The following is a 121896-nucleotide window of genomic DNA, read 5'->3' on the forward strand; positions in this document are numbered from 1 at the left end:
CTAAGAATTTTCCAGAACTGATGAAAGACATATATCTACTTGTAATATGTGAATTCATAATACAGAAAGTACAATGTTTATCAAGCAAAATAATTAAAATGAAATAAATATAGTCAGATTTATCTCACAATACCAAAGACAAAATATCTTTAAAAACTGTCAAAAGAATAAAAGAGGGCACTTACAGGGAAATGACAAATGGACAGCGAAGTGGATGTAATGTTACTTAACACTAACAGTCAACCTAGAGCTGTGTAGTGGCAAAACTATTTTCAAGCATGAAGACAAAATAAAGGACATTTTCAGATAACTAAAAGCAGAACAAAGTTGGAGGACTCACATGTCCTAATTTCAACTTACTACAAAGCTACAGTAATCAAAACAGAGTGGTACTTCATAAGAATAGACATATAGAGCAAGAGAAAATAATTGAGAGTCCAGAAATAAACCCTCACATTTACAGTCAATTGCTTTTTATCAGAAGTGCCAAGATTATTCAGTGGGAAAAGAAGAGTCTTTTCACTAAACTGTGGCAGGTCAACTGGGTATCCATATGCGAAAGAATGAAGCTGGATCCTTTACCTCATACCATATATAAAAATTAACTCAGAATGGATCAAAGACTAAATGTAAGAGCTAAAACTCTTAGAAGAAAATATAGGGCTAAATCTTCATGATCTTAGATTAAGCAACAAGTTTCTTAGACACTACAAGTATAAACAACCAAATAAAAAATATATTAGACTTCATCAAAGTTAGAAATTTTTGTGCTTCAAAGAAAACTATCAAGAAAGTTAAAAGGCAACTCACAGAATTAGGGCGGGGACGGGAACTCTGCAAATCATGTATTGATAAAGTCCTAGTATTCAAAATATATAAAGAACTCTTACAACTCAACAATAAAAAGACAACCCAATTTTTAAAATAGGCAAAGGATTTGAATACACATTTCTCCAAAGAAGATTTACACATGATCAATGAGCATATGAAAAAGTGCTCAAGGTCAGGCACGGTGGCTCACACCTATAATCCCAGCACTTTGGGAAGCTGAGGTGGTTGGATTACCTGAGGTCAGGAGTTCAAGACCAGCCTGGTCAACATGGTGAAACCCTATCTCTACTAAAAATACAAAAAAAAAAAAAAAAAGAATTAGCCAGGCGTGGTGGTGGGCGCCTGTAATGCCAGCTACTTGGGAGGCTGAGGCAGGAGAATCTCTTGAGCCTGGGAAGTGGAGGTCACAGTGAGCCAAGATCCTGCCATTGCACTCCAGCCTGGGCGACAGAGACTCTGTCTCAAAAAAAAAAGAGAAGAGGTGCTCAAGATCACGAACCATTAGGAAAATGCAAATCAAAACCACAAGGAGACACCACTTCACAATCATTAGGATAGCTATAATTTTTTAAAAAGCAGAAGTTACCAAATGTGGGCAAGGATGTGGAGAAATTAGAACCCTATTATTACATTGCTGCCGGGAATGTAAAATGGTGCAGCTGCTGTAGAAAACAATTTGGCAGTTCCTCAGAAGTTAAACAGAATTACTATATGACCCAGGAATTCCACTCCTGCATATATACCTAAGATAATTGAAAACGTGCGTTCAAACAAAAATGTGTGCATGAATGTTCATACCAGCATTATTCATAATAAGCAAAAGGTGAATACAACTCACGTATTCAACTAGTTAGTAGATTAAATGTGGAATGGTCATACTCTGGAATATTATTCAGCCATAAAAAGGAATGGAGTAGTGATACATAACTCCAACATGGATGAACCTTGAAAGCATGCTAAGTGAAAGAAGCCAAACATAAAAGACTACATATTATATGATTCCATTTATATGAAATATCCAGAACAGGCAAGTCTATAAAGAAAGTAGCTGGCAGGGCCTGGGGGCAAGAGGGATAGGGGGTGACTGCTAATGGGTACCTGGTTTCTTTCTGGGATGAAAATATCTGGAATTAGGAAGTGATGATGGTTGCACAACCTTGTGAATATACTGAAAACTACTGAACTGTACATTTTAAAATGGTGAATTATGGCTGAGTGCAGTGGCTCACACCTATAATCCCAGCACTTTGGGAGGCCAAGGTCGGAAGATCGCTTGAGGCCAGGAGTTCAAGACCAGCCTGGGCAACATAGCAAGACTGTATCTTTAAAAAAAAAAAAAAAAAAAAAAAAATTAGGTGTAGTGGTGAAACCACTTTTGCAAAATTATGACTGAGACAGTGAAAGAGATCTAACTTAACTGACTTAAACTTTCCTTGCTCATTCCTGTGCATAGGCTGAACTAACTTGGAGAGAAACTTAGTATATAGTTTATAGTTTAAAACAAAGATGGTAACAGCCCTGTCCCAAAGCAGACCTCCTTCTTGCCTGGGGGCTAGATTGCCTCTGTAGGAATGACATTAGCCACAAGAGTAGAAATTATGGTTTAGGAGTCATGCAGCTGGAGGCTACAAGATTCTGACCCTCCCTAAACTGCTCCTAAGATCAGTGCTTGAGATATTTTGCAGACCCTGCGCTTGAGGGATCCAGCTGGTACCAGCCAGATAATTAACTGCCTCATCTGATCTTGTGACCCCCCACCCAGGAACTGACTCAGTGCAAGAAGACAGCTTCAACTCCCTATGATTTCATCCCTGACCAGTCAGCACTCCTGGCTCACTGGCTTCCCTCCCCCCTACCAAGTTGTCCTTAAAAACTCTGATCCCTGAATGCTTGGGGAGACTGATTTGAGTAACAATAAAACTCTGGTCTCCCCACACACAGCTGGCTCTGCGTAAATTACTCTTTCTCTATTGCAGTTCCCCTGTCCTGATGAATTGGCTCTGTCTAGGCAGTGGACAAGGTGAACCCCTTGGGTGGTTACCATGATGCACACCTGTAGTCCTAGCTACTCAGGAGGCTGAGGTGGGAGACTAGCTTGAGCCCAGGAGTTCAAGGCTGCAAGTGAGCTACAAGGTGCCACTGCACTCCATCCTGCATGACAGAGCAAGACCCCACCTATAAATATATATAATAAGTAAATAAATTGTGAGTATTATGTGATGTGAATTATATCTCAGTTTAAAAAACCTGATGGTTCTACCAACAACAGACTTTCACTAAAATAATTTCTAAATGATATTCTGAGGGAGCCGGGCATGGAGGCTCACGCCTGTAATCCCAGCACTTTCGGAGGCTGAGGCGGGTGAATTGCCTGAGGTCAAGAGTTTAAGACCAGCCTGGCTAACATGGTGAATCCCCTTCTCTACTGAAAAAAAAAAAAAAAAAAAAAAAAAAAAAAAATTAGTCCAGCATGGTGGCACACACCTGTAGTCCCAGCTACTTGGGAGGCTAAGGCAGGAGAATCACTTCAACATGGGAGATGGAGGCTGCAGTGAGCTGAGATCACGCCACTGCACTCTAGCATGGGCGACAGAGGGAGACTCCATCAAAAAAAAAAAAAAAGATATTCTGAGGGGAGAAGAAAAATGACCTTCAAAGCAAGATCTGAGATGATAAATATATAAAATCTAAACAAATATTGTATAAAATAATAAATTTACTTTGAAGAGTGAAAAAACATAAAATAGTGTTGAGTTAAAAATGCTGTTATGTATAATAATTCAAGAGAAAGCACTAAAAGAATAGAAATAATGTAAAACTTTTAATTTGATAGACCAAAGAAAACCGGAATAAGAAAAATATTAATCCAAAAGCTGACAGGAAAAGAGAAAAAGTGGCCAGGCGTGGTGGCTCATGCTGAGAATGCCAGCACTTTGGGAGGCCAAGGTGGGTGGATCACCTGAAGTCAGGAATTCGAGACCAGCCTGGTCAACATGGTGAAACCCCATCTCTACTAAAAATACAAAAACTAGCCAGGTGTGATGGTGTACGTCTGTAGTCCCAGCTACTCAGGAGGCTGAGGCATGAGAATCCCTTGAACCTGGGAGGCAGAGGTTGCAGTGAACTGAGATTGTGTCACTGCACTCCAGCCTGGGCAACAGAGTGAAACTCAGTCTCAAAAAAAAAAAAAAAGGGATAAAAATAGAAAACACCAATTAAGATGGTAAAAACAAGTCCAAATATATCTGTAATCGCCATATGAACTTACTAAATTCAGTAGTTAAAAGATTGTCAGTTTGGATAAAATAAACTAAAATCCAGCCATAATGCTGTTTACAAGAAATAGATCTTTGAAAAGACACAAGATTAAAAGTAAAAAGGTGTACTTGGCCAAATACTAAAATAAAGTTAGAAGCTATGTAATTAGACAAAATAGGCTTTCAGACAAAGCATTATAGGAACAAAGAACATAACCATATAATGTTGATTAAACTCACAAGAAGGTATGAAAAATTAGTACTAAATATGCACTCATTACAATAACCTCTAAATGTATAAAACCCAAACTGAGGACTCATAGGGAAAAATTGCCAAGTAGAAGATTTCAACAAACTATATATTTACTGAACAGAACAATTAAGCTTGAGTTAATGGCCTTATGTGGAGCATTGCACCCCAGTGATTAAAGAATAGACACTTTTCTTTTCTCTTTTCTTTTTTTGAGACGGAGTCTCGCTCTGTCGCCCAAGCTGGAGTGCAGTGGCCCGATCTTGGTTCACTGCAACCTCCGCCTCACAGGTTCAATCAATTCTTCTGCCTCAGCCTCCCAAGTAGTTGGGATTACAGGCATGTACCACCATGCCTGGCTAATTTTTGTATTTTTAGCCATGTTGGCCAGGCTGGTCTTGAACTCCTGACCTCAGGTGATCTGCTAGCCTCCGTCTCCCAAAGCTCTGGAATTGTAGGTGAGAGCCAGGGCGCAAGGCCTTAGGACTGCCCTTTGTGCCACACCCCCACCATGGCCACAGTTGATTGGACTAGAGGCTAACTGCAGCTGGGCCAACCAGATTGTCTCTCCAAGGAATTTGATTAGATAGCAGGATTGCCCTCTATTTCCCACCCCTGCCATAGCCACGGTTGATTGGACTAGAGGTGGAGCCCCAATTCAAACTGGGCCAATCAAATTCGGTCTTCAAGACAGGGCTATTCATTGACTTGAGATGTAAATAGGGTGGCCACCTTCTTCTGTGAGCCCAGAGGAACAGAGAAAGCATATCTGCAAGCAGAAGCAAGGGTTCCTGCAGAGAGGAAAGACCACACAGTGAGAGAGAGAGACTGCAAGGTAGACTGAACAGACAGAGGGGCTAAGAAGAGAGAGAAATTGGCCGGGTGCGGTGGCTCACGCCTGTAATCCCAGCACTTTGGGAGGCCGAGGCGGATGGATCACAAGGTCAGGAGATCGAGACCATCCTGGTTAACAGGGTGAAACCCCGTCTCTACTAAAAATACAAAAATTTAGCCAGGCGTGGTGGCACCCGCCTGTAATCCCAGCTACTCGGGAGACTGAGGCAGGAGAATCGGTTGAATGTGGGAAGTGGAGGATGCAGTGAGCCGAGATCGCGCCACTGCACTCCAGCCTGGACAACAGAGCGAGACTCCACCTCAAAAAACAAAAAACAAAACAAAACAAAAATAGCCTGGCATGGTGGCAGGCGCCTTTAATCTCAGCTACTCAGGAGGCTGAGGCAGGAGAATTGCTTGAATCCGGGAGTCGGAGGTTGTAGTGAGCCAAGATCGCGCCATTGCACTCCAGCCTGGGCAACAAGAGCACAGCTCCGTCTCAAAAAACAAACAAACAAAAACAGAAATAAAGTCAGAGAGACAGTCTGAAAAACAGAGCATTGTAGGCCAGGTGCGGTGGCTCACGCCTGTAATCCCAGCACTTTGGGAGGCTGAGGCGGGAGGATCACCAGGTCAGGAGATCAAGACCATCCTGGCTAACATGGTGAAACCCCGCCTCTACTAAAAATACAAAAAAAAAAGTTAGCCGGGCGTGGTGGCGGGCACCTGTAGTCCCAGCTACTCCGGAGGTTGAGGCAGGAGAATGGCGTGGACCCGGGAGGTGGAGCTTGCAGTGAGCCGAGATCACACCACTGCATTCCAGCCTGGACAACAAAGCAAGACTCTGTCTCAAAAAGAAAAAAAAAAAAGAAAAACAGAGCATGTAACCCAAAATTGAATTAGAAATTGAGAGAGCCAAAGCCACCGAGCATGAGAGAAGACAAGATAACTGAAACCAGAGAGAGTGATTACCTGGATTCTGATGGCTCTGCAGTTGTTGGTTCCTGAGGTTACCTGGCACCCCTGTTACTTGTAATCAAAAGACTGCCAATGCACAGGTCCCACCTCTATTCTTTGGCTCTAGCCAACACCTTTACCTGAAACCCCATCTACCTCTAATTTTGCATAAGTCCTCTCAATCCTTCCAGACTCTGTTCTTGTCCCAACATCTTGGTGACATTTTTCTCTTATCACCCCAGCTGCTAGAACTCTTTGAACTTGAGAGAACATTGTTTGAAAAATCCCTTGTTTGTAAGCAGAAACAACCTGATCTGCCCATCTACCTGCTTGTTCCCCTCCTCCATGCCATATGGTACCCACCTTCATAGAATTCGCACTCAGTAACTGGGTGATCAGTAGGCTGAGACTGAAACGCTAGGGCTTTCCTGAGATGCGCATTTTGTCCATCCAGTGTGCAGTCTCCACAGGGGAACAACCGATGAATCAGCAGTGGTTTGATGAACTGAAAGCATCCTGGGAATGGTGCTATTAGCCTCACTGAAAATCATGAAAAGGGCTTTAGAAATCCTTCATTTATAGGTGAGTAAATTGAAGTCCAGGGGAAAGTTACGCAGCTGGCAAGGAGCACGTTTGATTTTGGAGGCAAGACTCTTAGGAATTAAGTATCATGAGTTCAACTCAAGAATGCTGGCTAGGCTGGGCAGCGGTTCACACCTGTAATCCCAGCACTTTGGGAGGCTGAGGTGGGTGGATCACCTGAGGTCAGGGGTTCAAGACCAGCCTGGCCAACATGGTGAAACCCCGTCTCTACTAAAAATACAAAAATTAGCTGGGCATGGAGGTGCGCACCTGTAATCCCAGCTACTCGGGAGGCTGAGGCAGGAGAATCGCTTGAACCCCGGGGGCAGAGGTTGCAGCGAGCCAAGATCGCACCACTGCCCTCCAGCCTAGGCGAAAGAGTGAAACTGCGTCTCAAAAAAAAAAAAAAAAAAAGTGTTTCCTTGTCTGAAAGAGAGGTATCTGCCTGCAAGCCCCACCCAGCCTGCAGTCCCTGGTTTTGCACATCTGTTTCTGCTTGTGCCTCTTGTTCCTGACAGCCACACCATTAGCAGGCCACCTCCTAGCTATCATTCAGACCTCAAATTAGATGTCACCTTTTCTAAGAAGCCTTCTCTGACCACGACTTCCTCAAGGTCTGATGCCACAATATGTAGTATATTTTGTACTATCTCATAAAAGCTTGTCTACTTGCATACATGGTTTGGCACTCAATGTTTGGCGAGTGAAGGAAAAAGTCAGGCATCAGATGCTGTGTGCTGGAGTCCATTTATTCAGGCCCTCAACTGAGAACAGCAAGGAAAGTGCCCTAGAGTGGGGAACCAGTCAGCCCACCTTCCCCAGCACCCTCCACCCGTGAGTTTGAAGGGAACTGGTGGTCAGGTTGAAGCAGCAGGCACTCTGGCTCCTGAAGTGGATGGGGCGATGGTGCTGCAGATAGCTGTAGACTGACAACAGGGGCAGTCAAGCCTCCCCAAGCAGTCAGTGAGAGCTGCTTCCTGGGAGCAGTGAGACAGATGTGGAGTCTGGAAGCGGGTCAAGTTGCAATCACAAGGTCACTAGTCCTCACTCCTGCAGATGCTTGCTTTTTCTGTGGTTATTGTGATGTGCTCAGCTAGAGAAATTTCTAATTGATTACAAACCAAATTCCCAGGAGCCGGGCAGATGGTGATCCTAGAGTACAAATCCAGCCCAGGCCAGAGATGGGTAAAGGAGCTGCACTAGGCTGGTCAGGGCATCAGGGAAAGCTTTTTGTCCTGATTGTAAACAGTGTCCTCTCTTCTCCCAAACCCTTTGGCCTCTTGCCTGACAGATTCTGGAGGGGTTGGGATAGGGGCAGTGAGTGCATCCTATCCAACCCCACACCCCACTACCCTGACTGTAATGCCGCTAAGATTGCTCTGGCACCACCTACGGGCCTCTGATTTACTATTTTAAACCAAGTACCTTTTCCAAAACCAAAACTCTGCCCGTTTGGGCCAGTTGTTTTGCTCCAGGGACAGGGTCTGTAACACACAACAGAGATCTGGTGTCTGGAAAAGCTGAACATCTTTAGAAGAGCATAAAGAAAAAAGTAAAAGCCCATCATTTCTGAGTGAGGCCGGCCAGCCCAGCTGGAGAAGGCAACAGGCTGTGGGGGAAGCCAAAGGACCACTTGGCCAGCTTGTCAGACCCTGGGCCAAGCCATTGTATAAGCTCTAAAGTATTGGAAAGAAGGAAAGAAAAAAATCGAGACATGTTTTTAGTCTTGCTCAGGAGCCCAGAACATGCTCACAACTCCAGGAATCTGCTCTTTTCTGCAAACGGAAAATGTGATCCATGAGAACAAACTTGACTGCTGGAGTGTGTGCCTATGTTGCCCTGCCCTGTATCTTAGGGGGCCAGGACTTACACCACCTGTGACTGCTTTCCAGAGTCCCCTGTACTCCTCTGAGCAGCTGGCTCACTTTAATAGTTAAAAGACAGGACAGTGGCCTCAGAATCAAAATACAGAATATGCATTTATTGACATCTGTCCTGGGCTACACTGGGTTTCTAGCAAGAACAAAAGCAAATGCAAAGGGAAACGTACAAATACAATTAGCAACCTGGTGTAATTGTGGATACCAGGAGATGTTCTTTCCAGACTTGGTAGAGGAGCTATGATTACCCTATAGTTAATAGCTTAACTTTGAATGTGCACTAGAATTCCAAATTTACCAAAGAAATAAATAAGTTATTTACATTTCAAGTAAAAGTATTGTATTTTATTTCTTTATTTCACCACCATTTATATGTATGAACTATGATCAAGGCTTGCTTACGTCCTATGGAGCAAGGCCAAGAAATATGCTTTATATTGGTTATTTGATCTTCAGCATCAGATTATCACTATTGCAGAGGTAGGCAAAACCATGCAAAAAGAGGAAGTATATTTGCATTAATGGCATTAAATGAAGTACAGTTGAAGCTGCAGAGTTTTACCAGTGGCCAATTTCTTGTGTTTCATTTAAAGAACAGTTTCACAAAGGGGCTTTATTGTGCCATTTTGGGGACCACGTGCCAATCAGTATCATGGGACAAAGTAAGTAAAGGCATGAAGAAACAAACAAGCAAATTGCACGAAAACAGATGTGCTTAAATTAACCAAGTGACAGTTTGTGCGTCAGTCTCACAATGGCTGTCACATGAAATGAGGGGAGAAGAGGGTGAAGTACCACAAAACTTAGTTGATCAGGGGCTGTTGAGCAACTCTAGGAAATCTCAGAGAGGCCACCACTCCACGCTGGCGCTGGCCACCCCGCTCGCTCGCTGCTGCCTCCTTGAGGGCACTCTTCCTTGGACAGTGCCTGCAGCAGGGGACTGGGCTGGGGTGCTTTGGAGGTACTGGAAAGCACTCTGGCGGCCTACTTGCCTCTCTACACAGTTGAAGGTGAGGGCTACTCCCACATTGCTCTTCATGATTCTGGAGGAGCCATCGGATGTGCCATCAAAGCACCGGCCGAGCGCAATCTCCTTGGCCGTGCGAGGGTCCTGGTCAGTGACAGTGTAGATACCATAGTTGTGGCCCAGTGGGTCCAAGGGTGCCAGCATGGTGTACTCACTGGTGTTGTTGTTGACTGCAAGTGGCAAGTGGTTGACCAGGTACTCATGCAGCATGGGGTTCACACTGGCTCGACGGCAGCTGCCCTGGGGGATGACCTTCACCAGGGTGCGGTCCACACGGTCCTGATCATAGAGCATCCCACTGCACTTGAACTCCAGACAGGCAGCTGAGACATTGGGCTGGTCCCTGTCCCGAGTGCTCCTCACATCTCGGATTCCATACAGCTTCCCCACTGTCCGCCGATGAGTGCCCCCCATGTTGCGGGATCGCACATTCACTTCCAGTGGCCCCACAATCTTCACCTTGATATAGCAGGCCCTGAATTCCATCGGCTTTGGCCACCATGCCAGATAGTCTTCAGTCCAGCTCATAGGGTCATATTCGTTGAAGGGGACTGTGTTGTAGTCATATCGATCCCCCTCAATCTGGTAGAACCGGAAGTGGGCTGCACTGGGCGGTGCCTCTTCACATGCCCGGAGGTTCTCAAAGGCATAGATGGGCCCATTGCTCTCCTCAGCTGAGTTGGGCCTTGGCTTGGCCATGCTAATCTGGAAAGCTGTCTTTTTAACCCGTGGATCCTCATGGTCCGTCCGACGGTAGTTGAGCTTGTTGAGATAGGGCTGAGGGACGCCAATTGCATTTGGGTTGAATTTAGGAGAAGACTCCACTGCTTGCAGTTCCTCCCCAGCCAGGCTTGCCAAGACATAGGCAGAGTAGGCATCAGGGGACTGGTCATCACAGAAGGCAGGCACACAGGCCCCATTGGGGCCTGTGATGACACTGTCAAAGCGGCCCCAGGCCCTAGGGTTGGACAAGAAGCCAGTTCTAGGCTCCAGGTTAATCACGGAGATCACAACCCCCTGGATCTGCTCACTAGGCAAGAACCTCTCACTCCGGTAGGCCCTCACCTTAACAAAGCACCGCCTGCTTTCAGGAACATCCAGGTTAAAGAGCCTCCTCTCACGAATCTCCATGTTGCCCACCAGGAAGGTTCTGTCTTCTCTTTTGTTCCTCTTTTGATTTTCAAATTTGAAATCAGCTTCCTCCTCCCACAGCCCTGTGTCTGGATTGAGTGACCAGAGTTTCACTGTGGATATGTGCTCTGGCATCTTGACCTGGGTCGAGTCGAGGTGGACCTTCACTTTGCCAGCATTAAGTGGCTCTGAGGTGACCTCATCTCTGAAGTCCACAGAGAACATGCCATACGTCCGAAGGGGGAAAGTGTCTCCTTCGTCATTGATGAAGTTCAGGTCACTCTGGGCAGCTGTGGCTGTGGAAATATTCCGGGGATCCAGGAAGGTCACACTGGCCTTCACTTTTCCTGTGTAGGGCTCCCCATTCTGCCTGTAGAAACTCCTGGATGGAATTTCCAGTTCAGCCATGGGGTCTTCACCAACCACTTCCCCCAGGGGGATGATGTTGGTCTCCATGGCTTCCAAAGTGATGGGCTCTTTCCGACGAAGCATCTTGATTTCATGGAACACGGCACTCCCCTTCTTGTTGAAAGGTAGCACTTTGGTGGTGTTGACGAACTTCTGTAGCCTGTCCACAAATGTGAGCACCAGCCTCTCAGTTTCCTGGGGGACATGGAGGGTGAAAGTGCCCTTGTAGCCAGTCATGCTTACACGGCTGTTCCCCATGTACACATGGCCAAAGCGCATGGGCTCCCCATTGTCAGCAGCACTGACACGGCCCTGCACGATGCTCCGAGTTTCCGTACACCGCTGGCAGCTGCACTCCTTGGCCACCTTGGTGGGTAGCGTGTAGCCACTGCACTGGATCTCCCTCTCCTCTGTCTTGGAGATGCCACAGCAGTTCTGCACAGCATCACGGCACCTGATCCCATTATCCTGCTGCCCTGCACAGGTCTTGACAGGGCAGTGTCCCACGTCATAGTAGAAGGAGTTGGTGGCATTCTGAAAGCAATCATGAGGCAGCCGGACAAGATAGCTCTCAGGAACTGGGTTGCAAGGAGTCTCATCAGGTGCTGTGCAGGGAAATGGTGTGGAAATTAAGATGTAAGTTTACATCCTACACAAAGAGTACCTCAACCTCACCTCTTTACAGTATTCTATGGTTTTCAAAGGACTTGTATATCCATGACTGTCATTCTCACAGAACTCTCTGAGGGAGATGGAACAGCTATTACTGATCCCATTTTATATACCGGGAAACAGAGTTGGTTGATGAGACCACTATAGTGGCAGTTTGTCTCAATGGAGGGGTCTCAAAAATTTATGAAGGTGTTTTGGGTTATCACCAAAATTGGGGATGCTACTGGCATATTGTGGGTAGAGGCCATTGATGTTCTATGTCCTGCAATGCCTGGCACTGCTCTGCATAAAGAATCTCTGTGTTCTGAACAACCTTCACATATCCCATCAGACCTTCATGTAGGTAGAAAACCTGTTTAAAGTGATCAGAGCTTTGGCCGGATGCAGTGGCTCACACCTGTTATCCCAACAATTTGGGAGGCCAAGGTGGGTGGGTTGCTTGAGCCTAGGAATTCGAGACCAGCCAGGGCAACATGATGAAACCCTGTCTCTACAAAAAATACAAAAATCAGCTGGGCGTGGTGGCACATGCCTGTAGTCCCAGCTACTTGGGAGGCTGAGGTGGGAGGATTGCTTGAGCCTGGAAGGTCAATGATGCAGTTAGCCATGAGTGTGCCACTACCCTCCAGCCTGGGGGACAGAGCAAGACCTTGTCTAAAAAAAATTAAAAGATCAGAGCCTAGTATCTTTTACATGTCTTTAACCATATACTGAATTTTTCAAGAATGCAACTACCATATAAATTGAGCTAAGATTATACTTTGTTTAGCTCAGAACAATACCAAGAATTGTTCCTCATCTCAGGAAAATCACGTTTCTACAATGCCAGAATGATACCTCTGTATCCATCAGCATTTGTAGTGGTCATGTTTATGGTGACCCCGGATTTAAGTGCAAGTGGTTAACTTCTTGGTTTGTCTTCTCATGTCAATGTGCCAAAACATTTAGATATGGGAATACACACTATTTTGTATTAAAATTTTAAAAATGTATCCTTTGTTTTATAGTTAGGACCATGCACATATACATTTGGAAATTATAGGTAGTTATCTATAAATGTAACTTCAGAATAATAAAGTAGTATTAAAAATTACTGTAGCAAACAGGGAGCCTTGGTGTGATGGGTTGGGACCACTGCTGAGGGCTCCATATCTTTGCCAACGTCCAGGGTACTCTGTGTCTTGTCTGCCCTGAGGTCTGTTGCTCAACTTTTTAAGAGTCTGAAGTAGTCCAGGATCCTTCCAATACATTCTATCCTTCTCTGCGTTTTGTTTTGTTTAGGCCAATTACCAAGCTATCTTCCTTCCTACTCATTTTCCAAAGACAGGCCCCTGATTGGTCTTTGGCCTCTAATCTCTCCCCATCCAGTTCTCTTCTTGAAGCCAGCTCTAGATCACCCTTTCTTATAAAGCCCCCTCAGTTCCCACTTCTATATCTTTACCCATGCTGGCCCCTCAATCTGGAACACCCTCACCTCCACACACACAATCCCTGCCCATTCTTTAAGACCAGGGGTTCTAACCTTGGTTGCAAATTGGAATCACATGGGGAGGTTTTAAACTATGCATGCCCAGGCCACATCTCAGACCAATTAAGTCAGACTCTCTGGAGGTAAGACTGAAGCATCAGTATTTTTTAAAACCCAATCAGGTCATACCAATGGGTAGCCAAAGCTGAGAACCATTATTTAAGCCCCAGCTGGGAAGCTGCTCCCTCAAGTAGCCATCCATGGTCACTCCCACCTGGGGTATCTACTATCTGTTAGAGTCCACAGCCCCTTATCTCCTATTTTAGCTGCACTTTTCTTTTCTTCTTCTTTTTTTTGAGACAGTCTTGCTCTGTTTCCCAGGCTGGAGTGCAGTGGCGTGAACTCGGCTCACCGCAACCTCTGCCTCCTGGGTTCAAGCGATTCTACTACCTCAGCCTCCTGAGTAGCTGGGATTACAGGTGCACGCCACCATGCCTGGCTAATTTTTGTATTTTTAGTAGACACAGGGTTTCATCATGTTGTCCAGGCTGGTCTCGAACTCCAAACCTCAGGTGATCCATCCACCTTGGCCTCCCAAAGTGCTGGGATTACAGGTGTGAGCCGCCACACCCGGCCTTAGCTGCATTTTTCTATCTTGTTTATCTCTTATTTACATGCCTTCACTCCTCCTCAAATGATGGCTCCAAGGTGGTAGGATTCAGATCTGTACCATCGTTATGTCCTAGAGGTCCTGGCACTGTGCACAGTGCAGAAAAGCCTGAGCTTGGCCAGGCACGGTGGTTCATGCATGTAATCCCAGCACTTTGGGAGGACGAAAGGGGTGGATCACTGGAGGTCAGGAGTTCAAGACCAGCCTGGCCAACATGGCAAAACACCATCTCTACTAAAAATATAAAAATTAGCCAGACATGGTGGTGCACGCCTGTAATCCCAGCTATTCAGGAGGCTGAGGCAGGAGAATCACTTGAACCTGGGAGGCAGAGGTTGCAGTGAGCTGAGATGGTGCCACTGCACTCCAGCCTGGGTGACAGAGTGAGACTCCATCTCAAAAAAAAAAAAAAAAAAAAAAAAAAAAAAGAAAGAAAGAAAAGAAAAGAAAAAAGAAAAGCCTTAGCTTTTACTGTGTAGTTATGCACACTGGGGTGCTCAGCCAGCCCTGTTGCAGACCCAGGGGCCCCAGGGACCCAGACAGGCTTACCTATGACTATCAGCTGGGCAACCTTGGACTTCACAGCCCCGGCATCACTCTGGGCCTTGCAAAAGTACTCCCCAGCCTGGTGCTGCTGCAGTTTCCTCAGCACCAGCTTGCTCTCATGCTTGTAGAGGGAAGGATCCAGCAATGTGTCATTATGATACCTGCAAGGGATGGAGAGGTGGAACCTGAATGGGCAGTGGGAGGGCACGTATTCCTAGAAAAGTGCCGGGAGCAGGCAGCCAAGGAGACAGATGATGAATGGGTTCCCACAAATGTCAATATCACCTTTGACTTGGCTCATCCAAGAGCACTAATTTGCCTGGGAAACAAGGAGCTTGGTTCTAAGTCCCAGCCCTACCACGTACCTGGCTGGGGATGCTTGGACAACCTCCCCCGCCCCATCTCACCAATCTGTGCTTCAGCTTTCTGGTCTATAAAATGTCAGCAATGACTTCTAGCTGACTTCACAGGATTGTTGGATGGGTCAAAGAAGAGAGTGGCTATAAAATGTTTGTGAAGGATAAAGGACTCACAGCCATAAGGGATTCTGCCCTTGTTTGCATTTTTTTTTTTTTTTTTTGAGATGGAGTCTTGCTCTGTCGCCTAGGCTAGAGTACAGCGGCATGCTCTTGACTCACTGCAACCTCCGCCTCCCAGGTTCAAGCGATTCTCCTGCCTTAGCCTCCCGAGTAGCTGGGATCACAGGCATGTGCCACCACTCCCAGCTAATTTTTGTATTTTTAGTAGATATGGGGTTTCACCATGTTGGCCAGGCTGGTCTCGAACTCCTGACCTCAAGTGACCCAACCTCCTCGGCCTCCCAAAGTGCTGGAATTACAGGCATGAGCCACCGTGCCTGGCCCCTTGTTTGCTTTTATTAGGAAAAGCAGGACCTAGGAACTTTGTTCTGTGTCCTGATGATAGACAAGTCTGGACCCCAAGACCAGAGATGCTCTAGGGGACCACAGCTTTTTTTTTTTTTTTTTGAGACAAGGTCACACACTGTCACTCAGGCCGGAGTGCAGTGGCGTGATCACAGCTCACTGCAACCTCTGCCTCCTGGACTCAAGCGATCCTCCTATCTCATCCTCCCGAGTAGCTGGTACTAGAAACACAAGCCTGCACACCTGGCTAATTTTTTACATCTTTTATAGAGACAGGGCTTTACTATGTTGTCCAGGCTGGTCTCGAGCTCCTGGGCTCAAGCAATCCACCTGCCACAGCCTCCCGAAGTGCTGGGATTACAGGCGTGAGTCACTGTGCCCGGCCAAAGGGTTCCCCCAGCTTTGAGGGTACAATGAGAGAGCTCGCTGGTTGTCTGGCTTCCAACCCCATGGCTCCCATTTGTAAGTCCCAACATCCGGGCTCTGTACCACTGCCTTACTTGTAACTTTATTCTGTTGGTTATTGTTCTTATTAATAAGTCCAGACCCAATGCAAGAAGCTCTGGTTTCCAGGAGGAGAATTGGGCAGGGTAGCTAGCAGAATACGCACCAAAAATACTTATCCGGACTGGGCTTCCCTGTGGCCTTACAGCAGAGGGACACGCTCTGCCCAGCTCTCCGTGCTTTTGTCTCAGGGTTCATCACCATGTATGGAGTCTCTGGGACAGAAGATGAGAAATAGCATTTTGGGTTTGTGTGTGTGTGTGACAGGTTCTACAGAGCCTTGCTCCCTCAGGGTCTTTGATGGTGTGAAAATTGCAAGGCTTCACCCCTGCCCCCAGCCCATCTCCATTGGTCCTAAGGGAATTGGTTCAGAGTGGAGTCTATCCTTCCACACCCCCCATCCTGGGACCTCTCCCATGACCTGTCAAGCAGCATCTGGGTGGTTCAGTGGTGAAACAAGGGGAACTTGTGTCAGCCAAGATTCCTAGGCATTACCGTTGGGACAGAACTGACTGTTTTAAATAGTGCAATATTCACGTTCTGCTGCCCCTGGCAGAATTTTCTGGCCATCCTGCACCATTTCTGAACTTCCCAAGCCTTTCTCTCTGTGACCTGCAAACCGCACACTATATTGTATTGACTGTTAGATAAGGTGGCCAGGGAAGACCTCATACATTTTAGGGAGCAAGCCATGCCAATATCTATGGGAAGAACATTCTAAACAGAATACATGCAGCAAGCACAAAGGCCCTGAGGCAGGAATGTGCCTGTGTGTTTGAGGAACAGATAGGAGCCCATTGCAGTTGGAGTAGAGTGATTTGGTGTGGAGCGAGTAACAGGAGAGGACAGCAGAGAAGAAATGGAGGGCCAGATAATATAGGGCCATGCCGGCCATGGTAAGGATTCGGAGTTTTACTCCGAGTTAGCTGGGAAGCCAGCTTTTAGCACTATAATCCCTTTATTTGAAAATCTGGACCTTCTCACCAGCCCCACCCCAGAGAATTTAGTTACCTGCCCTCACAAACTCTGCCTTGATGGTGGCTGCCTTCAGGCTAGTCTTGGGCATTGTGAGTACAATGGGGGCAAACTTGACCTTTGTGATCTTCAGGATGCTTTTGCCATCAGGGCACAAGCCAGGGATTCGGAATCTCCCATCACTGTCTGTCTGGGTCAGCAGCTTCGGCGTCTTGGTCAGCAGGTAGACGGTGGCCCCTGAGGCTGGGGCACCTCCGGGAAGGGAGACAGCCCCATGAAGGATGAAGTCCTGGCACATGCAGGCATCACAGTCAGCATTTACCTGGCCCATCGGGCAGGTCAGGTCACAGGCTGTGGGACAAGGGGCCATATCAGCGGGGAGTCTATGGATTCTGGCATTCCTTCAGCCACATCACAGATCACTTCCTCTCCTCCTTGGCCTTTGCTACCCTCCCTTATCAGCCTGCGTGACTAACTCCTACTCATCCTTTACAACTTAGCCCAAGGCCAGGCGTGGTGGCTCACACCTGTAATCCCAGGACTTTGGGAGGCCAAGGTGGGTGGATCACCTGAGGTCAGGAGTTTGAGACCAGCCTGGCCAACATGGTGAAACCTCATCTGTACAAAAAATACAAAAATTAGCTGGGCATGGTGACACGCACCTGTAATCCCAACTACTAGGGAGGCTGAGATAGCAGAATTGCTTAAACCCAGGAGGCGGAGGCTGGAGTAAGCCAAGATTGCGCCATTGCACTCCAGCCTGGGCAATGGAGCAAGACTCTGTTTCAGAACAACAACAACAACAATAACAACAACAACAACAAAAACTTAGCCCAAAACAGCTCCTCTAGGAAGCTCTCCTGGATTCCCCCAGGCTATGATAATTGACCCTGCCCTGTGTTCCTATATTATCCTGTATATCTCTCATTAGGGCACATAATAGATGCTCAGTTAATACATGGTAAGTAAGTAAATAAAGGAATCCATCCGTCTCAAACTGACCCTCTAGCTCCCTCCTCATTCTTCAGCCTCACCCACCACACCCTGCCCAATGACAGGAGGGAGGGTGGTACCTGTACAGTCCTGGCCCATGCAGTGCTGACCCTCTTCAGTGGCCTCACTGCACAGCAACACAATCTCTGCCAAGCAAGTGCGTGTGCGAGTCTGGACCCCAGTCTGACCACAGGCAGCTGAGCACTTGCTCCAGGGAGACCATGGACTCCAGATGCGCTCCGTGTCTCGGCGCAGGGATCCTGCAAAGTGAGATCAGCAGACGGTCTGATTTCCCTCGAGGGGACTCTGTCAGGAAATCTGACCCTGAGGCTGTTTCTTCTCTGGTAAAGACAAGGTTTCCATTTATGTTGTAGATGTCACTGATATTTATATTTACTGCAATGATTTTTCCGACAGATGGAAGTCAAAATTCTTGGTTAAGTGAGGTCTCTAATTTGCACAGAGGCACCATATGGGCTAGGGGTGGCCCTGAGCGGTGCTTGTTGGCCAAGCACTGGGACTTTGACATGCTGTCCTAAGATGTGCAGGGATAGCACCATCTTTCTTCTTCACCAGTGTGGAAACAGCCACATGCTCCCATGGAAGGACTCCCTGGGAAGTCAGGGTCCCCTGGGAAGTCGGGGCCTAGAACATGCAATGACTTGGACAAGAAGCCCCTTTCTGCCCACCTTCCTCACCTCTGGCCTGAGGCCTGTGTACAAGAATGGGGCCTTCACACCTTGCTCAGATCAGCCTGAGCTCCCACCCCAGATGACCACCCAGCCTGAGCTCCCACCCCAGATGACCACCCAGCCTGAGCTCCCACCCCAGATGACCACCCAGCCTGAGCTCCCACCCCAGATGACCACCCAGCCTGAGCTCCCACCCCAGATGACCACCACTGGCATCTGGGCCTGGGGGATCTTGTGGAACCCTAAGGGAGAAGATCCCCATCCAAGAAGGGAGCAGGCCTGCTCCCCCTAACATCTGTATTATCCCTGGTGGGAGGGGATATAAATGCATAGACTCTGCAAACACGGACATGGTTCAAACCCCAGCTCTGCCTTATCAGCTATGGAATTGTGAGAAGTTACCTAGCTTCTCTGAACCTCGTGTAACTTGTCAAGATGGAGATCTCTCAAAAGTCAGTTGCAAAGGTTGAATAATGTGGATAACTAGCACAGTATCTGGCACATAGGAACAAGAATAGAAACTAACACTCAGTGAGCATTTACCTGGGTTAAGCTTCTGCATTCATATCATTTAATCCTCATTAAAAACCCCTATGAAGACTTACTATTACCCAGGAGTCACGTATGAGAAACCTGAGACTAAGAGAATTTCAGAAAATTTGTCTAGGGGACACGTCATATTGCAGGCTCAGAATTCAAACCCAAGCAGCCCCACTTCAGAGCCTGTGGTCTTCACCATGGTACCACTCAAACACAACAAACTAGGTTGAATAGAGAGTACCCATAAACACTAAACACTATTGGAAAGTTCTGGCACTAATGACACTACTTGGTTATTATTAGAGAGTCCAAGCATATACATGTGTGTGATGCTGAGAGTTCTGGTGGCCAGAGGCAGGTTCTCCCTCTCCCTGAGTAGAGGCTAGTGGAAAGTAGCGGGTGGGGATGGGGGCGTTCTGGCTTACCTGGTGGGCAGAGGAAGCGTACGGTGTAATTAGAGCAGTTCTGGCCAGGCCGCTGCTCCCTGTTGAGGCACCAGAAACCCTCACGGGGACTACCATGGACCACCTGGCCAGTGCTGCCCGCAGGTGTCCAATCAGTGGTCCGAGCCTCTAGCCGCAGGGGACGGGCACATACACGGTCCCCATAGTAGAAGCGAATGGCATCCAGCCGCTCATAGTCGCCCTTCCCGCCTGGGTAGTCGATGTTGAACCACGTTGTCCACTCACCAGGGCCTGAGAGACACAGCCAAATTGCGGAGGAGCTGTGATCCTGGTGCGCTCCAGTTCTTTCCCTCTCACCCACCCCCTTCCCTCTCACCCACCCCCAGCTGGCCTCAGGCCCTGTCACATTTGTCTGTCCAGTACCTCTCCAATCCCCTCTTACACCTGCCACTGCTGAGGCCTCCATTCAAGCTCTCATCAGCCTGGCTGAACCATGTCAGTCACTTTCTACATCAAGGCTCCTCCTCAATGCCATTCACACCCATCCCTGACCCTGCAGTCAGGGTGAGCTTTCTTCATGTGGCTCGGGCCACATCACCTCCAGCTTTAAGATCCTCTAACTAGGCATTCAGGGTGCTGGTGAGCTGTCTCCAGCCATCTCTCCATACTCATCTCCCCACTCCCTTCCCACCAGCCTGTGCTCTGGCCCCAGCAAGCTCCACAGCATTCCTGAAAGGTATCAGGCAGATTCCTGATTCTGAGCTGTCTTATATACTAAGTTCCTTGGCTGGACAGAGATGGAGGCCAAATGCTTGTAAAAGTGGGTTTCCATGGAACCCTGACATCATGCCCTGGCTTCAGAGGTCCACTTAGGAAGCTCGTTAAAGACTGCCCCTCCAGCCCCTCCCTGCTTCAGCCACAACTCACTCTCCAGGGTGTCGGCAGGCTTGGCAAAGATGCTGGGGTTCCTCTTCTCCGGCTGGACTCTTCTTACTGACTGGGTGAGCATTGTCTGTCTCCCTGAGGGCCAGGAGGAGAAGCCAAGTGAGAGGCCAGGACTGGAAGTTACAGCATTCCTCAAGATGCAGGGAAACAGTGTGAGGTGGTGGATGGAGCATGAGCACCAGGCATGGGTTCAAACCCCACTCTGCTACTTATTGCTGTGCAATCTCAGAAAAGCTTTACTCCTCTGAGCCTGTTTCCCAATAAAATAGGAATGAACTAATAATTGCTGCATCCTAGGGTCCTGGTGCATTATTCAGGTGATAATGAATGTAAAGAGACCTGGCTTGTAGTGCACACTCAATGAATGGTAGCTCCCTTTTCACTCTTGTTCTAGAAATGGATTATCAGATGCTCCTGAGCAGCCAGTGGCCAGGGACTCTTGCTTTGGTGTCTGCACCTAACCTTCTTGGCAAAATGGAGCTTTGTTTTCCTCATGTGTAAAATGGAGATATTAATTCCCACCTTGCAGAGTGATTCAGTTGGCATGAGGATTCCATAAGATAGAACATAAAAGCCTCTGAAGTATATGCAGATTGACAGTGTGGGCTCCTGAGACTCTGCCAGTTTCTAACTGTGTGACTTTGGGCAAGTTACTTAACCCACCTGACCCCATGTTCTCTCATCATAAAATAAGGATAATAATAGTTCCTGCCTTAGAGGATTGTGGGGATTAAATAAGCTCATTCATAAAATCCACTTAGAACACCTAGCACATAATGCATTCTGAATAAGTGCTAGCAACTTCTTTTAGCTCAACGCCACAATAGATGGCCATTTACTTTCCCTTGGGGTTCCACTCTCCCATAAAAGACTCCTATGGCCTAATTGGGGCAGTGGTCCTCAATTTTCCATACGAGGCTGGCAGGGACTGCCTGAGGATGGGTACAGGGTCCTCGGGCCACAAGCAGTTCCAGTTGTACCCTACCTGAGGCTGGGTTGGAGTCTCCAGAATGGGAAGGAGAATGCAGAGCAGAGGGCTGCAGAAGCTTTGACAGGCAATTAACGCTTACTCCAGGAGCCAAATCAGAATTCTCTATGCTGCTTAATTGGGGTGATAGGAGCTCTTTTAATCAACCTAATCTGATTTCCCCTCAGATGGTTGAATGTTAATCATCTTCACAAGCAGCAGCTGTCAGGGTGGAAAGAGCAAGGCAGGAGGCAGGCACACACAGGGGTTGGCTCCAGACTGAGACAGCCTTTGTTCCTGTATTTGTAGCCACAAATCCTGCAAGGCATACAACTTTAAAGGAGGGTTTTGAGCTTTTTTTTTTTTTTTTTTTTTTTTTTTTTTTTTTTTTTTTTTTGCTTTACCTGAGTATGTGCTTAGAAATCAGGAGAGGAAGGGGAGGAGGTGGGAGAGACTGTGCAGGGGAGGGCTGACGCTTAGATGCCTTGGGAAGTCTTCTGTTCCACCAGACAAATTCTTTCTACCAGTTCCTTCCAGAGCTCAGTATCACCAGAGGATGCAGTCAGAGGGCAAGGAGACCAGAAGGGGTTCTGGTGTGTCTGTGAAATTCGGCTGCAGGGTCTAAATGAAATTGAGCTTTGGGCCAAAAGAATTTTCATAAAACTAAAAACAGACCAAACCCCAAACCTGCTTCTGAGATCTCACTGATGCCCTGTGATTCCCTATTACTTTGGCTGCCAGGAAGCTCGGAGCTCAATTTAGTACTCGGGGGCTAAAAATAACCCTCTCATCTTTTTTTCCTCCCTCTGAATGACTGCTCATCCCTCTTCTCATATAAAAGTTCTGTTTTGTGAGTTTTAATAATGGGAACAATCTCAAGTTTTGGAGAAAAACAAACAGGGTATAAATTATGAATAAATCCATAAAGTGGCCCCAGGTCTTAAGGCCTTGCTGTGTCTTAAGGCAGATGCATAGTTCAGTCCCAGACCAGACACGACCTCACTGTGGCAAGTGGAAGATTTGGGAGCCAGCGGATACTTAGCCTATACCCAACACAGATGTGACTTCCAGGACCAGGAAGGAGAACACCCAGGCCTTGGTCCCCACCATCTTTCCCCCAAGCCCGTGGGAACGTGGCAAGAGGTAGGTGAGGGTGCTTCACAGAGTCACTGACTCTGGAATGCGGTCCCCTGGGAAGTTTCTCAGATCCAGTGACCTGTAAAGAAACAAAGCTTGTCAGGTTTCATATTTCTGAATCACCGCTTATGGCTCAAGCAGAAATATTTCTTGACCTGTCAAGGAGGGAAAGGTGGACAGAATGATACGAGAGTGACATCTGCCTGAGTTAGTTGTGAAACCAGGTAGCTTGGGAGGTGCAGAGGCTCAGAATCTGAGTTCAAATGAGGCAGACTAGATTCCATCCCTGGGGGTAGGCTCCAGGGCCCCACATGGAGATGGGGCACAAGGACGAGCCGGGGCGAAGAGGTTCCTTGCCAATGAGGAGAGTCCAGGGCTCACCCCCAGCAGCCTCTTGGTGACTCATTAGTCACTTCTAAGACCCAGGCCTGAGGGGCATTTGTTTTGCCATCCTTTGATGGAGGTCACACTCTCGCACGGGCGGGTACATATTAAGGCCATGAAGACTTGGCTCCGACTCCAGTGGCCTCTCATAAGGCAGGCTGGCTGGAGGGTGCAGATGCCTCGGACATACCACCTCCATGAACACATTCCCAGATGTGCACGGGCTGCAGCTGGAACACATTTCTGGCCTTTTTGTTTGGGGCCTGACTGGGAGTTACACAGCCAGGAGCCAGCTGACGGAAAGCAGAGGGGATGCGTTGTGAGAGGCCAGGGCTCCCCAGTAACAGCTGAGCGTGGGTGAGGAACTGCAAGGGTCAGGAGAGGAAAGCAGGCCTGGGACAAGGGCAAGGAACCATGTGGTGTGCGTGGCCCAGGCCACAGCTGAGCAGAACATTTTTATGTCTCCCCAGAGCTCTGGCCAACCCAGAATCTGACTCGTTTCTGGGGATTCAAAAGTGGTTCCCTTCAACATCGTAAGTCCAGGGTGTGGTAGGAAAGGGAAGAGTCCTCCTCTCTAAAAAATACACATATCTGAAAACACTTGGATATTCCAGGGAAAGAACAAACCAGTCCCATGCTGCAGACCTTCTAGCTCTAAAAACACTAGCCCCACCACTACCTGTTTCTCGGATGAGGGAGCAGAGTCACCAGGACGTCCCAAAGGCCTCCACATTGTGTGTATCACTCTGGGCTCCAAGCAGGGAGCTGAGCAGTCTGCTGGCCTGCACCGCATTCAGCCTGAGACTGAGCCAGCTCCAGGGATGTCTGGAGGCTGAGGTGGCCTGAGACACCTTGTGGAAAAACCATTTCCCATCTGGCAGCCCACAGAGGTTTCTCAGCATCCCCGCTGTTTCCTCAGCATATGCCCTGATGGTTAGGCTCGCCATCCCACGCTCCTCAGAACACTTGGACAGAGCAGACTGGCTGACCGCAGGGAACAAAGCAGGGCACCCAGAGGTATGGAAACCCTAAGTGGGACCATCTGGGGGTTCCTGTCCTCAGGTGGGGGAGGGAGAGGACTTTGGGCCAATGGGGGAAAGCAGATTCCCAAAGCAGAAAGGGAGTCTTCTCTGTGGGAGATGAAGGATCAGGCAGCAAAATGTGGGGGGAGGTGGGGAGAAGGGAATGGGGTAGTCAGGGGAGGGCAGGAGCAGTTGAGTCCAGCAGTGGGGTGCAGGGATGGGGTGAGGGGAATAGGAGTGGAGCTCACCGTGTCTTGAGCAGGACTCCTCAGCTGGGGGTCCAAGCCTTCGCCTCTCCAGCAGTCCAGTGCCGGCTTTATATAGCACAGCTGGTGTCTCAGCCTGTGGCAGCCAGCCAGGGGAAGCAGCAGCGAAACCAGATCTGAGCATGAGCCTCCCTCTCCCCTCCCCATGTCCCCTTGCGGCTCACAGAGGCCAGGATTTGATGTCCAGATCCTAAGGAGGAGACACCGCAGGACCTGGTGATGGGCCAGGTGGGCAGCGGCCTGGGGCATCACAGTCCAGAGCAGAGAGAGGGGTCAGGAGGTTGGCTGGGCACTAGCAACAGCCCTGGGAAGGGGCCACGGGGAATTCTATATCTGGGCAGCATTTCATGGCCCAGGGGATGGTGTGCTCTTGCCTAAGCCTAGCTTGCTGATGCCCCACATCCCCCTGGCCCTGGCTCGCCCACACAGAGAAAAGACTTTGCTGGTCTTAGCACATACTCCGCTCTTAGGCACACAGGCCACCTTGGCCTCTCAGCTGGGTGTGTCTGGTCTGAGTTGGGCAACTACTCAGCTTCTCTGGCTTCTGAGGGAACACTCAGGGAACCTCAGAAGGGATGAGGGACAAAAGAATTGTGGGGCATAGGTTGTCAGCTGGTGAGAACAGTTCTTCCTTTCTCCCCCCTCCGACTTCCATCTGAGTGCCTGCTGGTGCCCACTGAGACCCCAGAGCTCCAGTATGTGGACTCTTCTGAGACCCTGATGCTCATATATGTGCATGCGTGTGAGTACGTGTCTGCCTTCAGGTATACGCATCCACCAGCATGTGAACAGCCAGTCTTACCCATAGGGGGCGTATGCAGCTGCATGTGCTTTGGGGCTTCACACCCCTACTCCCAGCCCCTGGCCCCAGCATGAGGTTATCTGTTTGCACACACACTGGTTCTCTAATTTTAGCATGTGTTAGAATCACCTGGAGGGCGGTTAATGCAGATCTCTGAACCCCACACCCAGAGTTTCTGATTCAGTGGGGCCTGAGACTTTGCATTTCTAACAAGTTCCCAGATGATATTGATGCTGTTGGTTCATGGATCACATCTTGAGATTGACTGGTCACAGTGATAGAGCCCCAGTTGAAGGAAGAAGATGAAGAGCGAGTGTACTAAGGCCCACAGTGGGAGCTTCCCAGGTCCTGCCCCATGTAGCAGGCTCATCTAGCCTGGGCTGGGCTTCCTGCCTCATGCCGGCAACTGGAGATGTAGGCCTGGTCCTGTGGCCATCCACGCCAGGTCAGCTCACTCTCTCCACATACCTTTACCGAGCTCTTATTCCCAGGCTCTAGACTGGGCACTGGGAAAGCACAAGAAAAGAGATGTATCCTTGCACTCGGAGGAAAGAGCCTCACGTGGAAATGATCCCATAGTACAACAGTGCATACCCGCATGCCAGAGAGCTCCGTGTGTGTGTGTTTATGCCTTCTCCTGTGTGTATGTGTCTTTCCGTGTGTGTGTGTGTATGTGTGCATTAGAGCTGTTTTCGCTGAGCATTGCCTTTGACAAGATATACGGGGAGACTGGGTGCAGTGGCTCACGCCTGTAATCCCAACACTGTGGGAGACAAGGGCAGGTGGATCACTTGAGGTCAGGAGTTCAAGACCGGCCTGGCCAACATAGTGAAACCCATCTCTACTAAAAATAGAAAAACTAGCCAGGCATGGTGGAGTATGCCTGTAATCCCAGCTACTTGGGAGACTGAGGCAGGAGAGTGGCTTGAACCTAGGAGGCAGAGGTTGCAGTGAGTCAAGATCATGCCACTGCACTCCAGCCTGGGTAACAGAGTGAGACTTGGTCTAAAAAAAAAAAAAAAAATCTGCTGAGGAAGAGAGTGGGGGTGGAGAAAGGACATTGAGCAGCAATGGTTCCCAAGTAGACCTGGGGCATAGATCTGATTTGCTTTATCTCCTGGAGCCCCGTCTCCCTCCTGGCCACCAGCCCTTGGTTCATAAGCCCTGTAGTTGGCCCCAGTCTGGTCCAACTTGTCAGAGCCAAGCCATGACTCAGTTTCAGCTATGGCTTTGACTGCAGACGTCTGAACTGAGTGAACCCCATGTGAAATCTGATGGCCTAAGGAATAGACAGACAGACAGACAAAGGCTGAGCCACAATCCCCAGATCAAAGGACAGGAGAAAAATAGAAATTTGGAATTCAGAAGCCTAGTCCTGGCTGTTTCTGATTCTGATATGCGACAATGAACTAGCAAGAACCCAAGTAACCTTGGGCCTCAGATGTGCAACAGGAGTTGGACTGAGTGAGTTTGCAGGCCCCTGCCAGCTCTGAGATTGCAAAGTTTGAGATATACAGATCCTCTTTGACTTATAGTAATGTCCCAATAAACCCACTGTAAGTTGAAAATATCGTAAGTAAAAAAAATATGCTTAATGCACCTAACCTACTGAACATCAGAACTTAGCCTAGCCTACCTTAAATATGTTCAGAACACTTACACTAGCCTACATTAGCCTACAGTTGGACAAAATCATCTAACAAAAAGCCTATTTTACCATAAAGTATTGAATATCTCATGTGATACATTGAATACTGTACTGAAAGTGAAAAACTCAATGGTTGTACAGGAAAGTACAGTTTCTACTGAATTTGTGTCACATTTGCACCATCATAAAGTCGGAAAATTGTAACTTGAATCATCCTAAATTGGGGACCATTTGTACTGACAGCAAACAGAGCTGGGAGGAGAGAGTGGAGGGAACGACTGCTCCTAGGTGTCTGGCAGAAGTCAGAGGAGCTAGTGTGGAGTCAAGGTCAGGAGGAAGGCCAGAGAAGCAGATGTGACCACCAAGGCTGGATAAGGACAGCAAGAGAGATACACAGGAAAGGAAAGTAGTGGGAGGTAAACCAGAGGTCAAGGTCAGGGTAATCAGCTGCTCTCCAAGTCCTTCATTCTGTGGAATCCCAGGGTGGGTGAAAGAGGCCTCCCCAGCCTCCCAGTCACCTCCATCTCTTTCTGTAGTGGGAGGCAGGGTACCCTATGGGTGAGGATTGAGCAAAGTGGAGTGTTTTAGGCCAGGATTCCTGCCTGGGTCTCCTCATTCAGCCCAGCACTCACACTGAGGCCCTCACTTACCTAGCCCCAAGTGGCCAGTGCATGTTAATATGGTAAGTACAGGGCTGAGGGCTGGGTTCCAATTCCACCGTGCCATTTCTGTCCACCTGTCTCATATCTTGCCTCCTCCCATACTCCCATCAGAGTCCTTTCCTGTCTCCAAGTAGGAATGAGCTGTGTGAGCTGCACAGGGCTAGACTGGGGAAATCTGAGCCTGCCCTGACTCTCTCTTCCCAGGACTCCTTTGGGGGAGAAGCTATTGCTGTCCTCAGCCAGGACCCCAGAATAGAGAGGGCTTCGGAGGTGGCCGTAGGTCTAGACTGTCCAAGGCCTGGCCTGGGTGGGTCAGCCTCAGCCACGAGTGGCCATCTGGAGCTTCTGCAAGCCAGGCTACTCTGCAGCCGCTCCAAGCTTCTGCCTGGAACATGCTGGAAACCCATCAATCATCCCCATCCCTGCCCAGGGGATGAAGGGACTTGGAGCCCAGCTCAGCTAGGCCACCTGTAACCCAAGCCTATAGCCAGGGGTCCACACTCTGCAGTGGGGAAAGGAGTTTGGGAACACTGGGAGGGGTCTGACCTGATCCTGGTGGCTCCGGAGGAGGGGGCTCTATCTCTGACTCTCTGACCACCTGCCTGCCACCTCCTGTCATCACCCCCTGTGGCTGGAGGAGGCCTTGGAGGCCTGCGGGGGGTTAAGCAGCTGATAAACCTTGAAGAATGGAAGCCTTGGCTGTAGTTCTGAGTGACCATCAGTGGCTGCTGCCCTACTGCCTGGGAACCCAGAAACCCAGAGTCCAGGGTGGTAGAGGGAGCTCACCCTCTGACCAAGTTGCTCTCCTCCCTCTCCTGGGTACCATCTGTCACTGTTCTACCTCTGTGCCTTTATAATTTTATTCTCCAGCTTCCCATCTTGAAATACGGCCCTTCTCCCTCACCATTGTGAATGTCCTTCTTCAAATCCCTGTCTTGGTGTCCTCCTTCCTGCCCTCTGTGACTACCCAGGCCCATCTTGAGTATTTCTTCCTCACATCTCAGATAATAATACACAGTCACATGTAGATGACACTCTGTCATTTACAAGGCACATTAGTGGTGACCATCTCATCTTCAGTCTCACAGTCAATCTGTGAGGCAGGGATCAGCATGCCCATTTTACAGAGGATGAACCGAGGCTAAGAGGCATGAAGTCACTCAGCTATGGTAGGTCTTCAGCTCCAAGTTGCCCCTGTGAACCAGAGGTCTAATGTACACCTTGTCATAGGGTCCTCAGCTCAGAGGACCCACCATGGAAGTCACACCCCAACTGTAGGCTCCTCAGTGGGCACATGCCTAGAACAGTCTGTCCCACCTGCCTGGCATACACACCCTGCTTCCTGTATATATACTAATTCCAAAGATGTTCCCATCTAACATAATCCAGCTATCTACCACATTGTGGTGGATTAAATATGGCCACACATTCTTTGCAACTCTCCTATTATGAGGTGGAGCCTATTTATTCATTCCTTTGACCTGGACTGACTTTGTGGCTTGCTTTGAATAAAGGAATAGAACAGAAGTGATGTTGCATAAGTTCTGGAGTTTAGGCCTCAAGAGACCTTACAGTTTCCACCATCACTCTCTTGGAACATTGTCTACCATCTAAGGAAGTCAGTCTATCCTACTGGAGGGTGAGAGACCACACAGATAAGAACTGAGACCCTGAGCCAATGGCCAGACAGGTGAATGAGGCCATCTTGAACTTTCCACCCATGCAGTTGCCTGAGAAAGTCCAGATGAGACCAACAGAGGAATGGTCTGGACTGTGATTCTGTACAGCCACCCCACAGAATCATGAGAAATAGTAAATCATTGTTTTAAGCCACAGAGCTTTGGAGTGGTTTGTTATGCTGCAATAGATAACTGATACACTAAGAGTAAAAGCTCTTTCAGTTGCAAGTAATAAAGCACAACTCAAAATTTTTTTTTGAGACAGAGTCTCACTCTGTTGCCCAGGCTGGAGTGCAGTGGCATGATCTTGGCTCATTGCAACCTCCACCTCCAGGGTTCAAGTGAGTTTCCTGCCTCAGCCTCCCAAGTAGCTGGGATTACAGGTGCGTGCCACCACGCCTGGCTAATTTTTGTATTTTTAGTAGAGACTCAGTTTCGCCACGTTGGCCAGGCTGGTCTCGAACTCCCGACCTCAGGTGATCCGCCTGCCTTGGCCTCCCAAAATGCTGGGATTACAGGCGTGATTCACCATGCCCAGCTCAAAATGGTTTAAGCAGAAAAAGAATCTGATGGTTCTGATGATGGAAATCTTGGTAAAAGTTGGATCTAGGTACTCAGACAACATCATTAGAACTTTTCTTTTTCCATATCTCAATTGCTTCCCCTGGGATGGCTTTATTCTCAAGGAGGCTGTAGCAATCTGTATTTTCCAAAGATGGCTGCAATGGTATTTCCCCTTCCTTGTGTTCTCATACTATGTAACTACACTAATCCACCATCAGGAGATAGAATCTAATTTTCCTCCCCTTGAATCTGAGCTGGCCTCATGACTTGCTTGTAACCAATAAAATAAGGTCTACTTTTTTTTTTTTTTTTTTTTTTTTTTTTTTTTTGAGACAGAGTTTCTCTCTCGTTGCCCAGGCTGGAGTGCAATGGCGCAATCTCAGCTCACCACTACCTCTGCCTCCCAGGTTCAAACAATTCTCCTGCCTCAGCCTCCTGAGTAGCTGGGATTACAGGCATGTGCCACCACACCTGGCTAATTTTGTATTTTTAGTAGAGACGGGGTTTCTACATGTTGGTCAGGCTGGTCTCGAACTCCCGACCTCAGGTGATCCGCCCGCATTGGCCTCCCAAAGTGCTGGGATTACAGGCGTGAGCCATCGCGCCCGGTCTTTTTTTTTTTTGAGACAGTCTTAATTAGCCAATCGTGGTGGTGGGCACCTATAATCCCAGCTACTTGGGAGGCTGAAGCAGGAGAATCACTTGAACCCAGGAGGCAGAGGTTGCAGTGGGCTGAGATTGTGCCACTGCACTCCAGACTGGGTGACAGAGCCAGACTCCATTTCCAAAAAAAAAAAAAAAAAGAGTCAAGAGTCATGATATGAAGAAACGACTTTAATAGCTGTCAACCTCAGAGTTTACCCATCATTTGTTCCATTCCAAACCCACCTATGTAACCCTTGCCATCTTGTAACCATAGCAACACACTCCAGAACAGTTGAGCAACCATAATAACAATTCCAACTTAGGAAATAGGAGAAAAAGAAAGAAATCTTCAGCACCGCACATGCCACACTAGTTGCTGCAAATACTGCAGCCTACTGATCAGCACCTAGTCTTGTAAGCGTGTGCTTACTCAGCGGCCATAGGTGGGAGAAGATTCCCAGAGAATGGGCTATGATCACAGCAGATACTCCAAAACGTGCTCAGTAGAACTCTCCACCCTCTGCATAACACGCTCACTGTGGTCACCCCACAATGCTTCTCAAGCTTAAAGCAGGGTCACCTCAGTGTTCCTATGATGGATTCAGCCCAGTCAGGGCCTTATGTTCACACATAGCGTCTATAGCGTCCACCATGCTTATCACAGTGTGTTCACACACACCCTAGAGGCCCCAGTGTTTTCACCACTGACTACAGAATTCATGAATGTCACCATGACATTCAACAAATTTACCATAGTATGTTCACAGTCTATAGTGTCTTCACCACACTTTTACAGTTTGCTCACATCCAGTGACATTGTAGTGTTCACTGCATGAACCAGCTGAGTTCCTATTCTATATGTGCACGTCATAGTGTTCATACAGTGCCCCCTGTATTTCCCACGAACATCCACATTCACAACTTTATATAGGATTAGGGGGTGCACACTCACCCAGGTGTTATCTCAAGAGTGTTCACCCTCCCCTGGCTATTCACACTCACCATGGGTGTGCCCTGGGTGTTCTAGGGCATAAGCTCACCCATGCACCCACCAGACTCTGCTGCTCTCCTTCCCATGACCCGAGGCCTCTTCATGACTCCCTCGAGAGGTCCCAGATGGCTCTGGGTGTGGTGTGGCTTCAGCTCTGGCCAAGATGCTGGCAGCCCACAAAAGCCTGCAGCAGTGATGGGGCAGCCTTGGTAAGGGATGAAGTGGGGTGGATGCTGGGTAGATGCCCTCTCTGGCTATATGTTCTCCGGACACGTGGGTATTTTATTGGTTAGAAAACACAGCTGTGAGAAGTTGAGTGTGAGGAGCCGCCCTCTTTCCAAGCAAAATCTTCGCCCACACAGCACCTGGGCCGTAAGGGTTTGGTCCCTGCCCAGGTCACCACCAGGACTCTAGCCCAGGGAAGTTGAAATGGACGTTAGAAAGGCTGGGTCGCCCTTGGCAACTGGGCCTACACGGATGGGGTGGGACAGAGACAGACACGTGGCCCTGCCGAGACCATTCTTAGTGGGTTTCCCTTTTTTCCTCAGAAGCAAGGCAGTCTTCAACGTGGCCGAATCAGGGCAACGTTTTCTCTAGGAGAACAAGAGCTTCAAGGGCAGGATGTTGGGCAGTGACAAGGAAGACAAACAAAAGGGAGAAGGAATTTGAATCCCACCCCCAATTTTTAAAAGTTGAAATTTTTATATTGTAAAATTCAGTCTTTTGGATCTACAATTCTGTGATTTTTGACAAATACAATCATGTAACACCATCACAATTGAGATAAAAAATATTTCCAAAACCTCAGAAGTTTCCTTTGTAGTCAACCCTTCTCCCCATCCCCAATTGCTGGCAACCACAAATCTTTCTTTCACTGTGGTTTTGCCTTTTTGAGAATGTCATATAAATGGAGCCATACTGTAGGAGCCTTTTGAATTTGGTTTCTTTCATTTAGTATAATCATCCATGGTGTTGTATGTATCAACCGTTCATTCCTTTTTATTGCTGAGTAGTATTCATTGCATGTATGTAGCACAATTTGTTTCTCCATTTCCCAGATGAAGGACATGTAGATTGTCTACAGTTCTTCAGTTTTTTGTTTTGTTTTTTGTTTTTGTTTTTGTTTTTGTTTTTGTTTTGAGATGAGGTCTTGCTGTGTTGCCCAGGCTGGAGTGCAGTGGTGCAATCTCAGTTCACTGCCGCCTCTGGGTTTAAGTGATTCTCCTCTCTCAGCCTCCCGTGTAGCTGGGATTACAGGCTCCCACCACCAAGCCTGGCTCATTTTTTTGTGTTTTTAGTAGAGACAGGGTTTTGCCATGTTGGCCAGGCTGGTCTCGAACTGCTCACCTCAGGTGATCCGTCGCCTTGGCTTCCCAAAGTGCTAGGATTACAGGTGTGAGCCACTGTGTCTGGCCAGTTCTTCAGTTTTTTAAAAAAATTTTTATTCTTATTTTTTTGAGACGGAGTCTCGCTCTGTCGCCCAGGCTGGAGTGCAGTGGCACGATCTTACTTCACTGCAATCTCCCCCTCCCGGTTCAAGTGATTCTCCTGCCTCTACCTTCTGAGTAGCTGGAGACTACATGCACCACCACGCCTGGCTAATTTTTGTATTTTTTTTAGGAGATGGAGTTTCACCATGTTGGCCAGGCTGGTCTTGAATTCCTGACCTCAGGTGATCCACCGGCCTTGGCCTCCCAAAGTGCTGGGATTACAAGCGTGAGCCGCCGCGCCCGGCCCAGTTCTCTAGTTTTTAGCAAGTACATTTTAGCTATAATTTGTATACAGGCTTTTGTGTAAACATGTTTTTCATTTCTTTTGGGTAAATACCTACAAGTAGGCTCTATGGTAAGTGTATGTTCAACTTTATAAGAAACTGCTAAACTGTTTTCCAAAGTGATTGTATCTCTTACATTCCCACCAGCAATGTATGAGTTCTAGTTGCTCAGCATTCACATCAGCACCTGATATTGTCAAGTTTTATGTTTGATTATTTGTTTGTTTTTAGCCATTCTAATAGGTGTACAGTGTGATCTCATTGTGATTTCAATTTGCATTTCCCTAGTGACCAATGATGTTAGGCATCTTAATTGCCATTCATATATCTTCTTTGATGAAGTATCTGTACAGATATTTTGCCCATTTTGTAATTGAGTCGTTTCTTTTTTTCTTCTTTGGAGACAGGGTCTCGCTCTTTTGCACAGGCTGGAGTGCAATGGCATCATGATGGCTCATTGCAACCTCCACCTCCCAGGCTCAAGAGATCTTCCTGCCTCAGCCTCCCAAGTAGCTAGGACTACAGGTGCACGCCACCACACCTTGCTAATTGGTTTTTATTTTTTGTAGAAATGGGATTTCATGTTGCCCAGGCTGGTTTCAAACTCCTGAGCTCAAGTTATCCTTCTGCTTCGGCCTTCCAAAGTGCCATTTATTTTCTTATTATCGAGTTTTATGTGTACTTTATAGATTCTGGATACAAGTCCTTTATCAGATATATGTTTTGAAAATATTTTTTCCCAGTCTATGGTTTATCTTTTCCAATTGATCAATTTTTTATTTTATGGATTGTGTTTTTGGTGTTGCATCTAAGAAATCATTGCCAAATCCACAGTTGCAAAGACTTTTTCTTCTATGTTTTTGTTTTTGTTTTTAGAGACAGGGTCTTGCTGTATTGTCCAGGCTGGAGTACAAGTGGTGCGATCATAGCTCACTGCTGTCTGAAATTCCTGGGCTCAAGCGATCTTCCCGCCCTGGGCTCCCAAAGTGCTAAGATTGCAGGCATGAGCCACCCCACTCAGCTCTCCTATGTTTTCTCTGGGAGTTTTTTAGTTTTAGGTTCTACCTTCAGGTCTATGATTCATTTTGAACTAGTTTTCATATATGATGTGAAGTATGGGTCAAGGTCAGGTGCAGTGGCTCACCCTGTAATCCCACTACTTTGGGAGGCCAAATTGGAAGAATCACTTGAGCTCAGGAGTTCAAGAACAGCCTGGGCAACATAGTGAGACCCCATCTTTACAACAAATAAAAAAAATCAGCCGGGCTGGGACCACATGCCTATGATCCCAGCTACTCGGGAGGCTGAGGTGGGAAAATCGCTTGAGCCTGGGAGATCAAGGCTGCAGTAAGCCATGATCACGCCAGTGTGCTCCTGCCTTGGCGACAGAGCAAGACCCTGTCTCAAAAACATAATAAATCAATAAGTAAATAAAAATTTAGAAACAAGTACGGGTCAGGGTTCATTTTTTTACATGGGGGATGTCCAGTTGTTCCAGTACAACTTGTTGAAAAGACTATCCTTTCTCCATTGACCAGCTTATTATTATTTTTTTTTTAACACTATGGCTTTTCAAGGCATTGACCTCAGCATAGCACCCTATTGCTTTCTCAATGTACGAAGGTCAATAGTGAGGACAAATGCCTTTCTTACCTAACTTCAGAACAGGACTGTGTATGCTCAGATAAGACACAGACTGTTCAGTGGAACAGCTCTTTGGGCTTTTACTGACAGCCCCTCTGCTCTCCCCAGGACTCATGTCTGAGTCCTGAGAACAGCACCAGGAGACCACTATGATTGCCAAGGACATAGCTGGGTCTAAAAAACTGCCCCTCCCCTCCAGTGACTCTTCTATTTCCCAGAAGGCTCCTGAGCCAGATAGTTTTTTGTTGTTGTTGTTTTTGTTTGTTTTGTTTTGTTTTAGATGGAGTCTCCCTCTGTTGCCCAGGCTGCAGTGCAGTGGTGTGATCTCGGCCCACTGCAACCCCCACCTCCTGGGTTCAAGCGATTCCCCTGCCTCAGCCTCCTGAGTAGCTAGGACTACAGGCATGTGCCACCATGCCCGGCTAATTTTTGTATTTTTAGTAGAGACAGGGTTTCGCCATGTTGGGCAGACTGGTCTTGAACCCCTGGCCTCAAGTGATCTGCCCGCCTCGGACTCCTAAAGTGCTGAGATTACAGGAGTGAGCCACCGTGCCCAGCCTGGGCCAGATAGGTTTTAAATCCTCTGCACTCAATTAACCAGCTTCCATCAAACAGAGGGAAAATGCCCCAAGAGTGCATCAGCTGCCTTCATCTTTCTGCTACTTCACCCATCAACGCTGTTGTTGAAACCAGGTGCAGTGGCTCACACCTGTTATCCCAGCACTTTGGGAGGCCAAGATGAGAGGATCGTTTAAGCCCAGGAGTTTGAGACCAGCCTGGGTGATATAGTGAGGCCTCATCTCTATTTAAAACAAAACAAAAGCTGCTGTTGATTTTCGTTTCAGCCTGAGTCTGATCATAATTAGTGGGGAAAGCACACAGTGCGAGGTATACCAGAATTCTACCAAGACCTGGGTCCTGGAGATGCTTAGGAATTTGAGTCAGGCTCACACCCAGGCCAGGTCTAATTTCCAGTCCTCTGATCTTCCTGTTTTATCACAGTGGCCTTTCATACAGGATGGTAAGGAGAGTTGGTTGCTCTCTGTATTTGGTGGACCTGGATCTTCCCTCCAGGGTGCCAGGGAGATGCGGAGGCTCCACACTCTGGGAACAAGGATGACGAATCACCCAGGCCATCCTGAGGAAAAGGGGTTTTCTTGTACAGAACTCTGAGTGTATGTATTTGTGAGTGACTGCACGAGAACATGTAAGCCTGGTGGGGTGTGTCACAGCTCGTATATGCTCATGCCCAGCTCTGATCCCCAAATGCAGTGTGACCTTAGGCATTTCACGTTCCCTCTCTGGACTTCAGTTTCCTCCACAGTAAAATGAGGAGATTTGGTGGGCGGGAAAGCCCATGATAGAGTCTGCATAACGTCAGCTGGGAGCCTCTCTGCCCTTTGAAATCCAGAGGAAATTGCTTTGAACCCCACTGTCCTATGGCCAGTGGACACCAAAGCCGTCAAAGATTGTATCAATTCCAGGAAGCCTCCTCTGCTTCTCAGCCTCCTCCACTTCGGGCTTGGGCTTTCTTTTTTTTTTTCCTTTTTTTCTTTTTCTTTTTTCTCTTTTTTTTTGAGACAGAGTCTTGCTCTGTTGCCCAGGCCAGAATGCAGTGGCGCGATCTCAGCTCCCTGCAAACTCTGCCTCCCCGGTTCATGTCATTCTCCTTCCTCAACCTCCCAAGTAGCTGGGAATACAGGCGCCCTCCACCACGCTTGGCTAATTTTTTTGTAATTTTTAGTAGAGACGGGGTTTCACCATGTTAGCCAGGATAGTCTCGATCTCCTGACCTCATGATCCGCCCGCCTCAGCCTCCCAAAGTGCTAGGATTACAGGCGTGAGCCACCACGCCTGGCCTTTTTTCTTTTCTTTTTTTTTTTTTGAGATGGACTCACTCTGTCACCCAGGCTGGAGTGCAGTGGCATGATCTCGGCTCACTGCAACCTCTGCCTCCTGGGTTCAAGAGATTCTCCTGCCTCAGCCTCCTGAGTAGCTGGGACCACAGGCATGTGCCACCATGCCTGGTTATTTTTTGTATTTTAGTAGAAGTGGGGTTTCACCATATTGGTCAGGCTGGTCTCGAACTCCCAACCTCAAGTGATTCACCCGCCTCAGCCTCCCAAAGTGCTGGGATTGCAGGTGTGAGCCACCTCGCCCGGCCTCCAGGCTCAGGTTTTCTATCCCATTCCACAACTTCAGTACGAAGCTCACGCCCTCTAGTTCCCACAACAAGCAGTCATGCGCAGTGAGCTTTTGTCGGTTGGTAGACTTGACCGAGGGACACCGGCTTCCTCCCTCCTCTTCCTCTCCGACCACTGCTCCTCGCACCTCTTTCCAGACCCTTCTTCGTCTTTTGAGCAGAGCAGCTTTGCCAGGCTCCAAAGCCCCGTTTCTGCAGATCCCCAACCACCAGGGGCCTTATCTTCAACCCCCAGTTCTTATTAAAGCATTTCGCTCACAAGAACAGCTCTTTCACTGAGAGTTCTGGTACATTCTCCACTACTTTGTACATATGTGATATATGTATATGTGTAATTGTTTATGACTACAGGTGTGCCTGTACCCTAGCGTGTGTGATGGGCAGTGGGAGAGGGGTAGATGGAAAATAATTATGAGACATTATCCAATACCTTATGTTTGTACCTTGCTGCATATGTGATGTGGGTAGTGAGAAAGGAAGCCCCCATGGGGGGAATTAGTCCATTTGTTTGTGTCTTTGTGTCTCTTTTTCCAAATACAGAGTTAACTCCCAAGAGCATGTGCCCAAACACCAGCTTTGTGCAAATTCTAGAAATATCTTTTTGTAGCAAGATTCAGCCCAGGTACCACCCACTCTGGGAACCCTTCCTCCTAGTCTTGGGCTGAACTAATTGTCCCTTTTCTGTCTTGCACAGTCCCTGTATACCCCTCCAGCAAAGCGTTTGTCACACTTTACTGACATTGTTTCTTTGCCTGCCCCATCTCTATGGTGAAGCTCCTAGAAAACAGGGACCATGGCTCACCTTCTCTCAGCATCCCAGCACCCAGAATGTTCAGAATCTGTGTATGGACTGGGCTGGCCTGCCTTCACACTCTCCCAGTAAGATATTTCATTCTCAATGGCTACACACCCCTATGCCCGCCACCCTCTCTAGAATGTGGGGTAAACCAACTTATACACCAAGGGGCTTTTCTCTTGGGGTCATCACCCAAGGACCTTCCTCTGGCCAGGAGAAGCTTGCTCTAACCCTGAAGATGGAGGCAGCCTGGGATAAAGGGCGTGGGCAGCCCCCTGGCTGACCCCCACTGTACCCTCCACCGCAGGGACGTGCCTCCTCTTTTCCGTACTTTCTGGCCCTGGCAGGAACCTTGTTGGCGCCAACGGGCTTTTAATATTTTCCATTCCTGGCTGGGATACAACATTTCACCTCAAAAATGCTTCCTCCCCCTCACCAAAGGGCGTGTCTTTCCAGTGAGAGGAACCGGAAGCTGGATGTGGAGGTTCTGGACCCACCCGTATTCTGGGGCTTGGAGGAGCCACAGTCCAGCCCTGGAGAAAGAGGTGGCAGAAATGTCTTCCCAGCCAAGGAAGTGAGTTCCCAGGCCTGCCTGAGGACTCCTGGACCCACAGGAAGCCTGGATCCTCAGTGACAAAGCAAGGGGCCACCTGCTTGCTTCCATCTGAGACTCAGCCCCTGCCCTCCACTTGCCCTGTGACCTTGGCCAAGTGGCTTCACCTCTCTGAGCCCCCATGGCCCATCTGAACAGTGGGGATAATGACAGTATCTAGCTTTCAAGGTCCTTGTGGGGCTCTAATGCTGCACATTCAGGCTATCTAAGGAGCATTAAAAAACACCCATGCCCCGCTCAGAGATTCTGATTTAATTGCTCTGGGATAGGGCTTGGATGTTGGTATATTTCAAAAACCCTCCAGGTGATTCTCACTCACAGCCACAGTTGACAGCTAGTCTTTGATGGGAAAGCACTTTCTTTTTTTTTTTTTTTTTTTTTTTTTGAGATGGAGTCTCACTCTGTTGCCCAGGCTGGAGTACAGTGGCACAATCTTGGCTCCCTACAACTTCTACCTCCCAGATTCAAGCGATTCTCCTGCCTCAGCCTCCCGAGTAGCTGGGATTACAGGTATACACCACCACGCCCAGCTAATTTTTGTATTTTTAGTAGAGACGGGGGTTTCACCATGTTGGCCCGGCTGGTCTCGAACTCCTGACCTCAGGTGATGTGCCCGCCTTGGCCTCCTAAAGAGCTGGGATTACAGGCATGAGCCACTGTGCCTGGCCTGGGAAAGCACTTTCTAAGGTGACCTGTACAGGTGCCAGCTGCTGCTTTGATGATCAAGGGCGTCACACCACTCATTTTCCCAAAAATATGACCCCAGGGATGCCAGAAATCCCACTGAAATGTGGTGGAGGGAAAGCACTTTGAAGGGAAGTGAGGGGTCCTCCAGGTGAGTTCTGTGACTTCAGGATTCCCACCTGCACACAAGCAGGTGCCTTACAGCCACCAGCCCTGTCCCAGGCCAGGACCCAACACATCTACCCTGCTGACCCCTTCTGCTGGGCAGGCTAGGTCCTCTCCAGAGAGCATCTGGGCTTGTAGCTGACCAACAGCCTGCTCTCCCCAACCGCTCTCCCCAACCACTCTCCCCAGATCCTGGAGAGTGGATTGTGGGGTCAAGGTCACCTTGTTCCCTTTTTATCTCCTTCACTGCACTTGGAGGTTAAAGGGCAGCAGTTGCTAAAGAATTTAACATGGGCCGGGCGTGGTGGCTCATGCCTGTAATCCCAGCACTTTGGGAGGCCGAGGTGGGTGGATCACCTGACATCAGGAGTTCAAGATCAGCCTGGCCAAAATGGTGAAACCCCATCTCTACTAAAAATACAAAAAATTAGCCAGGCATGTTGGTGGGCGCCTGCAATCCCAGCTACTTGGGAGGCTGAGGCAAGAGAATTGCTTGAACCGGGACCCGGGAGGTGGAGGTTGAAGTGAGCCGAGATCGCACCACTGCACTCCAGCCTGGACTACAGAGCGAGACTCCGTCTCACAAAAAAAAAGGAGTTGTCTGTGCTGGGGGAGGAGAGGGTGTTTGGGTGCTTCATGGAGAGAGCCAACATCTCCTTTCCTCCTCTTGAGAAGAGAGGATCTGTAGACAATTCCACAGCCCAGAGGGAGGAAAACAGCTGAGAGCCAGGCGCCTTGGGAAAAGGCAGCAGAGAGCCCCACTGGCTGAAGATGCTCAGTCTCTCGCCGTGACCAGTGTGTCCACCTGCCCCGGTGCCATATCCCAGAGTTACCATGTTCTTACACAGGAAAGAACAGCCTTTGTCCAGGGGAGGCATAGCCCCTGTCTCGGGGAGCTTCACCCAAAGGCCAGGCCCCCAGGAGAGGGCCAGAACCCTTGGTGTCCCAGGCCTGAGGTTCTTCAATAAGGTTATTTAACAGACCTGGGAGCTAGAGACTCCCGTGGGAGACTTCAGCCCCAGGAGGAAGCGGCTGTTTTCCTCAGGCAAACTATGGTTGAGAAACAGGAGCTTTCTGGAGACATTATTCTTCAAAGGGTTTCTCACAGCCCTGTGTCCCAGGCTCCTGGCCAGAGGTGGAAAGGAGAGGGAGTGAATGATGGGGAGCATGGTGCAGGGCACCGCACAGAAGGCAGGAAGGAAGGAGAGGAGGGTCAGCAGTGCCACCAGACTGAGCCCCAAATGAGGGGGAGTCCAGGAGAGGAGGCTCGCAGAACCCACCACCTTGGGTTAGTTACAGTGCCACCCAGGCTCATTTTTCCAACTGAGGGCACATTGAAAGGAGGGTACATTGAAAAGTATGGGCACAGGGGAACTCAAGTCCCCTGGGCTGGGCTGTGGCCTCTTTAGAAGCACCTACAGCCTCAGCAAGGCTGGGAACAGGGAACTACTGAGCCTGAAAAAAACTTCAGTCTCAACAAGTCTGCCTCCAGTCCCTGGTAATGCTCAGGCTTTGCAGCCAAATGCAGATTAAAGCTGCCTCTACCACATGTAAGCTGCATTCACTGATTCATCCTACAATTAAAAAAAATTTTTTGTTTTTGAGAAAGGGTCTGGCTCTGTCATCCAGGCTGGAGTGCAGTGGTGTGATCACGGTTCACTGCAGCCTCAACCTCCTGGGCCCAAGCAGTCCTCCCAACTTAGCCTCCAGAGTAGCTGGGACCACAAGCACACCACCATGCCTGGCTAATTTTTTATTATTATTATTTTTTGTAGAGACAGGGTCTTGCTACTTCACCTAAGCTGGTCTCAAACTCCTGGGCTCAAGCAATCCCTGGTCTCAGCCTCTCAAAGTGCTGGGATTACAAGCATGAGCCACTGCACCCAGCCCCCTACAAATTTGTTTTGTTTGGTTTTGTTTTTCTTTTTCCATCATCTTCTTTGTGATAGTAAACAAATATTTTTAGCTTCTGCTATGTGCCAGGCCCTGAGCTAGGTGCTGGGGGTACAGAAAACAACAAAGTAGGCCGGGCGCAGTGGCTCATTCCTGTAATACCAGCACTTTGGGAGGCCGAGGCAGGCGGATCACCTGAGGTTGGGAGTTCAAGGCCAACCTGACCAACATGGAGAAATCCCGTCTCTACTAAAAATAGAAAATTAGTCAGGTGTGGTGGTGCATGCCTGTAATCCCAGCTACTCGGGGGGCTGAGGCAGGAGAATCACTTGAACCCGGGAGGCAGAGGTTGCGGTGAGTCGAGATCTTGCCATTGCATTCCAGCCTGGGCAACAAGAGCAAAACTCTGTCTCAAAAAAAATAAAAAATAAAAGAACAAAGTACCTTTGAGGGACTTACCCCATCGTCGGGGAGATGGAATGGTCACTATAGAACACTAAGGTAAATGTAGGGACAATAACATGCATGGGTTAGTGTGGAGTACCTGTTTTGGGCCCCCTCTGGGGCATCATTCTGAGGGTGGCTCTCAGGGAAGGCTTCCTGGAGGAGGTATAATCATTTGAATTTAAAAAAACGAATGGCAGTGATCACTTCGGCAGCACATGTACTAAAACTGGAATGATACAGAGAAGATTAGCATGGCCTCTGCACAAGGATGACATACAAATTTGTGAAGCATTCCATATTTTAATAAGAAAAACAGGCCAGGCATGGTGGCTCACGCCTGTAATCTCAGCACTTTGGGAGGCCGAGGCGGGCAGATCACCTGAGGTCGGGAGTTCTATACCAGCCTGGCCAACATGGCAAAAGCCTATCTCTACTAAAGATACACAAAATTAGCCGGGCATGGTGGCATGTGCCTATAATCCCAGCTACTCGGGATGCTGAGGCAAGAGAATCACTTGAACTCAGGAGGCAGAAGTTGCAGTGAGCCGAGATCAAACCACTGTACTCCAGTCTGGGTGACAGAGTGAGACTCTGTATCCAAAAAAAAAAAAAAAAAAAGAAATGGTCCCAGGAGAAACCAGTAGGAAATAGGGGAAGCAGGATAGGGAAGAAGAACAGTACAAAGCAGCTAGATTTTTTTTTGGAACGGAGTCCTGCTCTGTTGCCCAGGCTGGAGTGCAGTGGCATGACCCAGTTCACTGCAGCCTCAAAAATTCCAGGCTCAAGTGATCCTCCCACCTTAGACTCCCAAGTAGCTAATTTAAAAAACAATTTAAAAATATATATATATCAGTAATTACTACAAATTAGTAGTAATTATACTACTTTAATAGTGTGCTAACATCTTCCACTGTGTTGTGAATTTACCTATTTTTATTTTACTTTCCTTAACTTTTTTCTGCTTTATATATATTTAAGTTGTGTTATAAGGTGGGTATAAATGTAGGATTGTTCTTTCTGATGATTTGGACCTTTTGTCATTATGAAGTGACCCTTTTATCTCTCATAATGCTTTTACCTTAAAGTCTATGTGGACTAGAATTAATATAGACATATCACCCTTCTTTGGTTAGTATTTGACAGATTCTTTTCATCCTCTTACTTTCAACCTTTCTGTATTATTATGTTTTATTTAGATATGCCTTTTTTTTTTTTTTTTTTTTTGGGATGAAGTCTTGCTCTGTCACCTGGGCTGGAGTGCAGTGGTGCAATCTCAGCTCACTGCAACCTCTGCCTCCCAGGGTCAAGTGATTCTCCTGCCTCAGCCTCCGGAGTAACTGGGATTACAGGCACCTGCCATCATGCCTGACTAGTTTTTACACTTTTGTAGAGATGCGGTTTCACCACGTTGGCCAGGCCAGGCCAGTCTCGAACTCCTGACATCAGGTGATCTCCCTGCCTCAGCCTCCCAAAGTGCTGAGATTACAGGCGTGAGCCACCGTGCCCGGCCTAGATATGCTTCTTGTGAACAGCTTATAACTGGGTTCATTTGCTTTGTCTAGTCTAGCAATCTTTGTCTTTTAACTGAGGCATTTAGTCCATTTACATTTATTAATATACTGATATGTGCATGTGTGCGCACACACATTATTTATTTATGTATATCCTATTGTTTTGTATTTTCCCCACCTTTTCTAAGGTTTCCTTTTCTATTCTTTTTGGCTTTCTTAATTATTCTTTATTTCATTTTTCTCCTTACGTAGTTTGCAAATTATACCTTTTTTTTTTTTTTTGAGAGTTTCACTCTGAGTTACCCAGGCTAAAATGCAGGGGTACGATCCTGGCTCACTGCAACTTCTGCCTCCGCGGTTCAAGAAATTCTTGTGCCTCACCCTCCCGAGTAGCTGGGACTACAGGCGCACCACCACTCCCAGCTAATACTTGTATTTTTAGTAGAGACGGAGTTTCACCATGTTGGCCAGGCTGGTCTCAAACTCCTGACCTCAAGTGATCTGCCCATCTCAGCCTCCCAAAGCGTTGCGATTACGGGCGTGAGCCGCCACACCTGGCCTGTGTTTTTAAGCCCATAAGACATTGTTATTAATGTTAATACAACGTTTGTTTAGACTTACCCACACATGTACCATTTTCTTTGTTCCATATTCCTTCTTGTCTTTCATTTTTTCCATCTAGGATCACTTTTTATTTCTGCCTGCTGGTGGCAAATACAGTTTTTGTTTGTATCATGTCATTATTTTTTCTTAATTTTAGGATATCTTTTCACTGATTTTATAATTCTTTTTAAAAATTTTTAGTGCCAATGAATTCTTGCTTATTGTTTATACCTACAGTTGTGTCCTCCAGCTGCTGTGCCAGTTTAGACTACACCGTCACCTACCTCCTAAAGCACATAGCAAAAGAGAGCAAGGGGGATGGGCATGGTGGCTCAACACTGGTAATCCCAGCACTTTGGGTGTGGTATTTTTCTCTTAAGAATAGGGAAATCAAGATAGGCATTTTTCTTTTCAGTCTGTTGGGAGGTAGTGGTGTTTATATCTAGCTCACACATTCACTGAAGTCCCAGTTTTAGGTTTTTTAGACTTCCCACCTTAGAGGAGCCCTGAGTTTCTCTCAGTAGTGTGTATTGGAGTTTGCTCCTATCAGCTCACAAGAACCAAATATTTTTCGTGCCAGTTCTTAGTACCACCGACGGCTTGAAATCTACGGTGGGAACGTTTACCTAATGGAAATCAACAAAAACTGAAACACTAAGAAATGTGTGTACAACATTGTGCTTATAGTTAATACTGAACTGTACACAAAAGAGTGCTTTGTTTTGTTGGAGAGCCAGTTAACTAGCACACCACTGGTTCTCTCTAATCACTCACTCCCATGAGACCACGAAAATTCAAGTTCAAGTTTACTGAATTAAAAATTACTCACTGGACCAGGCTCAGTGGCTCACACCTATAATCCCTACACTTAGGGAGGCAGAGGTAGAAGGTTAGCTTGAGCCCAAGAGTTCAAGAACTGCCTGGACAACATAGCAAGACCCCATTCTCCACAAAAGGAAAAAAACAAATAAATAAAAAATGGGCTGGGTGCAGTGGGTCACACCTTTAATTACAGCACTTTGGAAGGCTGAGGAGGGAGGATGGCGTGAGAACCAGAAGTTCAAGACCAGCCTAGCCAACATAGTGAGAGCCCCATCTCTACAAAAAACAAAACAAAACAAAACAAAAAAAAGCAGTTGGGCATGGTGGTGCCACTGCACTCCAGCCTGGGCAACAGAGCAAAACCTTGTCTCAAAAAATAAAAAATTAAAAAGTTTAAAATTTTAAAAAATTCAAATGATGACGTTTCAGTCACGCAAGATGAATAAGTTCTAGAGAGTTGCTGTACAGTATTGTGCTTATAGTTAATACTGAACTGTACACTTAAAAACCTGTTGACCAGGCGCGGTGGCTCACGCCTGTATTCCCAGCACTCTGGGAGGCCGAGGTGGGCGGATCACCAGGTCAGGAGATCGAGACTATCCCGGCTAACATGGTGAAACCCCGTCTCTACTAAAAATACAAAAAAATTAGCCGGGCGCCTGTAGTCCCAGCTACTAGGGAGGCTGAGGCAGGAGAATGGTGTCAACTCAGGAGGCAGAGCTTGCAGTGAGCCAAGATCGCGCCACTCTCTCCAGCCTGGGTGACAGATCAAGACTCCGTCTCAAAAAAAAAAAAACAAAACAAAACAAAAAAAAAACCAAAACAAACAAACAAAAACAAAAAATAACTTGTTAACAGAAGCCGGGCACAGTGGCTTATGCCTGTAATCCCAGCACTTTGGGAGGCCAGGGCAGGCAGATCACTTGAGGCCAGTTCGAGACCAACCTGGCCAACATGGCAAAAACCCATCTCTACTAAAAATACAAAAATTAGTGGGACAGGCTGGCACGCGCCTGTAGTCCCAGCTACTCAGGTGGCTGAGGCACGAGAATCCCTTGAGCCTTGGAGGTGGAGGTTGCAGTGAGCCGAGACTATGCCACTGCACTCCAGCCTGGGTGACAGAGCAAGACTATATCACAAAAATTTAAAAAAAAAATTTTTTTTTAATTGCAAATAGGTTAGACAATAAAAAATAAAAATAAAATAAAAATGTCCAAAAGGCAAAAGTCTGTTTCATTGCTCAACTTGCCTTTGAATTCGTGACTTCTTTGGCCTGAGTATCCCTTACTTTCTTGCCAACTCATCAGTGCAGTAAAAAAAATTTTCTTCTTTTATCCATAATTGTTTTCAGACGTTTATTCAGGGTACTTAGTCCACTTTAGTACCATAAAATATCTTAGTATCTTAACGTAGATATTGAGATAGTTGGACTAGATCAGTAGTTCTTAACATTTTTTTGGACACAGACTCGAGAATCTGATAACAGAGCTTGGATAACTTCTCCTCGGGAAAATGTACATACACACAGATAAAATGTTGTATGTTTTTACTCCCCTGAAACTATCCATGGGCCCAAGAATAAGAATATTGCCCAGGTTGGTCTTGAACTCCTGGCCTTAAGAGATCCTCCCACGTCTGCCTCCAAAGCACTGAGATTACCTGTAGGTGTGAGCCACTGCATCAGGCTCAGAGCTAACTTTTGACAGCCTCTCCATGTTTCCTGTCCTGAGCTGAGAGTTTCCGGGAGTCTCTCCTTGGGTGAGCTTGCGTTTCTGAACTGGGGCTTCCAGAATCTTCAAGACCTCTTGGGGGAGAAGCTGAGAGTTGTCAATTAAACCTTTCACAAAGCTAAAACACATGCAATGTTCCTTCAACCAGACCTATCCACATTTATTCATTCAGTGTTTATTGGCTCCTGTTGCAGCTGTCTACTGCTGCATAACATATCATATGTAAACTTAGCGGCTTCTATAGTAATAACAATCAATTACATATTTCTCTCATGATTCTGGGAGTAACCGGGCTCAGCTAGGTAACTCTTGCTTGCTCCAGGTCTCTCATGTGATTGCAGTCATCCACAAGTGCTGGAATCATCTCAGCCTCTTCAGCACATGTTTGGCAGTTGATGCTGTTGCAGGCTTGGTTTTCAGTGGGGCTTTTGGCTGGAACACCTACATGTGGCCTCTCTACATGTGGCCTTACTCTATGTGGCCTGGGTGTCCTCACAGCATGGCAGGTGGGTTCTGAAAGGGAGCATCCAAAAAGAGATTTAAAAAAATTTAAAAAGGGGCCGGGCACAGTGGCTCACGCCTGTAATCCCAGCACTTTGGGAGGCCAAGGCGGGTGGATCATGAGATCAGGAGATCAAGACCATCCTGGCTAACATGGTGAAAACCCGTCTCTACTAAAAATACAAAAAAAAAAAAAAAAAAAAAAGGAAAAAAAGGGAGGGGAGAGGGATAGCATTAGGAGATATACTTAATATAAATGACCAGTTAATGGGTGCAGCACACCAACATGGCACATGTATACATATGTAACAAACCTGCACGTTGTGCACATGTACCCTAGAACTTAAAGTATAAAAAAAAAAAAAAAATTAGCCGGGTGTGGTGGTGGGCGCCTGTAGTCCCAGCTACTCGGGAGGTTGAGGCAGGAGAATGGCATGAACCTGGGAGGCGGAGCTTGCAGTGAGCCGAGATGGCGCCACTGCATTCCAGCCTGGGCAACAGAAAGAGACTCCATCCCCCCCCAAAAAAAATTAATAAAAAATAAAATAAAAATTTAAAAAGAGAGTGAGCCAGGAGGAAGCCATATTACCTTTTAGAACCTAGCCACGGATGTCACACAGCATTTCTGCCACATTCTGTTAATTAGATACAAGTCATTAGAGCAGCCCATATTTAAAGGAAGGTCAATTAGATTCTACCCCTTGATGGAAAAAGGATGTCAAAAAATTTGCCGGCCAAGCACGGTGGCTCATACCTGTAATTCCAGCACTTTGGGAGGATGAGGTGGGCAGTTTGTTTCAGCCCAGGAGTTCAACACCAGCCTGGGCAACATGGTGAAACCCTATCTCTACAAAAAAAAAAAAAAATTAGCCGGGCATGGTGGTACGTGCCTGTAGTCCCAGCTACTCAGGAGGCTGAGGTGGGAGGATCACCTGAGCCTGGAGTCGAGGGGGCAGTGAGCCATTTCATTGTTCAACTTACCTTTGATTCATGATGGCGTCACTGCACTCCAGCCTGGGTGACAGAGTGAGACCCTGTCTTAAAACAAAAAAAAATTGCAGATATGGTTTTTTTTTTTTTTTCTTTTTTGAGACTGGGTCTCTCTCTGTTGCCCAGGCTGGAGTGCAGTGGCACAATCTCGGCTCACTGCAACCTCCGCCTCTCAGGTTCAAGCGATTCTTCTGCCTCAGCCTCCCAAGTAGCTGGGATTACAGGCATGCGCCACCATGCCCAGCTACTTTTTTTGTATTTTTAGTAGAGACAGGGTTTCACCATGTTGGCCAAGCTGGTCTTGAACTCCTAACCTCAGGTGATTCACCCACCTTGGCCAACCAAAGTGCTGGGATTACAGGCGTGAACCACTGCGCCCAGCCCTGCAGACATTTTATTTTATTTATTTATTTATTTTTTTTGAGATGGAGTCTTGCTTGTCACCAGGCTGGAGTGCAGTGGCACGACCTTGGCTCACTGCAACCTCCGCTTCCCAGGTTCAAGCAATTCTCCTGCCTCAGCCTCCCGAGTAGATGGGACTACAGGCGCGTGCCACCATGCCCAGCTAATTTTTCTATTTTTGGTAGAGACGGGGTTTCACCATGTTGGTCAGGCTGGTCTCGATCTCGTGACCTCGTGATCCACCCGCCTCGGCCTCCCAAAGTGCTGGGATTACAGTCATGAGCCACTGAGCCCGGCCTGCAGACATGTTTTAAACCCACCACATCCCCTTTCTGTTTGTCAAGCACTGGACAAGACACTTAGAATAGAACAGTGAATACTACAAACCATGCCCTGTGGTGCTTACAGTCTAGTGGTAGAGCTAAACATTAATAAAATAACATTACAAATAGGTACACAATTATGAACTTTGATGGTGCTGTGGAAATGATTCCAGGGAGCCATGAGAATTTATATCACACATTTTTATTACCTGGACCAAGAAACCAAGAGAGCATTCTCTGCAGAAGAGACATTTGGATCGAGATCTGGAACACCATTGGATGCTAACTCAGTGAAGTGGGTTGAATAAGAGCCTTCCAGGCTGAGGGGACACCAGGCCAAGGCCCTGGGGTAGGAGAGACAGCAGCCTGAGAGGCAGCTAGTATGTCTTGAGACAGCTAGCAGGGACAGGAAGTATGAAACAAGACTGCAGTGGTGGGCTAGGGCCAGGCCCCTGGGCACTGTAGGCTGGGTAATGGTATTGGTCTTCTGCATAAAAGTTGTGGGAAGCTGGCTGGGCGCGGTGGCTTGTGCCTGTAATCCCAGCACTTTGAGAGGCTGAGGTCAAGAGATCGAGACAATCCTGGCCAACATGGTGAAACCCCATCTCTACTAAAAATACAAAAAATTAGCCGGACGTGGTGGCAGGCACCTGTAGTCCCAGCTACTCGGGAGGCTGAGGCAGGAGAATCACTTGAACCCTGGAGGCAGAGGTTGCAGTGAGCTGAGATTGCACCACTGCACTCCAGCCTGGGCGACAGAGCAAGACTCTGTCTCAAAAAAAAAGAAAAAAAAAAGAAAGAAAGAAAAAAGGTGTGGAAAGCTGTTGAAGGGTCACATACTGGAGAGTGATATGAACAGATTTACAACTTAAAGATCACTTTGGCTGCTGTGTAGATGGCCCCAGCCAGATGCTGAGTCAGGCCTGGAGGGCTGGGAACCTCCTATCTGCAGTTCCTCCCCTCCCCATGAGACTCTCCCACACAGGCTGAAACCAGCTGCAGCGTTGGCCCTATACCTCCTTGCCTGAGATTTCAGGCTGAGCACCCTACACTTAACCTACTCAGTCCCTCCTCCCAGACACAGGAAGTCCTGCCATCTTTCATTACTCGGTGAGTCACCCCTTATTTGTCAGTCACTGGGTGTAATGGATTAAAAGGTGGTCCTAAAAGATGTGTCTACATCCTAATTCCCAGAACCTGTGAATGTAACCAAATTTGGAAAAAGGATCTTCATGGATGTAATTAATTAAGGATTTTGAGAAGAGGAGGACATCCTGGATTATCTGGGTAGACCCTAAATTCTATGTGTCCTTAGGGTCTTATAAGGAGTGAGGCACAGGGAGATTTGATTAGAACAGAAGAGGAGGAAGTAGTGTGACCACAGAGAGGGAGATTGAAGTGATGTGGCTATAAGTCAAGGAAGGCCAACAGCTGCCAGAGCTGGAAGAGTCAAAGAACAACATCTCCCCTAGAGCCTCCAGAGGGAGTACAGCCCTGCCAACACCTTGATTTTGGCCCAGTGGTCTGATCTTGAACTTCTGGCCTCCAGAACTGTAAGAGAATAAATCTCTGGTTGTTCTAAGTCACCCAGTCTGTGGTAATTTGTTACAGCAGCCACAGGAAATTAATGCAGTTGGGTACTTGTCAAGCTGCTTCTTCCTGATGAGCTGTACAGGCTCCCTCTCCTTCAGGGGACCTCTAAATGCTGGGGTGCTCCGGGCTCAGTTCTCAGACTACTTTTTTCTCTATTCTCTGTCCCTACATGAGCTCATCCATTCACTTGGCTTTAAAATACCATTTATTGGCTGGACACGGTGGCTCACGCCTATAATCCCAGCACTTTGGGAGGCCGAGGCAGGTGGCTCACTTGAGGTCAGGAGTTTGAGACCAGCCTGGCCAACATGGTGAAACCCTGCCTCTACTAGAAATACAAAAAATTTAGCAGGGCATGGTGGGGCTTGTAATCCCAGCTACTTGGGAGACTGAGGCAGGAGAATCGCTTGAACCCGGGAGGCAGAGTTTGCAGTGAGCCGAGATCATGCCACTGCACTCTAGCCTGGGCAACAAGAGCAAAAACTCTGTCTCAAAAGAAAAAAAAAAACATTTATTTGCTAATATCCTCAAATTTTATCTCCACGCAGATCCTTCTCCTGGAGCTCAGTCATCCCCAGAGGTAGATGAAAAGAGAACTCTTGTTCCACGCTCACCACCACATCTGTCCCTGGCCCAGGCTGCCCCAGTCTCTCCATGCTCCAGTTGGAAATGTCATAGCTATCCTGGATTTCTCCATTTCCCTCATGCAGTTTATCCAAACTGCTAGCAAGTCTTGTCTTGTTGTTTAGGTCTTATAATCTCTCTCAAATCTGTCCACTCCCCTCCACACTGCCATCACTGCAGTCACAGCGTCTCTCAGGTGACTGTGCCAGCTGCCTGATGACTCCCATGTCGACTCTCATCCCCCTCCATCCCTTCTTACAGCAGCCAGGGTGATTTTTTAAGTAACAAATTAGATCAGGTTGCAGTTTTTTGAATACCTTTATTGAGGTATAGCTGACATGCAATTAAGTGCACACTTAAAGCGTACAATTTGCTAAGTTTTGACATATACCCATGAAAGCATCAGTATAATAAAGATAACAACCATATCTATGTGCAGTGGCTCACACCTGTAATCCAAGCAACTCAGGAGGCAGAGGCAGGAGCATTGCTTAAGGCCATGAGTTTGAGACCAGCCTAGGCAACACAGTGAGACCCTATTTCTACAAAAAATAAAAACCAATTAGCCAGGTGTGATGGCATGTGCCTGTAGTCCCAGCTACTTGGGAGGCTGAGGCAGGAGGATTCTCTGAGCCTGGGAGTTTGAGGCTGCAGTGAACTGTGATTGCACTACTGCACACCAGCCTGGGTGACAGAGTGAGATCCCGACTCAAAGAAAAAAAGGAAGGCCGGGCACGGTGGCTCATGCCTGTAGTCCTACCACTTTGGAAGGCTGAGGCGGACGGATCACGAGGTCAAGAGATCGAGACCATCCTGGCCAACATGGTGAAACCGTGGTCTCTACTAAAAATACAAAAATTAGTTGGGCATGGTGGCTCGTGCCTGTAGTCCCAGTAACTCAGGATGCTGAGGCAGGAGATTCACTTGAACCTGGGAGGAAGAAGTTACAGTGAGCCGAGATCGCGCCACTGCACTCCAGCCTGGCAACAGAGCGAGACTTTGCCAAAAAAAAAAAAAAGAAGAAGAGAAAAGAAAAAAAAAGAAAGAAAAAATGAAAAAGAACTATACCTATGACCTCCAAAAGTTTTCTCATGCTCCTTTGAAATCCAACTTCCCTTCTCCACCTCCCATCCCCAGACAATCACTGATATGCTTTCTGTCATTACCAACTAGTTTACATCTTCTGAATTTTATGTGATAGAAAATAGTATGTACTTTTTTTTTTTTTTTTTTTTTTTTGAGGCAGAGTCTTTCTCTGTCGCCCAGGCTGGAGTGCAGTGGCGCGATCTCTGCTCACTGCAAGCTCCGCCTCCCGGGTTCACGCCATTCTCCCGCCTCAGCCTCCCGAGTAGCTGGGACTACAGGCACCTTCCACCACTTCTGGCTAATTTTTTGTATTTTTAGTAGAGACAGGGTTTCAGTGTGTTAGCCAGGATAGTCTCGATCTCCTGACTTCATGATCCGCCCGCCTCGGCCTCCCAAAGTTTTGGGATTACAGGCGTGAGCCACCGCATCTGGCCCTTTTTTTTTTTTAAAGACAGGGTCTCACTCCGTCACCCAGGCTGGCGTGCAATGGTGTGATCACGGCTCACTGCAACTGCAGCCTTGACCTCCTGGGCTCAAGCAATCCTCCCACATCTGCCTCCCAGGTAGCTGGGACTACAGGCATGCACCACAACATGCTCGGCTGTTTTTTTTTCTTTTCTTTTTTATTTTTGAGACAGAGTCTCGCTCTGTCACCCTGGCTGGAGAGCAGTGGCACGATCTGGGCTCACTGCAAGCTCCACCTCCCGGGTTCACGCCATTCTCCTGCCTCAGCCTCTCAAGTAGCTTGGCGCCCGCCACCACGCCTGGCTAATTTGTGTGTGTGTGTGTGTGTGTGTGTGTGTGTGTGTGTGTGTGTGTGTGTGTGTGTTTAGTAGAGACGGGGTTTCACCATGACTCCTGACTTCATGATCCGCCCGCCTCCGCCTCCCAAAGTGCTGGATTACAGGCGTGAGCCACCGCGCCCGGCCAATTTTTTTGTATTTTTTGTAGGATGGGGTTTCACCACGTTGCCCAGGCTGGTCTCAAACTCCTGAACTCAATCAATTGCCCACCTCAGCCTCCGAAAGTGCTGAAAGTACAGGCGCAAGCCGCTGTGCCTGGTCTATATACTCTTTTTTATATGGCTTAATAATTTTGAAATTCATCCATGTTCATTGTATCAGTATTTTTTTATTGCTGAGTAATAAGTATTCCATTGTATGAATATACCACAAATTTTTACCTATTCACTTGATGATGAACATTTGGGCTGTCCAGTTTTTAGCTATTATATGCAAGGCTGCTGTAACCATTCATGTATAGGTCTTTGTATGAGCTTCTGCTGTCGTTTTTCTTGGGTAAATACCTAGGAGAGAAGTGACTGGATCATGTGGTAGGTGTATGTTTAACTTTTTGAGAAATTGCCAAACTGTTTCTATTTTTATTTTTCTGAGACAGAGTCTCGCTCTGTTGCCCAGGCTGGAGTGCAATGGTGCAATCTCGGCTCACTGCAACTTCCGCCTCCTGTGTTCAAGCAATTCTCGTGCCTCAACCTCCGGAGTAGCTGGGACTGCAGGGCACACCACCACACCTGGATAATTTTTTGTATTTTTTTTAGTAGAGATGGGGTTTTGCCATGTTGGCCAGGCTGGTCTTGAACTCCTGACCTCAAGTGATCTGCCCCTCCTCAGCCTCCCAAAGTATTGGGATTACAGGCATGAGCCATCATGCCTGTCCAAACTTTTTTTTTTTTTTTGAGATGGAGTCTCACTCTGTTGCCTAGGCTGGAGTGCAGTGGTGGCACGATCTCAGCTCACTGCAACCTCCGCCTCCCAGGTTCAAGTGATTCTTCTGCCTCAGCCTCCCGAGTAGCTGAGGTTACAGGCATGTGCCACCACACCCAGCTAATTTTTGTATTTTTAGTAGAGGCGGGGTTTCACCATGTTGGCCAGGCTGGTCTCGAACTCCTGACCTCAGGTGATCCACCTGCCTTGGCCTCCCAAAGTGCTGGGATTACAAGTATGAACCACCATGCCCGGCCAGTTTTCTAAAGTGCTTATACATTCCTACCACTAGTGTGGAACTGGTTATAGTTGTTTCACATTCTTGCCAACAGTTCATATGGTCAGTCTTTTAATTTTCGCTTTTTTAGTGGGTGTGCAGTGGTATTTCACTGTGTTTTAGTTTACATTTCTTATAACCAAAGAGGATCCTTTCACGTGCTTATTTGCAATTTGTGTATCTTCTTTAGCAAAGTGTCCGTTGAAAATTTTTGTTCATTTTTTTACATTAGTTTTTTGTATTGAGTGTATATATTTTTATGTATTCTAGATACAAATCATTTATTCTTCATATATTCTACGTATATAAGGAAGTTTTTAAAAATATATATTCTAGATACAAGTCTTTTTTTCTTTTTCTTTTTTTTTTTTTTTTGAGATGGAGTCTCGCTCTGTACCCCAGGCTGGAGTGCAGTGGCTCGATCTCGGCTCACTGCAAGCTCCGCCCCCCTGGGTTCACGCCATTCTCCTGCCTCAGCCTCCCGAGTAGCTGGGACTACAAGCTCCCGCCACCAAGCCCAGCTAATTTTTTGTATTTTTAGTAGAGACGGGGTTTCACTGTGTTAGCCAGGATGGTCTCGATCTCCTGACCTCGTGATCCACCCGCCTCGGCCTCCCAAAGTGCTGGGATTACAGGCGTGAGCCACCGCGCCCAGCGATACAAGTCCTTTGTTGGATATATGTTTTGCAAATATTTTCTCCCACTGATAGCTGTCTTTTCATTTTTCTAGTGGTATCATTAGAGAGCAAAAGTTTTAAATTTTAATGAAGTTTATAAACCTTTTCACTGATTATTACTGTTTTGCCCAACCTAAGGTTATAAAGATTTTCCCCTACGTCTTCTTCTAGAAGTTGTATAGTTTTTGCTCTTGTATTTAGATTTGTGGCCCACTTGGATTAATTTTTGTGTATGGTGTGAAGTAAGGATAGAGGTTCATTTTGTTTGCCACGAGATATCCAGTTGTTATAGCACCATTTGTTGAAAATACTATCTTTTCCCCAAAGGTACTTTGTCATCTTCATAAAAAATCAATTGATAATATGTTTATATCTCTATTCCTGGATGGTCTTTTCTTTTTCAGTGATCTATATGTTTATCTTTACATCAATACCACACTGTCTTGATTATTGTAGCTCTGTCAATAGCCTTGAAATCAATTAGGGCCAGTAATCTAATTGTATAATACTTTAAAAAATTGTTTTGGCTATTCAAGGTCCTTTGCATTTCCACATACATTTAGAATCAGCTTGTTTACTACAAAAAAAAAAAGATTGCTGCAATTTTGATAGGAATTATTTTGAATCTATATGCCAATTTCAGAAAATTGTAATCTTGAAAACATCAGGTCTTCTGATCCATGAACACAGTATCTCTCACCACTTATTTAGATCTTCTTTAATTGCTTGCACATCTTTTGTCAGATTTATCCCTAAATATTTTGAAGTTCTGATGGTATTATAGATTGTTTTTATAATGTCAATTTCCAAGTGTTTTTTTCTTATATAGAGAAACACAATTACTTTTCATATATTAATCTTGTATCCTGCAACTTTGCTAACCTCAGTTATTCATTTTATTTATTTATTTATTTATTGAGATGGAGTCTTGCTCTGTTGGCCAGGCTGGAGTGCAGTGGCATGATCTTGGCTCACTGCAACATCTGCCTCCCGAGTTCAAGCGATTCTCCTGCCTCAGCCTCCTGAGTAGCTAGGATTACAGGTGACTGCCACCACTCCCGGTTAATTTTTGTATTTTTAGTAGAAACGGGGTTTCACCATGTTGGCCAGGCTGGTCTCAAACTCCTGACCTCAGGTGATCCGCCCACCTCAGCCTCCCAAAGTGCTAGGATTACAGGCATGAGCCACTGCACCTGGCCCCTCACTTACTCATTTTAGGTTTCCTAGATTACTTAAGATTTTCCATATACATGCCATTTATAAATAAAGACAGTTTTACTTTTTTCTTTCCAAACTATATGGTTTATATTTTTCTTCCTATATTGCATTGACTAGGACCCCCAATATAATCTTGAATAGAAGTGGTAAGAACAGATATTTCTTGCCTCATTCTCAATCTTAGAGTGAAAGCATTCAATCTTTAACCATTAAGTATGATTTTGTTGTTGTTGTTTTTAGGGAGGAGGTCTGGCTCTGTTGCCCAGGCTGGAGTGCAGTGGTGCGATCTCAGCTCTGCAACCTCTGCCTCCCCAGGCTCAAGTGGTCCTCCCGCCTCAGCCTCCCAAGTAGCTGGGACTACAGGTATGCACCACCATACCTGGCTAATTTTTGTCTTTTTTGTAGGGACGAGGTTTCACCATGTTGCCCAGGCTGGCCTTGAAATCCAGAGCTCAAGTGATCCACCCTCCTTGACCTCCCAAAGTGCTGGGATTACAGGCGTGAGCAGCCATGCCTTCTTGGAATATCTCTGTCTGGTTTTGGTATCAGGGTAAGGCTGGCCTCATAGAATGAGTTGGGAAGTATTCCCTCCTTTTCAATATTCTGGAAGATTTTATATCAAGTTGGTATTATTTCTTCTTTAATGTTTAATAGAGTTCACTAGTGAAGGCATCTGGGCCTGGAGGGTTTCATTTTATTTTTTTTGTGGGAAGGTTTTTAACTATTATATAAATTCCATTACATATTTATTCTCGAATGTGTGTCACACTTTTGTGTAAACCCTCAGGGCCTTCCCCTCACTCCTCCCTAAGTCCTTACTGTGACTCCCAAGGCCTTGTCTCCTGTCTGGTAGGCTCCTGCCCTCCTCTGCAGCCCTTCCACATGCTGCCTTCCCCTTAGGCAAGAACCCCCAAGAAGCTTCTTGCCCATCTCTCTACTTAGAGTCTTACTGCCTTCCCCTCACCATGTTCCAGTAACACGGGTCTTCTGGCTATCCCAAGACTATGCCAAGCTCTTCCCCACCTCAAGCCCTTGGCACTGCCTTTCTCCATCTGGAAAGCTCTTCCACAGGCTCTTTGCATGGTCGTTTCTCATTCTCAATCCCCAGGTCTCAGATAATGTGTCAGGAAGGTCTTCCCTGACTTTTGTTATATCCAGGGGAGGGCCTGCTGGATACTATCTCCCACAGAATCTCATTTACTTCCTTCATAATATATAATATACAGATCACACTCCATCATTGTTTACTTACTATATTAGTCTGTTCTCATGCTGCTAATAAAGACATACCCAAGACTGGGAAATTTATAAAGGAAAGAGGTTTAATGGACTCACAGTTCCGCATGGCTTGGAGGCCTCACAATCATGGCGGAAGACAGAGGAAGAGCAAAGTCACATCTTACATGGCAGCAGGCAAGAGAGTGTGTGCAAGAGAACTCCCCTTTATAAAACCATCAGATCTTGTGAGACTTATTCAGTGTCATGAGAACAGCACGGGAAAGACCCATCCCCATGACTCAACGATCTCCCACCGGGTCCCTCCCACAACACATGGGAATTATGGGAACTACAATTCAAGATGAGATTTGGGTGGGGACACAGCCAAGCCATATGGCTTACTTTCAGTGCCTTAAGAGCAAGGATCTTGTCTGTCTTGTTTATGGCTGTATCCCCTGCACCCAGCACAAGATCTGGCACAAACTAAGCGTTCAATGACTATTTGTTGAATAAGTAGACTAACAGGATGTCCTATTGGCCAATCAGGCTGTACATCACAGATGCAGTGAGCCTCCTGTGAGCCTGTTGGTTGGTCTGAGGATTTGGTCAGCCTGGAGTAGGTCAGGCAGCTGTTGAGTGGGCCACTTACTCTGTGGGGTTGGTCTGTGTGACTGACAAGCCAACTGCAAAGCCAGGCCGGGATGCTGGGGGGATACAAGAAGGAAAAGGCCCAGGCCTACCCCTAAGAAGATTCTTGACCACCTCTCTATTTAGAGTCTTACTGCTCCCCATTCCCTGGCCAGGAGGTGACATGGGGATGGCCTGGGGGAGTGGGGAGGCTATAGAGCCTGTCCCAAACTGGCAGCTGCTCCTCAGTAATTCTGCTGCAGGGCTTTCAAATCCCATGAACCTCACCTCCTGGCTGCAAGGCTCAGGAAGAGCCTGTGGGGGAGGCATAGAGAGGGCTTTGTGGCTTCCTCGCCACCCCGCCTCCTAACCTCCCCTGACCTGGGCTCTCTGCTCATGGAAAGTCCCCCTCTGGACCTGGCTGCCTAGCCCCAGGAGACAGGCGGTAGGGCACGTTGCCACTATCTGCTCTTCTGCAGGGGCAAAACATGAGCCTGTACCTCTAGGGGCCACTCCTTACAACTGAACCCACCCTATGTGCCCTTCATAGACCAGGGGAAGCCCAGCTCTCTGGCTCAGGGACAGGCTTTGGATAGAAGCTGGATATGGGACAGTTAATCCCAGATCTCGCCAGGAACACCCCTGCTGTGGGGTCATGGATGTGGCTAGAGTCCCATGGAGTATGTGTAGGAGGGTGTCAGAGCTGCTTGTATGGAAGCAGCTGTTTGCAATAACTGGGCCGCAGCACCCAGGCCACCAGCAATCACCGAGCTTCCATCCTGCTCGCTGACAAACTCCATGACCAGGAGGCCCCACTCATGGTGACATCATCCCCTCGCAGGCTGCTGAGGGAAATGAGCTCAGGGAGGCCATCAGAGGCGGCCTGTTTACTTACAGGGACCCTGGCCGTCAGCAGCTATTTGACCAGACATTCCCTGTCCTGGCCAGCATGAAGCAGAAATTTCCTTAAACACATTACTTTGGCCACAACCCATTGCCTGCTCTCTTGCTTTCAATTTTTTTCAAGAGGAAAATTCCTAGTTCTGGCCCCAAACAGAGCAGCCAGATATGGTGAGGGGCCATCACAATGACTCCCAGAGGGCCTTTTGCAGTTTAAGTTACTCCCATCTCCAGGGTAATTCCTAGAGCTGAGAGACCATCAAACCAATTATCTGTGACCCATGTTGGGGATGGTCATTGGGGTGGCCAGCATGACCTCCAGGCAGACCCTCTCCCTGCTTCCCTCAGGGCCTCGGCCACCCTGAGCTCACTTCCAGAGAATTTCCCAACTCAGCAACCCTGGTTGCACCCTAAACTCCTCCCTCAGTCTCGCCAGGTTTTGGGAGAGCACAAGAGCTGCCAGTTTTAACAGGCTCTAGGGGATTCCCGAGATAGTCACCCCCAGCAACCCTGGCTGAGAGGCATTATCTCCGGACCGCCCCCAACTCTCCTTGTACCTGCTGGAACTCAGCCATTCCAGAGGCCTTGAGGGCACAGGGCTCATGGAGGTCTCCTTGGTCTCTCAGGTGTTCTATGATTCTCAGCCACCTGAGCCAGGAGCAGAGCCATGCGCTCCCAGCAATATCAATCATGGGAGGCAGACGCCCTCCGCCTGTCTGGATGTGCCCATACTGGGGCTGGTCAGGCAGGCACAGACGTGTCAGGGAGCTTGAAGACTTACCTGACCCTGCTCTGTCCTGTGGCCTGACCCTATTTAGCTCAACATCCTGCCTCACTGGGTAGGGACTCAGGGGCAGAATCAGGTCAGAAGAGGGTGTTGAACCTGTGTTTCATAGTACTTATCTGTACATAAGATTGAGAAGATGTCAAGGATCCACATCAGAGAATGGGGTGAAGGGAGTGGCTCACACAGATGTCAGTTGGCAACTTCTTAGAAGGTATCGAAGAAAGGGCCAGATTTTCTCCCCCACTGTCCCCACCCCCAACCACCATAGGGCCAGAATTCCCTAAACATGTGGTTTACATGAATTCAATTTGTCAACGTGTCTACTGAACCCAACATTTGTAAGATATGAAAGCTGGAAAGTCTGTAGATAAGAACAGAAGCTAATATTTATTGAACATCTACTATGTGCCTGGCATCATGCTCAAAATTTTTTTTTTTTCCAAGACAGGGTCTTGCTCTGTTACCCAGGCTGGAGTGCAGTGGTGTGATCATAGCTCACTGCAGCCTTGACCTCCTAGGCTCAAGCAGTCTTCCAGCCTTAGCCTCCTGAGTAGCCAGGACTACCAGCACAGGCCACCAAGCTGGGCCAATTTTTTAAAAATTTGTTGTAGAGACAGGGGTCTGGCTATGTTGCCCAGGCTGGTCTTGAACTCCTGACCTCAAGTGATGCTCCTGACTTGGCCTCCCGAAATGCTGGGATTACAGGCATGAACCACCACGCCTGGCCCATGCTCAACACTTTACACACATTATTTTATTTAATCCTCACAACAATCCTGATGAGGTTAAATAACTCCAAAGGATACAAAATCCATATGGCAGAGCTGGGATTCAAACTGAGTTCTGTCTGAACCCAGAGCTTCTAAAATTAGGCATCTCCCAATGTGACCTCTAAAAAGTAATTAATTAACTCAGGAATCAATCACACTCCTTCTGTAAACCACACAAGGCCTATACTGTTAATGATGAGGTAATCCAACCCTTTCATTCTACAGATGAGAGGCCAGATCACAGTGAGTCTAAGCTGAGCACAGGACGAGTATCTTGGACTCTTAGGTCACTGCCCTCTCACCACCCCAGCCTGTCTACCCAGGCAAGGGAATGGATGGCTGGAAAGCTGTGAGTTCTACCCTCTAGGAAACACACATATGAACATTCACGCAGACAGACACACAGAGACATGTATACACAGGTGATAACACACACAGGCACTTAGACCAATGGATTGTTCTTATCTCTCTACTTTCCACAGTTCCTTTCCATGAGGCCCTTGTCCTGGGCCACCCTTTAGATGGCCACACTCTGGCTTTACTCTGACCACAGACACCTCTTCAAATTCCCAGTGCCTAGTGTGGGGACAATCATAGAACAAGCACTTTAAAAATGTTTAAGTAAATTAGTAAATCATAAATCAAGAATGAGTGAATGAATGCTTCTGCACAAATAGGCATATGTGCTTTCAGAGGCTCACTGACATATTATTTATACCAAAATAACCTCACGAGTACCCCCACAAACACACGTAGGCAGGTGGTAGACAAATTCAACTGTGCAAGCAGTAGAGGCCCACACTTTCCCTCAAAGATACTTACATACATGGGCTTACACAGATGTGAATACTTACATACAGGGAAACACACAAGTACATACTTTCTACCAAGGAACTAGCAGGAACCAGCAATGCAGCCGCCTACACACACAAACGCAGAAGTCACACAAACCCACACTGATCTGCTCAGCTAGACAAAGGCAAAGCTGTAGGCCCAAAACAGACTGGGAGTGAGACATTTGTCCATAGAGACTCCTGGACTGCCCCTGGATCCCACACTGTCTGCCTCCTTCCCCCTCCTGTCTGCGGCCAGAGGGGGTTCCTAGAGGAATTCCTTTTGCAGACTGGCTGAAAAAGCCGGCTCTTCCTCCTCCCCCACAGACCCAGGCCAGAGTCCTAGGTTAGGGAAGCAGATGTTATACGTTGCAGGGAGCTATGCCTTCCCAAGGACTCTGCCCTTGGTCCCCAGTTGCCTCCCAAAGCCTGGCTAAGGCCAGGCTGGACGCTGGACACTGGACTCTGGATGGTGGCAGAGCACACTCCGGTTCCACTGCCCCAGCTCTACTGCCGAATAGATGATTTAGGAGCATCTAGTGAACAGTGCTTTTCCAGAAGCCTTGCTTCCTCAGGAAACTGCTCGGCCACCAGCCTGATCTTCAAAACAGGCCTAGGGGATGAAAACACTCCTGCTTCTCTGCAAAAACATGGGCAGCTCCTCTTGCTCAGAGTCCCTAGCGTCATCCTAACCACAGCATCTCAAGGCTGTAGGAAGTAAAGGCCGGTGTTCTAGTTCTGCTTCTGTCTCAACTCTGTGGACTGTGTCCACTTTTGTAAAATGAGCCATTTGAGTGTGATGACTTCAGATCTAGCTGGAATGGTGTAGGAATCTAATTCTCCAGGCAGCCCCTGGGCGGGGGTGAAGGGGCTCCCACCTTAGGGACAGTGGCCCAGTGGGGGCCTCCTCTTAAGTGACAGTCATATTACAAACACAGGACTTGAGCCTGGAGTGGCTTGAGGCTGAGGTGCCCAGTGCTGGAGCAAAATGGGGACTCAGGAGAAATGTCCCGTTCAACCTGGAGACAGACAGCTACCTTCCTTCTCCCTCGTACCCACTCACCAGATCCTCCAGGCCTCTGCTGGAGGTGGACGAAGGGCTGCAGCCCCACCCAGCCAGGCAGGCCTGGAGACAGGAATGCTGCTCAGCCCAGCTGGCCAGACAGGGGTGACTGTTTATTTTCTGATGTAAGGAACATCTCAGGCAATCAGGGGGATTTGGCTGCCAGCAGCCCCTGGATGCAAGGTCTCAAAAATTTCAACGTAATCAGAGCAAGCTGATGGCTTGAGCAGGCAGTGGGGGTGGAAGGGAGGGGCCATCCCCTTCCTGCCCCACATTCAGTGCCATGTGTGCCTCTGGGCTCACCTCCTGGGTCTGCAATGATGGGACTGGGAAGGTTACAGGAGATGAGCTCAGAGCTCTGATTGAGTGGGTGTCGGGGGACTTCCCATGGTTTCCACTTCTGACATTGCAGGTGCCTTCTGCTCATAAAACAGAGCAGAGCTCACAACCCCAGCCTGGAAAAGGAACTCGTTTTCTATCCACTGGGCCTGGTGTTGGCACTCTTGTCTTCCTATGCCACCAGCCTAGGTCTTCTTTGCTCAGACAGCCCCTCTAGCTGCAGCCTTGCACCTGCTTGCCTTTTTTTTTTTTTGAGAGACAGAGTCTCTCTCTCTGTTACCCAGGCTGGAGTGCAATGGCGCAATCTCAGCTCACTGCAACCCCCGCCTCCCAGGTTCAAGCGATTCTCCTGTCTCAGCCTGCCCAGTAGCTGGGATTATAGGCGCGTGCCACCACGCCCAGCTGATTTTTGTGTTTTTAGTACAGACGGGGTTTCACCATGTTGGCCAGGCTGGTCTCGAACTCCTGACCTCAAGTGATCCACCACTCAGCCTCCCAAAGTGCTGGGATTACAGGCATGACCCACTGCGCCTGGCCATGCCTGCCTTTCTTATTCCTCTAGAGTCAGCCCTGGTTCTGCCTCTTTCTGGCCTTTTCACCTTGCACAAGTCACCTCCAAACCTGTTTCTTCTGTAAAATGAACAGAATAGTATCTGCCTTGCAGGGATATTGTGAAGATTAAATGAGATAATTCTTTTAATATGCACATCATGCAGGAGGCACTTGATACACGGTAGCGTCCTTTTCCTTCCTCCCTTCTCCTACTGCTGCAGACTGCATCTCTGGTCTTCCTGAGGGCCAGGCTCCTCCAGTGTAGTTTACAGCCACCGCCCTGGTCAGACCTACCCATTGCTGCTTCCGGACTTTGATGGGCCCTGGGGTTTCTGAGGCCAGAAGCCATTCCAAGCTGACCGAAGGAGGCCCCTTGAGACTGAGGCTGCAGAAGGCCCCAAAACACAGTGGCGCGTGTGTGTGTGTTTTTCCCATCTCTTATTTATTTATTTAGAGACGGAGTCTCACTCTGCTGCCCAGGCTGGAGTGCAGTGGTGCGATCTTGGCTCACTCAACCTCCGCCTTGCTGCAACCTTTGCCTCCCAGGTTCAAGCGATTCTCGTGCCTTAGCCTCCCGAGTAGCTGGGATTACAGGCGTGCACCACCATGCCCAGTTAATTTTTGTATTTTTAGTAGAGACGGGGTTTCACCGTGTTGGCCAGGCTGGTCTCAAACTCCTGACCTCAAGTGATCTGCAGGCTTCAGCCTCCCAAAGTGCTGGAATTACAGGCGTGAGTCACCATGCCCCTGCCTCCCATCTCTTATTTTGCACAGGTTTGAGTGCCTTGTGGGGATAGTCCAGGGGTCAGGACAGTCAAACTTCATCAATCCAGACTCACTAGTTTGGAATTCACACCTTTCTATAGTTAACAAAGGATTTACATTAAAAATAATGATGCTCCAGGATGGCAAAGGGTATCAGTTAAGATCTACCCACGTTTATTCCCTGTAAGACCCAACTTACTCTGTTAAATAAAAAGGAATGTATTTATTGGTCACCTAAGTGAAAAGTCTGGCTTCAAGCACAACTGGATTCAGTACTCAAACAACATCATCAGGACAGCAACTCTGCTTTCCACTGTGTTGGCATCAGTCTGAGACTTTGCATGGCAGCCAGATGGCAGCCTCTCACATTCAGGACCACTGGAAATGCAAGTCTCTTTCCCAGGTTCCCCAGCAAAACTTACGGTTCATTTTGATGAGATACTATTATTATATCAAAATGAGATACTATTATCTCAAAACTCGTGGCTCATTTTGATGAGATACTAGTTGGGTCACATGCCTAGGTTTTTTTGTTTTTTGTTTTTTGTTTTTTGAGATGGAGTCTCGCTCTGTCGCCCAGGCTGGAGTGCAGTGGTGCGATCTCAGCTCACTGCAAGCTCCGCCTCCCGGGTTCACGCCATTCTCCTGCCTCAGCCTCCTGAGTAGCTGGGACTACAGGAGCCCGCCACCACACCTGGCTCATTTTTTGTATTTTTAGTAGAGACGGGGTTTCACCGTGTTAGCCAGGATGATCTCGATCTCTTGACCTCGTGATCCACCCGCCTTGGCCTCCCAAAGTGCTGGGATTACAGGCGTGAGCCACAGCGCCCGGCCCACATACCTAGGTTTGAAGCAATCACTGAGGCCGGGAGAAGGCAACTCACTAATTGGCTTGGGCCTGAGTCAGTCAGTGCTCTACTTGTAGAGTGTGTGAGTGGAGGGCGCAGTCAGCCAGCTTTCCAAGACCAATGAGAGTGGGAAAGGGAGTTGGTTCCCCAGAGAGGAAGTTGAGGTATGGTACCAGGAAGGTGAATGAACCCTGGGTGACAAGAACAACAGATGGGCTTATCCAAAGGAAATTGATGGCCAAAGAACTAAGAGGACAAATACTTTTCTAGCCCTTTAAAAATATAATTGATGTGCTAGTTTTAAATCCCTACAGACCTCTGATAGGCAATATATTATGGGCTCATTTGGGATAGCCGGCACTTGCTCAAGAATAAAACTGCATCTTTAAAGCAGCCTGCGATTCATGCTTCCAATAAATTGAGACTGGCCTTCCTGACCCACCAGTGGGCAGTTTGACTAAACTAACCAATGTCACCAGCAATTGCTGGAAAGCCTGGCAGCACCACATGCTGTTTTCACTGGGGTCCTCCTTTGGCCAAATGGGGTTAGAGCAAAGTTTGATTCCAGTGGTCCCACCTCTTGACATGGTCAAAGCTCCTCCTGCCCTTGAATCCCTAGTGATTTCTCTTTCACCACCCTCTCCTAACTCATTACTAAAACCCGCTCTTAGGGAGGCTTTGTTATCAGTCATTTGCACATGTGTATGAATAAGCTTCAAGTCAACAGTTTAGCCTCTCTCAGGATCATCTGCACTTTAAATAAAACGCAAGGCGGCTGGGCACAGTGGCTCACACCTGTAATCCCAGCACTTTGGGAAGTCAAGGTGGGTGGATCACCTGAGGTCAGGAGTTTGAGGCCAGCCTGGCCAACATGGTGAAACCCTGTCTCTACTACTAATACAAAAATATTAGCTGGACATGGTGGCGCATGCCTGTAATCCCAGCTACTTGGGAGGCTGAGGCAGGAGAATCACTTGAACCTGGGAAGTGGATGTAGTAGCGGTGAGCCGAGATTGCACCACTGCACCTCAGCCTGGGAGACAAGAGCGAAACCAAAACTCCGTCTCAAAAAAAAAAAAAAAAAAAAAAAACAATGCAAGGCACTGTCCTTTCCACCCCACTAACCTCAAAAGGTATTTCTGGTGACATCGCAAATGGGACTCCCTGAATTCAAGCAACAAATGTCCACAACCTTCTTTGAAACCCCCACTCATCCACAATGTCTTGTCAAGTGGATTTTTTTTCTCAAGTCTAATTTCATTCTCTTTTTGCTAACATTCAACCATTACCCTCTACTGTGATAGGGAAGTTTCTTGTACCCTTGCACCCCTTTATTCACTCAATAAACTCTTCTCCAGCACCCACCATATCTTAGATACTTGGGTATACAGACTGCCTAGTCCCTGTCCTCAAGGAGCTTGCAGTTGAATTTTAATGCAGGAAACCAGATTTGTGTTTTGTTTTTTTTTTTTTGAGACGGGGTCTCTCTCTGTTGCCAGGCTGGAGTGCAGTGGCACGATCTCAGCTCACTGCAACCTCTGCCTCCCAGGTTCAAGCGATTCTCCTGCCTCAGCTTCCCGAGTAGCTGGGACTACAGGCGCACACCACCACACTCGGCTAATTTTTGTATTTTTAGTAGAGACAAGGTTTCACCATGTTGGCCAGGATGGTCTCAATCTCCTGATCTCAGGTGATCCGCCCGCCTCGGCCTTCCAAAAGTGCTGGGATTACAGCTGTGAACCACCGTGCCTGGCCTAATTTCCAGATTTTTAACACAAGCAAAGTCTAGCCCCATGGCTGATATACAGTAAGTATTCAATAAATGCTGCTTCCCCTTTTCAGGGCTGCAGTATATGGACACTACAGCAGAACACTGGAAATTTTTGAAAAACCCTTTCCAGGTGGACAAGGGCAGCAGCCAGAGTGGGTGGAGATGGTGGTTTCTATCTTTACTTGGGAATGTCATGATTTGTTTTGGAGGCTCCAAATGTCAGGCTGGAGATGCATGCAAAGGAGAGGGGCTTATTCTAACCAGATCAAGGCTAGAGGCAGCTCAGGACACTGTCTCCATGGTGCACAGTTCCAGACAGTTTGGAAACAAACAGAAACCCATCCAGAGGCAGGAAACTGACAAAGGCAAACACAAACAAAGGCCAAGAGAGGGAAAACTCATGAGGTGGGGCACAGTGGAGAGGAGGGGAGTGGGGAGAGAGACAAGTGGGGGCTGTGGAGGGGGCTTAGAGAGGGGTGTAGTCCTGTTTTTGTGTGAGCTAAATCCAGCCCCAGGGCCTAGGAATCACCATGGCAACGGGATGAATGCTGCTGACTCCATGCCAACACAAGCCTCCCGGGCTTAGCAGGAATGGGCTCAGATGCGATGGGGCCACGTTCTCAAGAAAAATGTCTGAATTGGGTGTTTAAATCACAAACTCTCCACCCCTCTCCTGGTTTTGTAGGCAATCAGTGTTTAATGAAATGAATTAAACAGAAATGACACAGAACCACTTCCCCTACTCTACCTCTCTCATACACACGTGCACTTATTCCCATAGAGTAAAACTCTCTTTCTGGTAGAAACTGACAGCTCATGGGATGCTGCACATTTTCAGAAGCAAGGACCTCACCTGTGAGAGGTCCCCCCTTACAATGGCATTAGTGACAGAGGACAGATGGGGTTGCTTTTCACAAGACCTTAGGCAGCTGGGGGCCCCTATGAGGTGGCTCCAACTAAACCACTTTCACTTTTCCCAGAGCTGCTTGGCCTATAGGATCTCCCTGAGATTTTGGGTCGGTGCTAAATAGAATGTTCAGTCTCGTGTAGGGCTTGTCTCCTTCCTGCCTCTCCATTCCCAGGTACCCAGAGGTCTCGCACTATCCCCTAGTACACTAGTCCTGGGCTAACTCATCCATTAGACATAGTAGGCACCATGCCTAAGGCCCACATTGCAAAAATGTTTTCTTTTAAAATTAGAAGAAAAAAACTTTTAAGTGGAAGAAAATGGTTTAGTACATAAATATATTCATCTTTATATCAATGCAGTAATAAAATGTAATTTTAAATACTCTTTTATGGAAGAAAGGGGGCCCAGAAAGGCAAAAGTGCCCAGGGCCCATGGAAGCCATAATGTGGCCCTGCCCTAGTCTTCCCTCCCGCCCACTCGAACCCTCTAGACTCCAGAGTTTGCCTTCCCCCATATCAAAACGCACCTGCTATCTCATGTCCCTCCACTAACCCTGGAGCTCCTGGAGGGCAAGACCATTCTTTATGTATCTTCTGTGCCCACAGTCATATCAGGTATTGCGTTACCATTTCTTCTTTTTGCGGGGGGGGGGGGGGGGGGTTGGAGATGGGATGTATGGGGTAGAGCAGAAAACTCAGAAAAAAAAAAAAAAAGACAGGGCTAGGTTTGAAACAAATGTTGCCAGAATGCGAGGCCCACTCCTCAGCCCTGCTCTGTAGCAGTGAGCTAATGTGACAGCAGAGTCAAGCCAAAGCAGGGGTTCGTCACTTGAGACATACGGCCAGCTCTCGGGGAACAGAATTCCTGGAAACTGCAAAAACTTCCCATCTATGCAGTCTGACTTTGTCCACATCTGCTATATTGAACTCCACTGAAACTGTTCCTGCTGAGTTTGCCAATATCTCCAATCCAGTAAATCCAACAGACACTTCTCAGGTATAACCCTGGTTCCTCAGCACCATTTGACACTGCTCATCTAGCCCTCCTCCTTGGCTTCCATGACACTTTGCTATCTCAGTCGCCTCCTATTTCTCTGGTCACTACTACTGTCTCCTTTGCAGGCTCTCTGCTCTGTTGGGCCCTTAAAAACAAGTAATAATAATAGCAGCAACTGATACATATCAGTGATTTACTCTGCCCTGGGCACTACATAAGCATCAATCCTTTTAATCCTCAAAGTAATCCTAGATCCGTTCTCCAACCACCAGCTAGAGTGATTTTTCTAAAAACCGTATCTCATCATTTTCTTGCTTAGAACCTTCTAATGGCTTTCCTCTGCCCACAGCCTTTTTTTTTTTTTTTTTTTTTGAGATGGAGTCTTGCTCTGTCGCCCAGGCTGGAGTGCAGTAGCACAATCTCGGCTCACTGCAAGCTCCGCCTCCCGAGTTCACGCCATTCTCCTGCCTCAGCCTCCCGAGTAGCTGGGACTACAGGCGCCTGCAACCATGCCCGGCTAATTTTTTTGTATTTTTAGTAGAGACAGGGTTTCACCGAGTTAGCCAGGACGGTCTCGATCTCCTGACCTCGTGATCCGCCCGTCTCGGCCTCCCAAAGTGCTGGGATTACAGGCGTGAGCCACCGCGCCTGGCCACCCACAGCTTTTAAAGTCTTTCAAGATCTGGTCCCTGTCTACCTCTCCAGCCTGATTTCTCATCACTGCCTCTTCCTTTACAACCTTCCTGCTTTTAGCTTCTCCAAGAACTTCAGGTCTTTGCATGTGCTGTTCCTACTGCCTGAAACACTTTTCCTCCACCTTTTAGCCTAGAATCAGTTCTTCTGGGGGAAGGAGATTGGTTATGTGATTGACGCTGAAATCAGTCTGCCAGGTTCAACTCCCAGCTCTGCCACATCCTAGCAATAAAACCTCGGGCAAGCTATTAAACTCTCTGGCACTGGCTGGACATAGTGGCTCACACCTGTAATTGGGAAGCTGAGGAGGGTGGATCACTTGAGGTCAGAATTTTGAGACCAGCCTGGCCAACATGGCAAAACCCTGTCTCTACTAAAAATACAAAAATGGCCGGGCATGGTGGCTCACACCTGTAATCCCAGTACTTTGGAAGGCCAAGGTGGGCAGATCACTTGAGGTCAGGAGTTCATGACCAGCCTGGCCAACACGGTAAAACCCCATCTCTACTAAAAACACAAAAATTAGCCAGGTGTGGTGGCATGCACCTGTAATCCCAGCTACTCAGGAGGCTAAGACAGGAGAATTGCTTGTACCCGGGAGGCAGAGGTTGCAGTGAGCTGAGATTGCACCACTGCACTCTAGCCTGGGTGACAGAGCAAGACTCCATCTCAAAAAAAAAAAATAAAGAAAATAAAAATAAAAATACAAAAATGAGCCAGGCATGGTGGCGTGTGCCTGTAATCCCAGCTACAGGGAGGCTAAGGCAGGGAAACTGCTTGAACCCGGGAGGCAGAGGTTGCAGTGAGCCGAGATTGCACCACTGCACTCCAGCCTGGGTGACAGAGCGAGACTCCGTCTCAAAAAAAAAAAAAAAAAAAAAAAGTGGATAAGGCCTGTTGTGAAAATTAATCAGTATAGTAAGGTGCCTTGCAATGTTACATGTGTCGCCTGAGTATTTTCTGACCCTAGACCATGTTAGGACTCCTTGCCAAGTATTTCCCTAAACTTTATAATACCATAAACTCCCAACCTCACTCTTGAAATGTTTGTCCATCTGCCCACCTTGCCAGGCTGTCAGCTCTGTGAAAGCAGGGGCTTTCTGACTTTGATCCTGCTCATATTCCTAGTGCCTGGCATACAGTAGGTACTCACGTTTGTTAAGTCATTAACTAGAAATCCAACACCTCCTAGATATCATATCCTGGTGATATATGCTCTCCAGCAAACAGCTAGTTTGAACAAGGAAGGATGGAAGATAAAGTTTTTAACAACAAGGCATATAGGGCAGACTCACACTGAGGCTGAAAGCACTCACAAAGGCAACTTAAATCATTAAGAAAATATCTTTATTTATTCTGAAATGTTCCAATAATCAAAGTAAAAACTGTGGTAGTGGCTCTTTCACAACTTTACAAATTATAGAAAAATGATTTTTCTTCTTCTTTACAGAAATCTCACTCCCAAATCGTACAGGGATCTACTATGGCTAAAACCCAGCAGGAAGAAGGGAGCAGAGAATACAGCAAGCAGGGCTCCGGCTCTCTGGGTGGCCAGAAGGCTTTTCCTACACATTAAAGCCTAGGCTGAGTCCCAAAGACCTGTGACCCCTCTGAAGGAGGCTCCATCCACATGGATCTGTGGCACACTGGGGCAGGCCTCTGTCCTGAAGGCCAGTAGGCCACAGAAGGCCTGAAAGCATGGCACTCGTGGTTGCAGGCCACAGTCAAGGCAGCTTTGTGAGAATGAGAACAGGAGGCGAGCCTATAGCTCAAATCCCTTTCTCTAAAACACAGCCAGGAAAGAGGCTGTGGACACTGGCCAAACAGTACACTAGGTTTAGAAATTTCCCCTTTTGCTCAGCTCACAAAGACTGATTTGTTAAACAGCTATTAAAAAAAAAATCAGAAAACAAACATTTGGTTCCATTTCAGCTGTAATCAGCAGTTGGTAATTTTTAGAAAAAGATGACTGGAGTTGCTCATTAAATCTGTATTTTTTATCAGGCCCCTGACTCCTTTCTTTCTCATCCATGGTTTTTTGGGGAGGGGGGTAGGTACAGCTGTAGGAGAAGGCTGTTTGTTGATTTGAGAAAACTGTTAAAATGTTTTGCACTCACATACAAAGGCTGATGGAATTCAAAAATGATCCCACTGATTTTTATGAGAAACATGACTGTTCCTTTTGGGTGTCTCAAGTCAAAACAAGGCAACCGCCTAGTGATTTATAGTTCCCACATTTTCCGCCTTCCAGAAGGCATTAGAGAAAAGGCCAACCTCCGCCAGGAGAGATTGTAAACACACCACTGACAGCTTGGACATTCTGTTTTTAAATGCAGCAGGGCTTTTTCCTTTGGCCCTGGCTGAAAAGCCAACTCCCTAGCACAGTTTAAGAAGGAGCAGATGGAAGGGCTCCCCTAAAACCTAAGAGTGAGGGACTAGTAGTCCCCGTTGACTGGAGTGTGGCTGGGAACATCATCAAAGGCAATCGATACATTTAGGGCATACGAAAATTGTCCTGTGGTCTCCCAACTGGCCCCTAGGCTCAACCCGGCCGGACATGAGGCATAGGAGGTACAGAACAAGTTACCATAAGGCACATAGTTGAGGTAGCCCCTACACCAGGCCCAGAAAGATTATTTTTTCGCACGATTCCAAAAGTGTTGGAAAGCAGAGGAGTTGATGACACTCACTATGAGCAGCAGCAGCAGATACAGGGATATCATGATGGTAAACCAATGGCTGGAAAACCAGGAGAGCTGGCTCGAAGCCCTGCTTAAGAGGGAAAAAAGAGTGGTGTTGGCAAAAAGAGAAAAACATTTTTTTTTTAAGTGTGTACAACAAGTCTGGCTCTAAGAAGACAAAATGATGAATTTCATCCTTTGCCCGAGCCATGAAATGAAGCTTCGTGCTTCCTTGCTCAAGAAACCTGGGGCTGTTTGCCCAGGCACTGACACGCCTTTCAGCAGGATATTTTCTAAATGCGCAAAGACAGCTATGCAATGAGCTCATCCCGATCTTCCCTTTTGTAGCTCCTCTTTTACCATTTACAACCCATCTTGGTATCTATAAAAATGACCTAGCTCAGGGTGTCTGCCCAGATGGTGGCAGGTGGCAGGTAATTTAGCTAAAGTCTTTTCACTTTTAGACACATGCAGATATAAATCAAAGCTAGGGAAATCCTCTTTGGCCCACTAGGAGATGATCTAAACCACCCAAGTGTGCACTAAAGAGATGCTCCAGGGAGAAGTGGAAAAGGAATGGAATTTTCAAGGATAAAAAGTTAGATGATTTTAAACCAAAGCATGATGTCACCTGGACCCAGGCACCCTATATAGATTTCCCAAATTTGGACAGGGGTCGGGAGGAAACTTTACTGGTTTATGAAGTCTGGAAGCATGGAAACCACTGGTGTGTACAAGCAGGAGTGAGGATTATTTAAAGTGACCCCTTTTCCTGTCATATCTACTCACCTGCTGCTGGCCCCTGCAAGAAGCACCATCATGGATTCCAACAATGCAACAAAATCTCAAGAGTGGCCTCCAACCCTGGTGAGCCCCACACATACTCCCACACTGCAGAGATGGAACTAGGCATCCACCAAAGCTGATAAGGTCTGAAGGCCCACATCTGCTATTGAGTTCAATGCCCTCATTTTAGAGATAAAGATGAAGCATCTCAGGTCCAGAGAGGGGCAGTCAGTGGTTCAGCAGCCACTGTGGGAAGCTACTGACCCAGCCTGTGCACAATCACACCCGGTGTCCAGTCACTGCTCTGCCTCTCAGCTTAACCTCATCGGTGGGTCTCAGACTGCAATCATGGGCCTAGTGGCTAAGGGGCCACACTGTTTGTGGCAGCCAATTTGGACTCAGTCAGTCCCTCATGCTATTTGTGTTTACCAATCTTTCTCTCTTCTCACTGGAATACAGTCCTCTTAGGGTCGGGACCACAACTTCTCCAGATCCTATCTCTCACTTCTCACCGTGTCCAGCATGGTGCTTTACATACTTGACACCTAGCGGAGGTCTAAGGCTGGGGGAGGGGAGGCTGATACCTACAACAACTAAGAAAGCCAGCACTCTGAATACAGCCATTCGTTGTTCTCCTGAACCTTACCTCTTGGGTGGCTTCTGTGAATACACCAGGAGGTACTTCACTCGCAGGAGCTGGTTATTGGTGACCACGAAGTACTTGGGAGGGATGTCTCCCCCTTCACTATGTTTGATTCTCGCTCGTCTGCGATCTATCTCCTTGGAATCTGAATAAGGAGAGTAAAACACACCTTCACTGGGGGGAAACAGAACTAAGGAAGCACATTATAAATAGAAATAAGTCAAGCCTCCTGGTGCTGAGGGGGAAGAAGGCCTGGCAGGCTGAGGAACAGACCTGTGTGTGCATGAAGCAGCACCGAAAAAAACAGAGAATCTGGCAGGCAAATCGGAGGAGGAAAAAAAGAGTAGGAAAATATAAGGGATACAAGGAAGAAAAACAAAACTCAACTGAGTGGGGAGAATAGAAGGAAGAAGCAAATTGATGGCCATAGCAAAGAAATACACTGGGACTGGGAGCTAGGAACAGGACTTGATCTGAACACGCCTCTCAACAGGCATTTTATATATATATATATATATATTTTTTTTTTTTTTTTTTTTTTTTTTTGAGATGGAGTCTTGCTTTTGTCATCCAGGCTGGAGTGCAACAGCGCAGTCTTGGCTTACTACAACCTCCGCCTCCCGGGTTCAAGCAATTCTTGTGCCTCAGCCTCCCAAGTAGCTGGGATTACAGGCGCCTGCCACCACACCTGGCTAATTTTTGTATTTTTAGTAGAAACGGGGTTTCACCATGTTGACCAGGCTGGTCTCAAACTCCGGACACCTCAGGTGATCGGCCTGCCTCAGCCTCCCAAAGTGCTGGGATTACAGGCATGAGCCACCACACCCGGCCTTAACAGGCATTTTAAATGAACCATTCTGGATTTGAGGTTCTTAGAACATTTATCTTCCACTCTTCGTACCAAGACTTGTTTTAAAACAAACAAAAAACCCTTTTCTTTTAATAACACAGAAAAGTTCTACAAAAAACTAGGAAGACCAAAGCTGCGTGACAGCAGAGGTTGGAAGGTTTTGTTTTGATGTTTAATGTCACGGTTTCCAAACTTCCTAAGAATTATAAATGCAAATATCCATGCTGTCTGATTTGGGAGGGTGGTGTCAGACCTGGGCCTGCATCTCAGAATTCCAGTTGTTTTACATTAGAGGCCAGAACAGTCAGTTTTCTGAATTCTCTTGGAACCAACAAGCCAGATCTTTTTTCTTTCTTTTTTTTTTTTTTGGATGGAGTCTCGCTCTGTTGCCCAGGCTAAAGTGCAGTGGCATGATCTTGGATTACTGCAACCTCTGCCTCCCAGGATCAAGCGATTCTCATGACTCAGTCTCCCAAGTAGCTGGGACCACAGGCACACGCCACCACACCCGGCTCATTTTTTAATTTTAGTAGAGACGAGGTTTCACCACGTTGGCCAGGTTGGTCACAAACTTCTGACCTCAGGTGATCCACCCGACTTGGCCTCCCAAAGTGCTGGGATTACAGGCGTGAGCCACACTGCACCTGGCCCCAACAAGCCAGCTCTGGAGACTGGAATGACAGTTCTGTGACTATTCTGCCTTTGAGGAGAGCCACACAGCGGTGGGGGGAGACAAGGCAAACAGTCTCAGGGACACAGTAGGGGAGTGGGATGAGGTAGCCGGCTAGTCATCACTCTCTGGAGAGCCCAGGACTCCCCAGCGCCTTGGCTGCCCTTCACATCCTGGAGGGATCTGGCACACGCCAGTGTAGATCAGAAGGTCTGGACCCAGAATCCTTTGCTTCATTTAGCAAATATTTATTGAATATCAAGTACATACCAAGGCTTTCTGCTGATACCAGGTGCCCAAGAATGAATGAGACCTCATTCCTACCTTCAAGGAGCCCACGCGCTGGCTTCATCACTCACTTTTTAAAAAAAATCAAATCTCTCCTCCTCCCGCAAAGCTTTCCCTGGCTGCTTGGACCCATCATGATTACTACTTCCTCTGAGCTGCCTCTGTAGGCCTCGTCAGCCTCCTTACCTCGCACCCCCTACCTACCCACTTGTAGTGAATGGTCTCCATTGAGTGTTCAATCTCTAAGAAGACTGCTCGCTCCTTGGGCAGGACCCTCTCCAGCACTGCCCTGGATCCAGCCCAACCCTTGGGCATGCAATGGGTGCTCTACCCAATAGCTGGGCCAGCAAGAGCCTGTACACCCAACAGAGGCCTGTAGCCCAGGTCTGGACCAAGTGCTCACTCACCCTTCTTCTTGGTTTGGCACTTGACGTCCGGATGGTCAATGACCTCACACACGGCCACACAGCTAAGGATGGGGCCGAGGAGGCTGTGCTGCCACCCGTGGCCATGGGGGCTGTATATGAGGGCCAGGCTCAAGTCACTGGTGAGGTAGGTCCCCTCTCCGAACAAGGATGTCTGCAATAGCAAGGCCAATGGAAAAGAAACATGGGTGAATGTACAGTTGGCACAGCAAGACGACACAGGTCTCTCTTCAAGAGTTGTAAACACAAAATGTACAACCCCCCCTTTTTGTCCCAGCAAGACACAGGATCAAATAATCCTGTGATATCATCACAGGGTTATCACTAAACACATTCCTGCCTGACAACACTTTAACTGATTGTGGATTTGGCCATCTGGCCTGGCAAACTAGCAGTTCCTTATGGTCACGGTTGAGTGAGAAAAGCATAGGTATAAGCATCCAAAACGACCTCGGTTTGAATCCTCCAGCAAGTGGCAAGTTATATAAACTCTCTGTGTCTCAGTTTCTAGATCTACAAAATAATGTTACTAGTAGCTCCTTTACAAGGTTGCCAATGAGGATTAAATGAGGCAATATACATAAAAGAGTGGGACACCTGGCACATGTAAATAAATGAGGGGCCAGTACTCCATTGCAGGCCTTTATGTTCTAGTATATAAAGTAATTCCTGTTACATGAATGCAGTAAGCATGGTTACTCTGATGGGCTTGAAATGCAAAGTCACATCCTTAGGTACAGGGAAGGGGTCCCACCTGAGAAGGGAGGTAATCTGAGTCATTACTTGGAAAAGAAATGAGTCTCTCACAAATAAAAACATAAAAATAAAAAATAATAAATAAATTAGAAATTAGTCTCTTAGACCAGAAACTATAACCAAATGAGGGAGGCCTATATGCGGGGCAAGGTACGTTTTACTCTTTGTATTGGTGTTGACCAAGAAAACATCTAAAAATCTAGGCAGCATCTCCCTGGTGGTGCCCTCCATGAGGAAGCATGCCAGGTGAAGGACCTGTAAGTTGAGGCTACAGCAGGCATAGTGAACGCATCTTTGCCCATGGTAGATGACCAATAATCAACCACAATTGCCAGCACAGTAATATCAAGCATGGCACTTATTCCTAATGATCCAGAATCCTCAACTTAACATTCCAGGTAGCTGCTACCAATGGATGGACATTGACACTCGAGTTGAAATTCAACTGCTATCCCTGAGCCACACTATCAGTATCTCAAGATGATAAGTGGACGTGAATAGCTCACTGAAGAATATCTTATGCTCTGGAATTGTAAAATGTCCTTTTCAGTAGCACCAGGCTTCCAAAATCCTAAATCTGTTAAGTGAAGCTTAGGGGAAATGAAACAGATCTTTGCTTGGCCTTTGGGAAGCTCTTTGCCAAGTTAGGCAGGGTCTCCATCTCTCAAAAGCTGACACAGACCTTCTCCAATGACACTGGATGCCCTCTGATCTGACCCCACATCCATTCTCTGCTTATGCCATCATGTGTTCACCCTTCCTTAGACTTGAGAACCCCACGCAAGGCTGCCATGAGCAATGGTGTACAAGAGTGGGAAGCTCAGTGTATCTCTGCCATGAAAACAGTATCAGTATCAACTGGCAGATGGACTCCCTCAAGCAAGCCCTTCATTGAAAACCCAGGCAGAGGGGCCACAGGAGGATTGATATGCTTTACCAAAGGATTTTTATAAGATGTCTCTAAGCAGCAAACTCCCTGGGGCACTAAAATAAAGGTTTAGTGTACAAGAGTATAATCTGCAGGCAACTTCTCGAGGCCAGCACCAGTGTAAAGGGGAAGCCCCCCCAGATTCCAGTAGCCTGGACATAATGGTAAGCTGAGAGCCAGTGGTGGACTGAGAGACAGTGTAAACAAGCCCGTTATCCTTAGCAAAACCCAACGACATTAACCAGATACACCAGGGAAATATCTCCAGTCTCAGGGCTGCAGCAGCCACAACTGAGCCCATGGCTCATGGAGCCAGCTCCTCACAGACAAGGCAGATACTGCTATGACTGGGGGAAAGGCCTGCAGCTCCTCCAACTACCCTAGATTCCCCTCCATCAGCATATAAAAGCAGCTACCTCTTCCTTGGTACTTAGTACACAAAAAGCCCTTTGCATACATGAACTGTTTCAATCCTCTGACATATAAGAAGGAGGGTAATGGTGTCCTTTTTTACAGATGAAGAACCCAAGGCTCAGAGAGTTTAATTTACTCAGGGCCATAGAGCTGCTAAATAAGTCTCTGTAGCTCCAGGGTCTGTCTGTAATGCTCCTCCTATACCTGAGGGGTAAAATAAATGCCTGCAGAGAAGTGGATAGGTGACTCTGTTTTGACTCATAAAAATGGGACAAAAGAAGCTCAAGCCGGGAGGGAAAGGACCTCTCCTCGGTGCATCTTGGCATATCCCTCAGTTTCTCCAAGGGTTGATTTCCTGGAGTGTGGTCCCCAAGGAAAGTGCTTCTCAAACTTCAATATGCATACAAATCACCTGGGGACCTTGTTAAAGTGTGGATTCCGATCAGGTGGTCTGGGCCTGAGATTCGCATTTCCAGCGAGCTACCAGGTGATGCAGACGCTGCTGGTTCAGGGAACACACAGAGGAGCTAGGGTTGGCTACACAGTGGGATCACCTGGAGAGCTTTTAAAGCAACTGGTGCCTGTGCTCCACTCGGAGATTGTGATTTAATTGGTCTGGGATGCAGCCAGGAATCTGGGACTTTTTATTATTTATTTATTTTATTTTTTATTTTTTGAGATGGAGTCTCACTCTATTGCCTAGGCTGGAGTGCAATGGCACGATCTCAGCTCACTGCCACCTCTGCCTCCCGGGTTCAAGCGATTCTCCTGCCTCAGCCTCCCGAGTAGCTGGGATTACAGGCACCCACCACCATGCTCAGCTAATTTTTGTATTTTTAGTAGAGATGGGGTTTCACCACGTTGGCCAGGCTGGTCTGGAACTCCCTCAGCCCCGCAAAGTCCTGGGATTACAGGCGTGAGCCACTGCGCCAGTCCTGGCCTCTAGGATTTTTAAAAGCTCCCCGAGTGATTCTAAATATGCAGCCAAGGTCGGGAACTATCTTTAAATCGATGCTTTTCAAACTATAACCAGTGCAGGAATCACCTAGAGATCTTGTTAAAATGCAGGTTCTGATTCAGAAGGTCTAGAGCGTGCCCAAGATTTTGCATTTTCATAGGCTTCCAGGTGATGCTGCCACTGCTGGTGTGCAGACCACATTTTGAGCGAGAAGTCGTTAGTAAACCTACCCAACCCCACTCTACACCCCACCTGCAAACTCCTAGGGTTCTGAATCTCCCCCTCCCCACTCTCCCACCTCCATCCCTGCTTCCCCACATCAGCAGGGTGTCCCTTAGGCCCCACCTTGTTCAGATGGCAGTGCAGGCCATTGTGGATAATGGAATGGAAGTTTTCTAGGCGGCTACCATGAAAGGCATAGATTAGGTCTCGTTCTCCTTTGGTCTCATAAAATTTGGCGTTGGCTGGGTCAAAGTACTCAATTTCAAACAGGAAGTCCGGTGCGGGAACAGGCGTGTGAGGAGCCCCAGTCAGCTTTTGGATCTTTTCAAACTTGAAAACATGAAGAGCGTCAAAATTTTATCTGGGGAGCTGGTAAATGTGCTGTAAAAATAGCCCCCTAAACTCTCAGGCTTAACTCCCATGGACTCTGCTCATGAGAACAACAGGTTTCATGAGGATAGAGACATAAGCAAACTCAGAGCTTATAGCACAAGACTGCTTTTCTTTAATAACATTTTTCCCGGCCGGGTGCGGTGGCTCACGCCTGTAATCCCAAAACTTTGGGAGGCCAAGGTAGGTGGATCATTTGAGGTCAGGAGTTTGAGACCAGCCTGACCAACATGGTGAAAACCGGTCTCTACTAAAAATACAAAATTAGCCGGGTGTGGTGGCGCACACCTTTAGTCCCAGCTACTTGGGAGGTTGAGGCAGAAGAATCACTTGAACCTGGGAGGTGGAGGTTGCAGTGAGACGAGATCATGTCACTGCACTCCAGACTGGGCAACAAGAGTGAAACTCCATCTAAAAAAGTAATAATAATAAATAATAACATTTTTCCTTACAGTAGGCTGAGAAGCATGAATTGCTCCTTCTAAGTGGAGAGCACAGGGCCGGGCGCGGTGGCTCACGCCTGTAATCCTAGCACTTTGGGCGGCTGAGGCGGGCGGATCACGAGGTCAGGAGATCAAGACCATCCTGGCTAACACGGTGGAAACCCCGTCTCTACTAAAAATACAAAAAATTAGCCGGGCGTGGTGGTGGGCGCCTGAAGTCCCAGCTACTCGGGAGGCTGAGGCAGGAGAATGGTGTGAACCCAGGAGGCAGAGCTTGCAGTGAGCCGAGATGGCGCCACTGCACTCCAGCCTGGGCTACAGAGCAAGACTCCGTCTCAAAATAAATAAATAAAATAATAATAAAAATAATAAGTGGAAATCACTTCTAATTTTCCTAATACTTTTTTTTTTTTTTTGAGACGGAGTCTCGCTCTGTCGCCCAGGCTGGAGTGCAGTGGTGCCATCTCGGCTCACTGCAACCTCTGCCCCTCCAGATTTTTTGAGCAATTCTCTGCCTCAGCCTCTGGAGTAGCTGGGATTACAAGTGCGTGCCACCACCCCTGGCTAATTTTTTTGTATTTTTAGTAGAGATGGGGTTTCACCATCTTGGCCAGGCTGGTCTTGAACTCCTGACCTCGTGATCCACCCGCCTTGGCCTCCCAAAGTGCTGGGATTACAGGCGTGAGCCACCGCGCCAGGCCACTTCCTAACACTTTTACATCTATTTCCTGCATTCTATTTTTACAACAATCTCATGATTATTGTAAAAATTCCCTCTCATCCTTGTCCATGCACCCCTCTGCAATGTGATTTTGCAGGTGGGATTCTACCAAGATCCCATCAAGAGATGGAACCTACTTCTCCACCCCTGTGGAGATACTGTGCTTGGCCATGTAACTTGCTTTGACCAATGGGACATTAATATATATATAGCAAACAGAGACTTGAGAGGGGCTTGTCTTTCTTTCTTTGCTGCTGAGAACCCCTCACCATTGTCCTGGCTTGTCTGCTATAGAGTATGAGCCTCACAGAGGAAAGCTTCCAGCATGGTGGCCATCCCAGCTGAAGCCCCAGAAATGTAAGTGAGGCCACCCTAGCTCATCCAGCCAAGCCCAGAACCACCCAACCAACCCACAAAATCATGAGAAGCAGTCAGCATTTGTTGCTGTTGTTGTTTTTGAGACAGGATCTGGCTCTGTCGCCCAGGCTGGAGTGCAGCGGTGCGATCATAGCTCATCGCAGCCTTGAACTCCCTGGGTTCGAGCAATCCTCTATCCTCAGTTTCTTGAGTAGCTGGGACTATAGGTGCAACTACTATGTGCACCTAATTCTTAAATTTTTCGTAGAGAGAGGGTCTTGCTATGTTGCCCAGGCTGGTCTTGAACTCCAGCCTCAAGCAATCCTCCCACCTCAGCCTCCCAAAGTACTAGGATTACAGGCGCAAGCCACTGCCCCCTAGTCTGTTTCAGTGGTTTTTTTTTTTCTTTTTTTTTTTTTTTTTTTTGAGATGGAGTCTTTGTCTCTCAGCCTAGAGTGCAGTGGCATGACCTCGGCTCACTGCAGCCTCCACCTCCCAGGTTCAAGCGATTCTCCTGCCTTAGCCTCCCGAGTAGCTGGGATTACAGGCATGTGCCACAATGCCTGGCTAATTTTTGTATTTTTATTAGAGATGAAGCTTCATCATGTTGGCCAGGCTGGTCTTGAACTCCTGGCCTCAAGTGATCCGCCTGCCTCGCCCTCCCAAAGTGCTGGAATTATAGGCGTGAACTTGTAGAGTTTAGTATTATTCGGAATGGGGACTGTAGACCTGTGAATTTCCTCTCTATAGTGGTTACACCTATAGTCCCAGTTACCCAAGACAAGCCAGGACAATGGACCACACCTGGCCCATTTTAGTGGTTTTCTTTTTTTTTTTTTTTTTTTTTTTTTGAGATAGAGTCTTGCACTGTTGCCCCGGCTGGAGTGCAGTGGCAGCATCTTGGCTCACTGCAACCTCCGCCTCCCGGCTTCAAGCGATTCTCCTGCCTCAGACTCCCAAGTAGCTGGGATTACAGGCTCCCGCCACCATGCCCAGCTAATTTTTTGTATTTTTAGTAGAGACGGGGTTCCACTCTGTTGGCCAGGCTGGTCTCAAACTCCTGACCTCATGATCCGCCCACCTCGGCCTTCCAAAGTGCTGGGATTACAGGCATGAGCTACCGCGCCCGGCCAGTGGTTTTCAAATAGTAGGTCACAGACCAAAGCCAGTCTGTGGCAAAGTTTTCTCTGGATTATGACTGAATGAGCAAAATAAGGGCAATATAACAGATATATTGATGTAAGGTTGCCATGTACCTTTCTTTGGAAGAACTGTTCTTCATTCTGAAGTCAAGGCCATCTTCCTTTCTTAGTACTATAATATCCTTTTATAAAATGATGATACATGGTAGGCTAACATACTTACTTGGGCAATACAAAAAGTTGACAATCCTGGGTCCCAATACCCCACAGTTTAACAGAAATTTAACTGGTCCACAATCAAAAGTCTAGGAGCTATTTATTGCCTTATCTACTTTAGCACCCAACATCTAGTGGGTGCTTGATGCCCATATGAGTGAGGTTAGAATAAATGAATGAATAAATTTGAATTCAACAGATGACAACAGTGAAACCCAGAGATTCACTAGAGATTCACTAGGAATTAGCCACCCAGCCTGGACCTGAATACAGATCTCCTGACTCCCACTCCAGGGCTCTTTATGGTATTTTAACATCTAACACAGAGGTACTGAAATGCGCCTGGTACCTACTCAAGGTCACACAGCTGAGATGAGACAGAACTCAGCTTTGTACAGCCAGTGGGAAAGCTCCTGGGCCTGACTCCAGACACAGAACTAGAAAGTCTAAAGGTGAGGACCAGGAATCTGCATTCTCAAGCTGCCCAGGTCACTGGTACACAGGGAAGTCTCAGAGCCACTGGATTCAGTGCTGTCCTAGAGCCCTTAGGCCCCTAAAATCTGTGATGCTATGGACCAAAGTCTCACCTCTGCCTTCCCTGCACTGTGGATTGTCAGGACCTTTGAGGATAAAATCCAGCTCACCAGGTCCCAGGCCCGTTTGTGGTTGTCTCCGGAGGACTGGAGAAGTTCTTTCAGGTTAGGTAACTTGCTGGCATCTGCGAGCTGAAGCGACGGAACTTCCATTAGCAAGGATCCCGGACACAGTGATAATCAGGGGCCCTCTAGTGGGAAGGCAGGCAATGTTCACTTGTTGCACGTCTCAAGGGATCTCCTGAGAGGAAATTCACCGGTCTACAATCCCCTTTCCAAATAATACTAAACTTTACAAGCTCTAAAATCTGAAAGGTTTTTTTTTTGGTGGGTTTTTGTTTTGTTTTGTTTTTGAGACAGGGTCTCACTCTGTTGCCCAGGCTGGAGAGCAGTGGCATGATCTTGGCTCACTACAGCCTCTGCCTCCTAGGTTCAAGCAATTCTCCCACCTCAGCCTCCCGAGTAGCTGGGACTACAAGCGCGCGCCACCACGCCTGGCTACTTTTCATATTTTTTGGTAGAGATGGGGTTTCACCATGTTGGCCAGCCTGGTCTGGAGCTCCTGACCTCAAGTGATCCGCCTGCCTCGGCCTCCCAAAGTGCTGGGATTACAGGCGTGAACCACCATGCCCAGCCTTGGTGGTTTTTTTTTTTTTTTTAATTCTTTAGGTACCAAACCTGACCTGAGCTGATGTGAGGTTTAATCTTTACCTATCCCCTTCCTGTTAGGATCGATGCATTCTGCTGCAGGAATATTAACATGCCATGAGTATGGCATGCCACCCACTAGAGGTGTGACTGAATACATGATATACGCACATGTGAGTAAAGCACTACATTACAAAGCCTTTTCCTTTCTGTGTGAGAATTAGTTAACTTGTTAAGTTGTTCCCCTGGAGACTGGATAAAGGTAGTATGACAACTACATACGTAACCAGGCAACACTGCTTAAGGTAAAAATGACCCAGCATGGTACACGGCATCTGGCCTGGGAGGAACTGTAAATGGGGAATGCATAACTTTGGGTTTCCCAGAGTGTGACAATGTTTTGTTGGAACACTGGCAGCTTTGTTGATGACATTCTCATGAGTGAGACCAGCCTCTGAGGAAAATGGAGCTTCACTTAGGCCAGAGCAGTTCCTGCACCCACCCTATGTGGATCTCATCTCTTTACTCCCAAGTTTTCACTTTTGGGGGCAAAGATTAGCTCTTGGACCTCTATGTGGACCACTGCAAGAACTTCCACAGAAACAGAGCGCCTGATACTGTGCTGCTAAAAGCTGTCATCAGTCCTAGAGCCTTTGGATTTAGGCTGATGTCCCGTGGGACCTGTGATAGGACTCAGCCTAGTTGTCATTGCAGCACATTATTTACCATTCTAAAATCAGGAAGAATCGGAATCCTGAAACATATTCAGTGCCAGGATTTCTGATAAGGGACTGGGGACTCGGACTAACAGATAGCAACAAAGTGTCTGTAGCTTTTGCTCAGAAGTTATGACTGACTAGAGGTCAAACCTCTCCAGCATGGCATTTAAACACCTCTAGCCTAATCTCAACCCCTTACCATCCCCTCCATTACAGACTGGTTCTATCCAGGAACATGTCTTGTTCCAAGAATACCCCTTCCCCCACCTCTACTACCCAGGCACTTGTGGTCCAAGAGACCACCCTCTCCTCTAAGCCCCTAAAGCCCATTGCCCCAGTTCTCCCTTCCGAGTATGGCCAGACACCTGGAGGTCAAGAACTGTCTTGTGTTTTTTCAATTCTCCTCTTTCCTGGATGCAGAGGAAAGAGCACGAACTGTGGAATCAAATCTCAGTCGGAATCTCTGTTGAGCTTCTATCTCCTCTCCAACAAGGCAACCTCTACCTCGACATGGGGCTGTCAGGAAGATTGAAGGTCACAGAATCTCAGGGCTTGGTCTATACACGTCCACTTCTTTTCTTTCCACTTACATTTCTCCCCAGACAACACTGTCCTCCCAAACCCTGGCAACCTTTCCTTCTGTTTTGCAAGGGATGTAGTTGGCACTTCAAGAATACCTGTGGTGGCCGGGCGTGGTGGTTCACACCTGTAATCCCAGCACTTTGGGAGGCTGAGGGGGGCAGGTCATGAAGTCAAGACATTGAGAGCATCCTGACCAACATGGTGAAACCCCATCTCTACTAAAAATACAAAAATTAGTTGGGTGTGGTGGTACGTGCCGGTAGTCCCAGCTACTCGGGAGGCTGAGGCAGAAGAATCACTTGAACCCAGGAGGCGGAGGTTGCAGTGAGCCAAGATGGCACCACTGCACTCCAGCCTGGTGACAGAGAGAGACTCCGTCTCAAAAAAAAAAAAAAGAATACCTGTGGTTCTTTTCCATTTTTCTAGAAAATTGACTGTTACTGACTTTGGGAGTTTTTCTTAGCTCTGTAGTTGAAAATTAGAAACAGAGCCAGGTGTGGGGGCTCATGCCTATAATCCTAGCTACTCAGGAGGCTGCGGTGGATTTCTTTAGGCCAGGAGTTAGAGACCAGCTAGGGAAACACAGTGAGATGGCTCTAAAAATAAATAAATAAAAAGAAAATTAAAAACATCTTAGGGCCACTTTATTTCTATTTCCAGAGATTCAATCAATAGCCTCATATATTGTAATAAAACTAACTCAGGTTGGGTGCAGTGGCTCATACCTGTAATCCCAGCACTTTGGGAGACTGGGGTGGGCGGATCACTTGAGGTCGGGAGTTTGAACCAGCCTGACCAGCATGAGAAACCCCGTCTCTACTAAAAATACAAAATTAGCCGGGCGTAGTGGCACATGCCTGTAATTCCAGCTACTCGGGAGGCTGAGGCAGGAAAGTCGCTTGAACCCAGGAGGTGGAGGTTGCGGTGAGCCGAGATCGCGCCATTGCACTCCAGCCTGGGCAACAAGAGCAAAACTCCATTTCAAAAAAAAAAACACCAACTATCTCTACAGGCCTCATGAGGTATCAGTGAAAATCTAATATTTATTAAAAGAAAAAATTTTTTTGGAGACAGGGTCACGCCCTGTTGCCCAGGCTGGAGCGCAGTGGCACAAACACGGCTCACTGCAGGATCCATTCCACCCCCACCCGAAGTGATTCTCCTGCGTAGCTGGGACTATAGGCACATGCCACCATGCCCAGCTAATTTTTTTTATTTTTAGTAACGATGAGGTCTTGCTATGCTGCCCAGGCTGGTCTCAAACTCATGAACTCAAGTGATCCTCCTGCCTCAGCCTCCCAAAGTGCTGGGATTACAGGCATGAGCCACCAAGCCCAGCCTACTTTTTTTTTTTTTTTTTTTTTTTTTTGATAATGGATGTGTGAGCCTGGGCACAGTGCCCTACGCCTGTAATCCCAGCACTTTGGGAAGCTGAGGCGGGCAGAGCTCTTCAGTTCAGGTGCTCAAGACCAGTACGGGCAACATGGCGAAACCGCATGTCCACAAAACAAAACAAAGAAACAACAACAAAAAAATTAGCCGGGCGTGGTGGTGTATACCTGTAATCCTGGCTACTTGGGCTGAGGTGGATCGCTAGAGCCTGGGAGGTAGCGGATGCAGTGAGCCATGATCGTCCTACTGGACTCTGGCCTGGGTGACAGAGTGAAACCCTGTCTCAAAAAAAAAAAAAAAAAAAAAAGGATGCGTGGAGTGTAAATGCTCCATGAGTATTAGTGCTATTTCTATGCCTTGCTTACTGTTCCACCCCGCCTGCTTCATCCCAAGGCTGCATGGCCTTGCATGATTCAGGGAGCATTTACTAAGCATCTACTTTGTGCCAGGCCCTGTGCTTATAGGAGGGGGCATTAGATTTAAAATAGGCCCCTTAATCAAGTGAGGAGGCAGAAAGGTAAATAATAATGACTTAAAAGTATTCATTGTCGCCAGGGTTGGTGGTTCATGCTTGTAATGCCAGCACTTTGGGAGGCCGAGGCAGGCGGATCACCTGAGCTCAGGAGTTCAAGACCAGCCTGGCCAACATGGCAAAATCCTATCTCTACTAAAAATATAAAAGTTAGATGAGCGTGGTGGCAGGCGCCTGAATCCCAGCTACTCTGGAGGCTGAGGCAGGAGAATCCCTTGAACTCGGGAGGCAGAGGTTGCAGTGAGCCAGTGAGCCATCACTGCACTCCAGCCTGGGTGACACAGCGAGACCCTGTCTCAAAAAAAAAAAAAAAAAAAAAAAGCATTCACTGCCATAACAAAGTTGGATACAAACTACTAAGAGGACAAGGTGGGACTTCTGTTGGGTAGGGGCTAAAGGAAAAGGGGGTGGGGTTGGGACCAGCTTCACAGAGGAGGTACTGTATGATCTGGGTTTGCTATACGAAACCACAGAAGTATGAAAGCGCAGCATGTAGCTGGGGAAGTGGGTGGTGGCATGGTTAACTGTGCAGTTCTCCCAGGCATCTGGGGCTCTATTCCTCTACTAGCTATGTGACCTTGAGTGAGGTTTGACTTCCTGTGTCTCAGCTTTCTCAAATACATAATTGGGATAATATTAGTAGCTACTTCATAGGGTCCCAGTGGAGATTAATCAAGTTAAACAAGTGCTCAAACCAACAGGAAAGTATTAAGTACTCTAATGTTAGTGTGACTGCCATGACTGTCATCATTAACAACAGGTGATTCTGTGTGGGGAAGTGGTTGCCAAGAGGAAGAGTGGGAAGGTGACCTCAAATGAGGTCATCTCAAATGATCCTGTGAAGGACCTTGTACTCCACTTGGGAACCCCAAGCTTTGTTCTGTAGGTTATATACAGAGTCACTGAAGACACATCCCAAATGGTGTACCCTCAGGTAGCTACCCATACAGGACTGCTGCCTGCATGGTCCAAAGGGCACTCATCACCCTTCCTTCTTTTCTATTCCTTGTTATCTCAGAGCCAGAGCTGAGTCATCTTCTCTCCCAAGATTACTACTATTCCCATTACTCCTCTCCTCAAAGCCTACCTGTGAGTCACAGCCCCTGCCAACAGTCCATATCTAGGCCCAGAGAGCCCCCACAAAAGGACAGTCAACTAGCCAGGCGCCTTTCAGGGACTCAGTCTGGACAAAGGGGAGAGACGCCTCCTAGCTCCAAGCTGGACCCAGGCCTCTTCTAGGCCCTCCTACTGCATCTGCCCAGACAGGGTCCCTGCTGCATCCTGCCCTCCTTGCTCCCCACCATCTGTCCACACTCTTTAACTCCTCAACTGACCTTCTTTATGTCCCATTTCACTTTTCGTGTTACTCTGAAAAATAAATCTGCTTCAACAATTTAATAGGATTCTTCCTCTTGTGACTAAAACCTGAATGCATTTTAGCAGGGCCTTTTGGGAACCAGGCACACAGGTAGGGTTGCCATTTAAAATACGCTCTGCCCGGTTAAATTTGAATTTCGGATAAACAACAACAACAACAACAAAAAGACCTATTTTTTTTTTTTTAAAGATGGAACGGGGTCTCACTCTGTCACCCAGGCTGGAGTGCAGTGGCAAGATCACAGCTCACAGCAGCCTTGACCTTCCAGGCTCAAGCAATCCTCCCACCTCAGCCTCCAGAGTAGCTGGGACTAAAGGTATGTGACATCATGCCCAGCTAATTTTTTGTACAGACAGGGTTCCACCATGTTGCCCAGGCTGGTCTCAAAACTCCTGGGCTCACGCAATCCACCAGCCTCAGCCTCACAAAGTGCTAGGATTACAGGCATGAGCCACTGTGTTCAGCCAACAAATTTTTTTTTAGTATAAATAACCCATGCAATATTTGGGACATATTTATACTTAAAATCCCAGCAATCTGGGAGGTCGAGGTGGGTGGATCACCTAAGGTCAGGACTTTGAGACCAGCCTGGCCAACATGGTGAAACCCTGTCTCTACTAAAAATACAAAAAATTAGCCAGGCGTGGTGGCGGACACCTTTAGTCCCAGCTACTTGGGAGGCTGAGGCAGGAGAATCACTTGAACGGGGATGTGGATGTTGCAGTGAACCGAGATCACACCACTGCACTCCAGCCTGGGCAACAAGAGTCAAACTTCATCTAAAAAAAAAAAAATTATTGGTTGCTCATCTGAAATTCAAATTTAACTAGATGGCCTATATTTTTATTTGCTAAATCTAGTAATCTTACCCTTAATAAGGCCCTTAGGAATCCAGTCTGGCCTCTTTGCTTAACAGTACCTCCTGCCACTAACTTCCTCCCCACCCCCAATGCTATTCCTCACATGACCTGTGGCTTTCTTCCTCTGTGCTTCTGTGGCTGCCTAGCATGACATTCCACTGAGTCTTCAAGGTCAGCAGTCACCTCCCACGTGAAGCCTTCCCTGACCACCTACAATCTCTGTACTCAATAATTGTATTCTATGTTCAGCAATTACAGCAGAGCCCCATGTTGGTACCTGACCCTCTGGGGCCAACTCAAATCCGGTTGGGACAAACACTCCCTGAGGCCAACCACATCTTACTTACCCTGGAGCCCCATGCCAGCCTGGAACCTGGCATGAAGTTAAGAACAAAAGAGTAATAGCTACTATTTATTTGAACCCTTACAGGTGCCAGCCAGCAGAATAAATGCTTTGCATGAATTTATTCTGTTATTTCATGTTATTCTCATAACCTGTTTTGAAGATGAGGAAACTGAGGCTTGGAGATGCTCAGCACCTTGCCTAGGGGCACACAGCTATTCAGTGGCAGGGTAGGGATATGACGCCAGGTGGCCCGACTCCAGAGTCTATTCTCCTGCCACACCCTCCTACCAAATGAATGGACAAATTTAGTGGTGGACTGAGTATTTTAGCCCAAAGGAACAATTCCGGCAGAACTTTTAAGAGACTGCTTTGGGAAGCTAATCAGGTATGATATTGGAATTCCCCCCAATCCCAAAATAATATAACTGAGATAACTACTGGCTGTGCCTAAGCCAAAGGTAGGGAGAAAGATGTATGTAATATGCAGTATAGGGGTATGTGGAAGAAATCACCATCTAGGCAAGCATTCTGAATCACACGTCAGTACATGGCAGTGGAAGACATTTGCCAACTGGATCCAGGAGAATAATTGTTCAAGAGGAAGGCAGGTATTTCCAGGGATAGGGAGGATTTCCTACTCCAGGTGGGAAAGAGCACGGCAGATGGGCAGAGAAGTGAGCAAAGTGTGTCCCAAAAAGTGCTCCTGGGCTCAAATGTCCCCCAGGGCCTGAGAGGTAAAGAAAATGAGTAACAGGGGAGCCCGGGAAAGAGTTGTGAAGACTGTGTTGAACTGGTGACTCCGGCCTCCATTAGTCACCTAAGGCCAACCAACCCTGAGCTCCAACTGCTTCCTGCCCTAGGGCAACCTCCACCAAAGGTGGTAAGGCCTCAGATTTTTGTTTCAAAAAGAAATCAACAAGCTGTCTTTTTAATTTCCCAATTTCTAAAAAGCTAGAGGACAAACAAAACCCGTCAGCTCACAGGCAACACATCTGCAGCCTCTGCTATGGGGACTAAGGAAGGATATAGCTGGAGAGACAGTTGGGGGAATCTGAATGGTGAGCAGAGCTGAGAGCCTCAGGGGTTTGGGAAGAGAAGCGTCTTAGGAAAGAGGTAGTTCGGGTGAATAGGCCTCACAGAGGAAAGAGAGGACCAATGAGCTACAAGGAGGCAACTCAACCTCCTTGCTTGGAGCAGGAGCAATCACCTAGATCACAAGCTCCTGGGGAGGAAGTGGCCCAGGAATCTGTGTTTACAGATGTGGGTACAAGTGATTCTTATCATCAGGAAAAGCTGGAGATACTCAGGTTTAGATCTTAGACAATGTTGTCCTAGAAAGGTGCGGCAGCAGGAAAGAACAAACATCTGAAAAACATACTTGTCTAGGAAAGTGTCAGAGGTCACAGTTACTAGACGTGGGTGGAGGTGCTGAGAGGGAAATGAACCAAAGGTCTGCCAAGGTCACCATTTTCGGGACCACGGTGACACCCAGAACAGTGGGGCAGGGGCGATGAGTGGAGCTGGAAGGCTGCTGAAATGAAGGCTGAAGAGGTGGACACCACAGGTACAATTTGCTTTGCACAAACCTACAGTATGAAAGGCCAGATTTGCCAAAACAGATTAGGGATCAGAGTCTACAAAAGAACTCTTCACAGGAGGAGCCAGCATGGGGACCCTAAAGGGTTCTCCTAGGAAGCAGGGGTTCTCCTAGGAACTTTTAAAAGTCCTAGTGCCTGGGAGCAAGAGTGGTGTGCCATCACCACATCCAGTGATTAGCTGACGGTGATGAAGATAATAATAAAACCTACAACCCTGAGCTGTTAGGAGGATTAAATGAGCTACGTGTAGAAATAGCTCAGGACAGTGCCACACAAACAGTAAGTGCTATTAGTGTGGTACAGGTGTTGGTTGCTATATTATCAATCAAATGCCCTCTCTCTGCTGCTGCTCACCAATCTGCTGAGGAAAGGTCTGCATTTCTGGGATGGTTGTAAGGAAAGAGATGGCTGGTCCTAGAGGGATGGATCCCACCCCTTCATCCTCCATATCACCATTCCCATTAGCTGATATCTTTCTAGACACATACCTACCCACTGACAGTCACATAATATTATATGTATCTATGTCCGTATCCGTATATTTTCAGACCTGTGTACTTTTTCTCCTCCACTCTTCAGATGCCATCTTTGAGAGGAGAAGAGAAATAAAAAGGTAATCTGAGAGATCAAGAATCTTACCTTGAGATATCAAGTATAGACCTAATAGGCACTTTTATTATTAACAAATCTAATTGTTATCATTTCCTCACCATCCAGCAGGTATGGGTGCTCATGAAAATGATCAAATCAGTTAATAGAAAAATAGAAAAGCTACATATTATCTGTAAGCAAACAAACAAAAAATCTCAATGCCCAGGCTGCACTTTAAACCAATCAAATCAGAATCTCTGAGGTTGGGGCTCAGACGTCAGGGTTTTTTTTTCCTTAGTTTCCCGCGTGATTTCAATGACAGCCAAGGTTGAGAGGCTTGTAAAGAATGATCTTTCCAAACTGGGCTCAGTGACACAACTCCTGCTTGAGACCAGGAGTTTGTAGACCAGCTAGGCAACATAGCGAGACTCCTGCCTTTTTCTTTTAATCCAATAATAATAATAACGATCTTCCCCAGTTAATGTCAATATTCAATTTCCAATATGGAAATAAGCATCGAAAGCCTTCCTTAGAAAGGTTAGCCATGAGCCGGGTGCAGTGGCTCACGCCTGTAATCCCAGCACTTTGGAAGGTTGAGACAGGCGGATTGCTTGAGTCCAGGAGTTTGAGACCAGCCTGGGCAACATGGTGAAACCCCATCTCTACTAAAAATACAAAAATTAGCCAGGTGTAGTGGTATGTGCCTGGAGTCCCAGCTACACGGGAGGTTGACGTAGGAGGATCGCTTGAGCCCGGGAGGCAGGTTGCAGTGAGCCAAGATCACACCACTGCACTCCAAACAGGGAAACAGAGCAAGAACCCATCTCAAAAAAAAAAAAAAAAAAAATTAGCCATGGACCAGCAATTTCACCTCTCAGAATGTATCCAAGAAGACAACAACAGATATAAACAATGATTAATGTAGAAGGATGTTTATCAAAGTATTATTTATAAAAGCAAAATTTTAAAATTATAAAGAAACCCAAAGGAAGGACTCCTAACTGCTAGGGAGTGGAGGCACAGAATAAGGTGGAAATTTCAGGTGTATCTTAAAGGATGAGAGGGAGTTTGCTTCAACAAAGATGGGAATGGCATTAGGAGGGGTCAGGACAGAGAGGAGCTTATATGTGCTTTAACCCAGACACTGGGGAGTCATGGTGTCTAGACAGTGCAAGCCAGAAACCAGAAAGAAGGGAAAAAAAGAGAAAGACTCCTTACTCCTCCAGGACAAGGAGGCCCAATTAGAGCAGTTTGGCACCCCAAATGAGAACAAGGTAAGCTTCATGCAGTGCTTTTCAGACTTCACTATGTGTACAAATTGCCCAGATTTGTGAAAATGCAGATCCTGACTGGATAGGTCTGAGGCAGGGCCTGCTTTTCTAGTGAGCACCCAGGTGAGGCTCATGTTGCTGGTCCTCAACCACACTAAGCAGCGAGGGCCTGGAGCTAACACAAAGGAGCCATTCCCACACACTTCCCACCCCCAGAAAGGGTCTACAGGCTAATGGAGAACCAGAACATGCTATTTCGGGAGGGAAAACAGAACAAAAAACTTTGCAGGTGTGACTCTGTCAAGTGATAAACCTGAAGTTTGGAGGCCAATGGTTAAGGGGTACAGGGAATCCCAAGAATGTTACAGGTTCTCTCATCCAACCCTGGTCCCAAAAAACAAGGTGAGAAATCCTGAGCCTGGGTATTCAGCACACACACAATGTGATTCCTCAAACATTTGATATGTACTTCCCAGGCCAGGCACTGGAAATACCAAGAGCTCCCAGTGTAAAATCAGAGAGCTGGCCAGGCGCGGTGGCTCATGCCTGTAATCCCAGCAGTTTGGGAGGCCGAGGAGAGTGAATCACCTGAGGTCAGGAGTTCAAAACCAGCCTTGACCAACATGGTGAAACCCTATCTCTACTAAAAATACAAAAATTAGCTGGGCATCATGGCATCTGCCTATAATCCCAACTACTAGGGAGACTGAGGCAGGAGAATCGCTTGAACCCAGGAGGCAGAGGTTGCAGTGAGCCGAGACTGCGCCATTGCACTCCAGCCTGGGCAACAAGAGGGAAACTCCGTCTCAAAAAAAAAAAAAAAATCAGAGAGCTTATCAGAACGAAAATGGTCTCAAAACAAGACACCTCAGGGATAATTTGGGACTTTGAGGACAGTGGTAAGATAAGGCTAGATCAGACCTAAAGCCAAGAGCTTGGTTCAGCAGTGGGGAGTTCTCAGGAAATCGCCAATCAATAAAGTAATTTAAGTCACAGCTCTAATTTTTGGAAACTGCAACCCTTGTGTTATAGGTGTGTAATAACACCTCACAGTGTGGAGAAAGATTTAAATGACAGAAAATGGTAAACTTTCACATTACTTCCTAGTGCTTTTAGCTGAACAAATGAAAGTGAGAGACTTTTTTTGAGACAGGGTCCCACTTTGTCACCCAGAATGGAGTGCAGTGGCACAATCATGGCCCACTACAGCCTTGACCTCCTGGTTCAGGTGAACCTCCTACCTCAGCCTCCCGAGCAGCTGGGACTACAGGCATCCACCACCACACAGGCTAATTTTTTGTAATCTTTTTATAAAGATAGGGTTTCACCATGTTGCCCAGGCTGCTTTCGAACTCCTGGAATCAAATGACCCGCCCCAGCCTCCCAGAGGGCTGGGATTACAGGTGTGAACCACTGTGCCCAGCCAAGAGACTTTTTAACAGCTCCATACTTTCCTTCTTCAGGTAACTACAAAATGATCTAGCCAGTCAATTCCAGACCTGATTCCCTTTTCTTTAAAAGTTAGACTTTGATTCAGATACAGGTCCAGATGCCCAGTTCTCTGCATCATTTCAGTAACATGTGGCATGTGGCAAAAGGAGGCCTAAAGTGTGTGTTTATCTAAGAATGTATGCATGTCCCCAGAAATGGTGCCAGGCCCCCACCTGTGAGCAGTCTTGCTGCTGACGGCCATGCCTACAGACAGCCAAGAATCTATGTGGTCCGGGCTATTTTCCTAAACAATGGTGCCCTATAAGGAATATGGCAACAGAACTGGATGGTAAGAATCTGTGTTTCTCCAGTAGCCCTCAAGAGAAAGGGTAACTGTCTGGGACTGGTACAATAAGCCCTATGGGAAGGGCAGTCTGTCTCTGTAGAGGAGGTGGCTTTTTGGGGCAACCTATGTTGCTGATGCTCTCTTAAGGGATTACAAGTGGGGCGAGGGAGAGGGGGGAGGATGGGCCCCAAACAGAGCAATTGATACCTTTGCAGAGGGGTGAGGGATAGAGTGAGATCTATCAGGGGCACTTTTACTTTACTGGTATCATTTGAATTTTTTATAATGAGAATATATTCAAAAATTACTTGCATAATTAAAAATAAATTTTAAAAAGCATGATCCAAACAACTCCACAGGCCCCTTTGCATATATCCCATATTCACCAAACAAACCTGATTCCATTTGCCAAGACCTTCCAGCAGAAAGGAAATAAGTTGAGCATTCTAGTCCACTTGGAGGTATGTTTCTTGGTAAAAATTAAAGCTGCACTGTGGCCAAGTGCAGTGGCTCAAGCCTGTAATCTCAGCACTTTGGAAGGCTGATGTGGGAGAATTGCTTGCGCCCAGGAGTTCAAGACCAGTCGGGACAACATAGTGAGACCCCATCTCAATTTTTTTTTTTTTAAAAAGCTGCATTGTGAGTTTGATCCCTCTGACCCCAAACACTCCTCCCAAACAGGTCCCTCTCTCACCCTGCCACCACAGGTGTCTTTCTGGATCTCACCCCTATACCCTCCCCTGCCCAAGGATAAAAATCTCCACAACTTAGCAGGACATGTGTAGCCCTGCATGCTCCATAGGCTGGCCTCATCTCTTCCTGTTCCCCACAACAGTCACACTAAATCACAGTCTTGTCCCTCTCTGTAAGCTCACACCTCCTGGCTTTCTGACCATCCTGCTACTCCTCCTGGAATACTCTTTCCCTCTTCTCTGCTCTTGAAGTTCTGCCTTGGGACTTGGCAAGGCATCAGCCTCCACCCCTAGATGGTGTTCCCTGAGCCTGGCCCACAGCTGAGAGCTAGGGGGTGTCCTTGCTCTGGGCTTCCATGTTGTACAGCGCTTACCTAGTATGAGAGGTTAACACTGTTAACCTCTCCACGGGTTAATCCTGTATCCTTAGCACCTGTCCCATAGCAAACACTCCAGAAGTATCTGTTGCCAAAACTGAAGGAAGTTTCATACCCAGGGCCCTGATATAACACACTCAGAAAATTGAGTAACTGAACCTGCAAGAACAAATCTTGAGGGAAGTCAGTCAATTTGCCTCTTTCTCCAACCTCCCACTTCCGGTACCCTGAAACGCCTGTGCACCGTGGTCACCACTTGAGATGCCTTCAACACATCATTAGGTGGGCTACCAGGACCAGGTCGGGCCAGGAGGCTCAGCCTTTGTCCCTCAACCTCCTAGGAATGATAGCAAAGGAGGAACCAAACGCTGATGATTTCATCAGAGATAACGCTAAACACGTGTTGATTCTAAATACCTCCTTTAATCTATCAATGTGGTTCGTGCCATTAACTGATTGCCTAATATTGAACTAATTTTGCATTCCTGGGATGAACTCAACCTGGTCATAAGTAATTACCCTTTTTCATACGTTGCTAGCTTTAAGATCCTAATACCTTGAAGATAATTTTTGCATTTATACTCATGACATTGGCCTATAATTTTCTTTCCTTTTGTTTTTTTTTTTTTTTTTGAGACAGTCTCGCTCTGTTGCCCAAGCTGGAGTGCAGTGGTGCGATCTCGGCTCACTGCTACCTCTGCCTCCCAGGTCCCAGTTCAAGCAATTCTCCTGCCTCAGCCTCCTGAGTAGCTGGGATTTCCGGCATGCACCACCATAATGGTGAGACAGGGTTTCACCATATTGTCCAGGCTGGTCTTGAACTCCTGACCTCGTGATCCACCCACCTCAGCCTCCCAAAGTGCTGGGATTACAGGTGTGAGCCACCGCACTTGGCCTATAATTTTCTTTTTTTGTATCACCCTTATCAGATTTAGGGTCAAGGTTATGCTAGCCTCTTTTTTAATACTCTGTGTAAAACTGGGAATTATTTATTCCCTCAGTGATTGCTACAACTCACCAACGACACCAGCTATGTCCAGAGTTTTCTTTGAGGGAAAATCTTTGACTACTAATTCAACGTCTTTTTTTTTTTTTGAGAGAGAGACTTGCTGTGTTGCCCAGGCTGGAGGGCAGTGGTGTGATCACAGCTCACTGCAGCCTCGACCTCTTGGACTCAAGCCATCCTCCCGCCTCAGCCTCCCAAGTAGCTGGGACTACAGGCATGCACCACCCCACCCAGCTTATTTAAAAAAATTTTTTTTGCCTAGGCTAGTCTCAAATGATCCTCCTGCCTTGCCTTCCCAAAGTCCTGGGATTACAGGCATGAACCACCCAGCCTTTTTCTTCTTTTTCTACAATAGTTTAGAAAAGTTCGCCCAATAACCTGGCACCCTCCAGGTTTTTTTGTTTTGTTTTGTTTTGCTTTTTTTAATGGAGTTTCATTCTTGTTGCCCAGGCTGGACTGCAATGGCGCAATCTCGGCTCACCACAACGTCCGCCTCCCGGGTTCAAGCAATTCTCCTGTCTCAGCCTCCAGAGTAGCTGGGATTACACGCATGTGCCACCACGCCCGGCTAACTTTTTGTATTTTTAATAGAGACAGGATTTCTCCATGTCGGTCAGGTTGGTCTTGAAGTCCTAACCTCAGGTGATCTGCCCACCTTGGCCTCCCAAAGTGCTGGGATTACAGGCATGAGCCACCGAGCCTAGCCCCTCCAAGTTTTTAACAGTGAAGAATGTTACTTGTGCAAGTCAGAATCTGATACCAATTAAATAGTGACAGCTTTGCTGGTAAACAAGAATATGCTCTTCCATGGCTAGGAAGGGAGGCTGCCACACTTGACAGGTCCCAAAGATACATGGAGTTCAGTGTCTTTAACGAATATCAGCTATTGGCTATTTCAATTTTCTGCTTTTTATTGAATCGATTTTGGTAAGTTATATTTTTCTAGGCAATTCCAAACATTTGGATTATAAGGATAACTGATATCTTGAATGCTGACCCAGAGGTGAACTCTGCAAAAAAAGTGCCTGGTGAATCAGAGAAATAACAGCTTACATATTTACTGGATGTTGCAGCTTATAAAAGTACTGCCCATAAATCACCTCATCTGAAGACCAAGGTCTGGGTGGCTTTGGTCACTTTTTGGTGTCTAATTATTTGCAAAAGGATGTATAACTTTCTAGCTAAGTAAAACAGCTGATTCACATCAACCCTATTCCTGGCCAGGTTAGAAAATCTGTGGAGGACTATGCAACTATTCCTCACTTCAGTCCCCGGAGTCATTTGTCATTGACAGGAGAGAAGCAGCCACCAAGTGCCTTGGGAGTGTGCGTTGACATGAGGGTTTTAGGAGTGTTAGCTCATGGAAACCTTCCCCAAGGCAAGGCCAGGCCAAGCCGGGAATGGAAAGTCTGGGGGCTGTCATGTTTACTAACGCGGATGGAACTTGCCTCTACCTGTGGTTCCACAGGGCACTTGGTCCAGGACGCAGTGGGCAGCGCCAGGACAAAGCACACTCACCAGGGATTCAAAGTCCTTACAGTCGCCGCGGGCGTAGGACGAGGGGAAGGGCCGCAGCACCGAGTCGCGCTTGTAGCTCTGCAGGGCCGAGGCGAAGAGGCTGCACCGGAGGTCGGCGGCCAGCATGTCGCGGCCCGCCGCCTCCCTGGCGGCCGCCCAGCCTGAGGGCTGCATCCCAGGTCACTGCGCGTTGCCGCGGGAGACGCGCTGGTTAGGGGCAAGGGCGAGCGTGCGTTCAGCGCAGGGACTGGGCCCGCGGACAATGGGCCGTCAGGGGCCGGGTTCTCAAGCCTGGGGTGGAGCTAGGCAGGGGGCTGAGATGACAGGGGTGAGAACGTGCCGACAAGGGTCCTCTCCCGGAGTCTGGGCCGCGGCTCGCTGCCGAGGAGAGAGACCGAGGCCTGGACCGCGGGTCGACTGGGAGGTTTGGCCCAGGGATAATGGGACCGGGGTTGGGGGGGAGGGGTTCCCGGCCTGCGGGAGGGGCTATGACAATGGAATGACAACCGCGGGAACGTGCTGACACGTGTCCTCCGCGGAGGCCTGGGGAGGGAAGCAGCCCCAGGGGGACGGCGGGCAGAGCTCACTCTCCGCAAAAGGCGAGGCTGCTGCGCCGCGCGCGCCTTCCTGCCCCGCCTCCCGCCGCGCCGCCGAAGTCCCGCCTCTCGCCTAGCTGCCCGCGGCGCCACCTGTCTTCCGCCTTCAGCTCACGTCCGCTTGCCTTGCCCAGCCTACCTCCCCTCCCGCCGCCGCGTTCCCACGCTGCTCCGCGCTCCGCCCGGCCCAGCCGCTTCGAGCGCCAGCCCGCTCCGCCGTACGGGTTGTGCCCGCCCCGCCCAGACCCCGATCACCCGCAGCTAGGGAGAGTTGCCGCCGCCAGGGTGTGCTGGGCGACGTCGCCCACGCCCCTGCCAGCCATCCTCACAGCAGCCCTGGTAGAAACTGATGTGGGCACCCTCTCGACCCGCCCCTGTACTTGTCTTTGTCCCAGCTCTGCGGGCTGAGCCTACTTCTCTTCCTTGGGGTTTTAATGCTACCTATTGTGTCTCTCTTGAATCGTTTCCCTCCAAAACTGCACAGAATGAGCCATTTAACACCCAGGGAAACTGAGGCTTAGAGTGCTGCAATGCTTGCCCAAGACCCCACAGTCAGATGGGTAAATCTGGGATTCACACCGAGGTCTTTGGAAAACCAAAACTTCCTCTGCTTTTCAGCCTCCAGAATTCTCTGAATTGCTTGTCTCTGGCCTCAAATGCCCCAAGATCCTCCTTGGGAGGCCTCTCTGACAGGGAGCGTGGGGGAGAGCAGAGGGGCACTGACTTAACTCTGCTGGAGGGTAAGGACTAGACTCCCATCCCCTCTCCCTACTCAGAACCTTCATTAGAGAAAACCCCAAAGTGTGACCTCATGGTCACACGCAAATCTAAACACAGACCATTGTGCTTAGACCAACACACCGCACACACTCCTACACTGCAGGATCTTCTGAGGAAGAAACTTCTCCTTCTGCATCCAGGCTGTGCTGGGCCCTGGGCTCAGAGGAGAGGTGGTCCCATGCCATTGGATTGCATCTATGACTTCGGGAGGTAGGGCGAAGACTGGTCCCCCAGACACCACAGAGCTTCCCATCTTTTTTTGCCAGGTAAAGGTTGGGGGCTGCTCCCAGGAGCCCACATCAAATCTCTGTTTGCTCTGAGGCCTAGAACCACAAGGCCCCTAGTACTTCAAAAGCCCTGGGGGTTCTCATAGGACCCAGGAACTCTAAGGTGGCTTCTGAAGCTCAGACCCCAAGAAGGGAGAGCTTGGAGTGGGGCAGGAGACCAGGGAACCATCTCTCATTCCACCTCTTCTTCATTGCAGGCCCTTAGACAAAAGCCACCCTCTGATACCTCCTTGGCCTCAAGAATTTTGTTGGGTGGATATATAAAATTTGCTTATCTGAAGATATTTCTCACATATGATATGAGAATCATAGTGATAATATTCACATCACAGGGTGGTGTGGAAGGGCCTCTGATGGCCAGCATTCTCATGACTTAGCTCATGCAGAATATTAGAATTTTTTTTAATTCTTGTCAATTCCATACACACAAAGTTGAATTTCATTATAGTTTTAATTTGCATTTACTTGATAGTGAAATTGAATGTTTTTATGTTTACTTTATTCTCCTAGATTTTATCAGAATTTGCTAAGGTGGTCTCAGAACCACATTTCTTGTGGAGGGGTTTCAGCCCTGCTTATATAAATTTGATATAATCCACAGACCATACAATTCACCCATTTAAAGTGTACAATTTAAGTTTTTAGTACATTCACAGATATGTGCAACTGTCACCACAATCAATTTTAGAACATTTTTATCACCTCAGAAAGAAACTCTCTACACTTAGGCTATCACTGCTCTACCCACCCCACCATGTCGCCCACTCCTAAGCAATCACCAACATACTTGTTTTTTGTTTTTTAAGAGACTGGGCCTCGCTATGTTACCTCGGCTAGAGCACAGTGGCTATTCACAAGCATGATCATAGCACATTGCAGCCTAGAACTTCTGGCCTCAAATGATCCTCCTGGCTCAGCCTCCTGAGTACCTCGGACTACAGGCTCACACCACCACACCTGGCTTAGAGAACACATTTTGTTTACTCCTGTCCTTTTAAATTAATTGAGGTTTGTCTATTGCCTAGCACATGGCCTATCCTGGAGAATGTTTCATGTGAATGTATATTCTGCTGTTGTTACGTCAAGTGTTCTATGGATGTCTGTTAGGTCCAGTTGATTTATATTGTTTTCAAATCTTAGATTTCCTTGTTGATCTTGTTTATTCTATTCATTATTGAAAGTGGGGACCAGGCACGTGGCTCACACCTGTAATCCCCGCACTTTGGGAGGCCGAAGCAGGCAGATCACCTGAGGTCAGGAGTTCAAGACCAGCCTAGCCAATATGGTTAAACCCTGTCTCTACTAAAGATACAAAAATTAGCCAAGCATAGTGGCACGTGCCTGTAGCCCCAGCTACTCGGGAGGCTGAAGCCCAAGAATCGCTTGAACTCAGGAGGCGGTTGCAGTGAGCTGAGATCATGCCACTACACTCCAGCCTGGGTGACAGAGTAAGACTTCGTCTCCAAAAAAAAACACTGACAGGAAAGATATCCACCTCAACAGGTTTTTAATGCAGATGAACGTGCCCTATTCTGGAAGAATATGCCACAAAAGACATTTATTAGTAAGGAAGAAAATCGAGCACCAGGATTTAAGGCAGAAAGGGATAGGCTAACTATTGTTCTGTACAAATTTGGTCAGGTTTTTTATCAGAACTTCCCTTATCTGTAAAGCTGATAACCCCCAAGCCTTGAAGAGAAAAGATAAACACAAGCTGCCACTCTTGGTACAACAAGAAGGCCTGGACAACAAGAATCCTTTTTCTGGATTGGTTGAATGCTTTGTCCTTGAAGTCAGGAAGTATTGTATCTTGCCAGTAAGGAGCTTTCTTTTATTTATTTATTCATTGAGATGGAGTCTTGCTCTGTTGCCCAGGCTGGAGTGCAGTGGCGTGATCTTGATCTTGGCTCACTGCAACCTCCACCTCCAGGTTCAAGCAATTATCCTGCCTCAGCCTCCCGAGTAGCTGTGATTACAGGTGTGTACCACCACGCTTGGCTAATTTTTGTATTTTTAGTAGAGATGGGGTTTCATCATGTTGGCCAGGCTGGTCTCGAACTCCCGACCTCAAGTGATCCACCTGCCTCAACCTCCCAAAGTGTTGGGATTACAGGCGTGAGCCACCATGCCCGGCCAGCAGGAGCTTCCTTTTCAAGTTCTTTTGATATTGGACAATGTCCTTGGCCACCTGGAACCCCTTGAGTTCAACACTGAAGGTGCAAGTGGTCTACTTGCCTCTAAATAGGGACAATGTCTGTAATTCATCCTCTAGATCACGGGGTCATAAGAATCTTTAATGCTTACTACACCCAGTACTCTATGGAAGGGATTGTCAACACTATGGAAGAGGACCTAAACCAAGAGAACATCATGAACGTCTGGAAGGATTACACCATTGAAGATGCTGTAGAAAAACACGTGAAGGCCATCAAACCTGAAACAATAAATTCCTGCTGGAGAAAAATTGTGTCCAGATGTTGTGCATGACTTCACAGGATTTATGACAGAGACTGTCAAGGCAATCACGAGATTGTGGATATGCAAAAGACGTGTGTGTGGGGTCAAGGGTTCAAGATACCAATCTTGGAGAAATCCAAGGGCTACTAGATATCACACTAGAGGAACGAACAGAAGATGACTTGGTGGAGATGAGTGCCTTCGAACCAGTGCAAGACGATGAAGATGTAGAAGATGCAGTGCCGGGGAACAACTGACATTAGACAATCTGGCAGAAGTGTTCCTAGTATTCAAGACTGCTTTTACAACGTGGACCCTTCTATGATATGGGCACTGAAACTAAAGCGAGTATGCCTGCCTCTCCTGCCTCCCTTCTACCTCCACCTCTTCCTCCTCTGCCACTCCTCAGACAGTAAAACCAACGTCTCCTCCCTGTCCTCAACATACCCAACGTGAAGACAGTGAGGAAGAAGACCTTTACGATGACCCACTTCCACTTAATGAATAGTAAATATATGTTCTTTTTGTTTATTTGGTGGGTTTTTTAAAATAGTATATATATATATATATATATATATTTTTTTTTTTTTTTTTTTTTTGAGACAAGGTCTCACTCTGTCACCAGGCTGGAGTACAGTGGTGTGACCTCACTGCAACCTCTGCCTCCCAGGTTCAAGCAATTCTCATGCCTCAGCCTCCTGAGTAGCTAGGACTATATAGATGCATGATGCCATCCCCAGCAATTTTTTCTTTCTTCTTTTTCTTTCTTTTTTTTTTTTTTAGTAGAGACAAAATCTCGAACACGCTGGTGTTGTAACTCCTGGCCTCAAGTGGTCCTTCTGCCTTGGCCTCCCAAAGTGCTGGGTTTACAGGTGTGAGCCACTATGCCCAGCCTATTTTCTCTTCTTCTTTAATAACATTTTCCTTCCTCTACCTCATTTTGTAGTAAGAATACAGTATATAAATACGTTTAACACACATAATATGTGTTAATCGACTGTTATCTGTAAGGCTTTCAGTCAACAGTAGACTATTTGTAGTTAAGTTTAGGGGGAGTCAAAAGTTATATGCATCAGCGCGGTGGCGCACGCTTGTAATCTCAGCACTTTGGGAGGCCAAGGCAGGCGGATCACTTGAGGCCAGGAGTTCTAGACCAGCCTGGCCAAAATGGCAAAACCCTGTCTTTACTAAAAATACAAAAATTAGCTGGGCGTGGTGGCACATGCCTGTAGTCCCAGTTACTCAGGAGGCTGAGGCAGGAGAATCACTTGAGCCTAGGAGAGGGAGGGTGCAGTGAGCCGAGATCAAGCCACTGCACTCCAGCTTGGACCACAGTGAGACCCCATCTCCCCGCCAAAAAAAAAAAAAAAGTTATATGCAAATTTTCAACTGCGAAAGGGTCAGCAACTCTAATCCCCCATGTTGTTCAAGGGTCAACTGTATGTTGTTTTTCTTTTCTTTTTTGAGATGGAGTCTCGCTCTGTCACCAGGCTGGAGAGCAGTCACAGGATCTTGGCTCACTGCAACGTTCGCCTCCTGGGTTGAAGCAATTCTTCTGCCTCAGCCTCCCTAGTAGCTGGGACTACAGGTGCGTGCCACCACGCCCAGTTAATTTTTGTATTTTTAGTAGAGACGGGGTTTCACTGTGTTGGTTAGGGTGGTCTCAATCTCCTAACCTCATGATCCACACACCTCGGCCACCCAAAGTGCTGGGATTACAGGTGTGAGCCACTGCACCCAGCACCTGCCTGCCTGCCTTTCTTTTTCTCTTTCTCTCTCCTTTTTTTTTTTTTTTTTTGACAGAGTCTAGCTCTGTCACTCAGGCGGGAGTGCAGTGGTGTGATCTCAGCTCACTGCAACCTCCGCCTCCCGGGTTCAAGCGATTCTCCTGCCTCAGCTCCCGAGTAGCTGGGATTATAAAGCACACACCACCATGCCCAGCTAATTTTTGTATTTTTAGTAGAGACACGGTTTCACTGTGTTGGCCAGGCTGGTCTCGAACTCCTGACCTTGTGATCCGCCCGCCTCAGCCTCCCAAAGTGCTGGGATTACAAGCGTGAGGCACTGTGCCCGGCCTTTTTTTTCTTTTTGAGACAGAGTCTCGCTCTGTCGCCCAGGCTGGATTGCAGTAGGGTGATCTTAGCTCACTGCAACCTCCATTTCCCAGGTTCAAGCAATTCTCATGCCTCAGCCTCCCGAGTTGCTGGGATTACTGGCGCCCTCTGCCACACCCGGCTAATTTTTGTATTTTTAGTGGAGATGGGGTTTTGCCATGTTGGCCAGGCTGGTCTCGAACTCCTGGCCTCAAGCAGTTTTCCCGCCTTGGCCTCCCTAAGTGCTGGGATTTCAGGTGTGAGCCACCATGCCCGGCCAGTTGTTTTTCTTTGTTTTATGCATGTCTTATATATTTTATGCTCCTTAAACAGGCACTTCACCAAAGAAGATACATGGATGACAAATAAGCACTTGAGAAGATGCTCAACATCATTAGTCATTAGGAAAATGCAAATTAAACCAGAGATACCACTACACACCCATTTAAGTGGTTTAAATTTAAAAAATAAAACGAACAATTCTACATGTTGGAGAGGATATGGAGTAACTGAAACACTTATACATTGATGGTGGGAATATAAACTGATAACTACTCTGTAAAAACAGTTCTTATAAAGTTAAACATCCACCTACCATAAGACCCAGCAATACCCACTTCTAGGTGTTAAGAGAAGTGAAAACTCTTGCTCAGACAAAAATCTGTACAAAAATGTTTACAGCAGCTCTGTTAGCAATTTCTAAAAACTGGAAATGACAGGTGGGTGGGTAAATAAATCATGGTACAGCCATACAGGAACAGAAAGGAATCCAACAACATGAGTGAATCTCAAGGCATCTTGCTGAGCACAAGAAACCAGTTCAAAGGGTATGTACTGAATGTTTCATTTAAATGTCGGAAATGGCAAAAGTAGTGATGGAGGACAGGTCAGTGTTTGTAAAGGATTACAAGTAGAGGAAGGTGTGACCACAAAGAGCAGCATGAGGAAATTTTGGAGTGATGAAACTATTTTGTATCTTGACTGTGGTGGTGATTATGCAAATCTATGTATATGTTTAAAAAATCATAGATGCACAGTATTCAGTGAGGATAAAATAAAAAATAATAATAATTTAAAATCCTAGATCTGGCCAGCTGTGGTGGATCATGCCTGTAAAAAATACAAAAAGCAGCAGGATATGGTGGCTTGCACCTGGAATCCCAGCTACTTGGGAGGCTGAGACCTGGGCAACAGAGAGACCCTGTCTCTTACAGTGGCTCACGCCTGTAATCTCAGCACTTTGGGAGAATGAGGTTGTGGGATTGCTTACGGCCAGGATTTCGAGACCAGCCTGGCCAACATAGTGAAACCCCATCTCTACTAAAAATACAAAATTAGCCAGGCGTGGTGGCACATGCCTGTAATCCCAGCTACTCAGGAGGTTGAGGCAGAAGAATCACTTGAACCTGGGAGGCGGAGGTTGTGGTGAGCCGAAATCGCGTCATTGCACTCCAGCCTGGGCAACAAGAGCAAAACTCCTGTCTCAAAAAAAAAAAAGGAATAAAATTCTGATGCATGCTACAACATGGATGAACCTTAAAGACATTATGCTAAATGAAATAAACCAGAGACAAAAGGACAAATATTCCAGATTCCACTTATATGAGGCACCTAGAAAGGCAATATCACAGACAGAAAGTAAAATGGTGGTTGCCAGGGGCTGAGAGGTGAGAATGGGGAGTCATTATTTAATGGGTTTTGGGATGATGAAAAAATTCTGAAAATGGAAAGTAGTGATGGTTGCAGAACAGTGCGAATACATTTAATGCCACTGAACTGTACACTTAAAAATGGTTAAAAGGGTAAATGTTATGTATATTTTATCACCATAAAAAAACAAATGTTAAGAATTTAAATGCAGGCTAGAAAACATGTTAAAATACACTATATAATTATAACAATACATATTATATAATTATATATTACTTATATTATAACATATTTAATCATTAATATATAATATATACTATATGTAATATATATAGTATATATTTATATGATATATATTATATATATGCAAAATCTCGTGGAGAAAGCGAAAGAAGAGCTGGTGGCTGTGTCTCACGCCTGTAATCCAGCAACTCCGGAAGCTGAGGCAGGAGGCTCGCTTGCGGCCAGAAGTTTGAGACCAGGCTAAGCAAGAAAGCCAGAACCCGTCTCTAAGAAAAATACAAAAATTAGCCAGGTATGGTGGCGGGTGCCTGTGGTCCCAGCTAGTTGAGAGGCTGAGGTGGGAGTATTGGTAGGAGGGAGTTTTCTAATAGTTGGGGCGAGGAGGGGCAGTTAAGAGCAAAGGAATGGTTAATACATATTCCAGATAGTGACTACCCATATAGTGAGTGAGGGGTATGATGGAGAAATGGGCCAACGAAGGCTTCAAAGATGTTAACAATATACTTTTTGAACTGGATGGGAGACATCAGTGTTTTATTACTTTTCTTTGAATTATGTATGCACATAGACTATATCCATTATTTACGAGATATACTTAAAAATCTTTAAGATGTTTCTATTTTTTATTTTAGAGACAGGACTTAAAAGTCCTGGCAATTAACCGGGCACAGCGTCGTGCGCCTGTAATCCCACCTAGTTGGGAGGCTGAGGCAGAAGAATCGCTTGAACCCGAGAGGTAGAGGTTGCAGTGAGCCGAGATCGCGCCACTGCACTCCAGCCTGGATGACAGAGTGAGACCCTGTCTCAAAAAAAAAAAAAAAAAAAAAAAGTCCTGGGCAGCAACGCCTCTGCTTCGCCCCCTAAAGGTTGCCCCAAGAGCATCGTGTGACTGCTAAGGTATTTCCGGAGTCTAAAGACGATTATTCAGGTCTCATTTGCATACCCATAATACATTGCAAACAGTATTTTTTTCGGAAAAAAACAAATTTCTATATTGCTTGACATTTCTAGGTATGAGAATTTTACATGCAGAATTTTTCTGTATAAACTTTCTCAGGTAGTATCCCTTGAGATGAGTAGACACCATCAGTGTACTAGGAATTGCAGTTATCCGAGAATTGAGTTACAGAGAGTGGTAGATATACTCTGGTTTCTCTTCAGATCGCATAAATCTTTCGCCTTTTACTAAAGATTTCCGTGGAGAGGAACAATTCTGAGTCTTAACCTAATTTTTTGAGGCCTTGCTTTAGCAAGGCTACACAGAGTAGTCTAATAGTAGAAATAGTTTTGTGTTTTCTGTTGCTTTTCAGTAACACTGTGTAGCAGATACCGTATGAAACAGTGTCGAACTTTTCAGTTTTTTTCTCGTTGTCATACTGCTGGTTATTTCTGCGTGTGTTCATATATGTTCTAAAGGAATGTGGATTGTATGTATGCTTTTCAATTTTTTGTGATAGGCAGTTGATATGAAAGTAGTACCTCCTCTGGGGTCTTCCTCTTAGTCAAAGCTGTTTGGTAGATACGTGTTTTTTTGTTATTTTACAGTATTCATTTTCTTTGCAGCACTGTCCAGTTGAAACACAATGCGAGGGCTGGGTATGTATGGTGGCTTATGCCTGTAATCCCAGCACTTTGGGAGACCGAGGTGGGCGGATCATGAGGTCAGGAGATCAAGACCATCCTGGCTAACACGGTGAAACCCTGTCTCTACTAAAAATACAAAAAAAAAAAAAAAATTAGCTGGGCGTGGTGGCAGGCGCCTTGTAGTCCCAGCTACTCGGGAGGCTGAGGCAGGAGAGTGGCGTGAACCCGGGAGGGAGCTTGCAGTGAGCCGAGATTGCGCCACTGCACTCCAGCCTGGGCGACAGAGCAAGACACTGTCTCCAAAAAAAAAAAAAAAAAAAAATCGAGGTATAGGTGGAATTTTTAATTTTAAAAGCCACATTAAACAACTAAAAAGAATGGAAAAATCCAGTAATCCAAAGTACTATCATTTGTATATGTAATAATGAGAGATGTTTTACATTATTTTTTGCCCATACATATTTTTTGTCCTTGCTTTGGTAGACAGGGCTAATCTTATTTTTTGAGACGGAGTTTTGCTCTTGTTGCCCAGGCTGGAGTGCAGTAGGGCGATCTCGGCTCACTGCAACTTCCACCTCCCGGGTTCAAGCGATTCTCCTGCCTCAGCCTCTCGAGTAGCTGGGATTACAGGCGCCCACCACCATGCCCGGCAAACTTTTTGTATTTTTAGTAGAGATGGGGTTTCGCCATGTTGGCCAGGCTGGTCTCGAACTCCTGACCTCAGATGATCCACCCTCCTCGGCCTCCCAAAGTGCTGTGATTACAGCTGTGAGCCGAGCCGCCGCTCTTGACCTAATCTTTTTTTTTTTTGAGACGGAGTCTCGCTCAGTCGCCCAGGCTGGAGTACAGTGGCGCGATCTCGGCTCACTGCAAGCTCCGCCTCCCAGGTTCACTCCTGGCCTAATCTTAAATAGGAAACTTAATGCATTTTCTTATCAGCTCTTTCCTTTCTGCAAGCCATTATTTGTTGGAGTCACTGCTCTGTCCAGAAGTTTCTTTGCTTTGCTTAGTATGACTCTTTAGCTTTTATGCTTATTTTGGAGAAAGTTTTAAAATTTTCCACATCTAAAGGGTTCTGTGTATGCAGTGCCCTTACGAAACGCCTGTGGGTAACCGAACTCCAGGATATTGCCAGCACATGCCCTCCTGCCCCTTCCTGGCTGCAATCCTTTCTCTAGCCCATAAAGCCAGACACTAACCTGACTTTTGGGGTACACCTTTTTTTTTTTTAAGACAGGGTCTTGTTCTGTTGCTCAGGTTGGGGTGCAGTGGAGGGGTGCAGTGGCGCGATCATGGCTCACTGCAACCTCCGCCTCCCAGGTTCAAGCGATTCTCCTGCCTCAGCCTCCCGAGTAGCTGGGACTACAGGGGTGTGCCACCACACCTGGCTAATTTTTGTATTTTTAGTAGAGACGGGGTTTCACCATGTTGGCTAGGCTGGTCTTGAACTCTTGGCCTTAAGTGATCCACCCACCTCAGCCTCCCAAAGTGCTGGAATTATAGGCAAGAGCCATCGCACCCGGCCTAAATTTTTAGTGATGTAAGAGTTTTTAGTGTTAATATTAAAATGCACAAGATACTCATCCTTTGCATCTCTTTAAACTTATATTGTAAGTTACCACAAGAAAGCTGTAGGCATGATCTTTAAAATGTGCAAAAGGAACATACATCTTCGAAATTCTTTTCGGATTTAACGGAAGAAGATATTTGACGCCACGACCATAACGGGTGGGCCTTGTGGTCAGAACTGAGCAGTAAGTGGAAGTTGCGCCCTCTTGTGGCCATCGCGGAGGCTGCAACAGAAATGAGCAAGGAGTTCCAAGAATAGAGGTAACTCGCAAAAGGAGCTGAGACCTAGAGGCCCCCCAGTACCCTCCCTATAGGAAGAGTCTCTCTTTACGGAAAAAATTGAAATGATTGAATGTTGCTTCTACAAGAGAACCTGCTTCTTGTAACTGTGGGCCCTAGCATCTGGTCACAACAAATAGAAACCAGACAACAATCTACAAGAATGATTTAACGTTTATCTGTTAGTGTAGGCTGGCCACAAGTGGCTCACACCTGTAATCCCAGCACTTAGGGAGGGCGAAGCGGGAAGATCAGTGGAGGCCGGGAGTTCAAGACCAGCCTGGCCAACATGGTGAAACCCCTTCTCTACTAAAAATACAAAAATTAGCCAGGTGTGGTGTGTCGCGCCTGTAATAATCCCAGCTACTCGGGAGGCTGAGACAAGAGAATCGCTTGAACCTGGGAGGCAGAGGCTGCAGTGAGCCGAGATTGTACCACTGCACTCCAGCCTGTGTGACAGTGAGCCTCCATCTAAAAAAACACACACAAAAAACAAAACAAAACAAAACACCAGGAGAATCGCATGAACCCCGGAGGCGGAGGTTGTGAGCCCAGATCACGCCACTGCACTCCAGCAGTGTCTGTCTCAAAAGAAAAAAAAAAATTAAATAAACAAAAGCCTCATTAACCTGTTAGTGTAGATTGATCAACACTATATGAGATTAAAGCAGAATCATTTGGTAATCCCATGAATGCATAAACATATTTGATAAATTAAAACATCTATCCATTTTTATATATAATTTATACTATATATTTAATATATTTATATAATTTTATTTTACTTTCGATACAGTCTCTCCCTCTGTTGCCCAGGCTGGAGTGCAGTGGTGCAATCTAGGTTCACTGCAACCTGGACCTCCCAGGCTCAAGTGATCCTCCCACCTCATCCTCCCAAGTAGTAGAGACTACAGACTCGCGCTACCCCACCTGGCTAATTTGTGTGTTTTTTTGTAGGAACACGGTTTCACCACGTTGGCCAGGCTGGCCTCGAACTCCTGGGCTCAAGCCAGCCTTCAGCCTCCGCCTCCCGAAGTGCTGAAATTACAGGCATGAGCCACCAAGCCCAGCTATGTTTTAATCTTATTACAATAAGAATAGATGGGAATCTGCTTAAAGTAGAATAACAACCAAAAACATCACACATAACAAAGTGTTGTGAACTTTCCCTTTAGAGTCTGGAAAAAGACATAGATGACAGTATCACTTCTTCCATTCAATTTTTCACTAAAGGACTTGCCAGGAAAGTAAAACAAGAAAAGTCAGGGGAAGGGAAAGGTATAAGGAGTGAAAAAAGAAAAACAAAATTGTTATTCTCAGCCCATATGATTATCTTCATAGAAGATCCAAAAGGATTTGGAAGTATAGTTTAATATGGTAACCACTGGCAACATGTGGCTATTGAGCATTTGAAATGTGGCCAGTCTCAATTGAGATGTACTGTAAGTATAAAACACACACTGGATTATTATTATTTTTGAGATGAGGGTCTAGCTCTGTCACCCAGGCTGGAGTGCAGTGGCACAATCTCGGCTCACTGCAACCTCTGCCTCCCAGGTTCAAGTGATTCTCCTGCCTCAGCCTCCCGAGTAGCTGGGACTACAGGCACATGCCACTGTGCCCCGCTAATTTTTTCTATTTTTAGTAGAGAAAGGGTTTCACCACTTTGGCCAGACTGGTCTTGAACTCCTAACCTCAGGTGTTCCACCCACCTCAGCCTCCCAACGTGCTGGGATTACAGGTGTGAGCCACTGCTACCAGCCAGTTATTTTCTAAATTAAATTAGCATGAACCGTTGCTGGAAATTGAAGTGCAAGCCACACCATAAATAATGGATCAAGGTGAGTCCAAGCTTTGGATTCACAAGTCGTAGAAACCATCACCCTCCATTGGAGACTCGCAGGGCAAAAAACAAGTTAACTTTCCTTTCTCTAAACAGTGAAACCTACAGGACCGTTACGAGTGTAACAGAACAAAAGGCCAGAGAATGGAAACACTCTCCCCCAAAGCTCAATGCAGGGAGCTCAGTGTTGAGAGAACGCACCCCTTGGCCCCTTGCCACGTCTTATGAGTGGTAGCTACTACCGTATGGCAAGAACTTTGCATGTCCATGGGTATCTGTAACTTGCCATTACATTGTGAACTGTAACAAGCATTCAAGACCACCAAAACAGATGTACGCTGCCTGGCGCAGTGGCACACCTTTAATCCCAATGTGTCCAGAGTTGGTGTCCTTGGTCTGACTGACTTCAAAAGAATGAAGCCACGAACCCTCGTGGTGAGTCTCACAGTTCTTAAAGGCAGCGTGTCCAGAATTTGCTCCTTCTGGTGGGTTAGTGGTCTCGCTGACTCAGCAGTAAAACTGCAGACTTTCTCAGTGAGTGTTACAGCTCTTAAAGCAGCTCATCTGGAGTTCTTCGCTCCTCCCAGTAGATTTGTGGTTTCCCCTGCTTCAAGACTGAAACTGCAGACATTCACAGCGAGTATTACAACCTATAAAGGAAATCGCAACCTAAAAACTTAACAATAATAAGATTTAGCACAAAAACACTCAGTTTCCACGGTCTTAAAGACAACCCCAGTAAGTGACAGCGCTGTGCCGGCAGCCTGCTTTTATTGTCTCATCTGGCCCCACCCACATCCTGCTGATTGGTCCATTTTACAGAGAGCCGATTGGTCTGTTTTACAGAGAGCTGATTGGTCCGTTTTAACAGGGTGCTGATTGGTGTGTTTACAATCCCTGAGCTAGACTCAAAAGTTCTCCACATCCCCACTAGATTAGCTAGATACAGAGTGTCCATTGGTGTATTTACAAACCCTGAGCTAGACACAGAGTGCTGATTGGTGCATTTACAAACCTTGAGCTAGATACAGAATGCTGATTGGTGTATTTACAATCCCTTAGCTAGACATAAAGATTCTCCAAGTCCCCACCAGGCTCAGGAGCCCAGCTGGTTTCACCTAGTGGATCGCCCACCAGGGGCGGTGGTGGGCCGGCACTGCTGGGGGACCGGGCACACCCTCCGCAGCTGCTGGCCCGGGTGCTAAGCCCCTTACTGCTTGGGGTCGGCGGGGTCGGCAGGGCCGGCTGGCCGCTCTGAGTGCGTGGCCGCCAAGCCCACGCCCACCCGGAACTCTAGCTGGCCTGCATGCCCAGTGCACAGTCCTGGTTCCCGCCCGTGCCTCTCCCTCCACACCTCCCCGCAGGCTGAGGGAGCCGGCTCCAGCCTTGGCCATCCCAGGAAGGGACTCCCACAGTGCAGCGGCGGGCTGAAGGGTTCCTCAAGCGCGGCCAGAATGGGCCCTGAGGCCTGAGGAGGCACTGAGAGCGAGTGAGGGCTGCCAGCACGCTGTCACTTCTCACCAACACTTTCAGAGGTGGGAGTGGGAGGATCCCCTGAGCCCACGAATTCAAGACCAGCATGGGCAACATGTCTTTCACCATAGGGAGACCCCCATCTCTACAAAAAATTATAAAATAAAATTAGCCCAATGTGGTGGCTTGCAGACTATAGTCCCGGATACTCGGGTGACTGAGGCAGGAGGTGCTTAAACCCAGCAGTTTGAGGCGGCAGTGAGCTATGATTGCAGCCCTGCACTCCGGCCTGGGTGACAGAACCTGTATCAAAACAAAAACAAATAGGCATGGCTACAGTAACCTTCCAGCAGTCAAGAAGATGACTTTCAGCCAGTACCTCTATAGCAACCTCTGCAAGGGCTTGGGGGCCTTGCTCTCAGAACAGGGTTTTCATCTTGCGAACAAGTTCCTGACCTACTTCCCTGGGAGGAGCACCGAGGATGGCCTCAAGCACGAGTATTTCTGCGAGATCGCCCTCCCACTCCCCACTGACCCCTCGATGTTCCCCACGTGGCCCGCAAAGAGTGAGCAGCAGTGTGTGAAGTGGAGCACACCTGACCCGCTCCCTGCTAGGGAGGCCTGGGCTACGGCCAGCTGGGTGACGACCACCTGAAGGAAACTGGCTTCCACTTCACCATCACGAACCAGGGCGCCTCGGTCGCGGGCCCGGCTTCAGCCTCAAGTTCTGGCAAGGTCAGAGCCCACTCCAAGTCATGGGGAGGATTCAGCCCGGACCATGGGGCAGCTGCTGCGGCTGAGCTACCTTGAGTCTCTGAACTCCTCATCTCTGTTTTGTGTTCCACATTTTGTTTTTGTATTTTGGTTTGTAAATCTGTAGAATTAAATCACATTTTCCTTGTTGTGGGAGGGAAAAACCAAGCAAACAAACAAAACCAGATGGATGTTTGCTCACCAATGAGCCACATCAAAAGAAGCCGGTACAAAAGGCCACATGTTCTATGCTTCCTTTTATTTGAAATGTCTGGAATGGGCCTATCAGAGACAGAAAGTAGATTAGTGGTGCCAGAGGCTGGGTGAATGAGCAGGTGGGAAGTAACTTCTAATGGGTACTGTTTCATTTTTCGGAGTGGCAAAAACATTCCAACTGGGTGCGGTGGCTCACATGTAATCTCAGCACTTTGGGAGGCCAAGGCGGGGGATCACTTGAGGCTAGGAGTTCAAGACCAGCCTGGCCAACATGGTGAATCCCTGTCTCTACTAAAAATACAAAAATTATCTGGGCATGGTGGCAGGCGCCTATAGTCCCAGCTACTCGGGAGGCTGAGGCGGGAGAATCTCCTGAACCTGGGAGACGGAGGTTGCAGTGAGCCAAGATTGCACCACTGCACTCCAGCCTGGGGAGCAGAGCAAGACTCCGTCTCAAAAAAAAAAAAAAAAAAAGAAAAGAAAAACAATAACAGACCCAAAACAAAAAATTCTAAAATTATATTGTGGGGATGATTCTACAACTGTGAATATACTAAAAACCATTGAATTGTATACTTTATTTATTTATTTTGAGACGGAGTCTCGCTCTGTTGCCCAGGTTGCAGTGCAATGGCACAATCTCGGCTCACTGCAAGCTCCGCCTCCTGAGTTCACGCCATTCTTCTGCCTCAGCCTCCCAAGTAGCTGGGACTACAGGCGCCCGCCACCACGCCCTGCTAATTTTTTTGTATTTGTAGTAGAGACGGGGTTTCACTGTGTTAGCCAGGATGGTCTCGATCTCCTGACCTGGTGATCCCCCCACCTCGGCATCCAAAAGTGCTGGGATTACAGGCGTGAGCCACCGTGCCCGGCCGAATTGTATACTTTAAATGGGTGGATTGCTTGGCTTTTAAATTATATCCAGTAAATCTATTTTTTAAATGTATTAGACAAATTTAAATTACATGCATGTCAAATATGATTGACTTGCTAGCAAAGGAGCAGTAAAGTGAAAAAAAAAAAGTGTTGGTTCAGAGAAGGTGTGAAAGTCGGGAAATGAAATGTTTCCACCAGCGGCTGTAAAAGTCTTAGAGCTGGCTGGGCGTGGTGGCTCAGGCCTGTAATCCCAATTCTTTGGGAGGCCGAGATGGGAGGATTGCTTGTGGCCAGGAATTCCAGACCAGCCTGTACTGCTTTCCTTTCGCTGGTTGCCCAGTGAGCACATTCCTTAGAAAGGAATTCACTGTAGGCTGGTCAGAGACGACAGTGTAGCTCCGAGGGGGAGAGGACAGCACTATTTTTTTAAATTATTATTTTTTGTAGAGATGCAGGTACTCTGGGCCTCAGGCGATCCTCCCGCCTAGGATAAGGAGACACGAGGTCTGAAACTGGAATAGCAAGATTGCATCCCCAACAGCAGATTCTGGTCGGGCAGGAAACCTGAAACAGAGCGCTCAAGTTCCAATTTTAAACAGGACATTGCCAGGAATTCTCAAATGGTACGCAAAATTCAGTATATCCCCGGAGTGCACGGTTAAAAATAACATCAGAACGCCCCTGTGCCCACCACACAGTTTAAAAAAACGGAAATTGTCAAACTTTTTAAACCCCTGTGCGTCCTTCCCCAGTCACACCTCTCGCTCCTCACCGAAGGGAGGAACCACTGTTCTGAATTCTGTGTCAATCATTTCCTTGCCAATTTTTTCTCTTTCAATTTAATAGAAGTCTTTATTTTATTTAAAAGAAATCAAACTCAGACGTACAAATACACAAAACAGATAAAACCCGAGTCTCTGACCAGGAAAGCGTTATTTTCCAGCCAGCCAGTCTTCGGTTTCGCCCCCTAACGGTGACATAAGGCACTCTGTGAAATGCTCTGTTCTGGAATCAAAAGATTGATCCGATTATTTGCATACCCATAATGCACTGCTCACAGTACAAATTTAGAACGGCAAAATCAAACATTTTTATTCTAAGCATATTGTGTGAAAATTAGACTTGGTTAAACAGTATTCTTAAAATTTTTTTCTAGGTATAGAACCTTGGCAGTAACTAGTCACCATCACTTACTAGGAGTTTCTGTTGCCTGAGATACGAATTATGAAGTTATGCGACATACTCTGGTTTCTCTTCAGATCGTATAAATCTTTCGCCTTTTACTAAAGATTTCCGTGGAGAGGAACAACTCTGAGTCTTAAACTAATTTTTTGAGGCCTTGTTTCGGCAAGGCTACATGTAAGTGTTTAAAATTAGATTTTATGTATTTTTAAGTGGTCTTCTTACATGTTAGTTTAGTTTTAGCATAGCGTTTTATATTTCAGGATGTCATGCTGTGTTAGCTTCTGCTTGTAAGCGGCTTTAACCTACTATGAATGGAAGTGTTCTTTTTCTAATGAAGTTTTTTCCAGCGAGCTTGGATTATTTACTTCATTGTCATTAATGTGAAAGATTCTTATAAGTGTTTTGTTTGGGTGCGGTTGTTTATGCCGGTAATCCCACCACATTAGGAGGCCGAGGTGGGCGGATCACTTGAGGTCAGGAGTTCGAGACCAGCCTGGGGGAACATGGTGAAACCCCATTTCTACTAAAAATACAAAAATTGGCCGGACGTGGCGCCTGTCATCCCAGCTACTCGGGAGGCTGAGGCAGGATAATTGCTTGAACCCCGGGGGCGGAGTTTGCAGTGAGCCGAAATTGTGCCACTGTACTCCACCCTGGACCACAGAGCTAGACTCCATCTTAAAAAAAGAAGGATTGTACACAGTTTTCTTAGTCTTCTGAATCCTGTGTGTATTTTGCATTTAGCACATTTCAATTAGGACTAGCTGCATTTCAAGCGCTCAATCGGCCACACGTGGCCAATGACTAATAATTGCCCTGCGCACCTCTGTTGGGTATAAAACGTTTGAAGAGAGCACAGTGTATATAGATCCGTTCTCCCTTCCTGTAGGTTTTGGGGTTTTGCCGGATTTTGGCTGTTGGAACTCCTTGAACCTGTGCAAGATTTTATTTCCTTAAAGTGTGGAATGGAATGGCTGGGTCTTAGGGCAGGTAGGTACCTGCATAATAATTTTTCCCCAAATTATGTACTTATTTGCATTTCCACAAATGGCCTATTATATTCCCATTGCTTCTCACCCTTACTGATCTTGAAATGCTCAGAAGTTGCCGGGCGTGATGGCTCACCCCTGTAATCCCAGCACTTTAGGAGGCCAAGGCAGGCGGCTCACCTGAGGTCAGGAGTTCGAGACTCAGCCTGCCCAAGATGGCGAAACCCCGTCTTTACTAAAAATACAAAAAATTAGCCGGGCGTGGTGGCTGGTGCCTGTAATCCCAGCTACTCGGGAGGCTGAGGCAGAAGAATCACTTGAACTTGGGAGGCAGAGGTTGCAGTGAGCCGAGATTGTGCCACTGCACTCCAGCCCAGGCAATAAGAGTGAAGCTCCATCTCAAAAAAAAAAAAAAGTAAAAAAAAGAAATGCTCAGAAGTTAATCTTTGCCCATCTGGTAGTTATGAAATTGTAACTTGTAGTGGTTTTTAAATGTTATTTTATTTTTTGAGACAGGGTCTTGCTTTATCACACAGGCTGGAGTGCAGCGGCATGATATCCTCTCACTGCAGCCTCAACTTCCTGATTCAAGTGATCCCACCTCAGTCTCCCAAGCAGCTGGGACTGCAGGCGTGCACCACCACACCGGCTGATTTTTTAAAAATTTTATTTTGTTTTTATGCTTTTTGTAGAGACAGGATTTCTCCATGTTGCCCAGGCTGAGCTGCTCTGGATCTTCTGAGCTCAGGTTATCCTCCCACCTCGACCTCCCAAAATGCTGGGATTACAGGTGTGTGCCATTGTGCCTGGCTTCTTTTTTTTTTTTTTTTTTTCCTTTACAAATGTCTAATCTGCCAGCATTATAGTAGTTTTAATGGACGTCTCCCTAATTACTAATGAGGTTGACCATCTTTTCAAAGATTTTTTGGCCATTCATGGTTTCTTCTGTAAAATGCCTGTTTGTCTTTGGCCTATTTTTTTCTTAGATGGTGAATCTTTTTCTTAGTGGGTATAGTAGTTTTTTACACAGCTTCTAGACTTCAGAAACTTTAAATAGTAATTCTTTGTTGGTTATATGGTGCAATTACCTTCTCCCAGTTTACAGCTTCTCTTTTTGCTCTTATAGACTCTCTTGGTGACTGGTTTTAATGTCAGATTGATTTGTTTTTTTTTCTTCATTGTCATTTGTACTTTTGTGTGTTTTGTTTAATAAACAACTCACCACCTCAAATTATTAAATAAATTCTATATCTTTTTAAGTGATGTGTTTCATATTAAGTCCTTGATTCCTCTGGAATTGAATTTTTATGTATAGCGTGAAGTGTGAATCTGGTGTTATTTTTCCCCTGGAAATGACTGGCAATTGTCCAGCACGGTGTATTGACTTGGTACCTCCTTTCCCTAGGGATATGCAGTGACATGTGTCCATGGGTCTGTTTGTCTAACTTTGAGCCAATACTGCACATCCTAATTACTATGAGTTTATAATAAGACTTAAAATCTGGTGGGTGTCATCTCTCTACTTGGTTTTCTTTTTAGTAGTAACTTGGCTACACTTTCTTCTTCCAAAATGTTTAGAATTGTCTTGTCAATTTCCATGAAAATCCCTATTGCGTCTGAATTAAATCTATAGACTGATTAGGGAGAATTGAATCTTTATCTTATTGATGGACATGATTTGTCTCTCCATATGTTTAGGTCTTCATTTTTTTTTATTTTTTACTTTTTCGAGACTGAGTCTCACTCTGTCGCCCAGGCTAGAGTGCAGTGGTGCAATCTCGGCTCACTGCAACCTCTGCCTCCCAGGTTCAAGCGATTCTCCTGCCTCAGCCTCCCAAGTAGCTGGGATTACAGATGCCTACCACCACGCCTAGCTAATTTTTGTATTTTTAGTAGAAATGGGGTTTCACCATGTTGGCCAGGATGGTATCAAACTCCTGACCTTTTGATTTGCCTGCCTCGGCCTCCCAAAGTGCTGGGATTACAGGCGTGAGCCACCGCGCCCAGGTCTTCATTATCTTTCAGTAAAGTGTTATAATTTTTCTACTAAAAATCTCACACTTTTTATTAATTTCTAAAATAACATCTCCTAACTGTACACTGCGGTTGTATAGAAATTCAGTGAACCTGTATGGGATCTTATATCTGGCAACCTTACTTGATTTATTAACTCTAATCTATGTGTAGATTATTTTCAGTTTTCTACCTATATAATCTTATTATCTGGGGATATTTTTTCAATTTTTCCTAATATTTATAATTATTTTTATTTATTTATTTATTTTTGAGAAGGAGTCTTGCTCTGTCATCCAGGCTGCAGTGCAATGATGCAATCTTGGCTCACACAACCTCCGCCTCCCGGGTTCAAGTGATTCTCGTGCCTCAGCCTCTGGAGTAGCTGGGATTACAGGCACACCCCATCACGCCCAACTAATTTTTGTATTTTAGTAGAGATGGGGTTTCACCATGTTGGCCAGGCTGGTCTCGAACTCCTGACCTCAAGTGATCTGCCCACTTCAGCCTCCCAAAGTGTTGGGATTACAGGCATGAGCCACTGCGCACGGCCTCAATTCAGTTTTGGATGTAAGACTTTTCCTTTTTTTTCTTCAGACAGGGTCTCCCTCTATCAACCAGGCTGGAGTACAGTGGTGTAATCATGGCTGACTGCAGCTTCTATCTATCAGGCTCAAGTGATCCTCCTACTTCAGCTTCCTGAGTAGCTGGGACTACGGGCATGCACCACCATGCCCAGCTATTTGAATTTTTTTGTAGAGACAAAGTCTTACCATATTGCCCAGGTTGGTCTCAAACTCCTGGACTCAAGCGATCCCACTGACTCAGCCTCCCAAAGTGCTGGCATTACAGGCGTGAGCCATCATGCCCCACCCGGACTTTTCTTTCACATGTGAAACTGCGCCAGGAGTGGTGGCTGTAAACCCAGCTACTTAGGGGACCAAATTGGGAGGATCACTTGAGGCTGGGAGTTTGAGACCAGCCTGGGTGAAATAGTGAAACCCTGTCTCTAAAAGAATAATTTTAAAAAATGGTAAAATTGGCCAGGTGCAATGGCTCACGCCTATAATCCCAATACTTTGGGAGGCCAAGGCACGTGGATTGCTTGTGGTCAGGAGTTTGAGACCAGCCTAGCTAACATGGTGAAACCCTGTCTCTACTAAAATACAAAAATTAGCTGGGCATGATGGTGTGTGCCTGGAATCCCAGCTACTCGGGAGGCTGAGGTGGGAGAATTGCTTGAACCTGGGAGGTGGAGGTTGCAGTGAGCCAAGATTGTGCCACTCTACTCCAGCCTGAGTGACAGAGGGAGACTCTGTCTCAAAAAGGAAAAGAAAAAAAAAAAAAAGTAGTTCGAGACCAGTCTGACCAACGTGGTGAAACCCCATCTCTACTAAAAATACAAAAATTAGCTGGGCATGGTGGTGGGCGCCTGTAGTCCAAGCTACTTGGGAGGCAGAGGCAGGACAATCGCTTGAACCCAGGATGCAGAGGTTGCAGTGAGCTGAGATCGCACCACTGCACTCCAACCTGGGTGACAGAGCGAGGCTCTGTCTCAAAAATAAGTAAGTAAGTAAGTAAATAAATAAATAAATAAATAAGGCGGGGCACAGTGGCTCACACCTGTAATCGTAGCACTTTGGGAGGCCAAGGTGGGCGGATCACCTGAGGTCAGGAGTTTGAGACCAGCCTGACCAACATGGAGAAACCCCATCTCTACTAAAAATAAAAAATTAGCTTGGTATGGTGGTGCATGCCTGTAATCCCAGCTACTCGGGAGGCTGAGGCAGGAGAATCGCTTGAACCCGGGAGGTGGAGGTCGTGGTGAGCAGAGATCATGCCATTGCACTCCAACCTGGGCAACAAGAGCAATACTCTGTTTCAAAAAACAAAAAAAAAGCCCAGACGTGGTGGCTCATGCCTGTAATCCCAGAACTTCAGGAAGCCGAGGCGGGCGGATCATGAGGTCAGGAGATTGACACCAGCCTGGCCAACATGGTAAAACCCCGTTTCTACTGAAAATACAAAAATTAGCTGGGTGTGGTGGCATATGCCTGTAGTCCCAGCTACTTGGGAAGCTGAGGCAGGAGAATTGCTTGAACCAGGGAGTCAGAGGTTGTAGTGAGCCGAGATCACGCCACTGCACTCCAGCCTGGCGACAGAGTGAGACTCTATCTGTAAATAAATAAATAAATAAATAAAATGTAAAATTGACCACAAGGCAGACTGATTTCAGTTGAGTTACGATTTATTTGACAAATATTTATGGAGAAGCTTCTCTGCTGGGCCCTGAGCCTGGGCTTCTCTACTGGGCCTGGATATACAGGGGCAGTAAGAGCCCCACAGTGAACTCTATCTAACACATTGCAGCAAGCAGGAAAATGAGGCGAAGGGTTGCAAAAGGAGAGAGGAGGGAGCAACTGCTTCTGCCCAAGAAAATCATGAAGAACTCATGGAGGTGACAGGGCCCTTGACACACTGAGAAATGGTCCAGGGAGAGGCACTGGGAGAGTGTGTCTCAGGCTGTGATGGACGGACTTCCTTCTGAGTTTTTGGTTGTCGTCTGTGGGGATCGAAGAGTCCCAGAGACTGTGCTCCCCCCGTGGCTAACGCTAATTCACTGAGGAGCTATGCACACTCTTTCCCCTCTTCCCTCCATGCTGGGGGTGCCTCCAGGAGGCGAGAACATGCACCAGCCTTCCAGCCGAAAATCCAGGCCCCTCACCAAAATCAGGGCAGGCCAGCATCGGGAGCCTCCAGATGTAATGCACTGAAAAGGACACAGCCTGGCCTCTGAGCTGTTTACACCAAACATATCTGACTAAGTAGTCAGGAGGAAACATGAGACAAATCCACACTATGGGTTACTCTGCAGGATAACTGGCCTTGTCCCTTTCAGAAGTGTCAGCACCATGGGAAATAAGAGCTGCTGAGGCTGCTCTGGAAAAGGGGGAGTAAAGAGATAGAGTCTCACTCTGTCACCCAGGCTGGAGTGCACTGGCGTGATCTTGGCTCACTGCAACCTCTGCCTCCTAGGTTCAAGCGATTCTCCTGTTTCAGCCTCCAGAGTAGCTGGGATCACAGGCATGTGCCACCATCCTCCCGTGGCTAACACTAATTCACCTAGGAGCTATGCACACTCCTTCCCTTCTTCACTCCCTACTGGGGGTAATTTTTGTATTTTAGTAGAGACAGGGTTTCACCATGTTGGCCATGCTGGTTTCGAAATCCTGACCTCAAGTAATCCGCCTGCCTCAGCCTTCCAAAGTGCTGGGATTACAGGTGTGAGCCACTGCACCCAGCCTGAGGCCAACATGGTGTAACCCTGTCTCTTCTAAAAGTACAAAAATTAGCTGGGGGTGGTGGCAGGCACCTGTAACCCCAGCACTTTGGAAGGCAGATCGAGGCTGGAGGATCTCTTGAGTCCAGGAGTTCAAGACCCAGCTTGGGTAACCTGGTGAAACCAGTCTCTACAAAAATGTAGCCAGGCATAGTGGCAGGTGCCTGTAATCCCAGTTACTCGGGAGGATTAGGCGCGAGGATCGCTGGAGCCCTGGAGGTGGAGGTTGCAGCAAGCTGAGATCATGCCACTGCACTCCAGCCTAGGTGACAGAGGGAGACCTGTCCCAAAAAAAAAAAAGAAATTAGGCC

The 121896-nt window shown here is 47.2% G+C and overlaps 2 protein-coding genes, 4 non-coding genes and 1 pseudogene across 12 annotated transcripts; 4 read left to right on the forward strand and 3 right to left on the reverse strand.

The window, feature by feature from the left end:
• Nucleotides 1-7442: 7442 nt before the first annotated feature.
• CILP (cartilage intermediate layer protein) lies at nt 7443-24254 on the reverse strand. The gene is made up of 9 exons (XM_024232554.2): nt 24209-24254; nt 22467-22633; nt 20433-20525; nt 19527-19796; nt 17950-18129; nt 16913-17227; nt 16008-16116; nt 14517-14674; nt 7443-11762 (listed from the first exon to the last, which is right to left on the reverse strand). The coding sequence occupies exons 2-9, from the start codon at nt 22525-22527 to the stop codon at nt 9433-9435; spliced, it is 3516 nt and encodes a 1171-aa protein (XP_024088322.2). The 5' UTR covers nt 22528-22633; nt 24209-24254; the 3' UTR covers nt 7443-9432.
• Nucleotides 24255-41632: 17378 nt separating this feature from the next.
• Nucleotides 41633-41739, forward strand: LOC112129318 (U6 spliceosomal RNA). The gene has a single exon (XR_002911720.1). It is a non-coding gene; the product is annotated as a U6 spliceosomal RNA (small nuclear RNA).
• A 28180-nt stretch (nt 41740-69919) lies between these two features.
• Nucleotides 69920-98021, reverse strand: PARP16 (poly(ADP-ribose) polymerase family member 16). Of its 7 annotated transcripts, none has more exons than XM_009249922.4 (6): nt 97360-98021; nt 82067-82204; nt 78334-78540; nt 74915-75086; nt 72703-72844; nt 69920-71358 (listed from the first exon to the last, which is right to left on the reverse strand). In XM_009249922.4, exons 1-6 carry the CDS (start codon nt 97531-97533, stop codon nt 71223-71225), a joined length of 969 nt encoding a protein of 322 aa, XP_009248197.1. In that variant the 5' UTR covers nt 97534-98021; the 3' UTR covers nt 69920-71222. The 7 variants fall into 7 exon arrangements, with proteins under 7 accessions (XP_009248197.1, XP_054388771.1, XP_024088698.1 ...); XM_054532796.2 differs by having other exon boundaries at nt 82124-82204; nt 97360-97996; XM_024232930.3 differs by having other exon boundaries at nt 69920-71361; nt 97360-97987.
• Nucleotides 96570-96700, reverse strand: LOC112129263 (small nucleolar RNA SNORA24). Its single transcript, XR_002911672.1, has one exon. It is a non-coding gene; the product is annotated as a small nucleolar RNA SNORA24 (small nucleolar RNA).
• Nucleotides 98022-106606: 8585 nt separating the features above from the next.
• Nucleotides 106607-106722, forward strand: LOC112129308 (U5 spliceosomal RNA). Its single transcript, XR_002911710.2, has one exon. It is a non-coding gene; the product is annotated as a U5 spliceosomal RNA (small nuclear RNA).
• A 3787-nt stretch (nt 106723-110509) lies between these two features.
• Nucleotides 110510-113407, forward strand: LOC129050488 (cyclin-dependent kinase 11B-like; annotated as a pseudogene).
• A 1890-nt stretch (nt 113408-115297) lies between these two features.
• Nucleotides 115298-115413, forward strand: LOC112129309 (U5 spliceosomal RNA). The gene has a single exon (XR_002911711.1). It is a non-coding gene; the product is annotated as a U5 spliceosomal RNA (small nuclear RNA).
• Nucleotides 115414-121896: the final 6483 nt, after the last annotated feature.

Source organism: Pongo abelii, chromosome 16, assembly GCF_028885655.2.
Source record: "Pongo abelii isolate AG06213 chromosome 16, NHGRI_mPonAbe1-v2.0_pri, whole genome shotgun sequence".
Lineage (NCBI taxonomy): Eukaryota > Metazoa > Chordata > Mammalia > Primates > Hominidae > Pongo > Pongo abelii.

Coding starts and splice junctions, on each gene's coding strand:
- CILP (XM_024232554.2), bottom strand. CDS start 22,527: ATGGTGGGGACCAAGGCCTGGGTGTTCTCCTTCCTGGTCCTGGAAGTC. Junction 17,228..17,949: donor CATGGGCCAGGACTGTACAG/GTACCACCCTCC, acceptor CTTGTCCCACAG/CCTGTGACCTGACCTGCCCG. Junction 16,117..16,912: donor GGCAGAGTTTGTGAGGGCAG/GTAACTAAATTC, acceptor CTTCTGTCCCAG/AGACTCCATACATGGTGATG.
- PARP16 (XM_024232930.3), bottom strand. CDS start 97,533: ATGCAGCCCTCAGGCTGGGCGGCCGCCAGGGAGGCGGCGGGCCGCGAC. Junction 75,087..78,333: donor TGCACTGCCATCTGAACAAG/GTGGGGCCTAAG, acceptor TTGCTATTGCAG/ACATCCTTGTTCGGAGAGGG. Junction 71,362..72,702: donor TCACAGAAGCCACCCAAGAG/GTAAGGTTCAGG, acceptor TTCCCTCTTAAG/CAGGGCTTCGAGCCAGCTCT.